Source organism: Liolophura sinensis, chromosome 9, assembly GCF_032854445.1.
Source record: "Liolophura sinensis isolate JHLJ2023 chromosome 9, CUHK_Ljap_v2, whole genome shotgun sequence".
Lineage (NCBI taxonomy): Eukaryota > Metazoa > Mollusca > Polyplacophora > Chitonida > Chitonidae > Liolophura > Liolophura sinensis.
The window spans coordinates 22,961,580-23,065,183 of NC_088303.1; the positions used below are offsets into that span (position 1 = coordinate 22,961,580).

General features: G+C 39.6%; 4 protein-coding genes across 4 annotated transcripts in view; 3 read left to right on the forward strand and 1 right to left on the reverse strand.

Moving 5' to 3' along the window:
* The window catches only part of LOC135475177 (uncharacterized), a 68,653-nt gene extending 46,342 nt beyond the window's left edge, over window positions 1-22,311 (forward strand). Inside the window, exons 7-15 of the mRNA XM_064754966.1 lie at window positions 13,702-13,897; window positions 14,563-14,681; window positions 15,084-15,284; window positions 15,805-15,967; window positions 16,541-16,712; window positions 17,931-18,071; window positions 18,563-18,679; window positions 19,217-19,310; window positions 21,788-22,311. Of these exons, the coding sequence (XP_064611036.1) occupies window positions 13,702-13,897; window positions 14,563-14,681; window positions 15,084-15,284; window positions 15,805-15,967; window positions 16,541-16,712; window positions 17,931-18,071; window positions 18,563-18,679; window positions 19,217-19,310; window positions 21,788-22,248 (1,664 nt within the window). The 3' untranslated portion in view covers window positions 22,249-22,311. The remainder of the gene's footprint in view (window positions 1-13,701; window positions 13,898-14,562; window positions 14,682-15,083; window positions 15,285-15,804; window positions 15,968-16,540; window positions 16,713-17,930; window positions 18,072-18,562; window positions 18,680-19,216; window positions 19,311-21,787) is intronic.
* An 8,474-nt stretch (window positions 22,312-30,785) lies between these two features.
* Window positions 30,786-74,349, reverse strand: LOC135475227 (phosphoinositide 3-kinase regulatory subunit 4-like). Its single transcript, XM_064755040.1, has 35 exons — window positions 74,259-74,349; window positions 71,448-71,600; window positions 70,800-70,924; window positions 70,529-70,584; window positions 69,677-69,826; window positions 69,160-69,261; window positions 68,304-68,494; window positions 67,946-68,072; window positions 67,290-67,462; window positions 66,192-66,312; window positions 65,293-65,388; window positions 64,099-64,193; window positions 62,584-62,623; window positions 61,808-61,890; window positions 61,239-61,320; window positions 60,511-60,658; window positions 59,942-59,988; window positions 59,086-59,187; window positions 57,747-57,881; window positions 56,781-56,918; window positions 56,251-56,427; window positions 56,057-56,113; window positions 55,631-55,674; window positions 54,910-55,035; window positions 54,212-54,257; window positions 50,250-50,481; window positions 49,667-49,856; window positions 49,033-49,163; window positions 48,465-48,549; window positions 48,049-48,152; window positions 47,221-47,328; window positions 45,958-46,083; window positions 34,795-34,952; window positions 34,109-34,284; window positions 30,786-33,190 (listed from the first exon to the last, which is right to left on the reverse strand). The coding sequence occupies exons 2-35, from the start codon at window positions 71,537-71,539 to the stop codon at window positions 32,989-32,991; spliced, it is 4,065 nt and encodes a 1,354-aa protein (XP_064611110.1). The 5' UTR covers window positions 71,540-71,600; window positions 74,259-74,349; the 3' UTR covers window positions 30,786-32,988.
* Window positions 74,350-74,613: 264 nt separating this feature from the next.
* On the forward strand, window positions 74,614-87,287 carry LOC135475856 (uncharacterized). Its single transcript, XM_064755801.1, has 11 exons — window positions 74,614-74,752; window positions 80,326-80,396; window positions 81,091-81,293; window positions 81,840-81,909; window positions 82,105-82,196; window positions 82,702-82,756; window positions 83,328-83,434; window positions 83,964-84,075; window positions 84,598-85,109; window positions 85,674-85,749; window positions 86,581-87,287. Exons 2-11 carry the CDS (start codon window positions 80,336-80,338, stop codon window positions 86,652-86,654), a joined length of 1,362 nt encoding a protein of 453 aa, XP_064611871.1. The 5' UTR covers window positions 74,614-74,752; window positions 80,326-80,335; the 3' UTR covers window positions 86,655-87,287.
* A 3,229-nt stretch (window positions 87,288-90,516) lies between these two features.
* LOC135475712 (vitelline envelope sperm lysin receptor-like) lies at window positions 90,517-96,236 on the forward strand. Its single transcript, XM_064755644.1, has 7 exons — window positions 90,517-90,681; window positions 91,073-91,227; window positions 91,913-92,064; window positions 92,158-92,233; window positions 93,068-93,224; window positions 95,746-95,800; window positions 96,022-96,236. The coding sequence occupies exons 1-7, from the start codon at window positions 90,517-90,519 to the stop codon at window positions 96,234-96,236; spliced, it is 975 nt and encodes a 324-aa protein (XP_064611714.1).
* Window positions 96,237-103,604: the final 7,368 nt, after the last annotated feature.

Consider the following 103,604-nt stretch of genomic DNA (forward strand, 5'->3'; position numbering starts at 1 on the left):
TAATGCAGTCACTGTGAGTTCAAGTCCAGCTCATGCTGGCTTCCTCTCCAGCCGTACAGGAGAAGGTCAGCCTGCGGATGGTCGTTGGTTTCCCTCTGGCTCTGCCCGGTTTCCTCCCACCACAATGTTGGCCACAGTCATATAAGGGAAACATTCTTGAGTACGGCGTAAAACACCAATCAGATATATAGATTTATACCAACCACTTCTAAATAAACTTGACATTAAAGTCTAAATGTAAACTTAGTGTAACTAACTTGTAACTAACAAAGGAATTGATTTTTGCAGATGTTATTATACTGTCAACATGTCGAGGTGATACATGTCAACAAGCCAGTGCTTCAACGACCTGACCTAAGTGGACCTTTTGTTACACATTATAAAACTTTTTAGTAGATAAAACACAATCCTACTTTGGGATTTAACAGATAAATGTGTACACATAGGCTTGTTTACGCAATTTTTTAAAAAAAATTTTTGGTTTGTTTTTTTTTTTTTTTCATCTTTGGTACAGTGCTGTAATATTTAATACAACAGTTGTTCACCATTGTTCACCACTTCCCCTTGTGGCCAAGAGTTAACTTATTAACTTCAGTCATTAATTTACGAGGTTGTGAGTAGTTAAAACTTACAATGAATGTACACACACACATATATATATATATACTGTAATTCTCCAACATTTTCACATGTTTGCAAGGTGTTTATTTAAGTATATTATGAGAACAGTATTCTGCATAGACAGATAGAAATTTTTTTCACTTTTTATGAAATCCTGAAATTGGTCAAACCAGCCAGTGCAGTTTTGTCTGTGAAAGCAAATGGAAAAGGTGCATAAATCTGACAGAAAGTTGCCCTTCCATCTGCGAAAACGGTTGAGGAATTAGGGTTGTCAGTGTTTGGAAAAGGGATGGGGTAGTAATTAAGGTACATGTAAATCATATGACACCAATTGAGGAATTGGTTGTGTATACGTATAGCTGCCAAAGTACAACATTTTAAGTTCTAACAGTTTTTTTGTTACCATATATTTTTGATTGAATCTAAATACATTTACCACTCGCCCCCATATACATTTACTTTTACTGAGTATATATGGTGGGCTGAGCAGTAACAGGGGCATGTATATGGTTTATAAATGTACCCATTTTGGATTCCAAAAGTTTAATCTTCTTCAATTCAAAACAAAATATTTGAAACTGGATAATTGTCTAACTTGGCTTAAATAATACTACCATGTTTAGTTTGCTTTTAGGCTAAATTTTAGGCTAAATCCTTGAGGTTTTTTTTTTGAAAATTAAACGAGGCCTGTACTTTACATTGAAGCTAAGAGCAGTTGTGAAGATTTTCTTATGCAAGGATTTGTATCCTGACAACTATTATAGTCTTTGTTCAGAATTTATTATCTGACTGAGATCTATGGCCGACAAAAGTGTGGATCAAGTTTTATCATCTGTTTTACGTGAAGGAATGCTGGCCACGATTCATTGATAACAGAGAGAGATATCGCAGCTTTGACCTAAAAGATTTAGTTTGTCTTTTATCATGAATGGTAAACAGCCAACCAGCAAAGGGCTGGCACAATGAAAACATCTGATCCTGAACTACATATAATAGCTAAGTAAAACCATCGCTAGCTGTGACTTTGACTGTGGCTGACTGGGACACCTGACTGTCACAATTTGGAGTTCATGTTACAAATTTAAAAGTGTACTATGTACATATACATGTATGATTTTTGATTTAATTACATGTGGAACATACATGTAGAGAATTCACACCTGTATTTTATAGTCTGATTTTCTGCGGTGGTGCCTTTAGCCCTATAAATGCTACAATGGGAAACCAGAATGGTCTGAATGAGGCCCCAGAGGGGTGGACACAGGGGAGTGGTGGGTGAAAGCAGGGTGGTGTGTGAGAGGGGGACTGGCGGTGTTACAAAGTGTTAAATGTAAGCAATGCAAACGTGGATGTTGTCCTGTGATTTCACACCGGGATATATTAGTGGCGTGCGGTCCCATCACTTCATCTCTTATCCTGATTAATTCAAGAGACTGAATGTCCAGGAACGCAAACCATCGGGAATAACAACAGTGCATGGCTACAGAGACACATGAGTAACATCTGCCTTCAGAGTGATTACAAATCACACTGTTTGTGAGATCATAAATGGTTTATTTGACTGAACAGTATGTTATAACATTTGAACGACTTGGTAACACGTCAGTATAGGACATGTAATTACTCCCCGTCATCGGTCTATAATTGAAACAAGCACTGTAATATTCAGTAATTTTCTTTTCCAGTTATTCTCAATCCCAACATTTATTACAGTGGTGAATAATATTTTACATTCAGTATAAAATTCTCGTCAGTAAATTCAAGCCACGATTTACAAAAAGGCACTTGTGAAGGAACAACCTATTTGTTTTTGTTTTGATAGTTGAATAAATCTCTCTGTAGCATTAACCTTCCAAAAAGCCTTTTCTATCACAAAATTCCAAGTTAATGCATTTTTTTATTCAACTTTAATCATGTATCAAGTTCAAACATTTTTTTTTATTTAAAAATTGAAAAAAAAGTCTTATATGGTTGGCCTATCATTGCAATACTTCAGTGTTTGAAATTTGTTTTTGAGTTCACTTATAAGTCATTTGAGAGTATGTAAAGAGTTCATTTGTACACAAATTTTGAATGCTTGAAAGGAAAGAAGGTGTAATATATTTCACTGCATTCTCAAGTCACCAGAATTCAGAATTAAGTGGTGTTGCATTTCTTATTCAGTAATGATTGGTTGTCTCAGTCATGCTATCATACTACACATGGTGTTATTAGTAAACATTTTCTTGACAAGTCAGGGTTCATTATTGTAAATGATCATTTGGCAAACAGCCAGTAATGTTTCAGTGTTTTCACATCATTTGAAAAACACTGACTAATACAAGTATTTTAATTTGAAAACGGTTAGTACAGTTAGAGGTCATTTGATGGCGAAAGGGAAATTACAGATACACTGAACAATTAAAAGAAAGTGTGTAATAAGATGAAAAGTGTTAGTGAATATTGCAGTTGAGTGCAGTTGAATAGTGCACTAGTTGTTTTTCTTAACTTTATAAGCTTTTATCTTCTTAACTTTTATATGTATTTACAAGTGTGCATTCAGTTTTAGACATGCAATTATAAATCACTAGACTCTCTGGCCTATACACGCAAGTACTAGTATATATGTCATTTTGCATTTGACTGGAGAAATAATACATGTAATTGAGTAAATCTGGCATATAATATGATATTATATCCCAGGGTAAATATACAAGACTTATAAGTCTTATTATTTGTGAGAGTTTTGAGCCAAATTGCTGGTCACCTTATGACTGGCTTAGTATTTGTATGATTTTATGTTTTCAGCATTTGCGTTCCGTAAAGTTCCATGTGAATTTGTACACATGGAGTAACGTTAGAGTAACGCCCATTGTCTGACTCTGGGGGTCTACTTTAGCGTGTAAACTCATCATCTATAGTAACAAGAGGATTGGGCCAGTCTGGAGATTAATTGATCTTTTGTGTAAACAATTGCTAGAACTGTTATTGCTAAAGGGTCTTAATATAGCTATGTGTTGTACAATGGTCTTAGAGTCAAGTGGCTCACCAGCCACTGACTGCCTTTGTCCTATGATTGTGTGGCACTGCCCCAATGGACCCTCCCGTAACCAGGGTAAACAACATGGCTGACTCCTGTGCAGCCAGATTGAAACATGTTTCAAGCTGCATTCAGGGGGCAACAACCTTGTTTTGGTAACTGGCACAACCCAGTCAGGCTGTGGACATAAAGTTTATCTTTGCATGAAGTGGACCCCTGCTTCTGGTTGAAGCTGGCATGTGAACGCCCTGAAGTGTTTGTTGATTAAGCCAATGTGCTTGTAAACTTCGGTGGTTATAATGTTATATGCATGAAAACACTGGTCTACACTCTGTCAGTTAAGCTGGGTGTTTGCATGGTTATTATTTTGACTGCCACTATACTCAGGTCTTCCAGTTCAGTGGCAGTATAGCCTGTCTGGATACATACAGTAGACCTACATGGCAATTTGACAAGAAAACAAAATTGTTGTGTGCTGCGGCCATTTGTTGAAAGTGAAGCCCACCTGGTATTGTCACTGGCTGGTTTTCTTGTCTTTAAGAGGTGTCCTCAGACAATGCATTTGTTGATTTGGATCATCATGGATATATGGAATGGGGTCCTCCCCCAGTAAAACAATCGCTGAGGCCCACACCAAGGTTAATTTCTCAGACCAGCCCACAGAAAGTTGCAGACTTTCTTTCTGCTCCACTACAGAAGGCAGAGTCAGGTTACGGAAGCCTTGAAGGGTGATCGTGTAGTGCTTCAAACCAGTTTGCAGTGGACAATAGTAGCGATTTTGGCAAGCAACCCGAAACCAATGACAATTCTGCTGCAGACGCCATTAGTGTGAGAACAGTGTGTTCTGAGTGTGACAACGACACAATGCCAGTGGACAATGCAGCACGAGGTATGCATTTAGGGTTGGTAAAATACATGCATGTAGTACATATGTCTTCATGATTTTCGATTGTAGGAACACTGAAAAGGGGTTTACAAACATTTTTGTCTATATATGGTCAACAGAGAAAGTCAATTATGGTTTCGAGAAATCAGGCACTGAATTAGTGGGTTACCAAGCTGGTTTTCCTTTGATATAACTTATCTACAACTACTTCGGAAAGGCAATCCCACTTCCAATATGTTATTCTGTGGTGTCATTATCATATAAGACAAAGCAGATCAAGAAGACCATGAATATACATGATGTAATAATTCACTCTTTGTGAATTGTGGGTGGGTGTATTTTGGGAAAGTCAGGGTGGCGATGAGGAGTGGGAAAGAGATTCATTTGCCATGAACAGGCCCACAAGTGTTTTTTTTCTGTGTTTCTATGTTCCTCATGCTGAACTGTGGGTTGGTGTATCTTTGGAGATTTGGGAGTGGTGATGAGGGAAGTAGTGGGAAGGAGAATCATTTGCCATAAACAGGCCCACAAGTGTGTTATTTCTGTGTTTCTATGTTCCTTATGCTGAACTGTGGATGGGCGTATCTTTGGAGATTTGGGGGTTGGGACAAGGGGAGTAGTGGGAAAGGAGAATCATTTGCCATAAACAGGCCCACAAGTGTGTTATTTCTGTGTTTCTATGTTCCTCATGCTGAACTGTGATGGGTGTATCTTTGGAGATTTGGGGGTGGTGATGAGGGATGTAGTGGGGAAGGAGAATCATTTGCCACAAACAGGCCCACAAGTGTGTTATTTCTGTGTTTCTATGTTCCTCATGCTGAACTGCGGGTGGTGTATCTTTGGAGATTTGGGGGTGGTGATGAGGGAAGTAGTGGGAAAGGAGAATCATTTGCCATAAACAGGCCACAAGTGTGTTATTTCTGTGTTCTATGTTCCTCATGCTGAACTGTGGATGGGTGTATCTTTGGAGATTTGGGGGTGGTGATGAGGGAAGTAGTGGGGAAGGAGAATCATTTGCCATAAACAGGCCCACAAGTGTGTTATTTCTGTGTTTCTATGTTCCTCATGCTGAACTGTGGATGGGTGTATCTTTGGAGATTTGGGGGTGGTGATGAGGGAAGTAGTGGAAAGGAGAATCATTTGCCCATAAACAGGCCCACAAGTGTGTTATTTCTGTGTTTCTATGTTCCTTATGCTGAACTGTGGATGGGCGTATCTTTGTAGATTTGGGGTGGTGATGAGGGAAGTAGTGGGGAAGGAGAATCATTGCCATAAACAGGCCCACAAGTGTGTTATTTCCGTGTTTCTATGTTCCTCATGCCAAACTGCGGGTGGGTGTATCTTTGGAGATTTGGGGGTGGTGATGAGGGAAGTAGTGGGTAGGAGAATCATTTGCCATAAACAGGCCGACAAGTGTGTTATTTCTGTGTTTCTATGTTCCTCATGCTGAACTGTGATGGGTGTATCTTTGGAGATTTGGGGGTGGTGATGAGGGAAGTAGTGGGAAAGGAGAATCATTTGCCATAAGCAGGCCCACAAGTGTGTTATTTCTGTGTTTCTATGTTCCTCATGCTGAATTGTGGGTGGGTGTATCTTTGGAGATTTGGGGTGGTGATGAGGGAAGTAGTGGGGAAGGAGAATCATTTGCCATAAACAGGCCCACAAGTGTGTTATTTCTGTGTTTCTATGTTCCTCATGCTGAACTGTGGATGGGTGTATCTTTGGAGATTTGGGAGTGGTGATGAGAAAGGAGAATCATTTGCCATAAACAGGCCCACAAGTGTGTTATTTCTGTGTTTCTATGTTCCTCATGCCAAACTGTGGGTGGGTGTATCTTTGGAGATTTGGGGGTGGTGATGAGGGAAGTAGTGGGAAAGGAGAATCATTTGCCATAAAGAGACCCACAAGTGTGTTATTTCTGTGTTTCTATGTTCCTCATGCTGAACTGTGGATGGGTGTATCTTTGGAGATTTGGGGTGGTGATGAGGGAAGTAGTGGGAAAGGAGAATCATTTGCCATAAGCAGGCCCACAAGTGTGTTATTTCTGTGTTTTCTATGTTCCTCATGCTGAACTGCGAGTGGTGTATCTTTGGAGATTTGGGGGTGGTGATGAGGGAAGTAGTGGGAAAGGAGAATCATTTGCCATAAAGAGACCCCACAAGTGTGTTATTTCTGTGTTTCTATGTTCCTCATGCCAAACTGTGGGTATGCCAAACTGTGGGTGGGTGTATCTTTGGAGATTTGGGGGTGGTGATGAGGGAAGTAGTGGGGAAGGAGAATCATTTGCCATAAGCAGGCCCACAAGTGTGTTATTTCTGTGTTTCTATGTTCCTTATGCTGAACTGCGAGTGGGTGTATCTTTGGAGATTTGGGGGTGGTGATGAGGGAAGTAGTGGGTAGGAGAATCATTTGCCATAAACAGGCCAACAAGTGTGTTATTTCTGTGTTTCTATGTTCCTCATGCTGAACTGTGGATGGGTGTATCTTTGGAGATTTGGGGGTGGTGATGAGGGAAGTAGTGGGAAAGGAGAATCATTTGCCATAAGCAGGCCCACAAGTGTGTTATTTCTGTGTTTCTATGTTCCTCATGCTGAACTGTGGGTGGGTGTATCTTTGGAGATTTGGGGTGGTGATGAGGAAGTAGTTGGGAAGGAGAATCATTTGCCATAAACAGGCCCACAAGTGTGTTATTTCTGTGTTTCTATGTTCCTCATGCTGAACTGTGGATGGGTGTATCTTTGGAGATTTGGGGGTGTGATGAGGGAAGTAGTGGGAAGGAGAATCATTTGCCATAAAGAGACCCACAAGTGTGTTATTTCTGTGTTTCTATGTTCCTCATGCCAAACTGTGGGTGGGTGTATCTTTGGAGATTTGGGGGTGGTGATGAGGGAAGTAGTGGGGAAGGAGAATCATTTGCCATAAACAGGCCACAAGTGTGTTATTTCTGTGTTTCTATGTTCCCCATGCTGAACTGTGGATGGGTGTATCTTTGGAGATTTGGGGGTGGTGATGAGGGAAGTAGTGGGGAAGGAGAATCATTTGCCATAAACAGGCCCACAAGTGTGTTATTTCTGTGTTTCTATGTTCCTCATGCTGAACTGTGGATGGGTGTATCTTTGGAGATTTGGGGGTGGTGATGAGGGAAGTAGTGGGAAAGGAGAATCATTTGCCATAAGCAGGCCCACAAGTGTGTTATTTCTGTGTTTCTATGTTCCTCATGCTGAATTGTGGTGGGTGTATCTTTGGAGATTTGGGTGGTGATGACGGGAAGTAGTGGGAAGGAGAATCATTTGCCATAACAGGCCCACAAGTGTGTTATTTCTGTGTTTCTATGTTCCTCATGCTGAACTGTGGATGGGTGTATCTTTGGAGATTTGGAGTGGTGATGAGAAAGGAGAATCATTTGCCATAAACAGGCCCACAAGTGTGTTATTTCTGTGTTTCTATGTTCCTCATGCCAAACTGTGGGTGGGTGTATCTTTGGAGATTTGGGGGTGGTGATGAGGGAAGTAGTGGGAAAGGAGAATCATTTGCCATAAAGAGACCCACAAGTGTGTTATTTCTGTGTTTCTATGTTCCTCATGCTGAACTGTGGATGGGTGTATCTTTGGAGATTTGGGGGTGGTTGATGAGGGAAGTAGTGGGAAAGGAGAATCATTTGCCATAAGCAGGCCCACAAGTGTGTTATTTCTGTGTTTCTATGTTCCTCATGCTGAACTGCGAGTGGGTGTATCTTTGGAGATTTGGGGGTGGTGATGAGGGAAGTAGTGGGAAAGGAGAATCATTTGCCATAAAGAGACCCACAAGTGTGTTATTTCTGTGTTTCTATGTTCCTCATGCCAAACTGTGGGTGGGTGTATCTTTGGAGATTTGGGGGTGGTGATGAGGGAAGTAGTGGGGAAGGAGAATCATTTGCCATAAGCAGGCCCACAAGTGTGTTATTTCTGTGTTTCTATGTTCCTTATGCTGGGAAGGAGAATCATTTGCCATAAACAGGCCCACAAGTGTGTTATTTCCGTGTTTCTATGTTCCTCATGCTGAACTGTGGATGGGTGTATCTTTGGAGATTTGGGGGTGGTGATGAGGGAAGTAGTGGGAAAGGAGAATCATTTGCCATAAACAGGCCCACAAGTGTGTTATTTCTGTGTTTCTATGTTCCTCATGCTGAATTGTGGGTGGGTGTATCTTTGGAGATTTGGGGGTGGTGATGAGGGAAGTAGTGGGGAAGGAGAATCATTTGCCATAAACAGGCCCACAAGTGTGTTATTTCTGTGTTTCTATGTTCCTCATGCTGAACTGTGGATGGGTGTATCTTTGGAGATTTGGGATTGGTGATGAGAAAGGAGAATCATTTGCCATAAACAGGCCCACAAGTGTGTTATTTCTGTGTTTCTATGTTCCTCATGCCAAACTGTGGGTGGGTGTATCTTTGGAGATTTGGGGGTGGTGATGAAGGAAGTAGTGGGAAAGGAGAATCATTTGCCATAAAGAGACCCACAAGTGTGTTATTTCTGTGTTTCTATGTTCCTCATGCTGAACTGTGGATGGGTGTATCTTTGGAGATTTGGGGGTGGTGATGAGGGAAGTAGTGGGAAAGGAGAATCATTTGCCATAAGCAGGCCCACAAGTGTGTTATTTCTGTGTTTCTATGTTCCTCATGCTGAACTGCGAGTGGGTGTATCTTTGGAGATTTGGGGGTGGTGATGAAGGAAGTAGTGGGTAGGAGAATCATTTGCCATAAAGAGACCCACAAGTGTGTTATTTCTGTGTTTCTATGTTCCTCATGCCAAACTGTGGGTGGGTGTATCTTTGGAGATTTGGGGGTGGTGATGAGGGAAGTAGTGGGAAAGGAGAATCATTTGCCATAAACAGGCCCACAAGTGTGTTATTTCTGTGTTTCTATGTTCCTTATGCTGAACTGCGGGTGGGTGTATCTTTGGAGATTTGGGGGTGGTGATGAGGGAAGTAGTGGGAAAGGAGAATCATTTGCCATAAACAGGCCCACAAGTGTGTTATTTCTGTGTTTCTGTGTTCCTCGTGCTGAACTGTGGATGGGTGTATCTTTGTAGATTTGGGGGTGGTGATGAGGGATGTAGTGGGAAAGGAGAATCATTGCCATAAACAGGCCCACAAGTGTGTTATTTCCGTGTTTCTATGTTCCTCGTGCTGAACTGTGGATGGGTATATCTTTGGAGATTTGGGAGTGGTGATGAGGGGAGTAGTGGGAAAGGAGAATCATTTGCCATAAACAGGCCCACAAGTGTGTTATTTCTGTGTTTCTATGTTCCTCATGCTGAATTGTGGGTGGGTGTATCTTTGGAGATTTGGGAGTGGTGATGAGGGAAGTAGTGGGGAAGGAGAATCATTTGCCATAAAGAGACCAAAAAGTGTGTTATTTCTGTGTTTCTATGTTCCTCATGCCAAACTGCGGGTGGGTGTATCTTTGGAGATTTGGGGGTGGTGATGAGGGAAGTAGTGGGGAAGGAGAATCATTTGCCATAAAGAGACCAACAAGTGTGTTATTTCTGTGTTTCTATGTTCCTCATGCCAAACTGCGGGTGGGTGTATCTTTGGAGATTTGGGGGTGGTGATGAGGGAAGTAGTGGGGAAGGAGAATCATTTGCCATAAAGAGGCCAAAAGTGTGTTATTTCTGTGTTTCTATGTTCCTCATGCCAAACTGCGGGTGGGTGTATCTTTGGAGATTTGGGGGTGGTGATGAGGGAAGTAGTGGGGAAGGAGAATCATTTGCCATAAAGAGACCAACAAGTGTGTTATTTCTGTGTTTCTATGTTCCCCATTGACATCATTTCTGAGCTATATCAGATTAACTACAGGCTGCATCCAATGCAGTATTACAGTCAGAAATTAAACAACAATTAATTCCCTTGCACTGCATTGTATTTGCAATTGCATTTACAGCTTAAAATTTGCAATATTTCTTTTATTTGTTTGATTGGTGTTTTACGCTGTACTTAAAAATATTTCACTTATACATTGGTGGCAAGCATTATAGTGAGGGGAAACAGGGCAGAGCCCTGGTAGAACTCACGAGCATCCACAGGTTGTTGTAAGACTTTTCCACATACAACGGGAGAGGAAGCCAGCATGCATGTGAGCTCTCATGATTTCATTTATGGCAGACAAGAACGTAACTAATGTCTTCAGGTGCACATGGTAATTCTTATGAACTGTGTCAAACAAATATATATAATTATAAGGTGCATCTGATGATCGGTATCGTCAGTCTATTTTTGTCCTGTATTCTATGGTAAGGTACAGTTGTACATGTAAGACATCTGGTTTGCCGTTATAGGCCCGATATAGTCTATGGTCTTCGGTTGTCTTGTATCAGCTACAACTCTTACACAGAATTTATGAACATGAATTAAGCAGTTTTATTCAAGATTCAGTGTTGTACTTTGGGATATCACCTCGTTATCCATGTGTCCCAAGGCTACAAGTTAATTCCAAACATATCATATAAATGAAGTCCATGTAGATCTTCTCTGTGTGCAGTCTGTTCACTGTATATTGAAAAGGTTGAACTGACTTTCTTGACCCCAGGTTTATTTAACTGAATTAATTGATTTGTCTTTTACAAGCCATATGTGTGATGGAGAAAGTAGTGCACTGATTAAATGGATAGGTGCCAGCATTGAAATCTTCCTGCCTTCAGTTAGATTCTGCCATTCCTCTGTCATGATCAGCAGTCTTCCTGATGGCTTATCTGAGGCATTCAAACTCTGTCTTTCTCACCTGTTGTGACGAAGTTCAGGAAAGCTTTTGTCAGTCATGCCTGTGGGACTGATCGTTTCATCAGAGTTAGGTCCTCCCATTGACAGCGGACAGTCTCGAGGTAAGCTACCAGCTTTAGATCTGGTGACAGCCGTGTTAGTGTATAGGGTCACCCAGGGCATTATTGATTACACAGAGAAAGTTATAATACCCACAGGATATTGGTGTCAGCTATTTTTAGCTCTACTTCTCTCTCTCTTTCGGTTAATCACTGTCTTTACCTTCAAACCGAACTGTTATTAACAGGAGCTCATTATATACATGTACATGTACTGTCTTCTCTCTTTGTATTGATACAATTACATGTAATTCTAAGCTTCTGTCTGGATATTATCATGATGTGTTCGCACATGTAGAAATGAATTATTTGTATGGGAGGAATGATCAATGATCAATGATCCACCTTGATGAAATTCCATGATGAGGTGGAGTGGGTGTGATGGGAGGTGGAGTGGGATGGAATGAGGAGGTGGAGTGGGATGGAATGAGGAGGTGGAGTGGACTGGGATGAGGTGGAGTGGACTGGGATGAGATGGAGTGGGGTGGGATGAAGTGGAATGAAGTGGGATGAGATGGAGTGGGGTGGGATGAGGTGGGGTGGGATGAGGTGGACTGGGGTAGGATGAGGTGGGGTGGAGTGGGATGAGGTGGAGTGGGGTGGGATGAGGTGGGGTGGGATGAGGTGGAGTGGAGTGGGATGAGGTGGAGTGGGATGAGGTGGAGTGGGGTAGGATGAGGTGGAGTGGGGTGGGATGAGGTGGATTGGAGTGGGATGAGGTGGAGTGGGGTGGGATAAAGTGGAGAGCTACATGCTTCTTAGGTCAGCTTTATCGCTGAAATTGCCTTTAATGTCTGCTGGCAGTATTGATCTTTTAATTAATTGTACCTAAGCCAGGTTTGTTTGATGTCTTTGGTATGTTTCCATCCATGCTCACATGCTCTTTCAGCTTGGACTTACATCTGCATGTAGTTGAGGTGGAGTTAATGCAGAATCACATTTCTGATTTTTGTGAACATTGGGTAAGGCTTAAAAAGGCTTATTTCTTCTGCTGTCAACTGCTTAGCCAGGTGCCAATTAAGCGTGAATATACTGTACATGAATGGATGGAGTGTCAGGTCAGGCATATGCCAGATACCATGACAGAATGGGTTGGGGTGTCTAATCTGGTGTCATCAGCATGACATTCAACTCTAGTAGCATTAGGCCCCAAGCAGACTGAGCAAACACAGAAACTGCCATCTTTAAAGTACAAAATTTAACAGGATAAAGAAAGGGATTAACAGAGGTTGTACATGTATATGTTGTATATGGTTGCTGGACAAGTTTGTGTGATGTGAAAGCAGCAGAGGTGCCTTTTATCAGCTGAGATCCTTAAGGTAGCACTCTCAGAGCTGGATGTCTCTGTATACTTTAATGTTAGTGACAGGTGAGCTATTCGCAGGGAGTCGGCCGTTGAGTTGAATGGTGTCGCAGATGGCATCAGGTTAGCACCTATGTGACACTTGCTTGAACCTAGCTTTTCAGACAAAATTGCCTTTTGTGAGAGAGCAAATCTAAAAACCCAGCCAGCCATGGGCGAGGCTGCAAGCTAGTGGGCCTGTGTACCCAAGGGTTTGTCCTCACTACGAGCTAAATTAAGTCTGCCCTTTGAGCCTGATGAAACATTCTTCTATTACCTGATTGGATATTCAAAGCGCAGAAGGGAAACAAGTATGGCATCTCTTTGAAGTGCCTGCATGGGGAAGGAGGCCTGGTGTATTGTCAAGCCTTGATGTAGTTTGAGGGATATACATGTACTGTAGCTGGTGCACAACTGTCTCATAATGACTGCTTACACCATACTGTTTACTGTAACTGTGACAACGTATGAGAGAAAAAACACACGCAAATTAAACCTGAATATGCTCTACTTTACTGGTGTTCCCCTTTGACTACACATGCTGATGTTGTTAATGAGAAGGTTCAGGCTGCTGGAATCCATTGCCAGTGTTTCTGTGATCATGGACATTGTTTATTTTATTGTCTCCTTGTTCTTTACCATGTCTATACTGATAACCATTAGATAGCAAAAAATTTATTAATAATTTTGTAACTGAGCTGTTTTGTTGAATTTTTATTTATTTTTTTTTTTATTTACTTTATATATATATTTATTTTCTGTTTTTGTTTTTATTTATTTATATATTTTTGCACTCATAGCTGCATGTGACCATCTTATGTCTAATTAGGGAATGAAGAATGCATTCATTTAACATGCTATACATGTGTAGACACATGTATGCATTTCGGGCCTAGTGGAAATGTATGAAAGTACACTGTGTAAAAAAAAGCCGGATTTATTTCTGAAAGAAAATTTTCGTCAACATTGACTCTCTCAGGTAATGAAGGTCAAGATTCCGGGGCCAATAAAGATGACAGTGTTGATGTGGGAAATGGTGGAGGAGGGGCAAAACGAGGGGGCGATGTCCGCCGAAACCAGCCTGCAAAAACAAGTGGTAAAATACCCATGGTGTACAGCTTGGCCCCCAATATGCAGCCAACATTCTATATAGGAGGGGGCAATGGTGTGGCTCTGTAAGTATTTGCAAGTATAAGGCCAATTTCTGCATGGACATACCAGACAATATTTGTATTATGGCTTGCTACTTATAATATCTTCTGGTAAAGCAGCTTTACATGTATATTTATTTATTTGTTTATTTATTTCATTGGTGTTTTGTATACTGTAGGCTTACATGTATAGCTAGATGTACAGGTAAAGTATTTGAAGCCAAATTAGGGAAGAAAACTCTGTTTCTATTCATTTTCATGTTCTATGATAATGCAATATCTGGGTGATCACCTTTAAGCAAGACTTCTGAACTTTCACCCAGTAACAGTATGGCCAATTGTGATCAGTATTTCTGCAAATAGATCAACCGGATACCCCACATATTGGTTGCACATGTTCAGTCTTTCTATGACATCATGGCATGACGATTTCTTTCACCAAGAATAAATCATCCAGATAAATGGTAAATAACGCTCACTAGTCAGCCCCAAATATATTGTGCTTGAAATTAAAATGAACAGGGGGGCCAGCTCTTCACAAACTTTATATTGGAATGATGCTGGTATTAAAATTTTAGCCTGGCTTAACTCTGATACACTTTTGAACAACTGGCTCTCTGTTTCATAATATTTAGTTATAATATTGACAACTGTGGTCTATCTTTAATGGGTTTACTCTTCTCCCTCAGAGTTGAAGGACCTCTGTGTGCAATGGGATGGAAGAGAATTCCAGACAAAAACAACGAGAACTTCAGACTACGCTGGGTCGAATGTAAAAGCAAAATCAACTACAGTGCTTTCAGAGAGGGTGAGCTATAAACTTTATGTCATGGTTGGTGATTAAATAAGGCCTGAAATGTTGTGAAGTGTTGCATGTGAACAGCTGAAGACTCTGTCAGTAGTTTCCTAGTGTCACCCATGAATCTGACTGCCATCATGCCGCATGGTCTTGTGTGCAGTGTGTAATAACACACTATTTCAATATTAAAAGGAAGTAATTATTCAACTTGTTGACTTATAAGTAGAACTATGCAGTTCATTCAGCCAGAGCATTTTCAGATGCTTGTGGAGTTCTCACTGATGAAAATTCTTCTGCTTTATGTGCAAATAGAAATTGTTTCTCGCAGTAGAAAAAAGTAATTTGTGTTATCTTGTGTTAGATTTGTCATTTTGATTTTATATCCAAGCTTTCTTCATTGTTTTTTTCTAGGTGAACAGTTAGTCAACCACATTCCAAACTGCCAATTATTGACCAATAAGCTTGGGCTGATAAATAGTCTGCAGGAGTATGAGAGGGTTACCATGACAACAAAAGGCAGACCCCCACGATTGAGGATGAACGATTTTGTTCCAGAGACTTACAGACTTGATGAAAAAAATGACAGGGAAACTTTCCTAAACACTTACAAAGGTACTCCCCGCCTACGTAAAGTTTTACAAGCATATACATGCATATATGTATACTAACACTTTTCTTATAGATTAATGGAGTCTTCCCCAAAGTTATACTGTGTCACATGTTTATTGACAATTGTGTATACATGTTATAAATGTTGATGTCTCCTGTCCGTCATCACGGAGAGATATGATACTTGTTCATATGCTCATGAGCCATGAGCTAAATGCAATAATAAACTACTATACTAAACTGGCCCAGGTACTGTACTTATAATGCATCTGATATATATTGCAAATATGAGTAAGAAGTTAAGTTATTTGAATTTTGAACTCTGAAATTTTCCAGAAAAAAAAGGGACATTTTCCAAATATATGCAATGTATGCAAAAGTAATCATGTAATTAAAGATATACATGTATGAAATATTTAGTAGATAAATCTTAAAGACTGAGATAGACCACGGATTTTCTTCATAGGTGTTATTTGTAGTTTGGCTAACAGTGCATGGTGATTGATTCTGTTGGTGTCTTTAGAGGGTGAGATCTGGATCTGTAAGCCAACGGGCCTGAACCAGGGGAAGGGCATCTACCTGATCCGAAGTAAGGAGGAGATAACTCGGGGTCTGGAGGAGCGCGACCAGGCGCAGCAGCAGAGACGCAGCAGTACTAAGCCGCTCATGTCCAGGGTCATACAGAGGTAAGCACTACTAGCTGTTGTTGTTTTAGATAGGGTCTGTCGTCCTCTGATACATAGTTTAATCACCACAGTTCATTGCTGTTGTTGATTGACATCGGTTTGACAATTTAGAGAAGGACATTATTTCTTTATAACGTACGTGCAAATTGTCATTGTAATAAAGTGACTAAGTTACTGGGTATGGTTGTACACTGTAGTAGCTCTCACTTCATGATTCGAACAACATATTTTATGTGATTTGCTTGATTTTGTATCACTTTCAGCATTCACATGACATGTACTTTGTTATGTCTGTTCTTTCTCATGTGTTGGATATTTGTGAAAAGCATGTGAGTTAATTAATCCTATTTGAAGAGTATATCAAATAGTATGGCTGCAGTTTTGTAGGAGTGGCCATATATGCCATAATCATTCAGTTGAGAAGAAAACAGACATTCTGAATGAACTAGGGTGTGACACACATGTACTTGATGTTTCAATATTTGTCCACCTCAAAGATGAAAACAAATTATGTTGATAAATTGTCAAGGTTACCGTAGACCTATCCATTTATGTACGTACGTTTGTTGGCAGGTATATTCAGCATCCATTGTTACTGGATGGCCGTAAATTTGACATCCGAGCGTACATGCTGATCGCCAGCACGGTGCCTTACCTTGTGCTCTACCACAAAGGTTATGTTCGACTGTCCTGTCACAAGTACAGCTTTGAGGATACAGATCTAACGACTCATCTTACCAATCAGGTATCAACAGGGATGCAAATTCATCTTATCCAAGTCCAAGTTTATCGTGCAGTCTTTTTGTTTCATGGTGATGTTAAAGTTTTCATTTTACATGTTTGTAAATACTTGAGTTGTGCCTTACTGTGGTTTGTTCACTAATCTGTAGTGTGTATGTAGTAGGTGGAGGAAACCATAGTCTATAGGAAAACACTATACTTTGCAAAATTTACCTTCCAACAAAAGCTTTAAGAGCTACATACCTGTAATCCCTCAAAGGCACAAACGTCTTATAAGCATTGAGCTATGGTAGCCTTGAGTGTAATACTTGGACACCAAGAGCTGATCTATGAACAATACATTGCCTGTACATTTAGTGGCTTAATTCAATTCGGACACATCTAATTGTTTTGTTCTGTTTTATGGATGAACAGAGTAATATTGTAAATCTTCATAATCAGGTTTAAAATAGGCACAAATGTCAGTGGATGGCAGCTATTTGATATACTGGCTTTACAGTTCCAGGGTAAGCTGGAAGTGCACCCTGTATAAAGTGTATGTGGAATCAAGAGTTACACTGGCAGAGCAGTACCTATAACCAAGGGTCTTCTACCAGTGTCAGCCAATTTAGTACATGTAGTTTCATTTTAGCAGCCCAGTAGTCAGCCCTTAGCCTGCCTGTAGTTTGCCTGTGGAATGCTTGTGGAACACTAAAGAATGTTACAGCTGGTAGGTCACTAGTCCCTAGGCCACTGCTGTACATGTATGTGTACAACTTACCGAGCAGATGAAAATTAGATGATTGGTAATGAATGGTAGAGACCAATTTCTGTATTTCACTTAAGGTTTAGCTTTTTTTTAGGTGACACATTTCTCTTGAGTATGACTGCTTTATCCACCTGATAGTGTCACTTTTGAGTTTTTTGTAAAGTTTGTTTCATTTCTTAGCAGAAAAAGTTAAGAATTGGTGTCAAATGTATCGTTTTAAGTTCTTATGTGCTTCTGGAAGTGCAATACTTTTACAAACCAAGCTTTAGGTGAAATACCGTACATTATACATTTAAGTGGACTAGATGTAAAAGTTTGAAAACCATTAGCTACTGTCAGCAAATCAGGCCATTCTCTGACCCTTTGTACATGAATTTGGATTCTTGAGTCTTGAAGGATTTTGGGATCGATAATCTTATGATCATTGATCTTATCTGAATGGTGTCAACAGATCCCTATACCTTATATCCTCAGTACATACAGAAGAAAGACCCACAGTACCAGGATGTTAAAGAGGACACGGCTTGGAGCATGGACAAGTTTAATGACTACATCAATGAGCATGTGATGTCAGAGAAAGGCATTGAGGAAAACTGGGTGTACAACACACTCACAGTATGTAGAACCTGTCACCAAACTTGGGCAACTTTCACAAAACTGGGGGTCTAGAATTGTCAATTAACTTACATCATATCTTGGAACATCTTCCCTGAAGCTGGCACCTATGGGTGCACATGTGGCTCTCTGGGAAAATGCTTGCAGTTAGGAGCCTAAAAGCCTAAAACTGATCACATTGTCTGAAAATATGCTTACTATAGATGTACATATGGCTTGTGAATGTAGTTATTATCAAAGGATTGCCATATGGCAATGTTATGCAAATGTTGGGGGAAAAATAAAGTCTCGTAATATTGGCAGTTTGTTTTTATCCCTATTAAATGTACCTTCTGGTGCGTCAATACAGGTCCATGTCTACATTAGACAGTGAACCCTGCAGAAAACCTTGATATTATCGCCTATAAACTTGAAAGATTATCTATTTTGAACATGATATGATTAAAGCTAGTTTTACTCTGAAGTCTTATTTTACACCTTTATGCTCACAGAAACAGATGCAGAAGATCATGGTACACTGTTTCCATGCTGTCAAACACAAGCTGCAGTGCAAGATTGGTTACTTTGATTTGTATGGACTGGACTTCATGATTGATGAAGACATGAAGGTAAGATCTCAAAGCTGCTCAGTTATGTGTACACTGTAGCTGAGAGCTTACCAGTGTTGATGGACACCAAACACCTTGTTGTGGCTTTATGCTGGCAAAAACACTTCAACATTACTTTATTTATTTATTTGATTGGTGTTTTACGCAGTACTCAAGAATATTTCACTGATAAGACGGCGGCCAGCAGAGCCCGGAGGAAACTCACGACCATCTGCAGGCTGCTGGCAGCCCAAAAGTACAACTCATTGTCCTTTAACATGAATGTGTAATATACAACAGTTTAAATAAGGTGAATGCAATGCAGTTTTCATACTCTGTAGTTTGAGAAACTGATTATATTCAGCCAAAGTCCATGATGTGGCATGGACAAAGTGTATCAGATGTTTTAGGTTTTCCATCAGTGTCTGTTATACATGTATCATTCATTGACAATATTTGATCCACAAATTAATTCACACATACATGTACATGTATATTTGTCAGACAAGTTTTGAAGCTTATGAGCTAGTCCATCAGAGCAGTGATTGTGTGTTACAGGTGTCTTTGATAGAGATCAACATTAACCCTAGTCTGGCTACAAACTGTGAGGCTTTGAGAGAAGTCATCCCTGGGGTGGTGGAGGAATCCATACGTAAGTGTCCTCACTGTTAATCAGTAGTGCCAGTTAATTCCGGTAAGTTTCCTCACTGTTAATCAGTAGTGCCAGTTAATTCCTGTAAGTTTCCTCACTGTTAATCAGTAATGCCAGTTAATTCCTGTAAGTTCCCTCACTGTTAATCAGTAATGCCAGTTAATTCCTGTAAGTTTCCTCACTGTTAATTAGTAGTGCCAGCTTAATTCCTGTATGTTCCCTCACTGTTAATCAGTAGTGCCAGCTTAATTCCTGTAAGTTTCCTCACTGTTAATCAGTAGTGCCAGCTTAATTCTTGTAAGTTTTCTCACTGTTAATTAGTTGTGCCAACTTAATTCCTGTAAGTTCCCTCACTGTTAATCAGTAGTGCCAGCTTAATTCCTGTAAGTTGCCTCACTGTTAATCTGTAGTGCCAGTTAATTCCTGTAAGTTTCCTCACTGTTAATCAGTAGTACCAGTTAATTCCTGTAAGTTTCCTCACTGTTTATCAGTAGTGCCAGTTAATTCCTGTAAGTTTCCTCACTGTTAATCAGTAGTACCAGTTAATTCCTGTAAGTTTCCTCACTGTTTATCAGTAGTGCCAGTTAATTCCTGTAAGTTTCCTCACTGTTAATCAGTAGTACCAGTTAATTCCTGTAAGTTTCCTCACTGTTTATCAGTAGTGCCAGTTAATTCCTGTAAGTTTCCTCACTGTTAATTAGTAGTGCCAGCTTAATTCCTGTAAGTTTCCTCACTGTTAATCAGTAGTGCCAGTTAATTCCTGTAAGTTTCCTCACTGTTAATCAGTAGTGCCAGCTTAATTCCTGTAAGTTTCCTCACTGTTAATCAGTAGTGCCAGCTTAATTCCTGTAAGTTTCCTCACTGTTAATCAGTAGTGCCAGTTAATTCCTGTAAGTTTCCTCACTGTTAATCAGTAGTGCCAGCTTAATTCCTGTAAGTTTCCTCACTGTTAATCAGTAGTGCCAGCTTAATTCCTGTAAGTTTCCTCACTGTTAATCAGTAGTGCCAGCTTAATTCCTGTAAGTTTCCTCACTGTTAATCAGTAGTGCCAGCTTAATTCCTGTAAGTTTCCTCACTGTTAATCAGTAGTGCCAGCTTAATTCCTGTAAGTTTCCTCACTGTTAATCAGTAGTGCCAGCTTAATTCCTGTAAGTTCCCTCACTGTTAATCAGTAGTGCCAGCTTAATTCCTGTAAGTTTCCTCACTGTTAATCAGTAGTGCCAGCTTAATTCTTGTAAGTTCCCTCACTGTTAATCAGTAGTGCCAGCTTAATTCCTGTAAGTTTCCTCACTGTTAATCAGTAGTGCCAGCTTAATTCCTGTAAGTTTCCTCACTGTTCATCAGTAGTGCCAGCTTAATTCCTGTAAGTTTCCTCACTGTTAATCAGTAGTGCCAGCTTAATTCCTGTAAGTTCCCTCACTGTTAATCAGTAGTGCCAGTTAATTCCTGTAAGTTTCCTCACTGTTAATCAGTAGTGCCAGCTTAATTCCTGTAAGTTTCCTCACTGTTAATCAGTAGTGCCAGTTAATTCCTGTAAGTTTCTTCACTGTTAATCAGTAGTGCCAGCTTAATTCCTGTAAGTTTCCTCACTGTTAATCAGTAGTACCAGTTAATTCCTGTAAGTTTCCTCGCTGTTAATCAGTAGTACCAGTTTAATTCCTGTTGACTTTCTTGTGATAGGCCTCTATCAATAAAATGACTGAATAATTACATGTTGGGTTATACATGCCATACGGTCTCAGTCAGGGGGATGATCACATGTTTTGATGTGGGATGAAAATTATCTTCAGCATTCAGAGGGTAGTACCAGGTAAATCCAAGCAAGATTTGAAATCTTGATGGCTGAGCTCTGGGCTTGTCAGTATATTGTGAGTAATTCTAAATAATGGAGGAATCTTCTTGGCATCATGATTGATGGCATTATTAATTTATGTGTGTCGATGGTTGTTTTCTGGTCAGAACATAGAGCTTTTATGCTTATTTCGAATACAACAACAACAGTGCATTATCCAAATTTCTTGTCAGGGATGGACGTAATAGATCAGTGGGATTGGTGAAGCATTTGCAATGTACATGTAGTTTATTGTACAACATTGCACCAATCCCAATCCCAATTGTACATCATGTGTTTGGATCAATCAAGTGAATGGTATTGTCTATATACTTAATATAGTTTTTTAAAGGTATTAAATGGCGCATCTCTAGTCGAGAGACCTGAAAAGTTAAACATTTGTAAAATGTAAATATGAAGGTAGGTTGACAACTCCATGCTGCCTTCCTCTTCTGCCATATGTGGGAAGGTCTGCCAGCAGCCTGCAGATGGTCGTGCAAACATGCACGACTTGACCTCGTGCAAACATGAACGACCCCCCCCCCCTCCCCCCCATCATAGTACGACGTAAACATTAATCAGTTAAAATAAATAAATCTCATGGTATTTCCGTCACCTTAATGATTGATTTTGACTCGCCATACAGATCTGACGGTGGAGTGCTTTGAGAAGAGCCGTAGGCACCAAACCTTATTACCTCTAAAAAGTCTACAGAACATGGTAATCCTTCACTGTGGAACGCGTCTGGGTGCTGTGAAGTCACGGACTACACGTAGTGTCTCACCCGGGAAGGAAACAACTTCCGAACGTTCCAAAGCCCTATCCAAGTCCCATCAATCAAACCAGTCCAATAAGCAGTACTCGCCCTCATCCACCTCCTTTGCTAAGGACTCTCCGAGCTTTGGAAACAATGGTGCTTCGCTATTAGGAATAAAGAAATCCTCAAGTGTGCCGTCTGCTGTCTGTAACTCTGTCCCACCTCAGCAGCCATCTGCAAGAAAAGCCTCAAACAGTGACTCAATAAAACTGAAGATGACACATGGAAACACAGCAGACAAAACTGATAAAACTAAAGATACTTCAGAACATTCAGACAGAGGCAATTAATTAAGTGTGGTATGAGCAATTCATCCTGGAGCAGTTGATGTTTCCCAACAGCAATTGAAACTCCTTATGATGAACAACTGACTGTGGAGCAACTGATACTCCCTGTGTTGAACAACTGACTGTGGAGCAACTGATACTCCCTGTGTTGAACAACTAACTGTGGAGCAACTGATACTCCCTGTGTTGAACAACTGACTGTGGAGCAACTGATACTCCCTGTGTTGAACAACTGACTGTGGAGCAACTGATACTCCCTGTGTTGAACAACTGACTGTGGAGCAACTGATACTCCCTGTGTTGAACAACTGACTGTGGAGCAACTGATACTCCCTGTGTTGAACAACTGACTGTGGAGCAGTTCATACTCTCTGACACAAGAGTGATTGAAACTCTTGAGGATAAAGAATTGACTGTGGAGCAGTTCATACTCCCTGTGTTGAACAGCTGACTGTGGAGTAGTTGATGCTCCCTGACACAAGAGTGATTGAAACTCCTGAGGATAAAGAAATGACTGTGAAGCAGTTCATACTGTCTGTAACTCTGTCCCACCTCAGCAGCCATCTGCAAGAAAAGCCTCAAACAGTGACTCAATAAAACTGAAGATGACACATGGAAACACAGCAGACAAAACTGATAAAACTAAAGATACTTCAGAACATTCAGACAGAGGCAATTAATTAAGTGTGGTATGAGCAATTCATCCTGGAGCAGTTGATGTTTCCCAACAGCAATTGAAACTCCTTATGATGAACAACTGACTGTGGAGCAACTGATACTCCCTGTGTTGAACAACTGACTGTGGAGCAACTGATACTCCCTGTGTTGAACAACTGACTGTGGAGCAACTGATACTCCCTGTGTTGAACAACTGACTGTGTTGAACAACTGACTGTGGAGCAACTGATACTCCCTGTGTTGAACAACTGACTGTGGAGCAGTTCATACTCTCTGACACAAGAGTGATTAAAACTCTTGAGGATAAAGAACTGACTGTGGAGCAGTTCATACTCCCTGTGTTGAACAGCTGACTGTGGAGTAGTTGATGCTCCCTGACACAAGAGTGATTGAAACTCCTGAGGATAAAGAAATGACTGTGGAGCAGTTCATACTCCATGTGTTGAACAAAAGACTGTGGAGTAGTTGATACTCCTTGTGTTGAACAACAGACTGTGGAGCAATTGGTACTCCCTGACCCAAGAGTGATTGGAATTCCTCAGGATGAACAACTGACTGTGGAGCAGAACGATGAGCCACTCACCCTGGAGCAGATAATGCCCTCTGTGCTGACCCACTCTGCCATGACAAAGGGTACTGTAGCTACAGGATACCATATTCTCGTGAATTTTTCAAGCTACGTGAATTTTAAAGACCGTCTCATTTGTATACCTTCTGAGAATTGCATGTTTGCATGATTTCAGTGATATTCAGGATGTTCCTGCTATATTCAGGATATTCCTGCTATATTCAGGGTATTCCTGCTATATTCAGGATATTCCTGCTATATTCAGGATATTCCTGCTATATTCAGGGTATTCCTGCTATATTCAGGATATTCCTGCTATATTCAGGATATTCCTGCTATATTCAGGATATTCCTGCTATATTCAGGGTATTCCTGCTATATTCAGGATATTCCTGCTATATTCCTGCTATATTCAGGATATTCCTGCTGCAGATGTTAATGACACGCACACATGGGACTCACATGTAGGACCAGTATCATCTGTCTGCACCACATCATTTAATTTTCTGCCACAGGTCTCAGCTCATATTGGGGTGGGTGGTTTAATAAGGCACCTATTTAAAAGTGATAATAACATGTAGGTGGTTATCTTAGGCACCTACTTCACTGTGGTATAACAATTGGTTGGTTACATACATGTACCTCACCTGCTTAGCAGTGGTATATAACATGGTTGACTAGGGTACCTACAGGTACCTAATTGTGATATAACATATGGGTGGCTAAGGCACCCACGTAATCTGGATATAACATGTGGGTGATTAGCTAACCTACTTAACAGTGATATAACATTAAAATATACTTAAGACTGCACACCTTGTCATTGTCATACTCTACACAGCTAACTGTGTGCGTTGCGGGAACAGTGCAGACTTCAGTAATCAGTGTCCATGAGTCTTTTCAGCCCTGCATGGTTACAGCTGTGTGGCGGCGCTGTCTACGTGACATCTCCTCAGTCTCAGGGTTGTACAACATAGCTGACCAGATTGGTTTTGCACTACAAATAAATGGTCATGTACTAATGGTACATGGTTAGCCATGTAGGAAAGGTGTGCATTTGGGACATGTGTCACCTGTCATGACTTTACATATCTCACATTCCATTGTCTCAGGTATTACTAAACTGAAATCATACCAGCTATCAGGTATCTGCTATAGCTGAGAGTTGTATTAACAATTGTTCAACATTCTGGTCATTTTCAGTCTGTGATACATCATTGTTATTGTTCTCGCCTATCAAACAGGTGTTAAGTATCTGTCAAATAAATAAATAAATAAATAATAAACAAGTTATTATACAAATGTATGATGTAATGGGATGTTTTTATTTTAAAGCATACATATGAAAATAAAAACAACATAAACTAATGGTTTACATATGTCTGCACCAGTGTTGTATATTTTTATTTGTTTCGTTCTTGCTGTACAGATTTCTTTTCTCTCTTTCTTTTCCTTTAATGTGATATACCAGTAAACAGTGGAATATTATACATGATTGACTAGTAATGCTGCTGTAATTCTTCAACCTTTTCATAGGTGTCCAAAGTTTTTTTTTTCAAGCATATTATTCTTTGTACACTGTTTATAAAATCATATTTTTTGAAGCCCTGAAATTGGTAAATTCCACCAGTGTAGCTTTGTCTCAAATATTAAACGATTAATGTGCACTAAATGCACTGAAAATTGGTCTTTTATATGCGAAACATTTGAGGAATTAGAGTGGTAGTAAACATGTATGTACTGTGCACAGGCTAACTGTACATTGGTGAGAAACATTAATAATTGGTGAGAAACATTAATAATTGGAGAGAAACGTTACTAATTGGTGTTATAGTTAAAGAAGGTTACTTGATCAGGTGTTCAAACTAGGAGGCTTATTACTCCAACACTGAAGTGAATTTGGCGCCAAAATTTGCATTTGGAGATCCATTTTGATGCTTGTGCGATCATTTTGACCTCACAAAGTCTATAACATCATGATGTGGTTGCAATATACTGCCAAACTGCAAAGTAGAGTAAAGCCATACTGCAATCATTTTATTCATTTTCCTGATGCACAATGATCTCAAACAAAATGGGGCGTAGTCATAGTGAGTGTACAGGCCCAATGTAACTTTCCATGTACCTATTTATTGTCTTCTGATCCTAGTCATTGATGACACTGGATATAAACATGACTTGTACCGGTATTTAACAAAGCAACATGCATTTGCCATGTAAGTGGACAAGACACAAACAAAGCAGCAAACCAGTCCTAGACAATCATGACTTAAACGCTCAATCTGTACAATAGCTGACACTATAATTCTCACAAGCTTGCAAGACTCTAGCATTGTACAAAACAGCAAGCCAGCTCTACATACAGAAGGCTCAATCAGGACAATACTGCAGCAATGTACAAAACAGCAAACTAACCCTAAACTGCCATGAGCCATAGTGTCAATCAGTAGAATAGCTGACACTATAGTTATCACAAACTTGGATACTAGGACTCTAGCAATGTACAAAACAGCAAACTAACCCTAAACTGCCATGAGCCATAGTGTCAATCAGTAGAATAGCTGACACTATAGTTATCACAAACTTGGATACGAGGACTCTAGCAATGTGCAAAACAGCAAACTGGTCCAAGATCATCCTGAGGCAAAAGGTCAGTCAGTGTAATACATGTAGATGGCACTCAGTTTATCAAAACAGGGCTCAGTTTCACAAAGTAGTGTACCACATCTTTTTATTGTACATTTGTCGTATGATATTTTGTACATCACTCTTACCGAAACATTGTCAAATCTGCGATTATCGTACATGAACAACATCTTTGTGAAACTGGGCCCAGGACTATAGCATTGTACAAAACAGCACACCAGTCCTAGACCATCATGAGCCATGAGGTCAGTCAGTAGCATAGGTGACACTCAGGTTATCACAAACTTGGACATAAAACTTTTCATTGAATGGGACTCTATACTGAAACGGGCCAACAGATGTTGTTATAGATGCATGTGGTTGGTGAGATGTTCAGGTGTCGTGAGATCATTGGAATCCTCACAGTGTACAGCGTTCTGAACACATGCATATGTTCACTTACATGTTCATTAATTGTCAGATAAAACATTATTGTCTCAAGACCCTACAGGCATGTGCACTGTACATGTGTGGATGTAGTACATGGGAAACAGTGTCAGAGAGTGTTTTGCTATATCAGGCTAGTTCAGAGGCAATATTTCTTCATACATTAAATTTAGTATTAAATTTGCAATGTGTATATGCACACACAGCCAGCCTCTTGCCATACTGCTCAGGTGTTATCTGACTGTGATGATACTTTTTTTTTTTAAAATCAATAATTATTGTTTCATACATTCCATTATCATTACAACTGTCTAAATGTAAGTTCATTTCCAAGCTTTGCCTGACAAGATCTGAATTATATTATACTGTACCAGTACAGGTGGCACATGCAATTAAATCTTACATGATTGTACATTAGATTGTTGGATGGTCATGATGATGGCAATGCAGTGTTTTCATTGGGTGACCTTGCATTAACTTTGGTGTAGAACAGGATTCCTGTGCAGAGTTTTCATTGGGTGACCTACATGTATGCTGTACAGTACAAGAACACTGGTGAAGAACATGTTCCCTGTGTAATGTTTCCAGTGGGTAAGATACACGAACATTGGTGTAGAACATCTTAATCTCATTGTAGAGTTTTCCGTGGGTGACTCATACAAATATTCATGGAGAACAGATTCCTGGGCAATGTTTTCCTTAGATGACATTCATTTACATTCAGGTGTAACTTTGGTTGTACAAATGCACATGGACATTGGTGCAGAACAGGTTTCCTGTTAATCCTCTTAATAGATGATTGGTTAACATACAACATGAATATGAACATTGTTGTAACTTTGGTTGACATACAACATGTACATGAACATTGTTGTAGCTTTGGTTGACATGCAACATGCACATGAACATGGGTGTAACTTTGGTTGACATACAACATGTACATGAACATTGTTGTAACTTTGGTTGACATACAACATGTACATGTTTATTGGTGTAGCTTTGGTTGACATACAACATGTACATGTACATGAACATTGGTGTAGCTTTGGTTGACATACAACATGTACATGAACATTGTTGTAGCTTTGGTTGACATACAACATGTACATGAACATTATTGTAGCTTTGGTTGACATACAACATGTACATGAACATTATTGTAGCTTTGGTTGACATACAACATGTACATGAACATTATTGTAGCTTTGGTTGACATACAACATGTACATGAACATTATTGTAGCTTTGGTTGACATACAACATGTACATGAACATAATTGTAGCTTTGGTTGACATACAACATGTACATGAACATTGTTGTAACTTTGGTTGACATACAACATGTACATGAACATTGTTGTAACTTTGGTTGACATACAACATGTACATGAACATTGTTGTAGCTTTGGTTGACATACAACATGCACATGAACATTGTTGTAACTTTGGTTGACATACAACATGTACATGAACATTATTGTAGCTTTGGTTGACATACAACATGTACATGAACATGAGCATTGGTGTAGCTTTGGTTGACATACAACATGTACATGAACATTGTTGTAGCTTTGGTTGACATACAACATGTACATGAACGTTGTTGTAGCTTTGGTTGACATACAACATGCACATGAACATTGGTGTAGCTTTGGTTGACATACGACATGTACATGAACATTATTGTAGCTTTGGTTGACATACAACATGTACATGAACATTATTGTAACTTTGGTTAACATACAACATGAACATGTTTATTGTTGTAGCTTTGGTTGACATACAACATGTACATGAACATTGTTGTAACTTTGGTTAACATACAACATGAACATGTTTATTGTTGTAGCTTTGGTTGACATACAACATGTACATGAACGTTAGTGGTTAGTGCGATAGTGCAGTGTAATGACCCACCATAATGCTGGTCGCCGTCATATAAGTGAAATATTCTTGAGTACGGGGTAAAACACCAATTAAAGAAATAAATAAATGAACATTAGTGAAGCTTTGGTTACATGTACATGAACATTATTGTACGACAGGTTTCTTGTGCATCTTCTTGATGTATAAAACAGGTTTTCTGTACATAAGTATTAGACACACTGCTTTGCTGGGTGGAATGGGGATTGGTAAATCCTATGGTTTATATGAACATATCTATGGTACTAAGTTAGCAGATCTGGGGAGAGCTCATGTTGGGACCAGGGTGCCTTTGTTGGTTTGTACAACCACAACAGCTTTTTAAAAAAATGAATATCCATTAATTCCAGTCCATTCCAGTTCCTGCAACTGTTGATTCTGATCCTGTAACTATTGATTCTGATCCATCTGTATTGATTTCAAACAACAGGATACAAGTTCTGTGTACGTACACATGGATTTGTGTATGGAGGTGCAGCTTAATATCACAGAGACACATAGCTCTGAGGTTATGGTATATGCTACAATTCACATATGATACATTTAAAGGGTTTGGATTTATTTTATTTTCAGCATTTTCACATAATATGTGTAGCATAGGTATGTTGCAGGCCGTATGTTATATATTTAGAAATAAAATGGCATAATGTGCAGGTGTTCAAGGTTAAAGATACCGTATTTGTTAATTGCAGTATGTTGATTGAATTTAGTGCGGTGTGATCAAGAGACTGAGCCGGAACTAGGGGATGGCATCTAGCCGGGGAGGTGTGGGTGTGATGTCCCAGGTGTTAGCTTGTGATATACATATATATGTAATAATGGTGTACAGGGTATCCATGATGTGCTGAAAAATGATCATTCATCCACATATAGTTACTTTGACTGTGATCCAATAAACTAAGTTTAAACCACTGACAATTAAATGCCTGTTCATTTTTCTGATTGTTTATTTGATCATTGTTTAACGCCATACTTGAGAGCCTTTCAGTTATGTAGGATGGACATCCTTTTGATTTATGTGAGAGGAAACAGAAATGCCTGAGGTAAACCACCAATTTTTGGTGCCAAAACACAATTTTTTGTAATGTGGTTTCCAAGGCCTTGTGAACAGCCATATCACAACAAAGAGTCATTAGGTGAGTGTACATTGTGGCAAGTCCATGCCACCAAAGTGCTGTTGCCACTGATGCATCATGCTGAAGACACCAGACATGACACTCCACCCGGCTAAATCATACTGATACCGGGCTAACCTGTCTTATTTCCTTGCCCTAACCTACAAGTGCTGAGCACCAAGCGAGGTAGCAACAGGTGCCATTTTTAAAGTTTTTGGTATGACTCAAGTTTGATCTCACTTTGAACCAGATGCTTTAACTATTAGGCCACCGAAGCAGTTCACAAAACCTTCAGAACGTTACTGGCATGTACCTCTGGTTAATTACTATGGTACTTGTAATGTAATGTTGAGAACTGTACGTGTACAAGCAGGCACTCATCTTCATGTACAGACTACTATTGTTGTCATTACACATGTCAAAAGGAAGTTTATCTATAATCTCATATATGTTGTTACACATGTACATTTAAAGATATGAAAGACTTACAGCGCAGAAAGTAAAACCAGAGCAGCGACGACAGCGTGATAGCTAAGCAAAGTCCTAATTAGCCTAATCCTAATTAATCCTAATCTCTCTATTTAGACAGAATTGAAGTATCCATACACTACATGTATATCTATACACTTACAGGTTTCCAGTCTGTTCCAAGCATTCTCAACTTTTACTAGGTTTCTAAGCTATTCCAAGGTTTCCCCGAGTGTATTTATACTATACCAAGCGATAAATATAGGTTTTTTATTTCTTTCTTGCTTTATCACTGGAATATTTAGTAAAAATACTAAGGTTTCTGTTCAACCCCATAATCATTATACTAGACCAATAATATGCAAGACCAATTTCCAAAACAACTTTCAACCAAAACCATTGAAGAACTAATGCTTTCCACAGGAAATTTTTAAAAATTTTACAGAAAGGTTTTGCTTTAAACATATGACACGCGGGTAACATAATTAAAATTTCACAAGGTGAAGGTAATTACAGCGTATGTACATGCTCCAGACATTCAAACATCTTTGGAACACACCCACGGATATCCCAAGGAACCCAAATTTTCAACTAAAATTTGGAAGGCATAAGTAAACATTTTAAGCAAGTCCATGTGTACTACAACTTTACACAAAACTAAATGAATGACAAAGGCCATTGTATGAATAGTCAGGCATCACTATTTTATTGTGAGTACTTCAAAATCACAACTGCAGCATTCATCACATCTATATTACAAACCCTGTACAATTACTGTGGACTTACTCCTTAATATTACAAGTACTATATCACAAATGTAATATATATATTACAAATTCTGCACAATGACTCAGGATTACCTTCTTATTACAAACAATGGTACATCACAAATGTAATGTACTAAAAGCATACTTTACATGTTCATGTATATTTATGATCCTGCACAATGACTCAGGATTCACTCTGCATTACAAGTTCCGGTCAAATGAAGTGTACAATAAGTCACACTTTACACATATATTACACACTTAGGCCGGATTAACTCTTTATTACATACAAACACCTTTGTACAATCTTAATCACAATTATTTTGTACATGTACATGATATGGTGAAGAAATATCCAGTGAACAATGTACAAAGCTGACATATCCAGTGAACAATGTACAAAGCTGAAATATCCAGTGAACAATGTACAAAGCTGACATATCCAGTGAACAATGTACAAAGCTGAATTCTCCGAGAGCAGAATCAATCCAGCTAGGTTTTACTGTCTATTTCCAGTGTGTTGATTTTTCACACAATGAATATGGACTAAAACCTAATGGAATGAACAGTTGGTAACTCGCCATTACCCCAGGGGTTTTCAGCAGATATTTTGGCAAGTCTTCATAGAAATGATCCTGCCAAAAGCCATACCTACCTAACACACTGACATGCACTTGCATCACTGGGTGTACATCACCTTGTGGTGTTAAAACCCTGACCAAATCACTCAAAGTCTTCTGATATCATCATGCCCTGGGATCATGAAGCAATAGTCTTATATCTATGTCAAAATTTCAAATTACTTTAAAATTGTTATTTCTTATGTAACAAAGTTAAAATATTGCTTGAATATAACGAAAGTTCTGGGTCGTTTCATGATCCCGCGGCCAGAGGGTTCGACTTAGACTATACATGTACATGTTTAACAACATCTGAGCAGAAAACAAAATACACATGCTGAGAGCACCAGTGGAAGTCATCAAGACATATTCAACACAGATCAAAATAATGACTACAATAATATTTCATATACAAGGAGTCTGAAGGTAAATGTTGAGCTTGAGCTTTCAGTTATATACATGTATGACTAACTATTGCCACAAACCCAATGCCTCCTATATAGTTGTTTCCAGTATCCCACATCTTTACTGTACATGTATGTCCCCTAAGTCCTCAACAAACTTGACCAGCATAACTTTAAATCCAAATTGTGAAGATAATCCATAAGATTTTGAAGACTAAAGCACCCTGCTGAATTAGAAGCAGCTATGGACTTCACAAACGTATAAAATAAACTGTTCACTTTAGAGAACATTTCATGTTATATGCCTACATATGCACTATGTCTGTGGTGGAATCTGTTCAGGATTTAGGGTAGCATTCTGGAATTACCAGTAAAAGCAGACACAATACAATCATGGAGGACAGAGACAACGAGGACTGCCAAAAAGATCTTTACTTTCTTCATCTTTCTTTTGATCTGTTGTAGAAGTAGGAGTAAAGATAAGAATCATGTCGGTACCTGTTCTTTTGGCCATAACATAAATGGCTACATTATTGGCCAAACTGACATGGATATGGTTTATCCCTTGGAAAGGCATGTGTTTGTATTTTGGTGCCAACGAAAATTTCAATCATTAAATTTCGTATGTTCCTTTCCCTTATCTCAGCTGAAATTTGTTGTACAGTATCCATAATTTAAGTTTTCAAGCAATATTTTGACCTTGTTGTATAGGAAATAACTATTTTAAAATGATTTGAAATTTTGACTTTATTATTCGCTTTGTGATCTTGGGGCTTGGTCTACGTGTATTAGGCACCATGTAAAAAGCCTTTGTTGTTCTCAAGCAGGCTGTTTAAATGTCCCAGCTTTTCCAGTTTCTTCAGCCTAGTCAACAATAAAGAATATTATTTTCCAGTCCTTGTAGCATGGTCAATGTGAAAGTTATTGCATCACACATATCTATTTGGACATCAGACCTGTTTGGATTTTGGTATGCCTTCTCCTTAATTGTAACCGCTAGTCATAATATCTCCACACTTCTCCTCATAACATCTTTCAAGAAATCGGGACCAGTTACCACTTCTGACATCATCAGTCAGTATAAGTACATGTAACTTGAGCGCGGCTTGGTTCTGCAGCAGGCTGTGCTCACTTCCACACCTTAACCACCCCATCTCTGGACGCTGAGATGACAAAGCACTGTGTAGCCTGGCAAACGCCAACATCGCTGATTGTGTCATGGTGGCCCAAGGCCGGGGCATCAGGCGCGCGGCGTGGAATGTCATCATTACCAGCGTTTTTCTTGGTGTAAAATTCCTGGATAACCTCTGTGCCATCAATGACCTTCATTCTACAACACAGTCACATAAATACTTCAGTTTCCCATCAATCATAAAGTTCTAATCATTAATCCCACCCTCAATAAAACCAATCATATCAGAAATAAATGCAGAAATGTGAAAAGACAATTGCTGTTTAAGAGAAAGAAAAGGGTTAACAAAGTGAAACCTGCCATGAACACCTGTGTACTACGTGAAGCTAGTACATGTATGCCAGGTAATTTCAATCAGGCGGACGAAAGGTCGAAGGTAAAACTGTCTGCACCTTTAACAGTTAACAGCTTACCGCTGCCTTGTCACATGTAACGTAGATCTGATTATGTAGTTTTGTCATTCATGGGCTGCTTGCACAAAAGGATCATAAGTTTAAGTTGATTTTACATGACTACGATCATGATCGCAGACCTTAAAATCAATACAATTTTGCCCCAAAGGATTGTAAGCTATGATAGTCGTAACTTACAATCAAAAATTACATCACAATTAACGATCAGTACAAATACACTTTACTTGCTTTAGATATCTTTAAATGAACTGTTAGTAATTGTCTAGTCCCTCATTGCAAAGTTGTGCAATTTATTTCTCTCAAGATGTTACGAAAAGTTTTCACAAGTTGCTACATAGCTGCTAAATTATTATGATGTAGAACTCTTTTGAAAATGAAGGAAAGAACAAGTGACTAACTGGTACATTTTCCATCTACACAGACCCCCACCATTCAGATTTGTCTCACATTATAATGTGCATCAGTCAGAGCTACCAATGAAACAGTTACAGGTGACATAGTCAGTGGCTCACATGGTTTCTGTTAAAGCTATATGACACAGAGCTGAATTTGAAAAAAGAGATGCATGTGCAAGAAGCAGAACCAACAGTCACACAACATCAGCCTCATGTCTATCACTTTCCACTTCCTGGTAAGGACTCACCTGTACTTGATGTCCGTTTGACTGCTGGTATCACAGGCTGCCCCTGCCATAACAAAGCTATTTTGAGGTGTAGTCAGATCCCAGAACCTCACCCTCATATCTGTCCCCCCAGTGAGCAAAAACACATTGCTATCTGTGTGACCCACATGCATGCCTTGTGTGGAATGGTTACTCATCTACAAAAGACAATGTACATACTTTGTATAGAATCTATATACTCATCTGATATGCACACCATGTATGGAATGAATAATGATCTGAAATAGACAATGTGCATACCTTGTGTGGAATTGTTACTCATCTGAAATAGACAATGTGCATACCTTGTGTGGAATTGTTACTCATCTGAAATAGACAATGTGCATACCTTGTGTGGAATTGTTACTCATCTGAAATAGACAATGTGCATACCTTGTGTGGAATTGTTACTCATCTGAAATAGACAATGTGCATACCTTGTGTGGAATTGTTACTCATCTGAAATAGACAATGGCAGTTCCCTATTAAATGGAAATGGTTAAATGAATCGACTGCAAAAGAAAATATCTGCATACCCTAAACAGTTTCATCTGTAACAGGAAATATGTATGCCCTATATGGACTGGTTAGGCTGGTCCACATTCGGCCTCTGTCCCAAATGCATACCTCAGTGTTACCTTCATGTTAGTATTTTGTGGGATACTCACCTGTGTTTGGGAGAGGGCAGGGGCACTGCTAGCCCACAATGTTTTCTGCCTGGCCCCTGTCTCCATGTCCCAAATGGACACCTCATTGTTTCCCTGGACAGAGGAGATGACCCAGGACTGTTCTCGAGGGTGGATTGCCACACGCCTAACCCATGCATCTGGAGACACAACCAAACAATCCATGCTTGTCAATGGCACAAAACACACGAGGGCAAATGTCCATCAAAATTGGTATATTACTTTAGCAGGGTTTCTTCTTGTCATCAAACGAAATATAGAATATAAGGTAATTTTTTCTCTGAAATGCGGGACAAAGTATCAAAATTTATCAAAAATGGAGAACAAATATAGGACAGATGTATTAGTAGATTTGTGAGGTGTAGTGTCAGGTAAATCGCTAGGCTGTCCCATCAGCGAACTGCAGTAGAGAATGTCTCATCACTAAGGGCGCAGGTAGATTTGTGAAGTGAGTTTATCAGATAGTGAAAATCAAAGTGTGAGGTAAATTGCTAGGCTGTCCAATCAGTGAGCTGTAGTAGAGGATGTCTCATCACTAAGGGTACAGGTAGATTTGTGAAGTGAGTTTATCAGATACATGTAGTGTCCGGTAAATCCTTAGGCTGTCCCATCAGTGAAAATTGTTCATCACTAAGGGTACAGGTAGATTTGTGAGGTGAGTTTATTAGGGAGTGTCAGGTAAATCGCTACGCGGTCCCATCCATGAGCTGTAGTAGAGGATGTCTCATCACTGAGGGTACAGGTAGATTTGTGAGGTGAGTTTATTAGGGAGTGTCAGGTAAATCGCTACGCGGTCCCATCCATGAGCTGTAGTAGTGGATGTCTCATCACTGAGGGTACAGGTAGATTTGTGAAGCGAGTTTATTAGGGAGTGTCAGGTAAATCGCTAGGCGGTCCCATCCATGAGCTGTAGTAGAGGATGTCTCATCACTGAGGGTACAGGTAGATTTGTGAAGCGAGTTTATTAGGGAGTGTCAGGTAAATCGCTAGGCTGTCCCATCCATGACCTGTTGTAGAGGATGTCTCATCACTAAGGGCACAGGTAAATTTGTGAGGTGAGTTTATAAGGGAGTGTCAGATAAACCGTTAGGCTGTCGCATCATTAGTAGAGGATGTCTCATCATTGAGGGTACAGGTAAATCGCTAGGCGGTCCCATCCATGAGCTGTAGTAGAGGATGTCTTATCACTAAGGGCACAGGTAGATTTGTGAAGTGAGTTTATTAAGTGTCAGATAAACCGTTAGGCTGTCGCATCAGTAGTAGAGGATGTCTCATCATTAAGGGTACAGGTAGATTTGTGAAGTGAGTTTATTAGGGAGTGTCAGGTAAATTGCTGGGCTGTCCCATTCATGAGCTGTAGTAGAGGATGTCTTACCACTAATGGTACAGGTAGATTTGTGAAGTGAGTTTATTAGGGAGTGTCAGGTAAATCGCTACGCTGTCCCATCCATCCATGACCTATAGTAGAGGAAGTCTCATCACTAAGGGCACAGGTAGATTTGTGAAGTGAGTTTATAAGGGAGTGTCAGATAAACAGTTAGGCTGTTGCATCAGTAGTAGAGGATGTCTCATCACTAAGGGTACAGGTAGATTTGTGAGGTGAGTTTATCAGAGAGTGTCAGGTAAATCCTTAGGCTATCCTGTGAGTGAGCTGTAGCAGAGGTTGGATGAACAGTGGTGGGTGTGACGCCCATATTGATCCTGCCCATATCCTGTCAGCATGACGGCACTTTACTCGCTACTCCTGCTAACGGACGGCCACCATTGTTAAGACAGAAAACCACATCATAAGCAAATTACACCAAGTGTTTGCTCAAATGGGCCATAACAAAACAGGCTGCCCTGCTTGCCAGACACAATGCTGCGCCAGTGAAATAGCTGTACACACCCTGTCACCATGACAACAGCCAGCGACTGCAATCTGGGGGGCAGGTGAGATGCGAGTCAGTATCTGTCGCGCGACGGCGCACTTTCCATCCCTGATTCAAAGCCAGTTGTAAAATTATGCTCACCTTTGATCACATCAACAATGAAGTAATAGGACACCTGTTCATGTTAATTGATAACAGAGAGACTGGTTTTGAAAACCTCGTCAGTTTTTGTGCCTGTTAAGTTTGCTCTGACAGAGGCAATGCCCCTAACACACCTTCTCTATTACCTGCCAGCTCTAATCAGTTCCCTCACACATCGGATACCTGCCATGAAGGCATAGCACAACAACTGCTGCCGCTGCCACTTCTCAACTCCATGATTAACTTGTCAGAATAAAATAATCACAGCATTTCATCACACTCATAAAAGTGATAGAAAAGAACTGACAGGGATATAAATATGTTCATGCATCAATACATGTACTTTGTATGTATAATAATGTATTTTCTGTCCGGCATTTTATTCCACCACAAAATAAGTGGGTGGAGCTCTTTGTTTAAGTATTTGCAAGTTTATTGAAATCAGGTATAATTACAATTTAAATAAAACATAAAATGTCCTTGTAAGTAAGTTTTCAGCATCATTCTGTTGAATAAGAAATGTATTTATTTATGTGACTGGTGTTTTACGCCGTACTCAAGAATATTTCACTTATACAACAACGACCAGCATTATGGTGAGAGGAAACCGGGCAGAGGCGGCGGAAACCCATGACCATCTGCAGGTTGCTGGCAGACCAGCCCACGTTGTTTTACTGGGTGTATCATAAACACAACACTTCCACGTATAAACTGATCACAAAAATGAAATGCATATGTTTTACTAAAGTAACTTACGGAAGTATCCAAAGCTTTCAGTGTCATAAAGCTGTCTATGTATACCTCGTCATTATGTACAATTGTCAGCATGTAAATTTTTAAGCAAATGATGTACCCTAATTCTTCAACCTTTTCAACTGCCTCTGCATCCAATATTTTAAAATATTCTGAGAGAACTATTAATATGTCAAGTGGTGTAGAGATAAAATTTGCACAGTTTTATGAAGCTTGCGTCTTTAGTGACACAAACAAATCATTTGTAGCATCATTGTCATAACAATTGTATGCATCAATTCGCTGAAAAAAAGTGAAGGTTGAAGATTTACGGTGGTAGCGAACACCCAAATAACAACTATAACTATACGGCAACTATAAACACTTGACTTGACAAGCGGTTGGGTCTGGGTCCGCCATGGGTAACTGAACCCAGATATACCTGAACTGCTTGTGTTGTTAAGAGAAGTCGATTCTACCCCTCCCCCTTCTTCCCTCTCCGGTCTGATAATGCCAGGTATGGAATGTGCTCACGTTCCCACTCAGGTATCAATGGTAGCTACTAAAGGTAAGTTATTACTTAGTTCACAACTGAGTGGAGATTTCTCTCACTTGATCCCCTTCATTAGGGAGTTGTATTAGATACAGTATCTATAGCAACCAAACAAACAGACACTAGTGCTTGTCAGAAGGTGGCACACAATGGACTGTCTCTCGGCATAGCCGTTCTAAAAACAGGCAGGTAAAAGTATCTAGGGAGTGACATAACAAACAGCGACAGGAATCAGGTCATTTTAATGTACACTATCAGAACACCAGACACTACATGGATATTTTAGTCTTCAAACAGTTATATACAGTTCAATTCAGGCTACCAGGCTTTGAAGGCCTCCATGGGTAAGCAGGTGCTTGTACAGGACACCAGTACAAATCCATTAAGTACTTCAGTGTTACTGATATCACCCACACAGAACTGTCTAGGCACTGTGTGACAAAGAGGTCCAGAAACAGATGGCTGTATACGTAAAACACAAAGCTGCTTGCCTTCTCTGATCACTAAGATAGCCATCTACACTCACTTTGATCCACTTTTCTAACACCGCAGACATTAGTAAGCTTCTTTAGCCGGTTTAATCAGCCTCTTCTTAATTAAAGTCACAGATACACAGACGTTCAGGTCAGAATATGGACACAGGTGTACAGTAAACCATAAACACAGCTACCTGTGCAAGTCTCTATTACATCTTCAGCAACATCAACATGTTCTGCTTTTCTTGCATTTTTTCCACTGTTCTTTTAGTTCATGACATGGTAAAACTTAAACGTAATCCTCGGCATTCATTAATTTTTGTACAAAATCTACATGAGGATGTTTCACAAGGATATAGATGTAAAGAAGTATTTGTTGGTGGGGAGACAATGCACTACAATGCAGTGCTACAATGGCAGAATAGTGAGTATGGTGCAACAACAACGGTCTCAACATCCTGTACATTCAAACATAAGTCATGCAATGAACATAACGGAATCATTCATGGATCTTAAGGTTTTTAACCACTTACTTCTTCTGAATGTTGGAAGAATGACGATGACCATGTTAGAAGACCGTCATTTGTTGGAAGAATGACGACGACCATGTTAGAAGGTCGTCATTTGTTGGAAGAATGACGATGACCTTGTTAGAAGGTCGTCATTTGTTGGAAGAATGACGATGACCTTGTTAGAAGACCGTCATTTGTTGCAAGAATGACGACCATGTTAGAAGACCGTCATTTGTTGGAAGAATGGATGATGACCATGTTAGAAGACCGTCATTTGTTGGAAGAATGACGATGACCATGTTAGAAGGTCGTCATTTGTTGGAAGAATTATGATGACCTTGTTAGAAGATCATAATTTGGTGGAAGAATTATGATGACCTTGTTAGAAGGTCATAGTTTGTTGGAAGAGTTATGATGACCTTGTTAGACAGTGCTAGAAAATTGTCATTTGTTGGAAGAATGACGATGACCATGTTAGAAGATCATAATTTGTTGGAAGAATTATGATGACCTTGTTAGAAGGTCATAATTTGTTGGAAGAGTTATGATGACCTTGTTAGACAGTGCTAGAAAATTGTCATTTGTTGGAAGAATGACGATGACCATGTTAGAAGGTCGTCATTTGTTGGAAGAATGATGATGACCATGTTAGAAGGTCGTCATTTGTTATTACAATAAGATCAGCTAAAAACAGGACTCATGTTTCACCAAAACATGCAGGTCACCAAACCCCTCAAAGAATTATTTTAAAGTGGTTTTATGAATATGTTACTCAATATCTCACTGGCCCAATCAAATCAAATCCTGTCTGCATCAACCTATTTTTAAGTGGTAAATTTTCATGTAAAAATTATTTTAAAAATATCCTAATAAGAGAGTAATAGAGTTATTTTATTTTTATCTATTCTCTGGTCAACGAAGCTTTAATAATCGCCCAGACATTCTTTTAATGTCTCAGTGATTATGTGTCTTTCAAAAAAAACATATCCTGATAAAGAGTAATGAAGCAACTTAATCTATATTGATTCTCTGATCAAGATTAACCTTTGTCACGCGGACATTTTACGCCGTTATTTTGCTGCAAAAAATGCTATAAAGTATGACTCAATCACATTGTTCAGTTGAGGTGAAGCAGAATACCGCATCTCAGCTTTCACTCGGTGTGGTTGTAGTACTGCTATCATTGCTGGATATATGGATAATGTTTTCAAATTCATTGCTAATTGATATTTTTTTTAATCGCCCCATGTTCACATCTTGTAATCGCCATCTGATAACTGGTGACCAGTATATTTTTCTTTACCTTCATGCAATTATACACGTTTTACACCTCAGCCTCAGATTCAGCCTCAGGTTTACAGTATGTAACATCTGATGGCCATAGAGCAAGACATACAGAGATAGACAGGATAATCTCATCATCACACCTCAAACCTCCAGGCATTTTTCACTTGGTCATGAAAGTCTGTCAGCCATACAGCCAGACAAACACACAGACAGACGGGACAATATCATCATCCCACCCCTAGCCTCCAGGCATTTTTTACTTCATCATGACAGTCTGACAGCTATACAGCCAGACAAACACACAGACAGATGGGACAGTACCATCATCACATCCCTAGCCTTCAGGCATTTTTCATTTCATCATGAGTCTGAAAGCCATACAGCCAGACAAGCACACAGACAGACGGGACAATATCATCATCACACCCCTAGCCTCCAGGCATTCTTCATTTCATCATGACAGTCTGACAGCCATACAGCCAGACAAGCACACAGACAGATGGGACAATATCATAATCACACCCCTAGCCTCCAGGCATTTTTCACTTCATCATGACAGTCTGACAGCCATACAGCCAGACAAGCACACAGACGGGACAATATCATCATCACACCCCTAGCCTCCAGGCATTTTTCACTTCATCATGACAGTCTGACAGCTATACAGCCAGACAAGCACACAGACAGATGGGACAATATCATAATCACACCCCTAGCCTCCAGGCATTTTTTCACTTCATCATGACAGTCTGACAGCCATACAGCCAGACAAGCACACAGACGGGACAATATCATCATCACACCCCTAGCCTCCAGGCATTTTTCACTTCACCATGACAGTCTGACAGCCACAAAGCCAGACAAGCACACAGACAGATGGGACAATATCATAATCACATCCCTAGCCTCCAGGCATTTTTCACTTCATCATGACAGTCTGACAGCCATACAGCCAGACAAGCACACAGACGGGACAATATCATCATCACACCGCTAGCCTCCAGGCATTTTTCACTTCATCATGACAGTCTGACAGCCATACAGCCAGACAAGCACACAGACAGACGGGACAATATCATCATCACACCGCTAGCCTCCAGGCATTTTTCACTTCATCATGACAGTCTGACAGCCATACAGCCAGACAAGCACACAGACGGGACAATATCATCATCACACCGCTAGCCTCCAGGCATTTTTCACTTCATCATGACAGTCTGACAGCCATACAGCCAGACAAGCACACAGACGGGACAATATCATCATCACACCCCTAGCCTCCAGGCATTTTTCATTTCATCATGACAGCCATACAGCCAGACAAGCACACAGACAGATGGGACAATATCATAATCACACCCCTAGCCTCCAGGCATTTTTCACTTCATCATGACAGTTTGACAGCCATACAGCCAGACAAGCACACAGACACACAGGACAATATCATAATCACACCCCTAGCCTCCAGGCATTTTTCACTTCATCATGACAGTCTGACAACCATGTGGCCCAGCAGACAAACAGGCAGGACCATAACACCACCACTTTATTTGTTGATTTGACGAGTGTTTCAACACCCTACACTTATCATATTTTATACATTACGTAATACTTCACATCATTAGAAAATATCAGATTTACTAGACTTTTGCTTTACACATATAACATCAAGATTCCTCATACATGGAAAGGTCTGGCAGCAACCTGCAGATGGTTAGAGGAAAAAATTTTTCTTGAGTACCATGCATAATGTCAATAAAATAAATCAATAAATAAAAGTAAATCCAGACATGGTGCCCACAGGGAAAGAAAGCTATATACTGGCTATAAATGACCACTGTGTATGAACTGTGAATGAACAATCTGTAATAATACTGAAGAAATATACGTGTGTTTTTATATATTCGAACTTTATTATAATATATGTAATTTGTAACTATGACTGATCTCCATGGCTTAATCTACCTGTATGTATATATAGCTGTCGCAAGATATGTTGATATAGGAAAAGCTCTGAACAACTGTCATGACACGGTGAAAACTAGTAAGCTAAATTAACAAGATGAGTGTATCAGGTTTCTTCTACAGTCTATATATATATATATATATATATATATATATATATATATATATATATATATATATATATATATATACATATACATATATATGACCATTGCACTGCTTTGATATTCACTATTAACAGTCATCGACATATGCCCTTGGTTTTTATTTAATATTGCAGCTTGCAGATGAACATTAATGCTCAACATAATGCATTTCTTGACGGTAAATTCTGCGAAATGAGTATGTATCAGCGAGAGTGTCAAACTCATCAGATCAGTCGCTGTGTGGAAACAGTGTCTATTTTTGGCAGGATAAATACATCGGCAAGTCCTCAAGAATAACAGTGCACAAGAGCGACTAATTGTTCTCAAACAAACCTCCCTGTTCCAACATTGCCCGTCAGCCACATCAAACAGCTGGTCCAGGTAGCATGTCGACAGGTAGGATGGTCGAGCTGGCGTGATTTCCACCTCGTTACCATATATATCCAGGTGAAATGAATCATTTAGATTGTTTGTGAAAGGTGTTGTCCACCTCGTGTCAATTATTTAGAAGCTGCCAATCAAAAAGCAAAGGTGGTAGTTGTGTACGGTTGTCATGGATACCGCACTGCTGAGAGAGACTCTTCATGACATACACAGCAGCATTGGCATTCAGGAGTTGATTGTAACCGTGGCCTTTCGCCCCGCTATCCATGATTAACCAATAATTAACGACCTCCCTTTAAGCACAAAGATGACCCACTGGATATTCCAAATCCTCCATATAAACACTCTACTCCAACACTTTCTAATCAATAGCACCAGGTAATTTTGATACTTCTTCCTTTACAAGATCATTCATTTGGTTAATTAATCTGCTGCATGATTGTAAAATCTCTAAGAATTACTCCCCAAAAAAGCAATAAAATCAAACATTACAGGTATGTGATTACATAAATGCTCATAAACAGTCACAATAACCTTGATCTCAAGATTAAAAATGTAAAAAAAAGAACAAATAAATACCATTTTAAAAAGAAACATAAAGAAAAAGAAAAATTAATTAAATAGAACATATTTCAATATCACAAAAGGTATTATGGGTAAATTCAGCCCTAAACCTGACACAGGTTAATTACCATACAACAGAACAGTGAACCTGGCTTCACAGGTTAATTACCATACAACAGAACAAAGAACCTGACTTTACAGGTTACTGCCAATATTTCAAAAGGATCCCTTCTGTATTAATCTCATTCAAGAATGCATATTCCATTTATTTCTTAAACTCATACTTCACCTGAAGAAAAAGTAATCAACTTTGTTAAAGAATAAAAACATTAAAACAATTAATTTGCATAAATAATAATATTTCCTCTAAAATGTGCACACTTTTATACTGTGTATTGAAGACATGTTGAAACTGTCTGCTTTTCTCTGATCAACTTACCAGTCTTACACTGATCCATCAGAGGTTGAATATTCTGCTGTAGTAGCTCTTTTAACAAAACTACCACAGAATACATTGACTTTGGCGAAAACTTAATACTAGGTAGAATACAAGTAGCCTGGGTAAAAATTCTGATAATCACATAATCCACAAAGTTCTCATACATTATCTCATGATTTCTTCTAAGTTTTGGGACACCTGGTCTGCTCATTTTAGCCCATATATATGTAACTGTAGCCAGAATACTGAGTCTCCTTTTTTCTCACTTGCTTAGACCATCTAATGAACAACATACTCATATCTTTACTTTGCCACAAGGCTGGTAAAGAAATGTAATATTCTACTTTCAACACTGCTAATATCTGTCCCAAAAATTAGAATTCTGAAAATATTTAACATGCCAAATGTAACTAGAGGTCAGTGTGACACACTCTCATGCCATGTACCACTTATCCATAACCATGAAGATGTTTGTGTAACCGTTTGTGCCATCTAACTTTCGTAGAAGACCACTTTTTTCCCGCCAATATGGTCAACATATCTGCATGTTATATGCGGGGAATCAGTAACTTGCCAGTCGGTTTATACTAGCCACTTTAATCTCCTATACACATGAGACTGACCCTCATTGTGTATTATGATATCATTCTTGATATGGCATTTAGCAGACAACCTTCAAGTAAATAAATAAACATATTTGAAAGTGCGCACATTGGTATGGAAACTAGAGTGAGACAGTATTAAAACTTCATATCCTTTGCCACTTTTCTTTAATCCCATATGATTTATTATAGTAATAATAATTTATGAATTTTTTAAATGGGTGTTTAACTGGATGATCATGAATTTTTCACTTTTACGGAGACGGTCAGGTATAGGGAGGGAGAAACCAAAGTGCCCAGAGCAACCCACAAACTTCACCCTCATAATGTTTATTTTTATTATTAATTTTCTAAACGACCGCTTCTTTACATGCATGTAGCACTGTAGTGTATAACATAAAACTAAAGTTCACATCTATGAGAAGAATTATTGGAAGCAGCATGGTTGTTTATATCTTCTCCATGTGTACATATATTATCAAACTACGAGCAAGGGTACAAAACTGTACATCAAGACCTGCACTTAGGCTTTAGAAAAGGCCATAATTGTGTTGAAAATGAACAAAACAGCATGAAACTCGAATTCAATCTATAGCTTGTCATGTTGTAGCCATGTACCAATTTAGTATGATGGGCAAAAGGAAAACTGTTTCATTATGGACTGTCAGACTCACTAAATGACAGACAGGGAGGTAAACCAATAGACCCAACCCCATGGGTAGAGGTACTTAAAGAGGACTAGAAATATAATAACAGACAATCTTGTAAAGAAAGCGAGTAGACTTTACAATAGATTGGAAACCTGGGCTTCTTGAGCTGATAGCGCCGTGGGGACTAAGGGAGACAACTCTACAGCACACTGAAGGCCAACTGATTGAAGGGGGACAACTTTGTCACTTCACTGTAATGTAAAACTACTTGTGCTGGATTGGCCTGTCCAGATAATTGTACAGCGAAGTAGAGCAATGAACACGAAGTTATACCATTTAGTGTACCGTCCATCCAGCACTTTCATAAGCTCACAGATTGAATGTTCAAGCTACTCTAGCCCACGTCAAACAAATTATAAAATGGTATTTTGAAATTATTTCCATACAAAGACCAAAAGTTCTTCTCAGAAACCTTCCAAAGAAGGTCATCTAGTCTAAACAAATTCACAGAAAATTCTTGTCAGCTAAAATTCACAGAAGAAGGCTGAAATTCTGGTTTAAATAAGAATACCACCGGAATGAACAGCTGAACGAAGTGTCAGTACGTTCATCTCAGCCATGTCACAAAGATGTATCAGTCAAGAATGTTGTCTTGCTTGTCAATCATATCGTTGTAATGTTAATAGCCTAATATTTGTCAGAATATGTTTACAAATACACCTTCTTAGATGTTCGTCAATCACACATGGACAATGTATTTATCGCTATAAATAGAAAACACGTGCTTCGACAAGGAATGAAAGTAGGTAAAGATGCTGCTTACTTGTGGGGTGTTGTACTGTGGTGATGGGCAGCTGGAACCTCATGTCCCAGCAAACCTGTGCGCCACTGCTTGTCCCCACACACAGCCAGCTCTGGGTGTGATGCACGGCCAGGGATGTGATCAAGCCTGTACAAAAACAACACAATATCATAGCATGTCAGTGAACACAACTGTTTACACAGTGGGTAAAACAAACCAAATTAATACAAGTTCTTAATTTATTTATTTATTTATTTGATTGGTCTTTTAAATCATCCTCAAGAATATTTCACTTATACGACTGCGGCCAGCATTATGGTGGGAGGAAACCCAGGGGAAACCCACGACCATCCACAGGTTTCAGCCAGACCTTCAAATGAAGGTTCGGAGAGGAAAACATAAGCTGGACTTAGCTCATAGCGACCACATTAGTAGGAGACTCTAAAGTCACTGCACCATGCTGGTGTGCCCCTCGGCCACGATGGTTCCTGTTAATCTATTATTAATGGATTGGTGTTTAAGATGATCAATAATTTGTACCTGACAGCTGTCATGTGTACCACTAAAAGAAGCCAGAACGCACAAAAACAAACTGACAAAGCTGCTGTAAAAACAGCAAGAGCAAATAATTTATATATCATTCTAAACATGATAAACATGGTTTTAGGACTTGATTTAAGACACTACAAAAAACACACAACTTTATCAAAATCGGATCATATTTTTGAGCAAATACTGCACACAAATCAACGACCAATGAGAACCAAGGAATTCGTTAAATATATTACATATCAAACTGGTTTTCAAACTTTAACTGATGCGCCACATCATAAACCCGCATCAATTCTTATCAACAATGGAAAATATTTGGAGCAATTATTGCATGGAACTAAAACAGAAAAGACTCACAGACAGATTAACAGGCAAAACTCCTTTGTTTTTGCTGAAGCATTGAATAAAACTCAAAATAGGATGTGACTAAATTGCAAGGGTAACAAAAACACAACATGGCAAGTCTCCTGAACTGGATCAGATATGCGCTGAACGAAGCAATAGATTCCTCACGAGAGTTGCATGTCATTACCACGACTACCCCATAGGGTTCAAATGATGACTTGAATGAAATAAACAAACAAAGCACAATTACTCTTCACATAGTTGAAGATAAACCATCCCAGGAGCTCAAGCACTAATCAGTCTCACTTTTTCCACCATGAACCCAACAGTAGGTGTCCCAGATTTACTTCATTCAGACTACTGCTATTTGATCAAATGAAAACTTACCACACTTGGGGTCATTTCTCAGCTTCCAGATTGGCTCGTCCCTGGCCCTAAGATCCCAGGCCAGCAGATAACCATTGACTGTGGCGCTGGTCAGCACACTCTGGGCACCTGGTGGTCAAACAATAGATAATGATGAGGATAAACAGTATACCTAGATTTGGTAGCAACTCTGCCAAAGAGCTCACCTGTGAAGCTTTTTTAAGATACCACCCCTAACATTTTGTTCAACACTGCTTTCCCTGTCACTGGACTATTATGATCAGTGTACGACATAAGGTAGGCCTGTACAGGTGAGCTAATTAGTGATCTCCCTGGGGTTTTTACAATCCAGAATAGCAGATTACTAGACACTGACAGGTGTTAAATGGTCATTTGCTTAGAAACAATGGTCCAAAATGTACTTCAGGTTACTTTCTAACAAGATGGAGCTGCCTTTCTATAACACATGAGTCTAAGTGAGTCAAATCCACAACAGTTTGAATAATGTTAATTTTGTATCAAACGGATATAAACTATGGTAGCTGCTTACAAGACATTATTGAAAACGGGTCAATTCAGAACCTAGCTGCTAACAAAACATGTTGGAAACCGAGTCAAATTCAGAACCTAGCTGCTTACAAAACATGTTGGAAACCGAGTCAAATTCAAAACCTAGCTGCTTACAACAACATGTTGGAAATGAGTCAAATTTAGAACCTAGCTGCTAACAAAACCTGCTGGAAACCGAGTCAAATTCAGAACCTAGCTGCTTACAAAACATGTTGGTAACTGAGTCAAAAACAAAAACTATCTGCTTACAAATTGAGAATCATCCGGCTATATAAATACCTGTATCAAAGTGAGTCAAATCCACCACATGTCCATTGTCATCTGTTCCCACATCAAATATATCACAGGTATTCAGTTTGTATGTGTTGGCCCCAGTCTCAATCCTGTGAACATTTGCATTAACTATCATCTCACTGATCTGATATACGTGTACATGTAACATTTGCTTTCTGTGGCTTTGTGGAGATTCTTAAGGATTGCTTCACACATTTGTGATTTGCTTTTGCCTCTGTAAAACAGTACTTTTCATTATCTAATTAGAAATTGGATTAATCAGAGCTCATATATGTCTTGAATAAGTTCTGAATCAAAATGTATTATGTGAAGCTGAAGATGTTTAGATTTCTTACTGGATAATGAGTCTTGGATTTTACAGATGGTAACATTATAACATACTTTATGATGTCAATACTCACCTGAAAACATGGATGGTACCATTCTCAGAGGCTGAGGCCAGAGAAGCCGATTCCTCACAGTATGTCAGACATTTCACCTGTCCACCTGTAAGGACCACATGTATCACACATATGTTGACACCATTTACCAGTTTGAATGGATATCCAAATTGTTAAATACAGTCAAGATATAGCCAGGCTACAGTGCGCATGTACATCAAATTAAAACAGAATGAATGAATATGATGATGACAAGTCACAAGACGTGCGCACATATACTGTGTGTTCTTGTGGCAGTCCATGCCACCCAAGTGCTTCCGCCATTGAAGTATTATATGCATTATTTGCCAAAGACACCAGACATGACACCCCACCCAGTCACATTATACTGACACTGGACCAACCAGCCTTGTTTCCTTGCTCTAACCTCTCAGTGCTGAGCACCAAGCAAGGCAGCAGCAAATGCCATTTTTAAAGCATTCAAATCAAAACAGACATACAAGTAAATGCAATATATATATACATATATATATAGATGCAAGCCTGTGTGACATAAAGCCCTGTATGGCCAGACCTGTGGCCGACATACCTTGTTTGTTGTAGGTCTGTCTCGACCTATTAGCCACACTCTTGCCCTCAAAGCGACTACAGTCCCACACTTTGACCGTACCATCGTTAGAACAAGTGGCAAAACAGGTGTGGTCAGAGCTAACCTGTATCCTGTTGAAGGAAATGGAACAAAAAATACAAATATGAAACCCTTTAACATCAAAAACCGAGATGAAAAGTTTCAAAAGAGCTTAGGGCATTATGACATAATGCAAAGCATCCTTGACCTTCAAACCATTTATTTATGTATATAAATATGCATGTCCTCCCCTTACCAGTCTAAGCCTTAAAAATAATCGCTACATTTACAACGCATGTTAAAGTTAATAACAGAACAAAAATGGCCATAATTTTGTTGAAAACTGATGAAACGGCACACAACTTGTCTCAGTGAGGCCATGTATCATGCTTCAATTCACAATGACCAGCTCTTTTGGAAAAACTGTGGAAATCAATCAAACCCAAAACTGGACATAAACAACAACAATATTTGGCAAAAATTGATGAAACCACATGAAATTTGAACCTGACTTATATAACTTGTCATACTGAAGCCTTGTATGAAGTTTCAATTCAATATGACAAACTGCCACAAAACTGAAAAGCTGAATAACCTGTTGACGGCTGCCCTGTGTTCCTGCATGTGGGCCACCAGCATGCCTTTTGGCCTCCAGTTTGTGGGGGGAGGCCGACTGTCCCAGGCGATGCCCTCCAGTAAATCCTTGGACAAGACATCAGCAGTATACTGTTCTCTCCTCTTGTACACTAGGTTACGTAGCTCTAGTTTGCACACGGCATATCGAGCTGAAAACAGAAATATGATTACTGTTCATTGTGACAGTTCTGATTCTAAAGTTGAAGCAATGGCTCCTGAAATTATTAAATACAATAATTAGGAAACCACAAAATATCATATCATTCCTGATAATATGTTTCTCACGAAATGTTCAAAATTTTACATGTACTCAGCTGACATGACAGCTTTATTCCAATCATCAGCCTCATACTAACAACACCTTTAGTGACAGTATCAATATGTTCCAGGACAATGGTAGACCAACTACTTACAATAATTAACCTTTTTAAATGGACATCACATCCAAATGTCTAAAAGGCAACTTCACTGACTATGGGTTCTTCACAACGAACCCCCAACACATGCAATGTTACTGTCCCTATCCAAGCCTCTTGTCTTACTCTGTGGACCAGTTTTCTCTGGGGCTGTGGCCTGGCGTTTGAAGGAGTCTGCGCTGGACTGGAGAGAGGATACCCCACTCAGAGATGTGCTACTAATCACACCCAGTGACCCATCCTGAGATACCTTATCCCCCAGCATAGGGCCTTTAGAGCGTCCCTTAGGGGAGGAGGATAGCGCTCGCTCAACACTGGAGTGGCTGCCAGAGCCAAACATGCTCTTCCACTCGGGATTCTGAAATACAGACGGCAAAATACACTGTGATTGTACCCCACAGAAACCTGGTGAAAGAACATGTGAAACAGAGGTATACAAAGTGTAACCAGAATGTGCTTTCATCAATAAGAATGCTCTGTCAGACCAAAATATGCTATCAGACCAGAATATTCCATCAGACCAAAATATGCTATCAGACCAGAATATTCCATCAGACCAGAATATGCTATCAGACCAGAATATTCCATCAGATCAGAATATGCTATCAGACCAGAATATTCCATCAGACCAGAATGTGCTATCAGACTAGAATATGCCATCAGACCAGAATATGCCATCAGACCAGAATATGCCATCAGACCAGAATGTGCTATCAGACCAGAATATGCCATCAGACCAAAATATGCTATCAGACCAGACTATTCCATCAGGCCAGAATGTACTATCAAACCAGAATATTCCATCAAACCAGAATGCTCTATGAGACCAGAATGCTCCATCAGACCAGAATATTGCATCAGACCAGAATGTGCTATCAAACCAGAATATTGCATCAGACCAGAATGTGCAATCAAACCAGAATATTGCATCAGACCAGAATGTGCTATCAAACCAGAATATTGCATCGGACCAGAATGTTCTATGAGACCAGAATGCTCCATCAGACCAGAATGTTCTATCAGACCAGAATGTGCTATCAGACCGGAATATTCCATCAGACCAGAATGCTCTATAAGAGCAGAATGTGCTATAAGAGCAGAATGTGCTATCAGACCAGAATATACCATCAGACCAGAATATTCCATCAAACCAGAATATTCTATCAGACCAGAATACTACATCAGACCAGAATGTTCTATCAGACCAGAATGTTCTATCAGATCAGAATGTTCTATCAGACCAGAAATTCTATGACACCAGAAATTCTATCATCCATTGCCAAGCAAGAGGCCATTGACATGTACATGAAAAAAATAAAAAACAAACAAGTCAAAGTCAGAGGTTTAAATTTCGACAAACAACACTCTTTCAGTACGGGTATTGATTTATTTACTTGACTATAGTTTTCTGCCGCACTCAAGAGTATTTCACTAATGTGACAGCATCCAGTATTACGACTGGAGGAAAGGGGATCCCAGTGTTAACTTACTGTGTACAGTCCTCTGGAAATTCTAGCATCCCACATGAACGAAGATGACGGCATGGCAGTTCTGTAGCAAAAACTTGACGGAACTTTTATGAAAGAACAGAAAGACTGTGCTTACAAAGCTTACCGTAACTTTGGTGAATTTCGCAAATCAGAACAAATGAGTATCGTTGATTACATCATCGAATTTGAACAGTTGTACAATAAATCCATGAAGTATGACATGTCCCTGCCCTGTTTAAATTACTGCGCAATTCTGGCCTACAATTGTGAGATCGCCAACTCGCCGTAACAGTGTGCACTGAATTGACATATGGGGCCATAAAATCGGCAATAAAGCAAATATTTGCAGACCAACAGCTTGCAGATAGCGGTATCAAACTTACCCCCGAAACTGTTTTTATGTCTCAGCAAAACAGATGCCCAGATTTTTCTCATCCCCTGAAGGGCACTAATCCACTAAATCATTTTGGCAAAATGTGCTATCTGCCAAAGTGTATTCCATTGGGCTAAAGATTGCCTAGACAAATCAGCTCAAGCTCATGTCATTTCACAAGCCAAACACAGCACTGGTGCTGCGACTGACAGCTGTAATATGATTTTATTCACAAAATCAAAGACTAATGCAAATGAAGTTCACAGAATCATTAGGCTCTGCTGTCATTGATACAGCCTGTACCTGTACAGTTTGTGGTGAGCAGTGGTTTACTCATTATCTAGAGGCTCTAAATATGGACCAAGATCAGACCACAACAATTCCCAGCAATAAAGCTTTAGAGTTTGGTGATGGAAAGGTTGTACATTCCGTTTTGAGAGCTATCCTGCCAGCTAAAATTGGGTCGACTAACTGCCATATCGACATAGAAACTGTCCAAAGTGACATTCCACTATTACTCACTAAATCATCACAGCAGAAAGCAGGTACCATTCCAGACTTACAACAGGACAGAATAACAATGTTTGGTGCAATCCTTGATCTTGAGCACACTGTCTTAATTCAGCAGATCCTCTCACCAAACTGTTAAAGAATGCTGGTAGTACAGACAGTGAAATTTTCAGCATGATCAAAACAACAGTATAGCTATGGACTATAATGAGACAGTTGCCGCTGACTTGCACGAACTTGCACATGTTGTTTGGTATTTGCACATGACGAATGAGTTTACCAGGTTAAGCGCAGGCTGCGTTATGCGCAGTAAACGTCCCTCTGACTTTGCCCAGAAATTTCTGCAGAACTGGATGTGTTTATGGTGCACCCAAGTACCTGGATAGTGACAACAGTGGAGAGTTTAACAATGAAGAATTTCGTGACCTAGGCTAAAATTTTAACACTGAAGCAAAAAGAACAGCTGCATACAGTCCTTGGAATAATGGCTGTTTAGAACAGCATAATCAAACTTTGACTGACATGTTACCGAAGGTCAAAACAGAAAAAAAAAACTGTGATTGAGAAATTGAGAAACTGCCCTGAACTGGGCATTAACAGCCAAAAATGCTCTTCATAACGTTTCTGGCTTCGGTCCAAATCAGCTCGTATTTGGACATCACACCAACCTACCCAGTGTGTTAACTGATAAATCACCTTCATTGGAAGGTACCACTATGAGGTCTGTAGTTAGCCAGAACAGCTTTCACAGAAACAGAAAGCTCAGAATGCTTAGAGCATCACAAAAACAGATTCGACCCCACGACCCTGGCATCAGAGTCTACCTGGAAGGGACCAGGAACTGTTATTGGAAAGATGGAGCTGTGGTGTTTGTTAGGCATGGTGGTTCTTGTGTACGAGTCCATAACTGTTGAATATCCAAATATCCAATGCTTGACAATACTTCCACTGCAGAAAATGTACATGTACCTGCCAGTTTGTCCAATGACACCAGTAGTGTTGATTGCCTGCCACTAACCTCTCTGATCAAGACTCAGAGCAGTGTCATAGTGAGAGTGAACCAGCTCAAAATGAACCAGACAGAGATGTAACTGTACAACAACCAGTGACATTGAAAGTTACACCTGGCCAGACTGTGAGATATAAGCATACGCAGAATGGAGAAATCTGGGCTTTATTTTTCTCTTAAATAGCGGGGTAGTTGTTAAGTTACTGTGTACAGTCGCGTGTGTCTGTTGATAGCGGTTGGACTTTGGTACCTTCACGAGAAAAGAGTGTCTTGCGGGGTAAAAGGCGGGAGAAGGGAATCAAGAAAAAGTCTACACAGGGAGCGCAATAAATGTGTTATTGGAATGTCAGTTGAGAGTTTCAGTGGTATAAATCATAGTTGAACACCCAGGACCATCCACAGGAATGGAGAGGAGTATTAAACTAAAGGGCAATGAAGCATTTTATACTTTTGTACATGTAAATATCTGTGGGCATATCTCAAATGCCTTATCAAAACACATAAATGTACAGACATACAAATTTACACACAAAAAAAGTGAAATGTTGTGGTTATTCTTGAAAAGGAGGCCATCTTTTTCAGGAAATGGTTTCAAAATTACAAGAACACATCCTCCTCAAGTGACCAATGTTTATGACACAGTGCATTTCAACCGTGCAATGCCAGGATGAGCCTGCTCATTAAAAGTTTCTGTCACAGAACTCACCATCACTGTTCCTGCTGTTTCAACTGCATCTGGTTTCTTCTTCTTCCTGAAAAGATATAAATAACATGACACAAAAGCCTGTATCATTACAACCAATGCAGGTTAACAAAGAAATTATCATTACAACCATTACACACATTACAGGTAAACAAGAAAACTATCTTATTCGATTTATTTATTTGATTGGTGTTTTACTCTCTACTCAAGAATATTTCACTTACAATGTGTATCATAACCGCCAGCGTTATTGTGGAGGAAAGCGAGCAGAGGTCGGGGGAAACCCATAAACATCCACAGGTTGCTGACAGACCTTTCCATGTAATGTCGGAGAGGAGGCCAGCATGAGCTGGATTTGAACTCGCTGCGACTGCATTAGTGAGAGGCTCAATGCACCGGATTGACACACTAACCACCTCCCCCACAAAGAAACTATTATTACAACCATTACATATACTATTGCCTGACAAACAACTACATGTATCATTGCAACCATCACATACATTGTAACCTGACAACGGTTACAGTGATTGTCCGACCTACCTGACACAGGTTTCCTTGGCTTTGTGTTGTCTGACCTACCTGAGAGAGGTTTCCTTGGGTTCGTGTGGTCTTAACATACCTGAGAGAGGTTTCCTTGGGTTCGTGTTGTCTTAACATACCTGAGAAAGGTTTCCTTAGCTTTGTGTTGTCTGACCTACCTGACAGAGGTTTCCTTGGGTTTGTGCAGCTCAGCATGTCTCCTCACAGTGATTTTGGAAATCTGATAAAGATCCACTGCTCCATTCCTCTCATCCAGCTTACCATCTACCTTAGATTCAGCAGATCTGTGACAAGACAGTATACAGGATTAAATCGGTTTATATAATTGTTTTATAATTTTTATTACGAATGCAAATATTCATGTCCATGTAAGAGCTTAACACAATCAGATTTACATGTACATGTAGTTCTCCCGAAGGTCACCAAAATATTATCTCAATGCAGAAGACACAGCTGAAGTAGAAGGCAAACTCTATGCAATAATACTACAAGTACCGGAATTCTATACAATATTATGATTCCCTTTTGAAAATGTCTTTCAATTAATACGACAACATAAACACAAAGGTTTTCAGAACATTTATTCTTTTGATCAAAAAGTTTAGTACAGCTAAACCACTGTTTTAGGACCACAGGTCCACCTCACAAATTTCTTTTTCTGTGTCTTTATCTTGCTTTTATCCTAAAGTTTTCAACTGAAAAGCGTTTACATCAGTAATGCACAACCCCAACCCAACTTCATGCTGTCTGCAGCATGACATGAAATAGAGAAAAGTGAAACCTTATGGGAGATACATTCACATGGACACATAACCTCTGACATTAAGGCTCCAACATCTACATGTAATGTCTTAAACGTTAAAGTGTGCGACTACATACCCTGCTCTGGCTCGCTGTATTTTCAAAGTAAAATCTTTCAGAGCCTGGAAAAAAAGAACAAGAAAATTTATTATTGATATATTTTTACTTCTTTTTTGGCTGATGTAATTACATACTTTAAATCTTGTACCTTTCAACCACTAAAGCACTTTTTTCAGTGGATTTTATGCATAGTTTGAAAAATGAGTTGCTTGAGTAATTGCAGATGCAAGCTTCATAAAAATGTGGAAACTATTTCTCTACAGTTCTCTTAGAATGCTTCAGAATATTGGTTGCAGAGGTGTTTGAAAACGTTAATGAATAAGAGTAACAGAAAGTATTAATTAAGATGTAACTGGCCGAAACCACCTCATTCTGTTCAATTGTAGATTCAGTTTTGCTACATTTTGTAAGAAACTCTCTGGTATGGTCTGTTGTGTTTCTCACCAGTAGTCTGTCCTCTTGCGCTTCTGTCATTCCCTGAGAGGTCAACTTACGGAATGTCTGAAACATATCATTGCAATATGAAAAATTCCCTTTAAGTCAAGCTACTGCAGGACATCTGGGACTGCAGCTGTTAGGGGAAATTTAAAACACGTAAGTAAATGAAGGGACTAGAGTCTCAGGTACACAGCACTCACCAGAGCCATTCCTTCATCCATCTCGTCGTAGGCGGGCTTGTGGCCATGGCGACTAATCTGTCGCATGTGGCTGCGTTCCTGAAGGGCGTTGAAGAGTCGGTCAATGTTCGGGGAGCGCAGCACGTAGTCAAATATCGGCCGGGATATGGGCTCCTGGAGGCTATTTAACAACACAACCTGAGGGTGAAAAGTTTATTAGAGATCAAGCTTTCTTCAGGATACAAGTTAAGATATCATCTGACAGGTATGTCCAAGATACAGATAACAACAATGGCAGAATGCTTTATAGCAGGACAACTGCATGGTGAACCAGTCTTCTGGAATGCTTAGGCAAAAAAGCTTACAGTGACACTACATGTATATGATATGGTTCCTCCAATGTCTGTACCATTAACCAATCAAATTTTGGCTTACAACTTTACTTTATTGATCATTCAATGCTATTTAATACTTTACAAATCATAATTTTATAATAAAGACATTGAATCTTTTCGCAAGTTTGCAACGTATGACAACAAAAACAAGTTTACCTCTTTGTCCAGCTGAAGGATTGGCTGCTTGAGGAATGGCTGTATTTGCGGCAGGAGACGACAGTGGACATCAGCAATATTTAACATCCGTGCCACAGCAGATATAAACCCAACAGCCCCTTGCCTGATCCACACACCCTGGTCAACAGATAAATGGTACATCAGGGAGAAGGCTAATGCATGCTTTTTTCTACATGAATCAAAAGCTTTTAGCCTATAGGTTCATAAATCTCAGAACTAACACCGCATGTACAAATATGTTTGTACACCATTTATTTATTTCATCAGTGTTTTATGCCGTACTCAAGAATATGAGTGGAGGATAAAAACATGTAGCAGTAATCTTACCGTGCAAGTAAGTGCATGTAAGGCAACAACAGCAGTAATTTTTATACTCCTAAAGTAAGCAGGGCAAAAACAGCACTAATCTTTATACTATGCCTGTAAGTAGGGAAACAACAGCAGTAATCTTTATACTATGCCTGTAAGTAGGGAAACAACAGCAGTAATCTTTATACTATGCCTGTAAGTAGGGAAACAACAGCAGTAATCTGTATACCCGGCCAGTAGGTAGGGCAACAACTACAGTAATATTTATACTCCGCAAGTAAGTAGGACAACAACTACAGCAATCTTTATACTCTGTCACTAAGTAGAGCCACCCCAGTAACCTTTATACTCTGCCAGTAAGTAAGGCAACAACTGCAGTAAGCTTCATACTCCTCCAGTAAGTAGGGCAACAACTACAGTAATCTTTATACCCCGCCAGTAAGTAGGGAAACAACTACAGTAATCTTTATACTCTGCAAGTAAGTAGGGCAACATTTCAGTAATCTTTAAATACTTGGTAAGTAAGAAGCAAAACAAAAGCAGTAATCTTACTTTGCAAGTACATGTATGTAGACGAACAACAGCAGAACTCTTCATGAGTGAGCTTATAGTAAAGGTACAAAAGTGTAATCTTACCGGATGAGCTAACAGAGGAACAACATCTTTGACAAAGTCGTAGAGCAGTGGTTTCTGTACTAGACTGAGTTCTGTTAATGATGTCAATGTTCCCAGAGCCTTGTGGACAACAAACTCTTCTGGGTCATTCAGGCCCTGTAAGGAAGGAAAGAAAGAATCATACAGCCTTATGACAAATGATAAGGCTAAAAATTCCTGATCTGGAAAAAAAACAAAAACGACAAGAAGAGTAGACTGAAGTGAAACATAAGACTGATAGTGTGAGATATACATGTAGCATGTAGATGTGTTGTATAATTTTGGCATACACGAAAATTTATGAAGCCATTCTCAATCATGAACCTTTAAATAGCAACACATAAGATCTCTGTGGCAGCCGATTTTCATGATTAGTTAAGGCAATGCTATCAAGTCTTGAGTAAATGACAGCAAAACTTATAGACACTTTTTAAGATCCATCCTGCTATTTTTTTTTTTTTTAAATTTGAAGAAATTTAAAGGAATGAACAGTTAGACAGTGTCAAGACTAGACTCCACATGCAAATCCCATGCCATTTATATACATTCCTCATACAGCATATTATAGAGGTAGAGTTGCTGCCCAGCACATTATCAGAACATATGGGCCATGTCTATGGCTCTCTCAAGTCGAAAGTTGATTTTTCGCTCGCTATTCGCTCCCTATATCCCCAAGACAAAATTCTCCAATAATGGAACATTCACTCTGTTCAACAAGGAATAGCCACAAGATTTTACATGTACATGTACTTAGCTTGCACATGTATGGATATGTATGGTGAATTTGAGCAAGATGTTCATAGTTAAAATAAACTTGTAATCTAAAGACTTAATTAATTCTGTACATTCATCACATCACCAAGTTTAACACAAGTCAGTGCTTCACATAAGGGGGGTATCAGTGTAATTTATGCCTCCTAAAGTAACAAAACAGGCAAACCAAATGAGCCCAGAAAAATTAAGAAACGCATAAGTTTCTAAAACTGTGCACACACCTGATTTTGTGTTAATAGCTGAGTATGGGAGATAACTCTGTGTGGGTAAAACTGCGCAAAGGGTAACTACTCTGAATGGACTTTTCATACACCTGCTAATCCGTTCATGGCTCACACATGTTGTTTATGATAAATGGCTTTCTCAGATCAGCAAGTACTCCTAAGATACAAGCCAGTACTCCTCTGTTAAAACTGGAGGAGTACTGTACTGTCACGAAAATATACCTCTCTGGAGCACTGCAAGTATAAAATATGAATATGACATTTCTACGCTCCTTTTTAGTTTGGAGAAGATTTGTACAACATGCAGCATAATAAGCACTGACCTGCTGTAGTAGAGGCTTCATAATAGTAGAACTCTGCCAACCAACATAAGCTGCCACACCGATAATGTTGTCAAAGAATGAGCCTCTCAAATGCCAGTCCAGCTGAAGGAATTAGAATATGTCCGTCATCATCATTTAGCAAATCCGGGAATAAGCACGGGTGTCTTTGTCTCTGGATCACATTTTGTTTCACATTATTGTTTTAACTACTGGAACTCATTTAATTACATGTACTTCAATACTGAAAACTGCAATAATGAAACAATGAATGATATCTACATTAAGACAAAAAATACCCCAGCTTGGCAAAAGATTGTCCAGAGAAAGAGAAGGTAATTACAATCAGGCTTGGTAAAGCTTCTCATTTTTACAATGTAGAATAGTCTTGTGTAGATATTGATTGGATCTTGATCATATTGTCAGTATGTCTGTCATCCGGAGTGTGATCACATCCTATACAGAGTGAGATCACATCCTATACGGAGTGAGATCACATCCTATACGGAGTGAGATCACATCCTATACAGAGTGAGATCACATCCTATATGGAGTGAGATCACATCCTATACGGAGTGAGATCACATCCTATACGGAGTGAGATCACATCCTATATGGAGTGAGATCACATCCTATGCGGAGCATGTATTTGTTTGAACTAATATGTTGAACTGAAGCCATAAAAAGAACAAAACTGCATCACACATCCGATTTTCATCTTCACCCAACAGGAGGGAATACGGAATAAAGAATGATGGCTGCATTATGAAACAGACAACTGGAATATTACAACCATTTTCTCCAGTTTCATAGTTTTATGACCAGCTAGACAAAACCACATAAAAAATCACTAAATTACCTTGTCATTAAGGAAAGTGATCATGTGGGACAGAAGCACATCATTTGCTATAAATAAAATAACAACAATAAAACATTACAATCAAACTAAATGCAGCAGAATTACTCCAGTATACCAAACTTGAAAGTATAGTTTAATACAGTAGTCAAATAAAGTAAAGCATTAATTCTTAGTCAAATTAAAATTGACGCTGCTTACAATGAGATTCCCATATGACAAGTGTTTCGAGATTACTGTAGTTTCCACTGAAGAGAAAGTTAAATATAACTTCACCAAATTGTCCCAGACACAATTGTGGTTTTTAAATTAACCTTCCTTGTATTCCAGATTTCACTTCATATTACAATGACACCTCTCTGTACAAAGAATTATGCTTACAACTTGTCTTCTCAAAACACATTGTAGATGTAGGGGCATTTGTAAAATTTATCAACTTTTCCCCAAAAGAATATTTTTAGGTCTCTTTTTTTTAATTAAAGTTTTAATTACTTACACAATGGTCATTTACCTCTTTCAAGTAATTAAATAAATAAAACAGCTAATGATGCTGATGGCTCAGAGTTCACTACCTTTCTGCCTGCCAAAGAAGACACAGAGTCGAGTGATGCCGCTCTCAAGCAGTGTCTGCTTAACTATGTTATCTGGATCACTGAGCAGGGTGACCACTTTCTGCTGGATCATCTCATGTAGGGTCTGTAGCTCTACATCGTAGTTTGTCTGCGAGTAAAACACCAGTCTGTTATATAACTACATCATAAGTTTTCTGCCCATAAAATAACAAATTTTGAGTCTGCCATATACCTACATTACAGGTAGTCTGCGAATAAAACATCAGTGTGCTATATACATATGACTACATTACAGGTACTCTGCAAATACATGTAGAACACCAGTATGCTATGTAACTACATTATCGAAAGTCTGTGAACAAAATATCAATGTGCTATGTAACTACATCATAATTGCTGTGCAAATAAAAAACCAGTTTGCTGTATAACTACATCTTTTGCAAAAGAACTACACTGTTTATTAACACTGTTTGCTCAAGTATTTTACCTGGCACTGTGTTGGATGATAGTTATTAACTGGTGTTGTGTTAACACTCACACCTCAGGTATATTTAATACCTGGCACTGTGTCAACACTGTCAGTTAAGGTACATAATTATAAATTACCTGGAAGTTCAAATGCCGTCCACTAATAGTTTCTTAACTGGCACTGTGTCAACACTGTCAGCAAAGGTACACAAATATATCTTACCTGAACATGTAAATGTTGTCAACTAATAGTTTCTTACCTGGTATTCCGGGGCTGTAGGGTTATCTTCCAAGGTATCCTCCTCACAGCTCATCTCCTTTATGTGCATCATCTCTAACACACTGCAGAAATATAGATATACTCAACTGCTATCTATTTATGTTATTTAATTATTTGAATCGTATTTTATGCCGTATTCAGGAATATTTAACTTATACAACGGTGGCCAACATTATGGTAGGAAGAAGCCTGGGGGAACCCATGACCCTCCGCAGGTTGCTGGAAGACCTTCATATCCTTGAGTGGAGAGGAAGCCAGCATGAGGTGGACTTGAACTCACAGCCACCACTCAGCCATGGAGCCCCATGTGTTGTGCTCCACAATGTGACACTGTTATCCTATCTTCACCACAAAGTTTGCTATTTATAAGAAAAGTTTATTAATTAGGCCAACTCACGTGGAATATTCATCTTTTGAATAACTTTATTTGGACATCAGGGATATAACTTTTTTTTTAACTTGCTTGTTAGCATGTTAAGTCAGCAGGTCACTTTTATCTAGTGCATCTATAAAAGCGATGAGAATGATGACTGCCTGTTTATCACCCACCTAAGAGCAGTTTCAGCTAGTTGAGCGATGCTTTCAGCATATGCTACCCTCACCAAAGGAACAGGATCCTGGGTTAAATGGGACTGTCAAAAAAATAGACAGTGATGTAAGATTTGATAGGATAACTTTATCATTGTTATAAACTATAAATTTAACAAAAAGACTAGTAAACATTTTTGTGCTTTGGTAATTCAATAAATCAAGTTTTAAGCAGGAATTTTTACAAAGCCAAGGGATTCACCATCTTAAAGCAACCGGAAACATGATGTCATGTCACTCGACATCAATGCACAAAGATATTTATACACCTGGCCCAGTTTCACAAATATGTCATACATGTACGATAATCGCACATATAGGAGAAAGTAACGTACACAATATCATACGACAAATGTACGATAAAAAACTGTTGTGTGCCCCTTTGTGACACTGGGCCCTCTGTCTCACAACTAAATATCACACTGTGATCCATTCACCTAAGTGGTGTTCCATGACTGCCATTTGTGTCGTATACATGTGCTCAACTGCTATCAGCGTTATGTATGCAATGACAGGCCAGTTACTCTTCACTAAACAGTTAAATTTTCACACAAAATGTGTATCTGGACCAACTCGTGTTGAAATTTCCACTCTTTTATAACTCTATGAAGAGGTCTGCTCAGAGACAAACAGAGTAAACAGAGAATGCAGCATACGTTATGGAGAAAGATTTATACCCTTGTTACATCTGTGCCTGTTATAATCAACAGATGAACACATGTCACAGTTATACTCACCAAATTTGGAAGAATATACTCAGGGAATATATTGGCATCTCTGTAAAGAAAAATTAATCAACAGTGACGTTTACATCTGTACTGATTTCCTTCCTTGAAAAGTACCTGGCATTAATATGTGAGATAAACCCAGCATTATCAAGAGCAGTGGTGAGAATAAGGCTCACTCACCTGCAGACAATGCTTATGTCTAAAGTGAAGCAAAGCAAAATGAGTCTGTTGACATTATACATGTATCAACAAAGAAAACAAAATGCGATGCGTGTAAACACCGGAGCCGTGTAACACCGGAGCCCAAACTAAAACATACTGTGAAGTACATGTACTTAATTTTCGAGTGGAGCTAATTTTCACAGATTTCGCGGTAAATAAAAAATAATTCCAGCCCAAAAAATATCCAATACTGAATCATATACTACATGTAATAGTAATAATGAAGTGAAATCTTTGCCAGGGTGACGAGAGTTGCGTTAAGAAAGCACAACCGGCCAGCTAAATGTTTTAACAGTAGGGAAGGTTTATATATATATATATATATATATATATATATATATATATATATATATACAAACTCTGGTGCTAAGGCTTGGTGGGTATAAAATAAAGCGGGGGTTTATTCGTCTTTAGTTTGATCAATCTTCGCTATGCCCGTAAAGTGAAAGAAAAGTAAATACCAGCACTAGTTGGCTTCAAATGAATGTCGCTCTGATACACGCTATCCCATTGGCTGTGTCTCTCCTGTGGTCCAATGAGTGAACTTCTAACAAATTGTGAAGTGTGTACAACAACAGAATAGCCATTTGACAGCTATGGCAATGTTTGCGGTTTCTAACCTGCTACAGAGGATGATCAAAACTGAAAACAATGCACAGCTTGCTGTGTTGCTTGATACAGAATGAGTGACTGGCACCGATAATGGTGAATTCATATGTTTTGCGTTGAACTGCTCAAAAAGTGACAGGTCACTTTGCCAGGTGTTTAAAAGTGCTCATTAAAGAGTCGAAAAAAAGTGACACCTGTTTGAGTATTGCTCACGGTATGTGCGAAAGTAATCTTCTCATCTAATCCATCCGCCATTGTTTTAATCCCTGATCTAGATCACGAGGATTAGCGACTCCGTAGGAAACAAATTAAAGCCACCCATGATGATACCTGTTTTACGTGCTTGAATAATTTTGGCCATATTATATCTTGGAAAATTTTAAGATTTGAAGATCTGTTTTTCAGTATTCTCTTAAATACGCGAAAATTAAGTCCCGCTAACATATTTTTGGAGAAAATCCACGAAAATATATTCCAGCAAATAATAAGTACTTTACAGTACATAAAACAAGTTTAGTGTCATATCTTAAGAGTTCATGATGTTTGTGGAGTTGAATCAAAACCAAATAATATAAAACACACTGTAAATATGTCAAGTACAACAAATCATAGTTCATGTGGATTTGTCAAAATTAGATACAGTCATTTTAAAATGCTGCGGATTCTGATTTGGATTCTTACACATATACTCACGTTCTAGGTACAGATTTTAGTCCTGCCAAACACTTGGTGATGGTCCTGAGTGCAGCTGCTCTCACTCTGGGGAAATGGTCATTCACAAAATACAGCTGAGGACAGAAGGAAAAACTCCATGTCAGTCTGATCATAAAAAATGGCTATATACTAACGGGATAAAGATCTCAAAACATTGCAGAACAAAACGATGGTATTTAACTGAAAACAAATAGATCTGTAGTTCATCAGAGATAACTTTGAAAAGTCTCATATATATGACGTTACTTCAGCACAAACTGTACATGTAGTTCAGTAATAATTAGTATCAGAAATGTAAAAGCTCAATTTGATACAAAGCAGAAACCAATGAAGTACATATCAGGTCTGTCATAATAAAAGGCTGCTCGAATTAGGCTAAATGTAAAGGTCTAGCAAATTCTGTTCTTATCCCATAAAAAAGTCTGAAATAATTTCTGTACAAAGTAAAATTAAATTAAATGTAAGACATATGAATAATTTTCAAGCGTTTATTTTCATGGGTCGTGACTTTATTTATATGTTTTCAATATTCAACAGAAGTGACAGTCAAGAGTTATTTCTGGCCGGAATATAATATAGCTGGCCCAAATCAGAAAGTCGTGTCTAATAAAGCTCCTTTCAGAGAATTCAATAACTTACAAAATTGTTTAACATTTTCGACAAAATGTACAAAATGCAACAAAAGTTTCAACACAAAACACATTGACTTTATCTGTGTATTTATGGAGAGTTTGTGGAGATAAGGGTTATCCCTATAAAGTTTCAACACAAAACACATTGACTTCATCTGTGTATTTATGGAGAGTTTGTGGAGATAAGGGTTATCCCTATAAAGTTTCAACACAAAACACACTGACTTTATCTGTGTATTTATGGAGAGATTGTGGAGATAAGGGTTATCCCTATAAAGTTTCAACACAAAACATGTTGACTTTATCTGTGTATTTTTGGAGAGTTTGTGGAGATAAGGGTTATCCCTATAAAGTTTCAACACAAAACACATTGACTTTATCTGTGTATTTATGGAGAGTTTGTGGAGATAAGGGTTATCCCTATAAAGTTTCAACACAAAACATGTTGACTTTATCTGTGTATTTTTGGAGAGTTTGCAAAGACAAGGGTTGTCCCTTTGCTTGTGAAGTGGGCAGATATTGTAAAAAGCTGATGACAAACCATGTATGGCAAAATCCTATCCACTATGATATCTGCTGTCATATGACTGGACAACTCTAACATCAGGTCCAGGGCAACAAGCTTGGTGCTACAATACTGAAAGTGAAACAAACACACACATGTAGCAGTTACAGGATATGTTAAATATAAATGATATAAAAACTATATGTAACAAAATCAAGTACAATGGACACACCTTATAGTTACTTATATGTACAATTCTAGTGAGTTTTCGTCATAAATCTATGAGAATTAGGCATATTAAAGCTGGGTAGTAGGGCTTCTCATTAGCCGGACAGGACATTCAGTTTGATAAAACTCATCAAAAATCGTTGAGACAAACCACACTGTCATCTCGTGGTTTCTCCCAAAAGAATAAGAACTGTAATGGAAACGGATTCATCAACTTTTTAATACATCTACTCTTTTGACTATTCAAGACTCTCAAGTTTGTGGTTTTCTATGAATGTTGAGCTTCACACGGCAGAAATTTTATGTCTCCTGTCAGCATGAGTGCTGACAGAGACGATATCACAAGTGTGGCAAGAAGGGAAAATATCCAAAATCCAGAATATCCAACGACAAGTTTCAGACAATGTAGCAGGAACATAGATCCCAGGAAAGACAAACTCTTTATGTTTAAGTATTGTATATTTCAGCATTAAGTCATCAATAAACATATGTTCAATGAAGTGAATGACTCTTCTTTTTATTCGGTTTCTGATGGAATTTCATTTCTTATTTTTCTCTGAATGCTATTTTTTTTTAAAGTCCCTATCTCTTTTATAATATACAGAATAAAGAAAAATTCCCCTACAGACCAACCCTATCTTTCTGATAGAGTTGTGAAACCCTCAAACCAAAATTTTTCATGAATGGCCTTAGATGTATGTCCTTACATGAAGTTTTCTGACACAGGAAGTGACCAGGCTGATGACCAAGACAAGGCCGGTGTTGTCCTCGGGGTGGTCGGGGCGAATGTTCATTCGGCTCAGAATGTCCAGCAGGTCACGACTTATCCTGTCAAATATAGCCACGTGAAACATCATGAATAGATTTAACCAGTCATATGTAGCAACGTGAAACACCATGAATAGACTTAACCAGTCATATGTAGCAATGTGAAACATGAAGAATTTAACCTGTTAAATGTGTCAATGTGCCAACATCATGCAGACACTTAACATGTGAAATGTAACAACATGAAACATCATGAATAGACTTAACTTATCAAATGTAACAACGTGAAACATAATGCACAGAAAACCTATAGTTCTGGCTAATAGCAGTTCAATGTGACATAGTTCAAAGCATAAAATCATAAACGGGTTAAAATTCACCTGGGTCATATACTGTATTTGATTTATTTATTTCATTGGTGTTTTACAATGTGGTTAAGAATATTTCACTTATACAACAGCGGCCAGCATTATGGTGGGTGGAAACCGGGCAGAGCCCAGGGGAAACCCACAACCATCCACACGTTGCGGACAGACCTTCCCATAGCATGAGATGAATTCACAGTGACCCGATCATATATTGTACCTATGCACCATAAGATACATGTACACAAATGCTTGGGGGAAACAAGCACAATAAATTCAGTGCTAAAATCAAAACAGTACAGGCAAATTGTTGTTCACAGAAACAGTTGTACAAATATTTGCCACAAATCACTTCATACAACCTGTCTTATGTTCCTGTTACATTTATCATCTACGTTAATTTTCTACTGTTTGTCAGTTACTGAAAAGTGTCCATAACAAAACTTTACCATAGTCTCATTGAATGTCTTAATGTCTACAAACTTGGAGAAAAAAGTCACTTTTTTTCTCACTACTCAATGACGCTTCCATCAAACATTACTAAAGTGAAATGTAAGTAGACTTTGATGTCCAAGACAAACCAAACAGAAATGTCTAACGTAAACTTAACAAAAATGTCCAAGATAAACCCAGCAAAAATGTCCCACATAAACCCAACCACTGTCCTCTCACCTTACCACTCTGTCATCCGGTGGTACGATAGGAATCATGGCAAACCTCTGTAGATAAAGCTTGAGGAAGGTGTAGAAATACTCAGGGAACACCTTCCCTCTCTGTTGGATGAGGTACTCTTCTGCAGACAACCTGTGACTTGGCTCTCTCTGCATCATGTGACGGATGAGCTCCTGAAAACACGACAGGCAATACACAGTCAGGGATTTTATACATGTACCACTAGAGGTTTATACCAGAAATTTGACGTCATTATACCTAAAACGCAATAGACTGTATCATAGAAAAATAAAGCAGGAAAAAATTTGTAAATAAAGCAGAAAAACACTTTACATATGAGGTCTTTAAAAGGAAGTCCAATATGAAAAGTCAAAAAAAAAAATAAAAAAATTAATGCCAAAATTTTATGTGACTATTTATTTTCTCTCATTTGATTCTTTATTAGAATCCTTTTGTGAACAATTGTTGACATAATATTCATGTCATTAAAGTGTACAAGGTGACAACAGATTCCCCTCAGTTTCAACTGGCTGATTCTATGGACATTGTTGTCTTAATGTGGGAAATCAGAGTTAATCCCCCAAATTCAAGTCTTTTGCTATGGTTAAGACACCCAATAAATCCCTGACAGAATGATCGCATAAAGGCTTCTTTACCCTCATAGGCACATCCTCAATCTTCTCCAGGATTTTCCATGGGCTGTACTCTCTACTTCTGTAGGCCAGCAGCTGTGACAAGTCAAATGGTGCAGTTCCCTCAGTGAACAGTTCAGCTATAACACACCTACAGTGTAAACAGCAACAATAAACAGTTAAGCATTAGCTAGCTTCACAAGGGCAACATATTTACAAGTTCATTTACAGATAGTAGGTCATGGGAAATCAAACCAAACGCCAGCGGAGAAGAAATCCATGGTGCTGGTGAGCTGACTATGACCTATTTAACACCAAGTACCCGTGGAGAGATTCACGGTACTGGGTAACTAACAATGATCTATCCAAAACTAGACATTACCCAGTAGAGAAGATATCCATGGCACTGGTTAGCTCCCCTGTTTTTATCTCTCCCCCGGTGATGTCCAGATGATTTGTTTGACCAGTCACTTCCAGGTTTTTGAATCCTGTCTCCACAAACCTCTCTGGAGCAATGTAGCATGTGCGTCGTCTTGATGTGTCAAAGAAATAGTTGAAATCTGATGGATTGTCCTGTAACAATATGATAGACATCTCTAATATCCATGGCCAGTCTGTAATTGCTCATTCACGTGTAAAAACTCTGTCAAAACAACCTAAATATTTGTTGAACAGGTGCATAAAATATCAGGGAAAACCAATGCAATACTCAGATGCAAACATAACTCAATTTACAATGAAAATATTGTTAGTCTTATATGTACCCTGGTATTGTCCTGATGTTCTACACAGTGGCTCAAATAAATAGAATAATTAACTTACAAAAGTATTAGTAATCAAATGTAAACTACCCCTCATCACAACATGGTTATATACAAGTAGGACTGTCTATGTTTGGGAAAGTGTACAAGTGAAGGAATCTCTCTCAGATGTAGTTGTTATGTAAGTTTTAAACTATAATGCAAAATTTTACATAAATGTTTTTAACATTAAAGTTGACACTACATGTATATACAGAGCAGGAATCAGTGCCCTAAGTGCTGGTTACCTCTGGAATGAACGTGGGTTTACTGAAAACTACCATATATAATTCTGTATAAAGTTGACACTATATACAGAGCAGGAATCAGTGCTTTAAATTCTGGTTACCTCTGGAATGTAGGAGGGTTTAGTGAAAATTGCCATGTATAACTCTGTATAAAGTTAGCATTATATACAGAGTTCTAAGCGCTAGTTACCTCTGGAATGTAGGTGGGTTTAAAACTGGCGAAGTCTGTGAGCAGCACCCAGTTCCAGCTGGTAATCATCACATTCTCAGACTTGATGTCTCCATGATATACCTACAAACAGACCACTGCATTAGAAAAACCTTCAAACAGAGGGATAGATAACTGTTAACTGACTAGTATTATTTGCTTTAGTACTATTCGACTGTTCTGATTCTATGGTTTCTTTACCTCTGTTGCTATGCAAGCCTGTGTAAGCCTAAGTTAGAGGTTTTCAAACATATTTTCAAATAACTGTATCAACAAAGCTTCAGATAATGTTTAGAAAATTTTGCACATTATCCCGAATCATACCTGCAACATAAAGAATTACACTGGAGCCTGTCTTCTGACCCTGTTCTGATTCTCATCAGATCACATGCTGGCTTAAACTCCTATAAATCAAACTAACTGGCTTACGGAAGTAAAATTGCAGTGCTGCCAGCCAGCTGAAAACAGTTTGGCTTTTAGAAGATTCCCTTTGACGCACCTTGAGTTTATGACTTTGGTTAAGAGCACAGAGTAGCTGGAAGGCTATCCATTTCTTCTCCACCAGGTTAAGGAAAGGCCTTGTGCTAATTCTGTCGTATAAACTATCCTTGACAAACTGACGGAACAACAACGCAGCTTTGTCCAAGTGCTGTAATGAGGCAGGAGAGATGACAATCACAAAGTGATATACATATATATTGAAATATCTTAACTAAATCAGGATTTGTTTATTGCTTTTAATGTCTTTTCAATGTTATACTCAAGAAATTTTCAGTTATACGATATTGGTCAGTTTTATAAGTAAAGGAAACCAGAGTGCCGGAGGGAGTCACCAACTTTGGCAAATTATCAAGAAACATGTGACATCACTGGTCACTAGCAAGAATAAGACTGTGCAAATGCCCACTGAGGTCTGCCTGTCTGTTGGCAACTTATTATGACCAAGAACCACAAACATTTATAGTAGGGAGAAATCTAAAAATTCTCAATCCAAGGCTGGGAATAAACTTGTCATAGAGCAGTTAACAGTACAGCAGCTTACCCTTGAGCCACATCACACTCCTCATTAAATCAGAGCGTCTACATGTATAGTAAACAACGCAAACTTCTGAAAATATGAGTACATTTCTAGACGCAAATAAATGATTACTTCTGGTGCTGGAAACACTGGTATGTCCAACATTCTAAACTAGTAAAATAACGTCTTTCTCCAGGCTGCCTTACAGATTTTGTTGTGTACTTGGATAGGAATGAATATATTCCTATACCATAAACGGATGAATGTAAATCTTTCCATACTGTGGTCAGCAAAATTACAAATACATGGCACATAACAAAGTTTCTCTCTTACCAGTGCCATCTGGAAGGGGAGACAATTTGATGCTCCTTGAAGGCGAGAGCGTAACTCTGAAAAAATACAAAGGAATTATTATGCGATGCATAGGAGTACATTGTCTATATTTTCAAACATCCCATTAATTTAATGATTCAAACAGAGACATTTGACAATATTATGTAAATACTATTTTATTAACAGATATTTTCCAAATGTATAAATGTGGACAAAAAAACAAGTGCATGTAAATGAGAGAACATCCATAGGAAGATACATGTACGAATACCTTCCAGTTTGTCTTTGTGTGATGCGAGAGGCAAAGAGGGGTCATGTATGACAAACACCTTCACAACCATGTGGCCTTCCTTCCCCTTAGCTCGAGCAACTTTGAAAAACCTGGTACTCCCCAAACTATCACAAAATGAAACAGCATCAAAGCAATGTAAACATGAGCACTGGCAGGAGCTGTTTATAATGGTACACAGGATTAAAAGAAAACACTCAACTTTAGACATGGAGTATATTTGAAAGTATGTCAAAACACAAGTGAAACACTCTCGCCTGGCATTGTCCATTGTCCTGTGTAAATCAGTTAAAATATTATAAAATATAATCTTCATGACAAAGTTTAATGACAATTTTAACTGGCAAGGTTATAAGTTTTATTATTAAGAGAGAAGTGCATGAAATGCATGTATAATTCCAAATAGACATAGGTAAGTGTAATTCTACTGTGAGAATAAACAGATATAAAACAAAAGTACAGAGTGTTGAGAACAAAGTCCTATGTGGAACTCTAATGATGATTTTTTCCTGGCAATTAATGAGCCAGGTACACAAAATAAAGGCATTGCCTTCACATTGAATATTTACATCAGAACATCAACAACAGATGTAAGAATGATTATTTGGAGTTGACTTAAGGTAGACCAACCTGCCATCATATTCACAGTCTGACACTTCAGTGAGGTATTGTTCCACAGGCTGAATCTGGGATGGGGCAATCCCTGTTAACTGGTTACCCATGGTGACTCAACAGTTGCACTCTATCCGAAATGAAGGGTCAGTTTCATGTATACTCCATCATCTACAATGGAAAACAGTGAATGTACTTATACATATTATCTGATATTTAGTTTGAAGGAAGTAATGTAGATAGCATAAATTTATTGTATATGCTTTTATTATCAGAATGGAGGGCCCCGCAAAAGAAGAAATTTTGGCCAACATAGGGTTCAGGGATGAGACAGACTATGGAATGGAAAAGTTGAAATTATGCATCACACAACATATAATTTTGTCATTTTTAGCATTTCTAAATTAAATTCAGAATATTCTTCTCAGGCATTTCTTGTATAAATAAAGAGAAATTGCTTCAAAAAAACCCCAAAAAACCAAATCTAATGGCTGGGGGTGGGGTCGGGGGTGGGTGGGGGTTTGGGGGGGGGGAATAACAGCACAAATTAACATTTACATGCTGCTTCAAAATTGTTTAATATCTAAATATCTTTCCCCTGCAGACAAATTCATAACACAAAATGCGAAAACTAGAGGTAATTGACATAGATAAACTGATACTAATTGGAAAATGGTGGAAAACTGTACATGTCTGGAGGGTGTTTGCGATCTGGAACTAGTCAAATATTTGACACTTTCAAGACGTCAGATTGAAACAGTGGTGCTTTGCTATGATGCATTAAAAGGGTGATGCGGAAAAATGCCCTCTTTGGCTTTACTTCCGTAAAAAAAATTAATGATTATTTGGATGATATCCTGGGCACATCATTGCGTGATGTTGTTCAGAGGTAGGTAGTTTTCCCCCAGCTACAATAGTCTGGGAGATGTGACTCTCTGTCAAATCCGAAATATAAATCATAGTCATATTGTATAAGACTAGCCTTATTAACGATATAATGACAAGCCCTTGGCCGTACGTGATCAGGACACTTCATACCCAAACTGTTTTGTACCAGGTTACCTAGTACCATAGTTATTCCATGCCATAGTGCTCTCATACCGCAATCGTGTCGTACAATAACTACTGTAAAGACATACTGTATGCAGTTATTTAACACTGATTATAAGCATGCCACAAGGATAACTAAATAACTACTGTAAAGACATACTGTACGCAGTTATTTTACACTGATTATAAGCATGCCACAAAGATATCTAATATAATACATACGTTTTTCAGTCTTTTTTGACAGATTGCAGTAACTCTGTCAACGATCTAGTCAGAACAAGGGTTATAGCCCTATTTCTGGTTAAGAAGGTTGAACACAACTTTGCAGTAGTCTCGACTTTGCACGTGTAATATATTTTTTTACCTGAGTTTAATACAAGAGTCTTTTTGACAGATTTTCTCATTTCTAGTTATGCTATGGATGTTGCAGCTTAGTTAACTTTAATGTACTCACGTGAAATATTAAAATGTGAACTCCTGAAATCTTGACACAGTTGTTTTTTTGTTTTTTTTTTTAATATTTTAACAATATTTTACATATCAGTACTGTTAATGGATTAATTAACCTCCCATGGATTGGTATTGTTAATCTGATTCCATTAACTGTGGTGTTAACTTGTGAGTTTATGTCCCTAACTAAAGTTATTTTAATATTTGACTTCAATGGATTAACCTTTGAATGTGTTGATAACTCAATTTCACTTAACTGCTCAGCTGTCAATGAGATTCTCCAATCATCTTTATCTTATAAAACATATGAAGCATTAGTGCAATGCAAATTAAATCCTTCAGGCACAGGTTTCCAGTATACTGGTTTTTCCTGGATGGCGTGCGGTATAAGTTACAAATGCAACTAGTTGTTATTTCCCATATGTCATACAATGATGAAGTTCTAGAAAGCTTTCCAATAATCCCAGTATCACTGTAAAAGAAATACAATCATAACACTAATGTACATATGTAAATAGACAATTTCACAATGTAAAACAAAAAAAAAAACCATGACCAATGAATGAATGTAAATGATTTAACAAAAGCTTCCATGTTACTTCCATGTATTTAAAAAATGTCCAAGTCCTGGAGTTCCACTGGACTTAAGCAGATGGTCACCATCTTGGAAAGCAACTTTTCTGATGTAGACCTTCGATAACTCCCAAAATACTGCTTAAAATTCGACATGTTATACAGCGCTGAATAGAGAATTAAAAAGAAGTAATACTGGACAAAAACACAGTCATGAACTGGTTTTGCATCTCTACTTGATGTAAAATCAGAATTGTGGTCAGTGTGTTGACGACTGGTTTTAGATGCCCGATAAAATCCACTAAATAAACATAAAATACTTAAAAAAAAAATAAAAAAAATAACATGCTTAGAGAAACCTTCGGTAAATGTTAACTACGGAATTTCATATGAATAGAGATTATATACTAAGTATGATACGAGGTAACTATGGCACGCGGTAACGTGGGACGAAGTTACTTGGGTACGAAGTGCACAACATCTACGCGTCTCCATTCACTCAAGACCCACCTTCTTTTGTCCAAATACAATGGGCCTGCAGCCGGAACGATAAAGTTGACTATACCCAGAAAACTCTTGGATCTTCACCATTCCCACATGGGTGAATGATACAATTTTAAAACGTTATCGGGTTCATCAAGATTACGTGTGATGCTGTTGTTGTAACTTGCTTAACTGAGTAATACGGGAGAACATTTTCTTGGTGCATTTGTCATTCTCTGTGATTAAGGTTACGTTATCTGGATATGTATTTACCTCGCTGTGGTTCAGAAGGCAGTCTTTCTAAAAACTCCCTATAATGATTAAATCACACAGAAAATGTGCGTCGTACGATGTTTTCGTCTGTCATTTGCCTCATTTGAGAGTCCGCCCCATTCAGCCGATAGAGGGCGCTGGTTTGGATGTGTTACACGCGCGCAGTGTTGACAATATAATCTCTGTCATCTGGAGACAGATTGAACGGCGTCTTCCGGTACGAAAACGTCAATATACAAGAAAACTTGTCTTGGTTCCACGGCATCCTGTTGGAGGAAATCAGTTATACGAAATTCTGTTAAGTATTTATCTGTACTATAAGATTGTCAGCACTGAGCCATATCACGCCAGCAGACATTATTTTCACGTGATGAAAACATGCAGCGGTCGTAATTATAATATGTGATGGATATGGTGCAGCTGGGATCACCTAACGAAGGTCATTGAACGTCCGCAGGTATCGGACATCGGAATGTTAGGCCTTCCCTCCAAAGGTTTGTATCTCAATCAATGTGTTATGTCTGAGGCCGTGTTCGGCAGTATTCGAATGTCGATCGCTTGTTTTTTTGCATGAAGACAGGTCCCTATCGAATAGATCTCTTCACACCGGAGGCATATCAGTGCAAGCACATTATTTCTACTAGGTTACAGTGTACTCTACCAGCGATATCTGGTATAAGCATGACCACAACTGAATTCCTTAATTGGCAAGCAGGTGCAAAAAAACGAGTCTTTATGCCTGTAGAGGTCGTTCGTACTGCCAATGGGCCTATCCCGGTATATATTTTTGATACTGGGTACATGCATATATATCTTGAATGTGGTAGGCATACATCGTTGCCTTTTACGATTTTCATTAAAATCATAATTCTCATAACATGAACAGAATCGCATCCTATATGATTTGGCCTGTATATGATTGACAAACAGGCCCTAGCAAAACCACCGTGATCGTATTTACGTTTTAAAACCACACCATTCTATGAAAACGCAATAATACCGAAATAATAATTTGTATTATAGCCTAATTAGGAAGATTTTATTATAATTATTCATTAGGGACACTGTAACGACCTTGTTACGCTGCGTGTTGTAGTGCATAGAGGCCTAGGCCAATTGGTCCAAGGTTACAGCGTACATGTGCATGCGGCGGACGTTCAATCGATTTCAGTCTGACCCTCACCTAATGGAATCTCACAAACACTTGTCGTTAGCCATGCTTAATGGCAGTAAGACAAACTTGGTGTTGTTTTCCAGAGATGTCTTCTTCTAACTGCAAGACGAGCAACAAGGAGAATATGACAAAGGAAAGAATGGAAAATATTTCACGCTTGGCTGTTCGGAGTATCAGTTTCTGTGCAAGGCCTACTCAATAAATGGTCGGGCGATACGACGTAGACTGTCAGCTGTAATTCGAAAATAGAATAGAAAAATATGGCACATGAATAAGTTAAATTGTTTGGCTGTGTAGTGTACAATGCTTATCTCTGTCACGAATGAAAATGAAAAATTTCAGGTAACTTGCACTCCCCGAATAATAATAAGTCGTATTTGGAAACTATAATTCAACTCATCTAAGTGCGTCGTTTTATGGATCAGAAATATTTTTCACTACAGGTACTGTTAATCTTTGAAGAGCATATTCTTGGATGAAGTTACTCTTCAAAAAGATCTCGGTTTTTCTGGCGTCAAACGAGCTCAGGCCAACTGCGTATGTCGGTTCTATGGTGAAAAGGGCTAACCAGAAAATAGGTGAATGGCCAGAATATTGTCTCAGAAGTCAAGATAGGAAAACTATTATTTCATTACGCCCCATCGACTGGAATATCCAAGCCCTACTTTGGAACCTGATGTGGTTCTTCGAGGACAAAGTTTTGTTTGGGGTCTTAAATGTACCAAAATCAAAGCCCAAACGGAGACTATAAATTATCTAGGCCAATAAAAGCAGATTTGTAGGAAACATTCAAGTATTCGAGCCTCAATGGATAGAACTAATGCTCGATTGACCTATTTTCTCCAGCTCCTCAGAGATCACCAAGTTACTCTTATATCAGCTGTGTCAGCGTTCTTTCAAGAACGAACTCTCGTCAGTAATGTAGGTAGTCAGGAAGCCATGCAGTGAGCTTCCAGAGGTATTACCCAAAGCTACGTCTGTGACGCCCGTTGAAACACGTAGAAAGTGCAGGCCTAGAGAGGCCAAGGTACTAATCAACAGACTATACCAAGTAAGGCTTTGCCAGCTCGTTAACCAATGGTCATCATGAGTAAAGCCGTAACCCTTGGCAAATCACCCAGGAGCCTCTCACCAATGCGGTCGCTGCGAGTTCAAGTCCAGCTCATGCTAGCAACCTTTTGAATGTTGTGGGTTTTCCCCGAGTTCTGCCCGGTTTCCTCTCACCACAATTCTGGCCACCGCCATAAAAGCGACATATTCTTGAGTACGGTGTAAAACACCAGTGAAAAAAATAAACAAATTTAGCAATGCAGTATACTTGGGTGCGTATATAGGATAGGTAAAGCGGGTTAAGAAGCACTATGCGATCTCGTGATGCCCTGTAGCTTGGAAGGCAACAGAACACGCTTCATAAAATCCTAACTGCCCCTATATTTGTTTCGCTCCGTAACTCCTTGCTATGGCATGGTGACTTGGATGGCCTACACTGTACATCAGACGAAAAATTTACCATCAGGTGAAGTGTTAAGTAGCTTGATAAGTAAATCCTGGCGCCACAGCGACTGTCGTATTATAAGGCATATAGAAGCACGAAATAAGTGAATGTGGCTGTACATGGCCTATGAATCTGTGAATTTGCGTGGACGTCACGCAATGTGCTGAAAGTGACTCAGTGACTAGGATTCCGACAGATGTAAAGTTATATATGGTCAGGAAGCTTTTAGCTCCTTGAACGTACGGAAATCATATATCTGCTATTTGCTTTCCAGCATCGAAAGTCTCCTTAACTGGAGTGTCTTGCTGTGATCTTAAATCAATGGCGCCATTGGCACCTATACATACTTGCAAATATGGTCATATGTGTGTATTTCCAGACAGTATGCAAAGCTACTCCTTGCATCCCATCAGTGAAGTGAAAGTTACACGGACGACTGTAAATGAAGGCGTTAAATTCAGCTTGCCTTAAAGATTGTATCACGTCATGTGTCGATGTGCATTATTTCATGTAATGACATGCGTGGGTATCATATCATTTTACAACGATTCTGATAATTAGGCTGTATACATTGATCTGAAATAAATGGCTTTACCTGCACGATTAGTAGTTATACCCTTCATGGCGATCGACAGCCACGTCGTGTATATGAACAGTGGCAACCAAAGTAGCTATTGAATCTTGGTGTTTAAAACTGTTGACCGCTTCCTTCTCAGTTGAACGTTCATTTAGGTTGCCGGCTGACATGCGAATGTCTTTTTCGACACGTGGATTCTTCATTTTCTAGTGGGATCCCAATGAAAGGACTACACCAGAGCTATGGTGGCGGGGATGTAGTGTAATGTGTTGTAGATTATCATTCAGAATAAAACCTGGATATATTATACTCCTCGTTTTGAAAGCTATATACGCATTTATAGTTCTTGTATAAGTTGTATTGAAAGTTGAATTGGAAGGCATTCTTGGTCAAAAAATGTTTATGTATTCCCGCAAAATGCGACCGTAAAAATATACCTGTATTAAGCAGATTGAGATTGAACAGATCAAGGTAAAATCCAGTCAAAGATAGCTTGAGCGATGTCTGGCATAAAAGGGCTAGACGCTCGCAAGTGATACCTTTTACATGTGATATTGCGCAGATCAGCGTCAGACTTTCACAAGGACGGGTTATGTGATATTGGACAGAGGAGCACAACTTTCTCTCATGGAACTGTTGTGTGATATTGCACAGAGGATCACAACTTTATCACAAGGAACTCCTGTGTGATATTGGACAAAGGAGCACGAATCTCCAACAAGGAACGTTTGTCTGATATTGGACTGAGGAGTATGACCCTCTCACAAGGAACGGTTGTATGATACTGAGTACTGGAAAGAGGAGCGCAACTCTCTCACAAGGAGCGGTAATGTGATATTTTATAGCGGAGCACAACCCTCTCACTCGAAGTGATCAAGTGATACTGGACAGAGCGCAACTCTTTCACAAAGAGCGGCAGTGTGATATTGGACAGAGGAGCGCAACTCTCTCACAAGGAGCGGTAGTGTGATATTTTACAGAGGAGCACAACCCTCTCACTCGAAGTGGTTATGTGATACTGGACAGAGGAGCGCATCTCTCTCACAAAGAGCGGCAGTGTGATACTGGACAAAGGAGCGCAACTCTGTGACAAAGAGCGGATATTGGACAGAGGAGCGCAACTCTCTCACAAAGAGCGGCAGTGTGATATTGGACAGAGGAGCGCAACTCTCTCACAAGGAGCGGTAATGTGATATTTTACAGAGGAGCACAACCCTCTCACTCGAAGTGGTTATGTGATACTGGACAGAGGAGCGCAACTCTCTTACAAAGAGCGGCAGTGTGATATTGGACAGACGAGCGCAACTCTCTCACAAGGAGCGGTAGTGTGATATTTTACAGAGGAGCACAACCCTCTCACTCGAGGTGGTTATGTGATACTGGACAGAGGAGCGCAACTCTCTCACAAAGAGCGACAGTGTGATATTGGACAGAGGAGCGCAACTCTTTCACAAAGAGCGGCTGTGTGATATTTTACAGAGGAGCACAACCCTCTCACTCGAGGTGGTTATGTGATATTGGACAGAGGAGCGCAACTCTTTCACAAAGAGCGGTTGTGTGATATTTTACAGAGGAGCACAACCCTCTCACTCGAGGTGGTTATGTGATATTGGACAGAGGAGCGCAACTCTCTCACAAGGAGCGGTTGTGTGATATTAGACAGAGGAGCATGAACAAATGGACCATGAATTTTTTGACCAACCGGCACGAACCGGCACGTAGACATCTGGAAATGTGTATTACCGTGGAAAGCAGATGCATGTGTCTGTATAATAGGTCCAGGAAGTGTGGTATGTAGGTATGTAATCGTGTCAACAAAGGCATACCGAATTAAAACACACTGAGTCAGTAGATAGGTTCATCTGTTCATACGCAGATTGTAAGGCAGGAGAAGTTATCTGGTGTGTCAATCGTAGGTTTAGATATGATCTTGTGTTTGCAGAATGTCGTTAGTGGTTGACTACCGACAGACGAATGATAGGTTAAAACGCCCAGATCACGCGAGATGCACCAAAATGTGTTATGGCAAGGCGCATTCCATGGCTAGTTACGCTAAATTTTATGTAGCTGGGGCTGAGTCGCTTCGTGGTATGAGGATCGTTTGCGCTAAGAGACATTTACCCGGTTTGGACAAACGTTACCTCTGGAGACGTACTTAACACGGAATAGGCTTATTAAATCGTGAGCGTAAATGATGCCTTTATATAGATGTTACCATTAAGTGTTGAAAATTCCCTGTGGATCGATTCTTTGATGTTCTACTGAATTAAGCTCTATCCACATCCATTTACGTACAGCCTATCCAAGGAGTATGAGATACCATACACTTCTAGGTAACTCTTGACACACTAAGGATTTCATAGGTGGGAGTATATGGATACTTGACGTGCTATTTTCCGATAATGGTTGTGATTCAAACGACTGATTTGCCTAGATTTTACGGTCAGTTTCTGATTTTACAACTTCTTGTAGAAGTTGTATTCTTTATTAGAAAGACGTTCGTTTAGTTGTGTACTCCCGCAATATTGTTGTGCGATAGATTCAGTATATTAACCCTATATACAGTACATCTTATAATCACCAGAACAGAATTAAAAATCAAATATTTCAACAGGATGTAAACCATACATCCACAGTACACGTAGCTGTGACAGAACAGCATGTGAAAGGCGTCTAATACTTTACTCAGCTTCTTTTGATTAAACGTGACCAGAGAATCAGATTGGAAATACTTTTCAGAAATCCCTTTATTGTTTCCCCCCCACTATACGTCAGTTTAGGAATACTGTAAATAATACTATTTCCAATGTCTGATTCTCAGATTATCAAGGATGGCAGGATCACATAAAGGAAGGTCAAAGCAGACAGATGCTGCTCGAAGAGAAAATGAAAGTAAGTCATACATTTACACACAGCTTCTGTCGACATATAGGTCCGCGATTTCAATGTTTTGTGGGTAGTATGTACTAATGCATGTCGAGTCCATCTCAGATGTAAGGGCGAATACTGAACCGACACAGCGCGGACATGCCAATTACACTGTGACTGGGCGTGATGTCCTAATGAGGCAGCAGCATAAAAAGCCCAACAGCTATAGTCGGTCGGGTGTCAGTAGACTTTAGCCTGGCATGGTATTTCAGTGATACAGAACTATCAGTATGTGGACCAGCATGCTAAAATTTATTTATTTATTTATTTATTTGATTGGTGCCATACTCAAGAATATTTCACTTATATATGAGGGTGGTCATCATTATGGTGGTAGGAAACCGGGCAGAGCCGGGGAATCCCTCTGCAGTTCACTGACAGACCTTCCCACGTACGACTGGAGAGGAACCAAGCGTTAGCTGGACTCACGGCGACTGGATTGGTGAGAGGCTCATGCCTCATTGCACCGCGTTGGCACGCTAATTACTCGGCCACTGAGACTGTGTCTATAAAAGGAAGCGACATGTGAAATAATGTCAACAAAACGACCTAAAACAAACAATAAACGATTTGGACCAGATTCCATGAAGACCTGGAAGATTTCCCAAATACATGACCCAGTGTTGTCGACCGTAATATTGTCATTCTAATGTTACAGAGGTAAACCCTGTAAAAGATGAAGACCTGGGAAAAGCTGGGTTGTCCCTTGTTTATCAGTGTGGCTTACCTGGTCCTCACCTGGATTGTCTGGGGGCCGTTCCTCCCAATGGGCACCGGGTGCTAGAAGCAAAGGTCAGAAACAGAAGGGGTGTACTGCCCACCAGCCTTATCTTGGGACAAGAGAGCCACCAAACAACACAGGTACGCTCAGTATTTTTGAAAAGAAATTAACCTTCATATGCTGATTTTTCCGGAATTCTACTAAGCCGTGATCATTGAGGTCGTAGTTTCGAACCTGGTTGTGGCTTTAAGTGCAGTGGTTTGTCAAGGTACCTGGCGAAATGCAGTGATTTCACCCTGGTACAGGTTTCCACCGCCAAGAAACCTAACGACAGTGATTCAAATGGAATGTACTTGGGGTATGACGCCTGTCCTCGACTAGAATGGTGGCAGTTTTACTCCTACCACTTTCACCTACAAATCTGGTTACCGTGGCATACGTGAAACGTCCTGCACTTGTCGTAACCAAAATCAAATAAATGCATGCGTCAGTCACGTTCAAGTACTTCTATTACGGACAAAATACGAGGTCAATTATTCTAGAAATAACCCAAAAGGATATTGGACAGAGAAAGGTTTCTATTTAGCTTTAGCGAGGTTAAATTTGAAGTTAAATTTAATATCTATACATTCTTGTGATTTGCAATTTTTTATTAAAATGCATAACATATCTTCTTCTGTATGCAGGTTGACGACCCATGGTTACGTGAAGTGTTCTGTATTTTGGCAAGGAGTCATAGCGATAATAAACAACCCAGTGAGTATTTACGTCTTAATTCTTGTGTAGTTAAGACAGTACCTAGGCTAAACAGTTTTATGCCTGGAAGTTAGATCGATGACGTGCAGCTTCTTGTCTTTCTTTGTTCAATTTCCGGCATTGGAATCTATGGTTTACTTTTGCTTTTAAAGCAAAGTTACCTTGTTGATGGGACAATGATATTTTTCATTTCAGCATACCTGGCACAGTTTTTCATAAAACCTGCAGAATTAAGCAAGGATGAAGGTGTGCGGTGTCCACGGGCAGAATATACTACACCTTTACAGGTAATGATGTTACACTTTGTTTAGTCTGCTTTCCCACAAATGTGCAAATGCTAGAAATATGGACGCAGTTGTGAATTACGGTTACCTCACCTTGACTAAAATCTGTTTGGCGATAACAAATGGAATAACAATTCCATTCTGAAAAGTTCTAAATCAAATGTAAGCCACAGTCGCAGCCTTGGATTCTGGATTTCATTTCTTTGTGGCTTGAAATTGATTTAATACAATCACTGCGCCGAAACAAGCATTCATATACCAGCCGTCAACCAAATAATTGACGCTCCAGGTCAATTATCGCTTGGCCGATTCTCAAAACGCCGTTTAGAACTAAGAAATTATATAAAGTACAAAATAAGGACCGAATCATACATAGAGAAGCAGTCTTCAAAAATGTTGGAAAGACGTAAGGAATGTTATAAGCGAATAAGCGAAGCCAGTATCCAAATCGTGCAGCATGCTAATAGATAACATGCCTTATATTGCTATCTTCATTGTAATATTGCAGGTGCTGGAGGTAGATCTGGAAGTATCTCTTGGTGATCAACCATCTCAAATTGACAGTGAGTTTTGAGACTATATATCTGAGGTTCTGGTTAGTTGGGAGCCAAAAATATCCAGAGAAATACTTAAATTTGGAATCTGAAATTTTATGCAAGAAATGTCACCAGATACAAACAAGAATCGCTCCAGTGAAAGCACAAGCGCTCAAGTGTTTTGATTCAAGGTGTGAAAAGGCAACTCAATTACATCTCAATTATATCTCTTCACATTTGTGTTAAAATTTGGTTAGGTGTAGAAATTTATAGTTTATCCAAAAAATAAGTTTCACATAAATTGAAATTGAACTAAAAAAAAAGACAATATCATTGTCAATATGTAGTTATCCTGTGCTAATGATCAGTATATTTTGCACAATGGTCTTTCCACTGTGTGAAGCTCTGAAATTTCGAAAAAACGTGAACAACATTTAAAAAAGACGCATTCCCTGACGATAATTGTAGCACAGGGCATAAGAAAGAAACATGATGCAAAGGGAATGTTTTTACTCTATCGTTTCCCGATGAATCATGTTACTATTGGCCATGGAGGTATCAGTTTTGTGATTACTCATGATATTGTTGATTACATAAGGTACTGGTGTACGAGGCCACGCCCGAGGCTTGGTGTCACGTGTGATGATTGACAGGCTTGACGGCACTACAGCTTCCCGCCCATTTCTTCTTGGCACGGGAACAGAGGTATGTCATTGCGCCTTTCTTTGATCACCTTTCTTAACATCCACTGAACTATGAAAGAACATTCGTTGACTGTGATCGCGGAGTGTTACCAGCTCTCACCATGTGATGGAATCAATAAACCTGTCCATCAATCGTTTTTTCACTTCGGACTTTTTTGTGTCTGGTTTATGGTTTCATGTAGAACTGTTTGGGAGTTCCATTACTTCTAGTTTTGTCGACAGCCTACAACTTTTTACAAAGTTTAACGATTTAACTACATTCCTGCTGAGAAATCCACCTAGACTAATCCTCCTGTATTTCTAATTATTCGCAAATAGAACAATTACATAACATCAGTTTACTTAATCTGACGACGATACCTTTAAACTTTTTCACTACTGAATTTTTACTGAAACTGGTAAGTTAATAGATGTGTGTATGCTTTTAAATGTTTGTTTACGTGTCATTCATTTGATATGTCCTATGTCTGATTAGTACTGGTTTTGGTTACACTATGTTGGTTTCATCTGACGCTCAAGTTTATTACCAGGTGGAGTCAGGCAGGGGCACCCGTGTTGAGTTGGGTATGTTGAGGTCCACCGCTATCACTGCTCCCCAGGGGATATCTGGGTTGTTGGTGTCTCACCTTCGGACATTGGAAGGTAAACTCAGGGGCACTAAAGGATGCCATGAACCACTGTCATTTCGCATAGCATAATTTTTGTGAAAATAATCTGTAAATCTCTTCATTTCCGAAAATTAATGAGAAAAAACGATTTAGATTAGGCAGAAGCTGGCTGTTAAATCAGAATGTGCCCATCTATATTTTTGTCATTGATCATTGAACTTACCAAACCTCGTATTTACCAGGCATTTTAAGACTTGTGGTGGGTATATCGCTCTGCAGTAAAGAATCAATGTACATATTTTAAACTTCCAAGAGCAAAACGATTTCTTCGCAGCTGTGTTTGCATTTTTGACTTAACCTTAAGATGTTTGAAAAATATGGGCCCTGAGGAAAAACACAGTGGTGTACAAGTTAAAGATGAATACCGCCACATTGCAAGAAAAGATATGGTGAAACAGTAATAACCATTTAAGTTGTTTATAAACTGAGGTTTTTTTTTTTCATTTATTGCGTTGTGCACTGTTAATCTTTTCCAATATATTACATTTGTCTTCAGCTGATTGCATACAGGCCCTTATGAGAAGAATCTTTCACAAAGCAAAGGCTCTGGATCACCTGCTGTTAAACTCCCTTGTAGAGGAGACACCCTATGGGACGCCCGTCACCAAGGTGAGTCCCAGATCTTTGGGACATAAGGACGAGATTCTGGAGCTGGAGACGGAACCTTTTCCTGTTACCACTGAGGTAGAAGACATCCCTTTGTCTGATACAAAAACTGCAGCCCCTGGGGAGAAGAAAGCGCCTACAACTCCACCCGAATTTGTCTCTGCGTCCACAGTCAGTGAGAGGTCTAGCCCAAAAGATGTTAATGACCAGCGTGTGCCAGGATATATCTGGGAAAACGTATCTGGGGTAGACAGCCAGCGAGCTGGGACAGCAGAATCCAGGTCAGGAGAACTGGAATGTTTGACAAACCCTCCTCAGAAAGCCTTACTACAGAGAATTCCTAACAGTACCTCCAGGCGAGACACACAACAACCTTGTAATGAGAAGGAGGCCCTACTGAAGGTTTGTTTATAAAGAGTTATTTATTTATTTACTTATTTGATTTGTGTTTTACGTCATACTGAAGAATATTTTACTTATACCACGACAGCTATCATTATGGTGGAAGGAAATTTGTGTCTTTATCTGTATTTAGAACCAGATGTTTATGTTGATTTCTTTTTGAGATACAGAATCATGTGTTATTTCGGAGTTGTGTTTTTTGATTGGTAATTTACTTTGGACAGTTTTACTTATACAACGATCGCTAGGTTCGTCGGTTGAGGAAACCCGGGAGAGATCAACCACAGCTCTTCACCAGGTACTTGACAAATATCCTGACGTAAAGCCGTGTTCGTGTTGATTCGAGTTATGTTGGTGCACTTTCGTTTACCTAGACCAAACCAAACCGCACGTTTATCTTTGTGTATTTTCATTTAAAATCACATGTATTTTTGTGCTTTATGGTTTAAATTTTCAAATTTGAAAGTGTTGAATTTTGAAATACATGGAGTAGAATTATTTCTAATTCAAATCATTTGTCAGTTAATTATTGTTTTCTAGCAGTTTGTCACGGATCTGTTTCAGGATGTTACAAGAAACTTGGCGCAAATCAACTCTACCAATAACAACATAAAATGGACCTCAGCACAAGATAAAAGCAGTAAGTTTTACGATTTTCGTCTTAGAACAAGCATTGAGTCAGTGTATGCATGGTTATACAAATGAAAACATCACTGAATGTGTGAATAAGTTGATCATAACATGACCAGTGTAAAAGGAACTAGTATAATGTTGGTCCTAAACCAAGTAATTTGTTTAAAAATGCGAATAAGTTTTAAGAAACTTTGCCTTGCTAGACCTATTCCAAGGTTGATCATGTGTGTCTGTGTAATGTGTGATTATCAGACTGCTCATATATGGTCGCACTACACTGGTCAGCTTTGCGTGAACCCATTGGCCGGCTGAGTGATTGTGTGAACCCATTGGCCGGCTGAGTGGTTGTGCGCACCAGTTGGCCGACTGAGTGGTTTTACGAACCAACTGGCCGAGTGGTTGTGTAAACCCATCAGCTGAGTGATTGTGTGAAATCAACAAATAGGTGGATGCCTTCACCCAGTGACGAGATGGTTGTTTGAACCCTACGGTGAGATGGTTGTATGAACTCATCGCCCTATTCTTGGCGTGAACCCAATGACCAGGCTGTTGCGTGAACCCATCGGCCAATCGCCCGTGTGAATCCAATGACCATGTGGTTGCGTGATCTCAGAGACCATGTGGTTGCTTGAACCCAATGACCAGATGGTTGTGTGAGCCCATCGGCCGTTTGGTTGTGTAAATCCAATGGCGAAGTTTATGGTAGCAAAGATTGATCTGCCTCTGACATCGATGGTTCGAAACCAGATGATTCGGAGTCGATACCTGGGACTAAATCTTGTGAAATTGCGATGTAAATTACACTAACTAAATGTTTGTTACTTTTGCACTCCTCCAGAACCAGCAATGACGAAGAAGGTGGGAACATTCCTTGTTGGCTTAATTTGCTGCATGTCAGTGCGCAAGCGCTGATAGACCACATGACTTCAGATGACCAATGCGTTGTGACACTGCTATCTGCACTTCGGAGCGCAGTCTGCGAAGCTGTACTGCCCACCATACATACGCAGTTAGACTTGCGTGAACACGCAGTAATATTGTTGCTCAAAAGTATTATTTCTCAGAGGAATAGTTGTTTTCGATAACCATTAGAACTGTTGTTAGAAGTATCATAGTATATGCAAATGACGTTGTTAGAAGTACCGGTAGTTGTTGCTGCTGAGGAATAGCATTATTCATAGAGTAATGCAAGTCTCAAATATAGACTTTAAGATCTAAACTGTTAATACATCTGGTGAAAATGCTTGCCTATGTGCCCCCACAGTGTAGTGGACTAACCCAGTGATTGGCCTAAGTGTCTTCAGGTTCAGACCTGCCGACCATTTAAGGTATTATAATGAACTTTTCCGCATAACTGTTGATCTTTTCTACTTGCATGGTCGCATTAGGCATAATGCAGGCACCGGAAGAGTAGCGTTAGTATATGCGCAGTTCGCGGCCTGCAGGCTTAGCAGGTATCCCATGCCTTGGCCTTGTAACAAGGTTATTCGTGTTTTGTCAGTGTCTTGCATTTGTTTGTTGTGTCACAGAAAAATGATATTAGTACCCATCATACATTATTTATTCATTGTATAAAGAGACAGTATTTATTCGTTCTACATTTTTGTTATTTGGTAATAAAACTGTTTTGTTGGAAAGACCGTGTTTGTTTTTTAAAACATATTTGGTAGTCATATTTGGTAGATAATACCGGTCACTATAAAGGGGGAGAATTGAATTTGTGGTTGATTAACTGACTGAAAATCTGATTCATGTTGGTAATGCCTCCGTGAAAAAAGGGCATTGAATAATACTAGTATGTCGAAAGTGACAACCAAGCGATGAATGTAGGAAGTGGATAGACAGTCTGAGATCCACACCTATTTGGCAATTTTAAAAAAAGACTAAAATCGCTGGGATATGATCTCTTTATAACAGACAGTCTGGGACTCACAAATATCCACTGGCTGTAATACTCTTTTTTTTTTTAGGAGAATGAAGTACTGGAGTTGAACATCCAGCCTAAAAGCATTATTTATTTATTTTACTTCATTGAAGTTTCACGCCGTACTGAGAAATAATTTACTTATACGATGGCGTTTTATGGTGAAAGGAAACCGGGCAGAGCCTGGGGGAACACACGACCATCCGCAAGATGCTGGCAACCCTTCCCACGCATGGCAGAAGAGGAAGCCAGCATGGTATTTCTGCACTTGCTGATTAACATCTCTCACGGATTGTATGGCCTCGGTACGCAATCTAACTTTCGTTGAAAACAACTTGTCTGCCGCTTGTATGGTTTGCCTGCACGTATCTGTACGTCACATGTGGGAAAAGTTCGTCAGTAACTTGCCAATGCTCTGTGGTTTACGCTGGAAAATGGTTTCCTACTCCCGATAAAAGTTTAACGGGTTGTGTCATGACTCTGCCTTTTATGCTATAATGCAGCGCGCTGAATATGCATAGTGGATTGACGAGATACGGGCAGTGGCATTCGGTGTTGAAATAGAACCCGGATGATTGGCCTTTTGACGAGTTAAAATCAGCTTGTCTGACTTTCATGTCAGTCTGTGCTGTCCTTAGCAGTGCTATATTTCCATGAAGTAATTTCAAATAATTTGTGGAACAAAAAAGTTTCCTTTTACGCATAAGCACAAAATAATGGTAGTAACAAAACGTTTGCCTTTTGTACGTCATTGTTGTATGAAAATGCTTCCCTGGTTTGTATATCCACAGATTGAAAGCGGTGTGAAAATGTCACGCCACTTTTATTAGGTGTAACTTTTTGTGAATATGTCAATGTTTTGTAAATATGTCAATGTAGAAGTAAACATGGAGGTTATCTCTTTAAAATAACCTCCATGTTTACTTTAAAAATGATACTTGTTGCTGTCTCGCTTGGAGTTCGGCGTTGAGAGGATAGAGCAAGGAAACAGGACTTACTGAACCGGTGTCAGTGTAATGTGACTGGGTGGGGTGTCACGTTTGGTGTCTTCGGCATGATACTTCGGTGGCGGCAGCACTTTGGCGTCATGGGCTCACTCTGCCACAAGAACACAATATATGTACTCACCTAATAGCTTCTAGATATCACGATTTTTCATATACTGAAAAGTTGTTAAGTACGACATAAAAACCCAAATATATCATGTAATATAAAACTACAGCATGGATAGCAATATCAGAACAACCCCGGCATTCATGTAACCCGTGCAATCCAAACTCTTTTCAATTTACCTTCGTCTTGTCCAGTAACCCGACATCTTTTTACATCAATTTACCTAATTCTGGTCTTTTTCACAACGAGATTTCCTTTTTGCCGACCTTCATGCCGATTTTTGGATTTCTTACTCAGTTGCCATTTACTGAGTGTCCAGCCAGGAAGGTATCGACATTGCCGTGTCCAAAGCTTGATCCCATTCATAATTTATCTAAATATTTCACTTTATACTAAGGCGGCCAACATTATGGGAAGAAAAATCCGGGCTGATCCCGTGGGAAAGCGATAGGTCATTCGAACTTCATGTACAGCAACACGAAATATTAAAATCTGGAATATCCCGTATGACCTGATAAGTCGAGCATCAGTTCCTGTTCTTTCCTGACCTGCATGAGGTCCTTTCATGCTGAGATGTAAATTAGAATCAATTTAATTTCCTCTCTCCTCAGAGTAGTATAAAAGCAGTTCAATCCGGAAATAAAGCTAGTAGTCTTTATGTGTCTATCCGTGGAGACGTCGTTCTTGTCGTTACTGTTTAATGTTGCTTCGTTTTTCTTTTCCTTGTAATTCAGTAAGCTTATTCTTCGTGTAAGTTGTGCTACATGTCAAACTTAGCCAGTGTTAGGGGCTTAGTTTATGTAGTTTGAAATATACATATCGCGGGTAGCTTCAGTACCTTTGTTCTGATTCATGACAAATAAAATTCTTGTGTAATTTGAAAAAAGAGAATATAACTGGGGAATCCACGGTATGTTCCCAGGTTCCTAACCGTGAGCAATGTGTGATTGGCTAAACCCATGCAGGTGTTGGTGGTATTAATGGTGGACTTAAAACTTTTTATAATTTCAGCTGTGTTGGTGTTGGTGGACTTTTCGAGAATGTTGCGATTTGTTCTGTATTTTGGATTGGTAAGTTCGGATGTAACTTCTGATATAAACGTAGAAATAAAAAACTACTAAGCAATTACGGTTAGCATATACTTTATGTAAAGTTACCTTGCGATACGGGTATCAGGAACGGCTTTGATGAAGGCTCGGTTTTCAGAGTTACAGAAGGTGGTAATGCATTCCTTTGTCCAATAGATTTCGTCTTACTTTGCAGGTGGCCACCACATTGGCTGATGGTCCAATCGTCCGTTGTGAGTATCCAGTCGCTACCCAAACACGTATAGGCTTATATAGATGTATAACTGTGTCCGGTTCTGTGTGCTAAAGAATATGATATGAATTTATTTGTATGTTTTCTTAAAGTAGTAAAATGGGAATACTTAAATATACAAAAACTATTGTATTAGGTTTCTTAAAATAGACGTAAAATTGTAACGTGAATACGTTAAACCCAAAACAATTAAGTTATCTTTTTTTTAATGGATCTTTTGGGTTTTTCTTATGAAAGCCAATATTTTGGTTAAGCGGACGTTATAATGTATCTTATGTACATGCACTTTCATTAATCAATAACCGTTTAGGGTTATCTGTATGCTACAAACGTTTTAGGGATCCGCTTACACCTAAACATAGAAAAGTTCACTTTTTTACTACTTGTATACATTCAGTGTTCTCGAAATGTCCAACAATGGACTCTGCTAACCCCACCCTCCGTCTGACTGCTGATGTCCCGGCTTACGCCCTCGCCAGATGTAGAAATGGAGACAAACCACTAATGGCTGTAGATGTGGTCAACTACTCCCTGGATGGCTCCTTCAGTCAGTCCTACGTCGGTACACTCTGCCAGTTTTACGTAAGCCCTCTCTAGATGTTTACATCTATGGCCCTAACGCCAAAAAAGTAGAAGTCTTGGCTGGCCGTTAACTTGATGGCCGAAATAATATGATACGAGATGATAAAAAAAAAAACACAGCTTGGGGAGTAAAACCAGAGCAGCGACGAAAGTATCTTACCAGTACAAATGGTCACGCGTAACCGGTGAAATCCGAAATTTTGTCAGTTTACCCAGTGCTTTTTCCCGCCAACTATATGCAAATGCTAAAATAACAGCAATATTCAGGCCCTCTAACACAATGACTTAAACAGAATTGGGTGAACAAAATGTAGTGATGTCAATTGCAATGTTTATTGGACATTTCTGGTCTAGAATTACTTAAAACGATGTATTTTTTTTTAACGCTCAGAAAAAGCAAGGTGTACGAACTTACACGGTGAACGTAGAAGTCGGTTGGGGAGATCGGGACACTCAGATAATTCAACAGCGTGAAACCCACACGATTTCCTGTGCTTACGACGATCACGGCAAAACCGTCTCTAAAACAGAGACAATCGCCGACTGGTGGGTTATTTTTTTCCGCCAAAAATGCTCTAATTCCCTAATGATTTTAATTGTCTTATAAAGGCTTAACTCAAAATCTGGGACGATTCCAGTCATTTCTGACTTCATTCAAAATTTAAAACCTCTTCAAAATGCTTAGGGGGCCTCCGTGGCTCAGTCGGTTAGCGCGCTAGCGCAGCGTAATGACCCAGGAGCCTCTCACCAATGCGGTCGCTGTGAGTTCAAGTCCAGCTCATGCTGGCTTCCTCTCCGGCCGTAAGTGGGAAGGTCTGACAGCAACCTGCGGATGGTCGTGGGTTTCCCCCGGGCTATGCTCGGTTTCCACCCACCATAATGCTGGCCGCCGTCGTATAAGTGAAATATTCTTGGGTAGGGCGTAAAACACCAATCAAAAAAAAAAAAAAAAATCAAAATGCTTAGCTTTTGCTTCTGAAAGTTGAAATTTGGGCACATTTGTCTTAAGATAGCATTGATCAGGCGGACACAACATTTCTAAAACCGAAGAATAACCTTTAAGATCGTATTTCTAAGTTTGACTTAAGGCATAAATGGCTTTGTGGAATCGGCCCAAGGTACCAGTCATCATTTTAACAGCAGTCGAACGAGGAGTGCATCAAATTAAACTTGAATCCCACGAATGAAGAATACTTTTTGGAGAAACTGAACCGGTTCCTCTAAATTGCAGGTTTCTGAATCCGTGGGAAAAGCAGACCCTTCTGGGTGGCAATTCTTCCGCTTCCTTCACTCTCAAGGTCATGGACGTGTTGGGACAGGAAGTTACGTCAGGCCAGCTCTCGATCGGCCGAAAGGTTCAGCTTGTTGCTTGGGATACAGCAGGTAAGTCATTTTTTTCGCAGTGTGGGAATTGTTTCCAAAACACAAATCCAGTCGTAATTATCAAAACCTCTTATTTCCGTTTTTTATTTTCAGGTCGTCTGAACTCGTTTCGAGCCCTCAGCTGTGCAGCTGTAAACTCGAAAAGTCGGTATAACATTTTAAGAGCCGGGTATGTACACAAGTAAAGTTTGCCTCGCATATTTTAGTTTCACAAAAGTTCCAAAAAATCAGCTACTGAAAGTCCCCTTTTTTTCCCCTCTTTTATCTGTTTTATTCCATGCTTTTTACAACATGTTTTGAAGTATGGCTGATGCGTCGCTGATGTGTATTCTTAAGCTTCTCATTCTGATGTTCCCGAAAACATTTGTTAGGGGTCTCCCTTCAAAACACCAAAGGTCGAATCCAGGGGGCAAGGCCAGTTTTCGCTAAGTGAGAATTTTAAAATGTGAATTAAACGCTTATTTTTAAACAGTTGGAGGGGCCTCCGTGGCTCAGTTGGTTAGCGCGCTAGCGCAGCGTAATGACCCAGAAGCCTCTCACCAATGCGGTCGCTGTGAGTTCAAGTCCAGCTCATGCTGGCTTCCTCTCCGGTCGTAAGTGGGAAGGTGTGCCAGCAACCTGCGGATGGTCGTGGGTTTCCTCCGGGCTCTGCCCGGTTTCCTCCCACCATAATGCTGGCCGCCGTCGTATAAGTGAAATATTCTTGGGTAGGGCGTTAAACACCAATCAAATAAATCAAATAAATAAATCTTAGAGTTGGAGAAGACTGAACGGGTGTAACGACAAATATTAAACTTTGAGCCGCTCTGTCCACAACAAGCGTTTTATATCTAGATTTTGTTTACTTGTATTCTATAAAGTTGTGACCAAGTGTAATTAGCTCCAGGTCACACAGGGTTTCTAATTCAATAAAGCCTGTTTTCTTATTATAAACCGCTTTTGTTAGTACAATAAAACCTTACATGCACCAGTAAAGCTTTAGCTTGTATAAGAACTTTTTCAGATGCGGTGACGGGCAAATCTTCCCAAAAACCATAGGATTCGAGACCCGAGGTAACTGCGTGTACAGTCCATGGTTTGAGGCCTTCAAGCTATCAGGTGGAGACAACACGCTAAGATTCGAGTGTACCTACACGGCCTGCAAAACGAACTGCGATGGGGTAAGTGACCTGTAATAAAATTTTTATTCGCTTTTTTTTTTGTTTTTGTTTTTTATGTCCAATACAATGCTCCAATGCAGACTATAGAACAGGCTTCCTGTCAATATCAACTGTATTTTCCTTTCACCTGAAGACCTGAACGCAGTAAAGTAAAAGACAGCACCTACCTAAAACATATTTCAGTCGAAAGCGGGATACTCCAGTTTTGCAAAAAGCGACATACTGTACTATTTTAATGACATTTCACCGAATAACATGAACAAAATGACAATACTGCACAAATGGCTGGTGTGAATCGAGGCAGCCATCATGAGAATTTTATCCAGACGCGTTGATATTAGATTGCGCGGTCTAAGCTGTGACGTAGCCTTTACCTATTCACTCGATGAATTGACATAAGAGATCTAGTGCATAAGACCTCATGTTGAGATCATTTATAACGATTTAGTTACGTTTGCCGAAGGGCTATTTCTCTAAGTCTTGTGGGACTGTCTGTATCATTTATGGACCATCGCAGACGTAAAATCAGTTCATTTTCAAGCTGTGTAATATTAAACGACGGCATCACAGATCGTCAGACAGAAGCATACCGTCTTGGCCCAAACCGCGTTCATCTCCCCGAATACATTTTTTGCCGTTCATTTTAGCATATAGTCAGCAGTTTCCAAGTAACAAATATGTCAAAAACGCTTAAGTTTATTAAATCTTTATTTTATTTTTCTCAATTTATTACAAATGAAGAATTTAAATTTTGCTTCGCTTTTTTCACATACAAAGGATGTTTTTTTTCTGTTTAAAAAAAAAAAAAAAAAAAAAAATTACAGTAAAATTATTGAAACGCAGTGTTTAATCAGAGATGCTTTCTCTGACGTCTGCGATGACTAGGTCAGCGCTGCTTTCATCTTTGAAGCCACCGCTACAAAACCGAGCATACAAACCAGCGACAGTCGAATGCCTAGGCCAGTCTCAGTGGTGCTTAGATTTATTTCCATCAGCTTCAGAATTGAGCATGAATCTGGTTGTACAACAATCCTATTGTAATTTTGTGAACATTTAATAGGAGTCACAACCCCACCGAGGCTACGACCTAAACCAGGAATATTATATTTAAAAGGGTTGCTGGAGTTCCTTGTAAATAATATAGTAGGCCCTAAGCCAACTGTATCAACAGTTCATGCAGTGGTAGAAATATTCTTCCAGTATGTCCAATTTCCGAGAAAACTATATCATTTGGACCATCGTCGAAGTCCACAACTTTTATTTGCCGTGGGCTACGCTATTATACGGAAAATACCTTCGACGTTAGAGAGCTCTCGATAATGGAGACGTGCTGAGCTCTGCCAAGAGGAAGTTTCACTAAACTTTTACTGGGTTGAAAAAAAATAATTAATAGGCCTACCGGTTTAAAATATTTTGAATGGTAGTGCTCCAGTGGACATAAGCATTAGTCAGGTGCTGTTTTCTGACTTTAAGAGTTGTAGTATGGACTCGTGTGTATGTAGCATGCCCAGTCCCTGTTTTTTTCACTTTTGGATCATTCCTCTCTGGTTTATACATGTAAACCATGAGTGATGAGCTTTCTTAGATGTGTTGACATGGCATATGCGATCATACATAGCGTATCTGTGTGCTGATCGGGTTGGCTATGCGTACAAATCCCCACATATTTGTAAGCACGTCTGGCACATATATTCAGAAATAATGCATAATGCGTGCAGGTGATGCAAATCATTGTAGTGTAGTGTAATGGGATCCACCATGTTTTGCTGGCCCTTATAACACCAGTCTAAAAAAAACACTATGGCTAAAATATTGCCGGATGGGCTTTTAGCCATGACCATTCATTCATTCATCCATTCATCCAAAAACGTTTGATTTACCAGCCGCATATTTTGTCGCGGTGTTTGTTTCGTTTCCACCCTATAGTCTGGGCTTGGCAGCATCGAGACGGTTTATCGCGTGGATGTGTACGTGCGCATCCACCCGCTGAAATTAAGCACAAATTGGGCGCCCTGAACGGTTTCGGGCGCCCACAATCGCCAAACCAAATCGGACTTTAGTAAGATATGCATCTGTAGGTTAAGGAATTTTAATGGACCGTATACCTCATGTAAACTATAGTCTATGTAGAGGAGCCCTCTTGTTTCCCACGGAACCTTGTCTTGTTTCCCAGGGAACCTTGTCTTGTTTTCCAGGGAACCTTGTCTTGTTTCCCAGGGAACCTTGTCTTGTTTCCCAGGGAACCATGTCTTGATTCCCAGGGAACCATGTCTTGATTCCCAGGGAACCTTGTCTTGATTCCCAGGGAACCTTGTCTTGATTCCCAGGGAACCTTGTCTTGATTCCCAGGGAACCTTGTCTTGATTCCCAGGGAACCTTGTCTTGATTCCCAGGGAACCTTGTCTTGATTCCCACGGAACCTTGTCCGGTTTCCCACGGAACCTTGTCCGGTTTCCCACGGAACCTTGTCCGAGATCGTGGTCTTACGCCCCCACTACTTCCACGGTTTTTGTTTGTTCAGGATTCCTGTGTGGTTGAAGTCGATGGCAAACCTTCCGTCCCCAAAAGATCTCAAGGTTAGTATTGATCGCAGCCACTACTACTCTGTATAAAACAGTGGCAGTCTGGCTTTTCAGAATCCACAATTTTCAGCAAGTTTTGACGTTACGCCAAATTATGTAGCCTTAAAACGTCAGTTCGACAGTTCCTGCGAAGAAAGACTCCGAATAAGACTAAAGACGTTTGAAATATGTTTAAGCTAATTCTGCATATAACCAAGACTTTATTTCTGTTGCAGAAGATGTTGTCAATGTAGCCGGTTCAGACGATGTAGCCGGTTCAGACGATGTAGACGATGTAGCCGGTTCAGACGATGTAGACGATGTAAACGATGTAGCCGGTTCAAACGATGTAGCCGGTTCAAACGATGTAGCCGGTTCAAACGATGTAGCCGGTTTAAACGATGTAGCCGAAACATTGGTGGCCACTTCCAAATCTTTGGAATTACGTTGAGCTTGTGACGTTTCTTTGTTAAATGGTTTTGATTTTTTCTGTATGTAATACAGTGGATTAAATTTTTATGATGCGTGAAATTGTCGGTGATTTATTTAAATTCTTTTTAAGTTAATGAAACAGTTACAGTTCTGGCCTCTCTTCCTTTTTATCAACCGTTATAATGTCCAGACAAATAATCTGCAAAGAACTAAGCAGGTGAAGAAATTCTGCACATCACCTCGTTTGTTTCTTCCACGAGTAGTGCGGTAACTAGTCTCGCCGTGTATCTTCGTGTAACACCGAACTTGCTGCATACATCAATACGTCACCACAGAGGTAACAGGCTGGAAGCTGTATACATGCAGAGGTTTCAGCACCAGGGCTTTTCAAACAGTCTTCCTAATTTTGTATCCCCTCTCGCCCGAAAAAAATCGATTTTTTTCGGGTTTTACTTCGGCTTGATGAACCGGTCTTAGCTCGTCTGTACGAAGTAAGGAGAGGTATTGTTTCGAGTGAGGAAACCAACCGTTTGTCTGGTTAAATTTTTTTCTCCTTTAGCTCTTCTAAGTTCTCTCGAAAATGGATTGAAGGTTAAGCTTTATTTTAGATCCCTGATCTAAATTATGGTGACTAAAAATAAGTACTCGGATTGAGGATTAACCTTAATTAGTTATATAAACTTCTCTTTGTTTACTGTAGTAAATGCCCTTTCTATAGAAAGCCTCCATGTAGGGCTACAATTTCAGTACACAGGCTCTGTGTGTGTGTGTGCGTGTGTGCGTGCGTGCGTGTTTCGAAGTTTATGGACTTTACCTGTATCTTATCAAAGAAAACTTTCATTTCTGTGCCTACCTACATCTAGGAGAACAAGAATGATATTAATTTTAGATTTTAGGTTCAGATTTGTCATTGGACTCAGTTCTCAAGTGCATCTTTAGCTAAATTACTAAATTTATGGAGTGTCAAAGTTTACCTAATTTTCGGGCTTCATTTTCTTTAGTCTAGGCATAGCCTGGAGATCTCTACCTCTCAAACTAGGCAATAATAATCGATTCTATATCCCTTTAAATGAAAAATCTTAAAAGTCATTTGTTTTTGCGTCATCAGTGTATTTACCGCCAGCGGAAGCTGTAAGTTTTATTTTTGTACATTTTCTTTCATCGTAACCTACCATGGCGTGCTTCGCCGTACGTTCCAATTTCAACATTCGCCATTTTGTCTTCCTCGGCAAATTTGAGTAAATGTTAAAGTGCACAAAGACCCGTCTCTACTATACTTAAAGTTAAAGCGAACCTTCGAGGTGAGGTCTTTGCCATTATACAACACTTAAAAAATGGCGGCCATCCACCATGTTGGCATATTGCTAAAAGATTAACAGAGTTACATATGGCGAAGAGGTAACATCATCACTGATACCTAACATTATTGCTAAGAGTGACACGATGGGGTCGTGACCGGAGTAGAGGACAAAATTTTACCTTGAGTCCGTGTTGATGAAATGGGCTTTCATCCTGTTAGCTATTTCTACTAGTAAAGTATGCATTGCCACACGCCCTATTCTCTCTGTATTTGGGTCCAAGAGATCCGCCAGATTTCTTCCATCAAAGTAATTCCACAGGTCCTCGAGTGTTTTGTGAGTAATGCACCTGCCTTTCGCATTGCACTTAAGTTCAATGCCGTGACATGCTTGCGGTATGAGAACATCCAGCATTGCGGGCTTCGCTGGCAGTTCAGCTTCCCTTAATTCATATACCTGTGAAATGTAATTAGTCAAGCATGGGTAGAAAGCTGTAGAGCAAGGTTATGGCGCTTTGATACGTTCTTGGAAAAAGTTGATCGTACATGTTCACTTAATAAAAATGTAAACGCACCAACCAAAAATGCTATGTTAATGACCTATCATGAAACATGCCCCCCCCCCCAAATTATTTGTATACTGATTGTTTTCCTCAAATCAAGTGGCCCAATTTCAAATGGCCATTCGAGTTATTGATGTTAAGCGACATGAAGGATGACGAGTTGGTGGTCAGCCAGCCTGAGTATATGGAAACTCTTACAGTTGGGACAATAAAAGGGCACCTAAAACTTTTGAACTTTTGCCAATTGCCACAGATGTCCCAACACTTGGAGCGTACCATTGGCATGCTTCATGGAATGTTCGTAACAGCAGTGGCGGCATACTTGAATAAGAGTCATTCTACCATCAGTCGCTTAAGAACACGTTTTCGGGTGATCGGAATCCCTGTAAACCGCCCACGTGGCCGATTACCACATGTGATCTTGCCTCGTCAGGATTGTCACATGCAGCTCCAGCACCTCCAGCACCTCCGGGATCGGCTCCGACCAGGGACACTAACTACTGATAAAACTGTTGGGCTGCACAACAGGCGGATTTCAGCCCAGACAGTCCGAAACCGCCTGAGGGAGGCCGGTCTCCAAGCCACACCGGGGGTCTCGACCTCAAGGCAGCCCGGCGTCAGATCCGACTATCCTGGGCCAGTGTTAAAGTGCGCTTGACACTTGCAGCTCTTCAGAGACCTGTCTCCGGTACAGTTGTATCCTGCTGATGGCTCTGTGCATAGCGCCGTGTTGAGCGTTATGCTGACGCCAATGTCCTGTGAAGGGTGGCACACAGCGGTGCTCTTGCATGGCGTGGGCAGGCATATGTCATGGGCAGCACACTCGTCTCTCTCTTATCGATGGCAACGGTTCAGAGACGCAATCCTGAGACTCATTGTCGTGCCATTTGTGCTCCCCCAAGTGACATTCCTGCATGGCATTTCTTGCCCTCACATCGCCACATTCTTGTCCTCAACTGGCCACCATTTTGCGGCGACATGTCGCCCAATGAACACCTTTTGGGACCTTCTGGATCAGTATATGCGACATGTTCCAGTTCCAGAGAACGTCCGCCCGACACGCGTGGCACTCCTGTAAGAGTGCCTATATGGCTGGTTATAAATGTATGGGTTCCTTCATGGGTGACTAAATCGGGTCCCTGAAGAGCCAGCGACGCGTATACCTAATAAGGAATCCCCTTGCTGTTCTATCGTTTGTCTTATAGTCCTTCTTACGTATCTCATCAATTCCAGTAAAGCGATGTGAAACGAATATCCCAATCAACTATAGATTCAATTTACAGCGTTCGGATCCGCGATACTTTAGGCCGTGAATTTTGTCCACATTATTCGGTTGGCCAGTCAGAACTGGTCGGTGTTTGGAGTTCTGTATGGCCTATGATATTTATTCATGCATATGGCGCCTTATCAATGGCGTTCAAGATCACAAATCAGCACAAAGATGATTTCAAAAAAAAAAAAAGAAATCCCTGTTTACTGTGAATGAAAGCACTCTGCTTTAAACAAGTACATTGTTCATCTACCAATAAGCTTAGGAGACGTAAAGATGAAAAAATAACACTCGGTCCGGATTATGAACCTTCAACAGAGCGATTTCTATTTATTCAGGTTGTCTAAACTCTCGCATTAAACACCTAATAAAATATGCAGAAAGGTTAGCCACAGCTACAAATTCCATGTTAAACCACCTGAAGACTGGTTCTATACATGAACGTATCAATAGTGGCCCCTTATCGCCATAAACGCCCGAGAGACATGGATAGAGGTGACCGGGTCTAGAAGATTTCCTGCATGTTTATTTTTTTGGAAAAAAAAATAAACCTAAAACAGTGAAAATGTCCACCTTAAAAGAGCAAAATGTATTGCAAGAAAACACCCAGCACTGGCGCTACTAAGTTGTCTCCCCTTGTAGGCCCTACAGTTGTTACCATTCAAAACCGTCACATGTTGCCGCCAATGATCGTTCAAAAAGTCAGATATTTGCTCATTAAAATCACATTGAAAATGCCCAGTTATCTTCAGGTACTATTTTTTTTCTACCTGCTATCCACGTCACTAAGACTGCAGTCCTCGGTCATCATACGTATACCCAAAGGCCCACTCGATTTGTCTCCTTTTTACACAACAATTATCCTCTGTCCATTCCACTTGAACTATTTTCTGAATCTCTTCGAAGCCTTCTTAAACTAAGCTGGAAGATCACTCGGAAGATTTTCGTCCAGCTCCAAAAGCTGCAAATCAAGGCGGCCTTATGTCCCCTACCAGCTCAATCTTGTCTGACTGAACTCTCTTGTTGGATCTGTACCGGGTTATTTACAAACATAACCATTCCTTCAGTCTGTACAGTATTGTTTGATTTCTCACATCTCCGTTTTCTTGAAACGACATTTGCTTACACAATGCAAGTTTTTGCACAGGCGTTCTGACGTTGTCAACACAAAGCAATACCATCACAATATATTGTGGTCGAGCTGTCGTGTCCTTTTGTAGTTGTGCACAGTTTGACCCATGGTAAAGCCATTGGCTGAGTCTCACACGAATCATCCGTGTGTCACAGTCTTAGTGCAAGTATTTTTTGAAGTTTTACACATTTCCAAAAATCCACATGAAATGCTCTTTTCACTTTACAACAAACAGCAGCTAAAGGATAAAAGATATACTGTTATAGGCCTATCTTTCTTTTCAAGCAAAAACCGTCAGTAGAACTAAAACTCACTGCAGTTCCTTGGCTTCCATGGGGTCTTCACAAATGGGTTTCAACTTTTGCTTCAGTGCAGAGCATTTTACGACATAATGTTTGTAACAGCCATTCAGTATCACAGTGATGCTGCTTTATTACGATACACAGCCCATTTTTGGAAATCCTGGAAAGATAACTAGGTTATTTCAGAAGGATCCGTCCATTTGTTTTTGAGAAGATCGTTAATGATTCTGCTTGAAACCCAATAAGTCTTCTACATCACGAAGACTTAACCATCAAAACTTAACACCCGGATAGAAACTTGACATAGTTACAGCATAAGGTCGCACATTATTCCTGCACAATGGTAGCTAACTGCAGACTTGTTTGATCCCAGGTAAGGTTTAACGATAAACTATTACACTTTGAAATCAGTTTTCTGCACGACAAACAGTTGCAATCAAAGCGCAGCAGAAATACATATTCTATTATCGACAAGTTGCATACTAGCATGGTATCTCTTTCTAAATTGATTTTACGTGTATTTTTAAACGCCTTTAACCGAGTGGTTAACGTAGGTGGACGTTATAATCAAGAATTTTTCACTTTAATATTATATAGGCGGAGGACAGGACAATATATAGGGGGATGACACTATATATGGGCGGAGGAAACAATATCTGTATGATACGAAGCTCCCGGAATATACTAACAACTTTTGGCGAGCTACATGTGTAGTCCTACTGAAGAACTTTTCCGTGTGTAATACGCATGCACTAGTATGTCATAGTGGAAATCACTAGCGAACATTGCAGGTTGAACCACCCTAATTCTTCAAACTTTACATTACATGTCCGAGCACCGTCGACCGCTTATTGTTACTAAGCCCACGAGAACACCGGAAGCATGGCAGTGTTAAGAATTTTATGTACCGGAACGTGCTTCGTGTGACTGAAAGATAAGCATCTTAACCTTTCCACAACTGATACCCTGGACCAGCATTATTGTGGGAGGAAAGCGGGCAGAGTCCAGGGGAAACTCACGACCATTCGCAGGTTACTGGACGCAGATAAAGCCAGCATAAGCTGGAGGCTTTTGCATCATTTCGCCGCGCGGGTACCGTAATCACCCGGATTTGAGTTTACATGGAACGTCAGAAGTTATAATTACAAATCTTAGTGTCCATAAGTATAATTATCTTGTTAGTAAATATGGTCAGAGCGTCCAGAATCTCTGGCGCTCTTGTTCACTCTAATACCGGTTAACCCTGGGCTACGGGTACTGTATATTCATAATGTTGACTGAAATCACCATGTTGGATATATAAACAGTTGCAATCAAAGGGTAGCAGAGATACATATTCTATTATCGACAAGTTGCATACTAGCATGGTACACGATTTGAATACGGACTTCACTTATACACCGAGAACATCTAACATACACCCAGCGTCTATCCAACATCAGTGAAAACAGCTGACTGCTTCTCTTTGCATGGTTTCGTTCTAATTTCGAACTTCACTTTCTTAATTGTTATGACGTTTGTGTTGAACGTCGTTTTGGGAATTAGCTTTGCGATGACTGAAGTGGAACATCCGATCTGGCTGATGGCCGGTATACGCATACACGCACAAACCCTCTTTATTTTCATTCCTATGCCTACCTAATCCCGACATCGGGTAATTTCCTCACATCGCAAACTGATCCTAACTCCAATGATTCACTTCTCATTGCGCATACTCTCCGGCCGAACGTTGGCAGGTTTTCCAGCAACCTGTGAGTGGCCGTGGGTTTCCTCTCACTATAATGCTGGCTGCCGTTGTATAACTGAAATATTCTTGAGTATGGTGTAAAACACAAATATCAAATAAAAACATCACTGCGCATCCCATCGTCTTGTTTATTTTCATGATTTTACCCTTTTTTCCCTCCAAAAACACCAAGATGTTGTTAACATTGGGAGGTACACTATATAATTATGCGGTCACCAAGCCTTCTCACCATGTTCAACTGGTCAGTACAACTATGGGGACTTAATTTCCCCTTAGATTTTGAACACCTTTTTTCGGTCATTCTAGGTAGGAGTGATTAAAACTTACTTAAACGAAAACTCTCCAACCATGTTCGACTCTCAAGAAGGTTTCTGTTCAAAACAGTGTGTTTTCTTGTACCTGTAAGGTATATGTAGGCTATGTAAGTATGCTTGGGTTTTATGTCATGCTTAGCAATTTTTCAGCCACATGACGCCGAGGTCTCATTAGGCAGGACCACGTCGCCAAAGTGATGCCGTCATTGAAGCATTATATGCCAAACACATCAGACATGACACCCAGTCACATTATACCGACACCGGGCCAACCAGTTCTGTTTCCTTGCTGAAACCTCTCGTTGCACAGCACCAAACAAAGCAGCAAGTATCATTATTAAAGTTTTTGGTATGAACCCATCCGGGTTTGATCCCTGATCTCCAGACTTTTATCTATTTATTTGATTGGTGTTTTACGCCGTACTCAATATTTCACTTACACGACGGCGGCCAGCATTATGGTGGGTGGAAACCGGGCACAGCCCGGTGGAAACCCACGACCATCCGCATTTTGCTGGCAGACCTTCCCACTTATGGCCGGAGAGGCCAGACTTTAAAGCAGATGCTCTACCAATAGACCACCAAAGCGGTTTACTTTTTGTAATGAAGTAAATGTTCACGAAGTGAAATATATATGTTTAATACAAATATACATGGACACCACCATGCTTGACTGAACAGACAAACTGGTTATGTAGTTCGACGTCCTAGTTATGTAGCGTCCTCCTGTACTCACATGTGCACAACCCGAGGCCTCCGTGG

Coding starts and splice junctions, on each gene's coding strand:
- LOC135475712 (XM_064755644.1), top strand. CDS start 90,517: ATGGACTCTGCTAACCCCACCCTCCGTCTGACTGCTGATGTCCCGGCT. Junction 91,228..91,912: donor ACAGAGACAATCGCCGACTG/GTGGGTTATTTT, acceptor TCTAAATTGCAG/GTTTCTGAATCCGTGGGAAA. Junction 93,225..95,745: donor GCAAAACGAACTGCGATGGG/GTAAGTGACCTG, acceptor TTGTTTGTTCAG/GATTCCTGTGTGGTTGAAGT.
- LOC135475227 (XM_064755040.1), bottom strand. CDS start 71,539: ATGGGTAACCAGTTAACAGGGATTGCCCCATCCCAGATTCAGCCTGTG. Junction 60,659..61,238: donor CTACAGCCCCGGAATACCAG/GTAAGAAACTAT, acceptor TTTTACTCGCAG/ACAAACTACGATGTAGAGCT. Junction 59,188..59,941: donor TCACTTTCCTTAATGACAAG/GTAATTTAGTGA, acceptor TAATTCCTTCAG/CTGGACTGGCATTTGAGAGG.
- LOC135475856 (XM_064755801.1), top strand. CDS start 80,336: ATGGCAGGATCACATAAAGGAAGGTCAAAGCAGACAGATGCTGCTCGA. Junction 82,197..82,701: donor AATATACTACACCTTTACAG/GTAATGATGTTA, acceptor GTAATATTGCAG/GTGCTGGAGGTAGATCTGGA. Junction 83,435..83,963: donor TTCTTGGCACGGGAACAGAG/GTATGTCATTGC, acceptor GTTTATTACCAG/GTGGAGTCAGGCAGGGGCAC.